At 50.9% G+C, this 106829-nt stretch overlaps 3 protein-coding genes across 3 annotated transcripts; 2 read left to right on the top strand and 1 right to left on the bottom strand.

Moving 5' to 3' along the window:
• Positions 1-8162: 8162 nt before the first annotated feature.
• On the top strand, positions 8163-16821 carry TCP11 (t-complex 11; the record flags this gene model as incomplete). Its single annotated transcript, XM_079546441.1, is given in 14 exon segments — positions 8163-8197; positions 9169-9356; positions 10927-11059; positions 11660-11724; positions 11727-11779; positions 12429-12459; positions 12462-12573; positions 12575-12643; positions 12990-13126; positions 13795-14015; positions 14320-14498; positions 14939-15102; positions 16590-16622; positions 16625-16821. Coding segments are annotated over 14 exon segments (1617 nt in total).
• A 7322-nt stretch (positions 16822-24143) lies between these two features.
• Positions 24144-102767, bottom strand: ANKS1A (ankyrin repeat and sterile alpha motif domain containing 1A; the record flags this gene model as incomplete). Its single annotated transcript, XM_079546293.1, has 25 exons — positions 24144-24263; positions 24910-25008; positions 25414-25584; positions 26068-26205; positions 26577-26663; positions 27052-27123; positions 27333-27458; positions 27759-27923; positions 29932-30039; positions 30673-30825; positions 30967-31065; positions 39102-39208; positions 47161-47227; positions 59475-60052; positions 66469-66586; positions 70313-70402; positions 72171-72367; positions 72478-72573; positions 73859-73960; positions 74256-74331; positions 74890-75186; positions 80588-80650; positions 82390-82546; positions 83298-83378; positions 102547-102767. 25 exons carry the CDS (start codon positions 102765-102767, stop codon positions 24144-24146), a joined length of 3588 nt encoding a protein of 1195 aa, XP_079402419.1.
• A 632-nt stretch (positions 102768-103399) lies between these two features.
• Positions 103400-106216, top strand: TAF11 (TATA-box binding protein associated factor 11; the record flags this gene model as incomplete). The annotated part of the gene is made up of 5 exons (XM_079546534.1): positions 103400-103597; positions 103685-103824; positions 104238-104325; positions 104823-104919; positions 106086-106216. 5 exons carry the CDS (start codon positions 103400-103402, stop codon positions 106214-106216), a joined length of 654 nt encoding a protein of 217 aa, XP_079402660.1.
• Between the last annotated feature and the right edge of the window lie 613 nt (positions 106217-106829).

The following is a 106829-nucleotide window of genomic DNA, read 5'->3' as shown; positions in this document are numbered from 1 at the left end:
CAAAGCCAAGTCTGGCTAATGATCCCCCCCCCCTATGCTATCAGTCTGAATCCAGACTTAGCATGAATGTAATGTCACACACTATAAACGAGCCACATCTTCAGCACTGCCTGTGCATATTTGCACGATGATGGAGCCAGAAGGGATTTCTGAGGCTGTGCAAGGAACGGCTGTGAAGTAATAGTGGACACAAAGCTCCCATAAAGGACCTCGGTGCTTGCAGAACCAGCTATTGAATCAGGTAGGGGCACTATAGGAAGAAGAGGCCAATGGATTAAGCCACGATGCTTAGAGTACAGAGAGCCCGGGAGGACCAAAGTCACAGCCCTGCCATCGCCCTGCACTGAAGGGTGCTGGTGGTGCCCCCAGAAAGCAGCTGTCGTGATGTTCCAATGCCCCAGCGAGGGGTGTGATCTCCAATTGGGAACAGAATGGACTATTTTTAAAAACAGCAAGGAAAACACTTCGTTCCCAGCAAGAAGCTGACAGCTCAGCTCATCTCTGTTGCAAGCTCCTGGGCACAGCGCTCCTTTCCCCAGCCCACCATTTCAGCACGGTGCTCCGAGGGGACGAGAAGCACCAGGTCCAGCTATGTGACTGCCTGCCCTCCTCCCCCCCATGATGCCTTTTTTCCAGTGTCGTAGATCTTCCCAAAACGACGTCCTTGTTTGTCATTCCCCCCTTTGCAGCAGGAGAAGCTGACACACGCGGAGGTGAGGTGACTTACGCGGCGTCACCGGGAAGGTCGATGGCAGCGCCAGGAATAGCCCCGTTCCCAGCTAACCACTAACCACACTTATCCCAGAATAAGGGTCCCTTTTTCCAGCTGAATTTATAACAGCTTGCTAAGTGACATAAGCCCTTACAGAAATAGGCAGGCTTTTATTCCAGAATAATTACTGGGAAATCACACTACAGCGTGCAGGGGGTGTAATTACACCGGCGTAGCTGCTGCTGGTGGATCGTACCCCACGCACCGGCAGCTCCCTACAGCTTTTACCTTGTCCTGCTTTTCCATGAATCATAGAATCATTAAGGTTGGAAAAGACCATGAAGGTCACCAGCCATTGGCTCACCCCCTCCATGCCCTCTGACCACATCCCTCAGTGCCACATCTTCACGGTTCTGAATATCCTCTAGGGTCCCCACCACCTCCCTGTGCCAATGCTGACCGCTCTTTCCAAGGAGAAATCTCTCCTAATATCCAATCTGAACCTCCCCTGGTGCATCACCTACAGATCATCACCGGGCAGAAGGCAGCAGATCGCTCCTTAAAGTTTTATTAATCATATTTCCCACTGAAGCTACCCAACAACAGACCTTCCAGCTCCTGCAGCCAACAGCTGTCTTTTGTTACCCCAGACCGATTCAGCAACGCGCTGTGTCTGCTTCCAGTTCATCTCCAGCACAGTTTTGGAGCAGGTGTTTTATTTTAAACACATGTTTACGTCCCACCAGGTAAAATCCAGCTCAGAGTTCAGATTCTGCTGAACTGAGGCCCGAAAAGCATCTCTGCCACGAGCTGGTTACAATACATCCTCTTTAATGACCCGCAAAAGCAAACGGATGGTATTCATCAGGCGCTGATAGGTCCAGGTATCCATTGAGAGCACCATCTGCCAAGAGCAGAGCTCACAGCTCAGAGCGCACCGCAGGAGGGCAAGGGTTAACTCGGCACCAGTGACACTGCTTTCACTCCAGGACCCAGATGCGTGCGTTTAAAAGTAGCACTTCTCTCCTTAAAATAGTTTATGATTCTTAGTCGAGGATAAATCCAACGCCCCCGAGCAGAAGGAGACCTATTAATTCCTGAGTTTTTTCACGCTGTAGTAAAGCAGCGATTTTATTTGCCTGAGCTGTGTAAGATGTCAGTCATTTTCCCACTTGCATTTCCATGTACAATTTAACAAGGCATTAGTTTATTTCCAGAAGCCCCAGCCAGCCCCGAGCCAACCGCGTCAATATTTTGTTGCTGACACAAATGCCACCACCATTGGAGTCAACAGCGTGTTTTGGGGGGGGCTGTATTCCTTTTTTTTTTTTCCTTTCTTTTTAAAGCAGTGTTCCTCTGCGATGATGTATGTACAGCTCTTAAAATACAGCTGGTGACACAAGCCATCCAGAGCAGCTTACCTGGGCGCAGAGGCATTGCTTTAAGGGGTGAAGAACATGACTGGAGGGCACTGACCTGACCAAAGGCATTTGCTAATTAATTCATTCTTCCAAGAGACTTAACTGCCTCTTGCTGTCGGAAACCAAGGCGAACTCGAGCCAAATGCAAAGCCTGTCGGAAAACACGGAGAGACCCTTGGTGCCTGCAGAGGACTTCAGAGCTGGGCAGCAGCGCTTCAGCTCCTGCTCTCCGGTGCCAGCAGCCAGGCTCTGAGCCAAGCCAAGGCTTCCCACTGCCCTCATCGCTCCTCAGTGCTGATGCTGGGCCTGGGGAGCACAGAGCCCAGGGAATGGAACAAGATGGGGCGTCCCCACCTTCCTCAGCCACCTCCTGTGATGCTGTTTTGGGGTGTTTCTTCTACACTGGACACTGGAACACTCCTGCACACCTTTGGCACACTCTCCTGAGAACTCTCTGAGGTTTCCTGGTCCAGTGGGATGGCAGCACAGTGGGCCCATCTCCCCGCCTCAATATGGACGCTACGCTTGTGCCCCAGGGCTCTCAATATAAGCCTGAGCATTGATCTCCATCCTCACCTTGCAGCACCAAAGCCGGGTGCTCTCAGCAGTGGTACACTGCCTGCTTCCCTCCAGCCCTGCAGAGTCCAGGGCTGAGCAAACCCCAAGTCATCCCCCCCTTGTACCCCACACGAGCAAAGGGACGAGAGGAAATCAGAGACCAAACTTCCCCCAGCTGGGAAAGCCCTGCAGGATCCCCCCTGTGATCCTGCACCGGAGAACAGAGCGGCCTTAGTGTGTCAACAAGCCCTAAACACCCAAGGGCAGCTGGAAGTGAGATGCCATTATTATTATTATTATTTTTTAATTTAAAACGAACTTCTTAACCTACAGGAAAGTAAACGTTCTTCTAGGATGGCCAAGAAAACCACGCTGGGATTTTCCAAATGTGCATGACTGACTGTTTATGAGGAGAGGCTTCCAAACGCAGAAATAAATGGCTTGCTCTCAGCAGGTTTTCCTTTCTATATTTACCCTCACCTGAAATGAACATTATTGCACACTGCAACATTTATTCCCTCTGATCAGGGGAGCGGGCGAAGAAACGAACCAGCCGCAACACGTCAAATAAATTGTTAATCTGCTGTTTGCATTGGGGCCTGGGGAGGAGGGAGTCCCCAGGCCTGGGTCCCACATACAGCTTCCATGGCAGCTCCATGGAAGCACTGTGTTTTCCCCACTGCAGCACACAGCTTGGAGTTCTCTCTGAGTCCCCATTTCCCCCCGGGGTGTTTCTCAAGGAGGGAAGTTTCTACAGATCCGTCCCAGGGACAGATCCCCAGGTGGTGCGAGTGGTCCTGCTGATAGACAAAATGGCCACAGAACCCTATGAAGTTCTTCAGACAAGAGGCTGAGCCTTTGCAAACTGCATCTTAACGCGAGGCTGACCACTCAGCTGTAAAATCTCTCCTAATCCCAGCCCTTGGGAGAGGAGAGGACGGGGAGATCAGCTGCTTCTGCAGGACGTTGTCCCCATCACATGGCTCCCTCGGTCACGCTCGCACCCACCACCACGTCCAAATCTGGGCTTGACCTCCCATTTACCTTGGAGTTCCCTACGGAATCATGCCAACCCCTGCAACATGCCAGCCCAGAGAGGGGCTCACACGGCCCTGGGGAAACCTGGAGTTAATTCCCTCCCATAGCAGGGGAAGCTGCTCACTGACTTGGGTGCACAGGTGACAAGCCTGCAGTTCAGCAGCAGGGTTGGGAACAGCCTTGCTCTGTCTGCAGGGCTTGCATGCACTCAATGCAAGACAAAACCTTGGGGTTTTTTTTTTTGTTTCGTTTTGTATTTTTTTTTCAGCTCAAACTTTTCACTTTTTGGAAAAGCCCATCCTTGTTAGGATAGCTTAGCAAGCCTTTCCCCAGCCAACCACTCCGAGAGCATTTGCGTTAATCCAGATTAACTAACATGAAGCAATTTAGATAAACCGCATTAAGCCAAAACACCTTTGAACTTTTTTTTTTTTTGGATTGGAATCCCTGCCCGAACGCTGTGTGTGGTTCGGGCCTCCCCACACCGCGGCATTGCCGGAGCCGAGCTCTCCACCAAGCAAGAATTGAGTCAAGTCAGCAAATACAAAGATTATCCAAAGGCGCTGAGCCAGCGGCACTGCAGCGAACCGGTGCTTTGCCAAAAACACCCCAAACCATGTTCAGGAGCAGAGAATCCTTAAGGCTGGAAAAGATCACCAAGCTCAACCATCTACCCGTTCCCACCACGCTCGCTAAGACCCCCAGTGCCACATCTCCATGTTTCTTGAACAAGCATCCAACAGGGCAAAGGAGCACAGCGAGCACCTCTTGGCGCCAGGCTGACTATGTGACCACGAAGTAAAGCCCTCCAAGCCTCAGTTTACCCAGAGGTGACCTGTCCCCTGAGTACACGATGACGGGTCAGCTCGCAACGCGCTGACATCAGGCGCTGGCCACAGGAGGCTGGGCTGGGTGAGCAATGGTTTGCTGAAGGTGGCCAGATCCCACGACCCGGACACGTGCGCCCAGACTGAGGTGGAAACAGCCCGCATGTACGGGGTGTCTCGTGGAGATGGTCACGCTCTGGTTTAGGAGGAGGGAATTAATAGCTGCTCTAGTCATTGGTGAAACATGTAGCGCACCGCGGGCACGTACACACCTTCCACATCCATGCCAAAGCAGCAGAGGAAAGCCGCCAACCCAACCGGCTCCCAAACTGCAACCAGCAGCTATGGCAGTCTCAACACCAAGACCAGAACATGCAGCCCAGCACTTCCATCTTCTCACCCAGATGAGACAGACGGTAATGCTTCATTGGCTTGCAGGGGAGCTACAAGCTCTTCAGGACCCAGCTGCCTGCCCACATATTCACACCAGCATCCAGCACAGAAACAACCCTGACCTTGTCGGGCGCACCAGGAGCTCCTGCAAAGAAAGCTCTCCTGCCTCGTGGGGGAGAGGGAAAACTCCTTTCTTTCCAGCTCCCCCCCCTACATTCTCCAAAAACACCTGCTTGCACTCTCTGCCCTCCACCCTGCTTGCTCTCCTCCTGGAAAAAGAACTCCTAGCAGGAACAAAACCACAGCACGTAGGGAACTCCCCCATTTTCTGCGAGCAAGAGCCCTAACGCCAGCGGGGCTTTGCATCTCCTGCTCGGACAGGGCTTGCTTTCTGCAGACGGAGCCGCAGCCCTGCTCAATGAGCTCCGCTCCCAGGTGATTTGGAGCAGGATACACCAGGAAGTTTGCTTTCGGCCGCCCCAGTCGGCGCGTGGGTGTGTAAACAGTGACCGACTTCACTGCAGGTTCGCCTCCTTTAAATGGGGACTTTCACATTCGTCAGACTTGAAAAAACAACGCCAACTTTTCAACAAAAAATCCATTTCCCCTTTCCATTGGCTGCGGCTGCTGCCAAAGGTATTTCTGTTTGAACGAGAGGGCCCTTCCCTCCTGCTGCCACCTTGCTGCACCCAGCAAAGCAAAAGCACAGGATGCTTCTGTGCCGAGTTTTGGGACATGAAGGGATGGCACACGGAGCCCTCTGCTCTCCAGGGCAGTTGATCAGAGGAGAGGTGACGTGATTTTAGGGGTTACAAACTTGGGAGGTTATTAAAGAGTGAATTGGGAATAACCACGCAGGCTGCTGCCCGACACTCACCCTAAAAACTCAAAATCCCTGTTGTGATTTTGCCTAGAGAGATGAGAAGAATCTAATCAGAGAGATGCATGGCATTCATTAAAATGGCAGATTAAAAGCACCAATCTAACCTATCACCAGCACTTCTGAAAAAACTGCCTTGCCAGCAAGGGAAAGTCACCCAGGAATTGGATTCCCTTGCAGGGAAATGCATTATAAATGCATTCTGCTATTACAGTTCAAGTCACCTGTCACCAGGGAAAGAAAACCAACGCAGGGCTAATACATACTCACTATTGCCTCTTCTGGGACCAGGACTTATAGACCTGGACCGTGCACTGAAATGGGGGATGAGAGCAAACTGAAGTCATCAGCGAGCTGCACTGCTTTATTTTCTGACATGAACAGCATCTCAGCTTCTTTGCATGAAGCTGAAGGTCAGAAAGAGGAAGAAGTGGGATCACGTGAAGCCAAACAGGGAGAACTGTGGGGAATTCCCAGACAGGATTTGAACCAGACTGGCCCCATCAAAAACCTCACTGGTTTTATTTCTCACAATCCTGCCTGTCTGCCAACCCCTTGCTGGTACTTAGAGCAAAGCAACAACCCCAATGCCTCCTTGAGCTCCCAGCATATCTGTAGCAACTCCTTGGGATGAGCCCACTGTGTCAGTGATCCTGCACATGCAAGCTACATGGTGGACAAGCTCTATCTTTGAGCAAGAGGAAAGGGCTCTGTGCACACTGGGGTTTTCCCAGCTTCTTCCTTGGCAGCATCCAGCCCCAGGCCAAGGGCTGGTCGCTATCTGATGTCACTGCAGCATTGCCCAAGCCGAGCACTTTCCCCTTATTGCTTTTTGATGGGATAATTTTACAGCTCCCTGGGAGCCTGAGGAAATCAGCCGATTTAAGGAGATCACTTTAATACAACCATGTATTGCAGATGCACAGAGGGACTGCCACGGGTTCAGGTTAGGGCTAGCCCCTCCTGGCATGGAGTTGTTTACACAAACAAAATGGATTACAACTCATCAGCTAAGCTGCATTAATTGTACCCTTAGCCTGCTGTAAACCCACAGTAATGGTGGCAGCTCCAACCCTTTAAAACACGCCTATTCTCCATTGCAACTGCAGCAGGCGAGGAGAGCTGCAGCTTCATACACCCCAGCTGTGAAGCTGTAACTAATTACGTGTGGTAATTAGGTTGTCTGTCCCCACATGGTGTGCCAGTGCTGTGCCTTTCATCCTTTGCTTTTCTCCAGCCACAACACCCAGAACTCGTAAGCGTTTCAGAGACTTTGGAGGACAGAGCTGTTTTACAAGGGGTGGATCAAGGCTCCAGCTCCCGAACAGGCTGGTTCTCGTGCCTGTCCCACCATGGGTCCCACAGACCTCCCACCCCACAGACCTGCAGTGCTCTGAGACCTCCCAGCTCCAGTCATCAACAGTGCAGGTGTCAGCCAGCGAAGGTTATCAGATGCCTGGGAAATAGGAGGGAGCTGGAAGAGAGAAGAAAGGCAAACCTTTCATTAGAGCACAAGGAGCCTCATCGCAGACTGGGCATTTTGCCCCACAGAAGACTTAATCCCAGCCTTGGTGGAGGATAGAGCAAAATGGGACATGGTCACCCACTGCTTTCTGGGTTGGTCAGAAAGCAAACTGATTAAAAACAAATGAGAAAAAGCTAGATGGAAGCACACTGCAGCTGTTGCAGACCCAGCAGCACTTTCTGGAGCCTCCCCAGGACTACACAGCCGGCTTTTTCATTTTATTCACTCTGACAGGTCTAAGGTTAATACCCTGGCAGTTGACAGCCACTAAGCCACAGCTTCGCACAGGCTTTTGGTATAAAAACAATCAGCCCTGTGCTGATGCTGTAACTCCCCCAGACTGTGGATGGCGGAGAAATTCCTGCCATTCCTCAGAGGGCAATGGGAACCAGCCACGGCCACTGCCTTTTGTTCAGCTGTAGCCTAAAAAGCCTTATGGAGCATTCGCAGCTTCCACCTATGAAAAACTGTGCAGAGGAGGTGATTGGGAAGGTCACGCTGGTAATGCCTTTGTTAAGGAAAGCTGCTGCACCTTGGAGGCGGTAGACAGGGGCAGAAAGAAAAGGTGAACCCGTGCTTGGCTCCCTTTTGCAGCAGCACAACACAATGAAAGGAGTGCGTGCAGAAAGAGCAGTAGCTTTTGGTTTCCCAGCCCCAGCGCATAAAATACTGACACTCCCAGTATCAGCAATGGGAGTGATGCTCTTTATTTTCATCACTGACATCAACAGTGGGACTGAGTGCACCTTTGACGACACCAAGCTGTGTGGCGCAGTCGATCTGTCTGAGGGACAGGATGCCACCGGAGATGGGCGAGCATTGGGTCCAGGAGAACCTCATGAGGTTCAGCAAAGCCAAGTGCAACATCTGCACCTGGGTTGTGGCACCCCTGGAGCACAGCCCTGCCGAAAAGGACCTGGGGTGCTGGTGGGTGGCAGCTGGGCACGAGCCAGCACTGTGCCCTCACAGCACAGAAAGCCAACTGTATTCTGAGTGCATCCAAAGCAGTGCTGCCAGCAGGGCCATGGAGGGGATCTGCCCCTCTGCTCCGCATTGAGACCTCACCTGGAGCACTGCATCCAGACGGGGAGTCCTGAGCACAGCAGGGATGTGGAGCTGTTGGAGCACATCAGAGCAGGGCCACAGAAATGATCCCAGGGATGGGACACTGCCCTGCAAGGACAGGCTGAGAGCTGAGAAAGAATGGGGCAGTCTATAGAGGGTCTGTGGGGTAGGACAAGGGGTCTCAAAGAGGGGGGGGGTTAAGTTGGATATAAGGAAGGTTTTGCGGCCAGGTGAGGCACCGCACGGGCTGCAGGGAGGGGGTGATGCCGCGCCGCCAGAGACCCCAGGGGGCTGTGAGCACTGATGGAGCTGCGGGCGTGCAGGGATGGCTTTTAGAGATCCCTTATAGCTCAGACGGATTTAGCAGAAACACACCTAGAAGGTGCAGGCTCCTAGGTTCTGCTGACAGCCTCTCACAAAGAGCAACGCGTTCCCGCCCTTCTCCCTCCCACAAGGCGCTGAGTTCTCTCTCCCCCCCCCCCCGCCTTTCCATGGTAGAGCCCCACCGCGCAGCGGGACAGGGGCTGCGGGGCGGCCCATCGGCGCAGAGAGGGGGAGGGGATGGTGCCCAGACAGCGGGGCTCGGTGAGCGAAGCAGAACCTGCGAAGCGATGTCCCCACTTGGCGCTCCTCGCCTTCTGGTGCCGGCAGTAATCCGCGGATGGACGCGGGGCGGGCTCGGAATACATTGGTAGAGCTGAAAGGATTCCCCCCCCTCCCGCCGCGCAGTGGTTTGGCCCTGTTTGAAGTGAGGCGGGAAGAAGGCGGCACGCGCCGCAGTGCCAACGGCCGCTCCGTGAGGGGAGGAAGCGCCGCGCCACACTGATTGCCGCCTCTTCCGTGGTCGGCGCCGAGCAGCCCCCGCGGCCGAATGATACTGAGGAGGCTGTGGGGACTCGGGAAAGCGGCGAGGAGCGGCCGTTGGGGCCTGGCTTGGGTACGGGGGGCGGTGCTGGGGTGGGCCGGAGCCCCCGGGCGGCTCTGCGGGCTGGGAGGTGCCTCAGGCGGTGCTGGGTCCCCACCCGGCCTGGCACCGCCCGGGCCCGGGCGGTGCCAGGCCGGGGGAGGACCCAGCACCGCCCTGAGTGGTCACTAGGTGTCAGCCGCCCTCTGTTAAATCAAATCCCTGAGCATCACATCCAAGCGATTTTTAAACACGTTCCTCCGTGGGGAGCCCGTACCAGTGTTTAACAACCCTTTGTTTTTTTTTTCCTGATATCGAAACTAAACTTATTCTGGTGCAACCTGAGGCCATTTCTCATCCTGTCACCAATGAGAAGAGACCAATCCTGCTCTGCTGCAATCGCCTGGTATTGGAAGAGAGCAATAATGTCTCCCCTCAGCCTTCTCTTCCCCAGACCAAACAGCCCCAGTTCCTTCAGGTGCTCTTCGTAGGCCATATTCTCCAAGCCCTTCACAAGCCTTGTTGCCCCTCAGACCAGCTCCAATGTCTCTTTTGTCCTGAGGTGCCCAAAACTGAACACAATACTCAAGGTGGAGCCTCACCAGTGCTGAGTACAGGACCATAGTCCTGCTCACCAGACAATTTCTGATACAAAGGTCCCTTCCAACCTGAGCTGTTCTATGATTCTCATGTACAGGTGGAGTTTCCTGGGTTCTGTTATGAGCCTGGTGCCCCTGGTCCTGTTGCTGGGCACCTCAACAAACAGCCCAGCCCCCCGTCCTGTTCATACCCACCTCCAAGATATTTCATAGAATCACAGAATGGCCCGGGTTGGGAGGGACCTCAAGGATCACGAAGCTCCACCCCCTGCTGCATGCAGGGCCACCAACCTCCCCATTTCATACCAGCCCAGGCTGCCCAGGGCCCCATCCAACCTGGCCTTGAACACCTCCAGGAACGGGAGCATCCACAGCCTCCTGTGCAGCTGTTCCAGCACCTCACAGCTCTCATAGTAAAGAACTTCCCCTGACATCCAACCTAAATCTTCCCTCCCTCAACTTAAAACCATTTCCCCTTGTCCTTGTAAAGAGTTGATTCCCCTCCTGTTTGTAGGCTCCCTTTTAGGTCCTGGAAGGCTCCAATGAGGTCACATTTGTACATGTTGATCAGATCCCTTCTCAGCCTTCCCTTCCTCAGGCTGAACAGCCACAGTGCTCTCAGCCTTTCCTTCCTCAGGCTGAACAGCCACAGTGCTCTCAGCCTTTCCTCATCAGGGAGATGCTTCAGGCCCCATTCATCTTCATGGCCCTCTGCTGGGCTCTCTCCAGCTGTTCCCTGTTTGGCTTGAACTTGCCTTGAACACTGGGTGCAGTGCTCCAAATATGCCCTCGCCAGGGCTGAGTTGGGGAGGATAACCCTCACTCTGCTGGCAACACTCTTCCTAATGCAGCCCGGGATACCATTGGTCTTCATGGCCACAAGGGCACACTGCTAGCTCATGATCTCTTCTTGCTGTGCTCAGTACACGTAGCACCATAGATTGGTTTGAATTGTGAGGGACATTAAAGTTCATCTCATTCATTCTTATTCTGCTTTTCTGCAGCCAGCTCTCCACAAATTCTCTCCACAAATGAGCTGCAAGAATTGAGTGATGAAGTCTTCAGACTCAGCACTGTACATGAAATTGTACTGAATGCTGACTTGGAAGTTCACATGGTCAACTTCCCCCCACACAGGTGTGTATATATCAATAAATACACATATTCAGACTTGGCTTCTTTTTATCATGTCACAGAAAACATGTGAGAACATGGAAAGGAGGTGGGTTTGGCCTGAGTATAGAAACAAGAAGATAGTTCCTGGAACAAAACAAAGACTTGATTTATTCATCACTTCATTATTTACTAAGAAGTTCTTAAATACGATGAGTATCAGATGTGACTCACAATGAAAGAAATGGAGGCTTCAGCTCTGACTTTGACACCAGGCAAAATGTTCTGTGGACACCTCTCAAGTGTCTGCACATCAATTAAGGATCTGTTTAAGTCGCTGATGTTTTTTCTTTCCTGGAAAGGTGAGCACTGGTTAGAAAAATGCTCTGTTGATCTTTTCTGAGGACTGAAAGAGTTTCTGTGGAAAATTCACAGTTCTTTCTAACCCACTATGAAGAGGGGCTAAGTGCAGTTATGAACAGAGGTGAGAATAAGGAGCTCCATTTTAGAAGAATGGGAAATGTAGGTTGAGAGAGATTTCTATGAAAAACTAAAAGTCCAAAGACCAACTGAGAGGTTGTGTTTATCTGATGTTAATAGAAACCTCCCTCTCTTCTTTCTTAGCCTGGAAAATAGAGTGAAGGAGACACTGCACAAAACCTTCTGGGACCACCTGAAAAAGCAGATCTCTGTAGTCCTCCAGACTACACTCAGGCAATCCAACTGCTGCAGGAAATAAAAGAGGTCAGCTGGTCCTGACATGGGGAGGACGGGTACCTTAGAATTAGTCTTCCCTTGAATCCAAATATTCCCATGTGAACAGCGTAAGAGGGAAGAGAAAATAAGCTCCATTTGGTTTACAGGGAAACAGAACTTAAATAGCTGCACCTTCTAAAACCTGACTGGGAAGGAAACTCATTCTCTGGTCCCAGGTCTGTAAAACACTCTACCAAAATGACAAAAAGCCCATTTAACTGTTGGTTTTAGTAATAACAAGAACCCCACCAATGCCATTGTCTGTACAAATGCAACCCTTTAGGTGGGTGACAAACAGTACCTCCTATGCAGGTGTACACTGTAATCTTTAAGAACATTGCTTAGAACTAAAAGAAAATTGTCTTAGTGTGGCATGGAATCGCGTATGGTTTGCTTTCCCAGGCAGATAACTCCCTACTTTTTTTGTGTGAGGTAAAGGAGATTTTGCAATATGTGCAACAGTGGCCAGACATTCTGAAATGAGTCATTAAAGACAAGCATGCCCTTAAAGCAACGGTGTGGCCCAGAATTTGTGTGCTGAGTCTCACCCAACTCAAGGCCAGCCTCGATTTCTGTTGCGCGATGCAGTTCTGTGGGAGAACCAGAAAACAGGCCAGAGTGCTGCTTCTTTGGACAGGCTCTGTTATTACTGCTGCTGCCTCAGAACAGCTGCAAAGCCAAATTGAAGGAGTCCTGGACGTGGAGCTGATTAGGCAGGAGGCTGAGCACGGGGCTCTGGACATCCGCGCTCTCACCACCAGCATCCTTGGCACGATGGCAGTGCTGTGCGCCTTTTCGAGATGAGGAAGTGCAAGGACTGCAAAGCCTCACAGACCCAGCTGAGCTTCTCAGGTGGGTGTTGCTTTACTGCGTCTTGCAGACCAGCAAAAGCATCAACAGAAAAACATGGGGTTTAGAGAAAACTGCCCTGCACTTGTATCTGTTTTTCCCCTCCATATGTAGATATATTTATGTTACCCAGCTGTTCCCAGACCATAGAAGAATCTCCAATGAAGTAAATCTAATTTTTCTAGTAATTTTTAGGGACCAGACACCCTGATTAGACTGAGCAGCCTTTTGTCAGAAAATGGAATGAAGTCAGAGGATCTGAATTCCTCTTTCTCAGTATTCCAAAATGACCTCCAACTATAGCTTTTAATACCGTATTAAGCTTTCCAATCATTGTGCCTCATCTCAGGGAGATCCTCCGGGTGCTGGACCTGATGAAAATGGATATGCTGAATTTTACCATCCAGAGCCTCCGTCCATACTTACAGGAATGCTACGTCCAGTACGAACAGGAGAAATTCCAGAAAATCTTAGGTAAGCTTCCTAGTAAGTCAGTGGGGAAGAGGAGAGAAGCACTATTACTTCTGCAGCAGCTATTAAAGCACTAAGAAGGAACTTGAGTATTCTAAAGCTGATGCTTTCATCACATGCTCAATAACTTGAGAGAAATACCTCTAAAAGCAGAAGGACTCTGGGGTCCCTTTCTCAGCCTCTTCACTACTATGCTTTGCAGAAAAGAAGTTACTTAGTGTGCTTCAGTTTCTGCATGCATTAGGCCTAATAGCTACCTCACGAGGAACTGTAAGAGCTCTGAATTTTGAAGTGTTTTGAGGTCCACAGAGGAATCATCAATACATTTGCACGTGTATCTGAAGAGGAAAGCCAGTATTTGATGTAGACCCCTCTTCTTTGTTAGGCCATAGAATATTTCTCTCTGGCTGCCTCACTCCCTTGTAAGATTTAATTAAAGGTGCTTTTTGAGGACTGAAATCCTCTATGCAATATAAAGCTCTCCAGGTCCCAGTCTCAGGAGCCTAGCCTTGTGCCTTGTGCCTAAATACTGCATGGCAGAGGTGGGGTAAGTCCTCCCCACCATCCAAGATGCACATCCCCTTCAGCATGGAACATCACGTAGCCAGTTTTACTGACTTACTGAGCCACCTGCTCTTGCAAACACCCTTTTTTGTTTCTTTGTGTTTTAAAACACATTGCAGATAGCCTGGATAACACAACAGACTGGCTGCGCAGAGCAGCAGCAGCAGTGTCTGCATCCTCTTTGCAGTTTCAGTCTTGCCCTGCAGCCAGCAGCCCTTCTGATGCACGCTTGCAGGGAGCAGTCAGCAGTAGCACAGCTGTGCCCAGTGTCATGTCTGTGCTAAATCGAGGCTACATGGATCTGCTCTGCTGGGAGCCCGGACACAGTGAATACCCTGAGGTAGGACAAGCACTGGGATATTTCTAGGGAAAAGATGCAAAGATACACAAAACAAACAACTGTACAGGTTCTGCTTCTACAGAAAGATCTGTCCACAGTCTCAGTCCCTTCTATGCCATTGGACAGGGTTTGTTCCCCAGGTGAAACAAGTTGGATTTATCACAAAACTAAATGTCCTTGCTGCCAATCAGCCTCCCTCCACTAGCTTCACGGAGCTTACAGCTCTGCTGCATGGCTTGAGAATTGCTCTGTTATCACAGATGTTGTCTGTGTGCTCACAGGCTGGTGTGGTTTCTGTTCACAGACCTTGCTTCCTGCTCGACTACAGGAAGTACAAACACAAGTGAATCAGCTTGCCATCACAGCTGCAGTCCTGCTAGTGACTAGTGGCGTGTGTGGAAACACCTTATTTGGCTCACCTGGGTTTATTGATAGGCTGAAACTGGTAACAAAGGCCCTCTTGGAAGGGCTGTCTTCTATCAGGTGGGTTATTTTATATTTTATTTTCCAGAAGGAGAAGAGTGAGGATGCAGGCACTGGTTGACTGTAGGATGAGCAACAGGAATCTCCTCTTGCAGCAGAAGAGGACTTGAGATCCAAATAGCAGCCAGGCCCACTGCAAGGAGTGAGGGAAGCCAGAACACCAGGCAGCACTTAGCTGGGAGCTAACTCTCTAGAGCCATTGTCCCTTCATGGTTAATGGGGAAAATCAGCAGTGCAGGGCTTTCTCCTGTTCGCCAAAGAGCAGGGAAAGAAAGGAAGCTTAATTCACTTGTGTTAGGCACCACAGCTGTGGCTCAGCACTGGTTCTTATGTGCTTCCTGTCCGTGCTGAGGACAAAAAGGCTCATGGAGAGAATTCCTGGCTTGCAAGACCTCTTTCCCAACAAATATGCTCAATGCATGGGCTTTTGCATCATTTAGGTATGAAGAAGCTTTGCTAGACATCAGTGATCAAGTGCTCCAGGAAGTCAGCACAACACTCTCACAGCTGGGTTACCCTGCTTTTGCCAGTGAGAAATGTACATCCCTGAAAGGCCAGATAAAAAGCATTGCTGACAAGGGCAATGCAGTCCGGCGCACCATCAGTGAGCTCCTGAGCTCATGTCTGACTCAGCACTAAGAGTAAAGAGGTCTTCTACTCTTAGCCTTTGACCCTCGAACGTGCAGGACAAGTGTAAGATAGGTGACAGCAAGGCAAATTCCCTACACTGTGCAGAACTACTGCAGAAGCAAGGAAGCCAGAAACTGCCCTGATTTTCCCATTCCACTCTGGCTGCCTTACAGTAATTGCTTTGAAAATCTCTTAAATCCTACCATCCTTGCTAAAAGCTAAACAGGCCCAAGTGCCAGGTCTGTCACTAGGTGATGTGGCAATCTTCAGGCTAGGATGTAGAGAGAGAGCTTAATCACTGACTCACATAAAGCACCACGCTAAGATCTTTAAGTAATATCTATCCCTAGGGAGTGCACTGCATGGCATTCAGCTAACTAGCTTCCCCTATAATGCTGCCCCATCAAAATATTTACTCAAATGATTTTGATGAAAGCTGATTATTTTGACCTTTTATTAGTACTCTGAAAGCTCCACATCAGATTGCAGTGCCACGGGCAGATAGTTCACTACAGGAAAGATTATTTTCACATGCAAGACTTATCTTTTCTCAGCTATGAAAATAAGGTGAAGCTCTTCCTGCCCAGTGTATCGCCTTTCCTCCTCAGCCCACCCGAGTCCACATTACCTGGTTTATTCCTTGCATGTCAGACCCAGCAGGCTATTTTGTTTTGAAGGAATTCAGGAAGCTGAATTAATAGCCTAAGCCAACCTCGCTGTACCACAGGCTGGGCAGTATGTGATGGCAATGGCTCACTGATGGAGCAGCATTAGAAGCTACAGAGCCAGTCTTCCCCTTGCTGTGTCTAAAAATCAACGTCTTGTCTGCACTCTGTGTCCACTATCAGCATTTCCCAAATACATGTTTGAAACACAAGAACATCTGAGATAGCTGGGGAGTTAACCTCAGCTCTGTGCTCCTCCGAGAGGCTTCCTGAATTCTTTCAATTTTAAAACGCTGCTGTGGCAGTCCAGATAAATCCCAGGCTCTGAAGTTCTATATTCCATTATGCTCCTAAGATGCCTAACATTTCAGTTCTGTTCAAAAACTCACAGAGTGGGAAAAAAAAAAAAAAAAAAAAAAAAAATTATACTGTTGAGCTGCTCCACTTCAGCACAGCCAAATTCATCAAACCTAATGTCTGGCAGCCCAGCATCCCAGCTACAGCCACTGTTAAAAGCAGCTGCCCAGGACAAAGTGAAAACAAGGCACGTATGTACATCATACGCACAAACATGATGCTTGGAGAGTAGTTTCACCCATTCCCATGCTGAATGCTGTCTCATCTTAGTACTTGGAAGAACACCACAGTACTTCACTATGCCCCGAGCCCATCTGGAGCAGTACAGCTCCACAGCACCCTGCCCTCAGCTCTGCTCCTGACTGCACAAGAACCCTTTGTCTCGAGGCCAATGTTCTGCACAAAGGCTGATTTCTGATTCCCTACTCGCTCCTTACAGAGCAGTGGATTCACCTGTTCCTCAGCCTTTTTGTTGCCCCGATGAACAAAATTCTCAGAAAGATTTCCCAAAGGGTCTCGATGCCGTTCAGGAAGAGCTGCAGGAAGTCGGGCGCAGGTTCAGAAGTGTGACCTTCCACAACAGGCAGCTGTTTGGCCCTTTCTACTCAGCAGTTCTCAAGAAAGTGCTTTTCCCAGAGGCAGAACCAGATTCAGGAAGAGATTCTATGTGATCATCCTTACTACGTACCACACAGGAGGACAAGGGTGGAACACATTCTCCCACGATTTCTCAAATCATGCTTTAGCTTGTAAAAAAAACATCAGACAAACCCATCTGGGCAGCACAGCTACTGGGAAGTGACTCTCAGCATGTCAATATCTGAATAAACCTCTCAACTGCAAAAGGCAATGGCTTTCTTGTCCCCCCCAAAACTGTCACTATTTGGCAGGGAAAGAAATGGGAGGTGGAGATGATAAAACTGCAATGAAATTTAAGGCTCTTTCTTTCTTTTTTCCCTAATTCAAGGTGTTAATTCTGTGGTGGGTCTGCAGCCTGCTCTGCTGAAATGTTAGGCACAGCCCAGGGACGCAGTTTGGATTTGATAAAGCCATATGGTATTTAAGATCATTAAAACTGCTCAATATATTTCAGTGTTAGCTTGAAAACCTGACTTACTGAATTATTAGATGGAACATATGGTATAAATTTAGCAGCCCCCGATGTATTTAGTATTTCACATCAGCCAGATTTTATTTGACACAAAACCCTGAACTTTAACCTGTATTTAAATGCCTGGATTTCTTGCTCTAATTTTATATAGTGAAAACGTCCTACTTCTTGGTATGCCAAAAATCTTTGCTGGTAAATACTATATACAATGGCTGCCCAAACTGTTTCTGTTGTTACATGAATCGATGGCTGCTGTGCTGCAGAGCATTGGTTTCAGTGTTTATCATTGCTAAATCAGGGTCCTGCCACCCTCAGTAGAACAGTCCTCGCAGATGTACGTTAAAAGGGGTCAACATCAGCTTTCCCATGGGCAAAGTGACAGCAGACCATCACGCTGTAGGTGAGTCTATCTTTAAAGAACACACAGATGAGTTCTGACACATAAATTAGTCTGAAAAGGATTTTGTATTCGGGATCAGTGTGATTAGCTGCAAAAAGAGCAGCCTCAGCCAAAGCAACTGCTGAGCAGCCAGCGTTCTGCATGCAGCATGCCACACACGTTAGGATGGCACACATCCTGATTCTGCTGCCAAGGAATGACATCAGGCCTGTTCCCAACAGAACAGCATCCTGTGCTTTGCTTCCAGCAGAAGCTAAAGCAGAAGCTACCAGCAGATCATCCCCGCGCAGTGCTTTGACACTCCTGATGTTTTCTTGTTCCTCAGCTTTACAAAGCAAAACACCACACGTGCAGCGCCAGGCTGCCCTCATTCAAGTCACTGTGCTGCCCACCCTCATCCCTTCCTCTTACCTGCTTTGGCTGCTCAGCTCAGGCATGAGATGACCAGAGGCTGCTGTGTCACTCAGGTCACAGTGACGACAGGGCAAACGTGTGTCTAAGTTTGTTTATTAATTCAGTCTGTTCTAAGTTGTACAATTATGAAAACAACAAAACGACTGCTGGAAGCCCAGGAATATTTACAATCTCGCCTTGTTGTAGTGAGGTCAGTCTATGTTGTTGCACAGATTGGTTATGTTTGGTACCACAAGATGTTTAAAATTCAGACAAATTCGAACAGATTAACAATTGTATATACAGGAAATAAAAGGAAATTCAAGTATCAAAATACAGACAGATTAAATAACATTTGTATTACAAATCAGTCCCACTGTCATACATCACAATTAGCAAAAATGTCTACATTGCAAACTGAACTCGACTGTTCTCTGCCCTGTTAGGGAATCTCAGGTTATTCTTCCACGGGTAAGAAAAGTGTTTGAGCTAGATCTACTTGGTAAGAGCAGCACATGTACTTCCTTTTGAAAGAGAAAAAATTAAATTAAATTAAAATGCAGTAGGTAATGCCAATATGAGACCTAAAAGGGAGACTTTTTGCAACAAGACAGCGTCGCAAACTCTGTGCTCGCTCTAAAATAAAGATCTGATTGCATGGAAATGATGCAAGCAGAAGAAAGCCAGAGGAAGTTCTGCTGCTAGAAGCTTCTGAAGTGGGGTGGAAGGAGCATTAAAGCAATTAAACCCACATCAGCTGCACACAGAGCAGTTGTTTGGAAGTACTATTTGGCATCTGGTCTGTGTCTCACAGCAGCCCTGTGATGGTACCTCACATTTCATTAGAGGCAAGTCCTGCATGGTGTCCTGCCTTCTCCCCAGGAGGGAAACAGGCAACAGGCACATACCCCACCAAAACTGCATCAGTTTTTTCTCCTAAAAAGAAAAATCCCAAAGCAAGTTCAAACAGCTACAATTAGCTTCTTCTTTTTTGTTCTCCTTTTTTTTTTTCTTTTCTTTTCTTTTCTTTTCTTTTTTTTTTTTTTTTTTTTTTTTGTAAATACAAAATTAAAAAGGATAAAGCAGCTTCAATTTAGAAAATAAAAACTCATCCCCTCCTCTACTGAAAAAAAAAAAAAAAGACAAACACAGTTGATCTACCTTGAGTTCTCAGCCTGGACTCATGCCGTGTCCAACTGGAAGTCTGTAAAACACAAAACCCAGGGCTGCACCGCCTGTCCCAGGCAGGCAGTGAGTGCATTTAGATTCTAACCAGCACCAGAAATGCAGAGCACTTTCCTCCAGATACCGTGAAACCCCGTGGGGAGGAAAAGCCAAAACACTGCGTCATGGATGGGATAACAAAGCACTCGGAGTCGGTGACCCAGGATCAGTCTCCAGCATGCAAGTACCTCAAAAAAACCCCACTGAAATGAAAGGGGAAGATGCACTGCCAAAACAACTGCTTCTATGAAGTGAGAAAGAGTATCTGGCTAAAGAACTGCTGGATCACTAAAGACAACCATGGAATTACACACAGGACTGGAAAGAACCACCAGGGTCACAACGTCCAGCCCCCTGAAGATTGGAGTCTTCATCACCACTTCACCTCCAAGCCAACCTTCGCAAAGCTCATGTATGTGTCAGAACAGAAGGGTGTCCCTCCTCCCAAGCAGAGGTTCAATTTGCAATCTCTCCAAAAAGACTTGTTGCCAACACACCAAATATTTACACTTACACCAGTATGAATTGCAACATACGCATAACAAGGAATGTTAGGTTCTCTAAATTCATCCATGTAAAAAAGAAAAATAATCTCCGCTTCCCCCTCCTCATCATGTACAGCTCTGTGCCCTCGGGATTACGGTTCACTTCTCTCCTAGTCCTACCAGCTAGGGAGACTGAATCCTGACATACAGCAGCAACCGGAGTTAAACAGGCATCATTAGGGCATCTTGTCCTGGCAAAGCAGCAGGGCAGCACATCCCCAGCCACCGCAGCCCTGCGGAGATTGTACCAAGCTGCTGCGCTACGGTTTTTGCATCGGAAGAATTAAAAATCACAACTCTCCTAACAGCCTTCCCTCCAGGGGAACGGTGCTGTGAAAACACATCGGCCGCAGCCAAAACTGCTGGTAAATCCTGCTGTGATCCAAAGAGCAAGCAAGCAGACAGCACACCTCTGAGATGGCAGCGTTTGGGACTGCTGGGGCCAGGCCATCCGTGGGTCGATAGGACTTATGATTTATCCTCGGCTATGGACTGTGCCAGCGGAATGCCCAAAATGTAACTCCTCTTTTGTTCGTCTTCCAAAATCGTTGCACTTATTAAATAATGAGCTAGTATAAAAAAAAAAGTGCTAAATCACAATTGAATAAGCTTAAAAATTAAAAACAACACCCAACCCGTCAGGGCATAACTGCATTTAAAAAACAAGACAGGTGCACAAGAGGCTGGAGAAAGGACTCCTCTCCAGGTATTCAGTGCGTAAATGGGAAGAAGTTGTGTCCTTGCCATAGAAATGTCAAGTATTGCAATGCAACAGTTCTCCGTAGGGAAGCAAGCTTTGTACCATCAGTAAACGCTTGGCCACAGCCACTCTGAGGTGAGAGATCCTTTGCAGACTTTTCCTTAAGTGATTTCCATTGGCTATAAAAGCATGGAGTGGCTTTGAAAAGAAAGGATGCAGACTTACCCTGCAAGGCTTCTCACACTGGAGGAAGTTATTTCCAAGAATTTGGCGTTTCTCTACTGTTCACCCAGAATTGAAGCAGATTTAAGTACCATAAGAGATGCACACACCATCCCACCGGTAAGACTTTCTATTGTACTCCTTGCTGGACTGTGCAGATTCTCAGTAAATCATTTCTTTTTTTTCCCCTCACCAAAAAAAAAAACACCACACACACAAAAAAAACCAAAAAACCACTGCAGTGCTACATTTAGACTGTGAACTGGATTTGCTCTGTATCATTTCACGTGTGAAAGAAACGGGTTGAAAGCAGTTTGTCTCAGACTAGGAAACGTGACATCGCTCGGCCTCGGAAGTCTCAACTTTCCTTTGCTAGAAATGGAGAGCTGCTTTTCTCAGCTGGTGGCTGGGATCCCTTTCCCCCTCTGCTTTGGGAGCCCTCACTGAGCAGCCATGCACACCCTCACAGGCAGACACCAGTGCCAGATGGAGACGGTCTTCGTGTCGGCAGGCCACTGCTTCTTAGGTCTCTGCCCCGTTACTACATTTCCGTGGTAGGAGACAGCTGCCCGGAGCTCAGCTTTTCAGAGGCAAACAGAAAGGAAGATAATGGAATGAATGATTTCCGAGTCATACAAACACAAGTGCCAGGAAAGACGAGGCGTGCAGCCAGGAGATGAGACAACCGTGAGGTTATGGACGCAGAGGAAGCTTTGCAGTTAGGCAGGGCTGCCTGCCACCCCGGCCGGGGTAGGGTCACCCTCAGGAAGGCACGTGCACCAGTGAGCCGGCGTCAGGAGGAACCGACAGATCCCAGCTGAAAGCAGGGGGAGTGCAGAGCTCAGACCCTCGAGGAGCAGGCACACGTGTGGGCAGCTGCACGGTAAATCCAAACTACCACTGCTATCATGAACTCAGCTTCTCTCCAAAGGATATAAATGCCTCAGGGCACTCTTACAGCTTGGAAAGGCACTGAGCATCCAACCCAAACCCTGGAGCTCCGCAGACACTGCAGCGTTCTGGGCAGGGCAGTGTGACCACTGGCTCTGTGTTAAGGGCTTCCTGACACGTGAATTGCATGTACACGGCTGGGCTTTGCTTCCCTTGCTTTAAGGCAATCCCTCGAGTCCTCTCATTTGGATTCCCACCAGCCTGGCCCTTGTTTTGAAGTCAGTTTGCCACTCAATGCCATTAAGCCACGAAGGATTTGAAAGATCAAACCCATTCCTGAGGAAGAGCTCAATAAAGATGTTGAAACATCTGATTTCACCACAGGGCTGGGGAAGAGAAGCCCAAAGGCCTCAGTGGAACTTAGGAATGAGAACAAACATGCCAACGTAACAGGTGTCAGCAACTCAGGGTTGCTAGTCTGACTGTTTATTTCTGATGGTGATCACAAAGAGAGATTTGGGGTGAAATCTAAAAAACTATTTTGCAAGCAGAGCATCACCAGAGCCCTGAGTGCACCATGTCCACACACACACACCATGCCCACGCAGATGTGCCACACAGCTGAGTGAGAAGTGCCATCCCCTTATCTTCTAACACACTCACTGTCACCCCCAGCTCACCAAACCTGGGCTGTGGGGGATGCGGCAGAGACGCAAAGCCCGCACTGAGGCACATCAGTGAGCTACAGCTCACCTTCAGCTGCTCCATCTGCTCAGCCCCTCCCTGGGAAAGGTTTGGCAGCCGCTGCCCACAAGGAGCTGGGATGTGAGCATTGCTCCGGGACTGAGAGCTCCGTACTCTGCTGGAGAGCAAAGCGGAGCACAGTGGGTTTGCTGCCACTGTGTGGAAGTTGCAATGCTTTTCACTAAAGGGCCCTCAAGCAGCTGTGGGGACAGAGAGAGCCTCACCCCCTGAGAGGTAGCTATGTGTGTCCCCATCCTGAAAATAAGGAAACTGAGGCAGAGAGAGGCTCAGTAGTTGGGACACAGCAAGTTGGGGAGAAGCAGTACTGGGCTGGAGCCCTGCTTTCCAGTGCTGGCAGCTACTGAACCATCCCCATCCTCCTCCTCCTCTGCTTAATTTCTCAGTTTTGCAAATGCAAGAGAAGGAAATGGAGACAGACCCACGACAGTCTGTGTGGGCTGCTATGTGGGCTGCCCAGCTCCACTCTGACTGTGCTGAATGCCCTGCATCCCATGCAAACAATTTCCAGCCCATATCCTGGAGCCAAAAGCAGCTTCTACCAAGACACACAGAAATGGGGACGTTCTCCCAGAGAAAAACATGTGCACTTGGGAAAGAGCCAGGAAGGCCAAGGTGCCCGCTGACACATGGCCATTTCTAACCAAAATCCTTGCTCTCACGGATGAAAGGCAACAGATGTTTCAAGATCCCTATAGCTCTCATCGTGCAATGTTTTATAGACTGAAAATAGGCTTTGGGTCAGCAGCAAACTGATTTCAATCACATCCCTCCCTTTGGCAAAGATGTGAAACCGCAGGAAATGCACTGAGCACAGCACAGCTCTGCCTGCTGCACCCCGACAGCACAGCTCAACCACAGCTCCTTCCCAGCACAGGGCCAGCAGCATGAGCCTTTCAGTGCCTGACCTCTTCGCAATCTGCAAAGTGAGAACCGCACCCAGAGCTCACAGTGGTCTGGTGACCAAGAACAGAAGGACTGTGGGGGTAAGCCCTAAAAGGGACGGAAATGCACGCAGCCACACAGCTCCTGCAGGACACTCACAGCCCCAAGAAGGGCCCGAGCTCACAGTGGGAACAGTGGCATCCAGCCCAAGGCTGTGCCCCCAGCAGAGCAGCTGTTCTGCTCCACGCTTCGAGGAGAGAGGCTGTGAGCAGGGTCCCTGTGAGGAAATCTAGTGAAGGTGTTATTTGCAGACAGCATCACAGTGGTTAGTGTCGATTCAAGTGACAGTAAGGAGAGGGGTGACTTCACTGGAACAGTGTGCAGCCGTGGCTCAGTCGGGAAGTAGAGGAGCTAGAAGGAGAGAGTGCATGCACCGCAGAGACAAGAGGTCTCCATCAGTCCGAGGATAAGAAGGTGAAATAGAAAAAAAGGCCTGGGGGAGTGCCATGTCACCCCAGGGAGTCACAGTGCCAGAGCGAGGGGAAAGACGTGAAAATGGTGGGCAGCTTCCTGGCTCCGCGTCTCGGATGCCCCCAGCCTGCACCCCTCTGCACCTCCCACCTGATGGGGATCTAACAGCGTGTTACCCTTGTTTCCGAGTAAGGAGAATTCACAGTGTTCAGTAGTGATCAGGTACAAAAGCCGTTTAAGTCTACAGTCTCTTAAGTGCTGCTGCCTTTGACGTAGTGCCTACGCGGGGCTCAGTGCGAGCAGCTGGAGGAAGAGGGAGTTTAGAACAGCAGACAGATCAGATCGCAAAGGCACGGTTAGACTATAGGTGGACACGGGGTTGGTTTGCTTTAGAAGATAGTGGTCTCATACTTAGTGCTGAGGGTCCGCTTGGAGTCCTGTTTGGGGTCCACGACCCACGAGACACTGGCATGAGACTGGGAATCTTGGTCCATTTCAGGGGGCTCCAGCTGGAAACGAAGGAGAGAAGAGTGCATTAGCTTACATGTGCCTGCGGGAGCCCAAGTCTGGGGCAGAGCAAACAGGAACCCGGAGCACAGAGAGGCTGCTGATGCCCATCCCCAAACCATGTATGCGTGCAGGGCTGCAGCTCTCACTGCTGAGGCGTTTGAGTCCTTCACAGCTCAAACATTTCTAAGCACGTAGCTCTCAGCCCAGCACCCTGGGATGACTTCCTGAGCTAGGCCTGCAAGCCCCCATTACCATCAGCGACAGCTTCACCTCATTTCACAGACAAGCATGAAAAATTCAGCACTACAGAGATGGCACTACAAAAATAAGAGGAGAGGAGACGGCTCCTGGCAGGTGAGCTCTCTCTGACCAAGCAATGCTTTTTCATCCTGTCCTCCTCAATCAGGATCCCAGGGGAAGGTTAACGACACCAGGAAGAGCAGCACAGTTAGCTGGGAGCTGCCGCTCTGCGTTAGCAGCAGCTGGGACCAGTGCATCCCTGGGGTTCATTTGAGCCCTGGGATGAGGTGGGGGAGGGCAGCAGCGAGGACACGGGGCCATGGTGGGAGGTGTGGGGAGCGGTGGCAGCCGGGGCAGCAGCCCAGGTCGGTTGGTGATGGAAGATGGCAGGAAGAAGGTAAAGACCTTAGCTCCAGGACTAACAGACTGCAGCGGCAGGTAGGAGGGGCGGTGAGTTGTACAGGTGTGACAGTAACAACAGCGGGTGTCGGGAGGGAGCGGCACCTGAGCGGGGGGAGCAAGCAGAACACAGACAAAAGGAGACATTAAAGGAAAGCAATGGCTTATGCAGCAGTCCCTGCTCCTTAGCAGCTCCAAGTTAGGCTCGGTTTAGCTGCACTACCAAGCTGCAAACTGCAGGTTACCCACTGATCTTTGCATGTGGAAACGGAGCTGGATCCAGCAGGGCATCCAACCCCCCAACCCAGGCTACATCCCCTCTGCCTGTCCTACCCCACAGGGGAAGCCAGGCATGCAGCAAGCCTGCCAGCAAGCACAGCCACGGGCACTGCAGCACCAGCAGTGCCTGATGCTACAGGCCACGGGGACTTCTGCACCACGAAGGGGGAGCTTTAAGCAAGTTGTGCCCGAGAGGAGGCCCAGCTCCAGCCCCCAGCTCCATGTACGTACTGCGGATTTCCTCACGCCAGCTCGTGGTTTAGGCACCGGTTTGGAAGATTTTGTTTCGATCGTTTCTCCCGCTGTAGCACCCAGAGGTTTCGCTCTCTGGGCTTGGAGGGCCAGCTGGTAGGCGACCTCGAACGCCTGCCCCAGGGTGAGGATGATCTCGTAAGTCAGGTTCTTCAGAGAGAATGCAGGGAACACAGAGCTGTTAGTGCACGGGAGCTGCCTCGCATCGCACAGAGCCCACACGCTCAGCAGCCAGGACCACCTATGGGCTGCTCCAACCCGTCTGGCATTTAAAGAGAAGGAGCCCAAATGTTTTGCAAAGCTGAGTCTGTCCAGGAATAAAAGCGAGCAACGCTGTCACACTCTCAGTGAATTAAAAGGCTGTTAGATCAGCCTATTACACTGCTCATAATTGAAAGCGTATCAGGGTTTTGTTCACGGAATATTCCCCAAGAGGGAAAATCTCCTGCCCTGGTTTATTCAGCACTGGAAATGGCAGTAATGAAGCCAGACAAATATTCTCTTTGACAACAGAGTTGCAAAGTAAATGCATTTTGTGGCCGGACTCCTAAAGGAATCTTCTAGGACAGAAATAGCAGAGAGAGACCTCTCATGCAGCCCCAACACCCTCAGCTGCAGCCCCATCCCACTCACCACATCCACGGTGCTGAAGACGTGGCAGTAGTGGTGGCTGGTCTGCAGGTCCTTGGTGATGTAGGCAAACGTGCAGAGATCCTCAGGGTCCTGGGCAGCACAGGAGATGTTACGGATCTCATGCTCAGCAATGACATTCTGTAGGAGACAACCACAAGTACTCATCACCCTTCTGGGGACAACAACACGCTCAGCAAACAACAGCGCTTCCAAATGTGTACTGGGGACAGGGAGCACAACAGAGACTGGCAGAAGGGGTTTCTCCCAGCCAGGCCAGTCTCAGCTCTGTCCCATGGTAGGAACAAATGGCAACACAAGCAGCCCACATGCCAAGCCTACATCATTCAGACAGCCATCGTCACCCTGGTGCTCTCCCCACGGCTCCCAGCAGCTACACAGCACCCAGCCATGGCTTCTGGAGCTGCCAGATATGACCTGCAGCCCCTCAAGCAGGTGGCACTGCAGGCCACGTCCCTCCAGACACCGGTTTTGAGGCACTTCGAGCTCACCTTGTTAGAGGCATCGATGAACTTCACTCCCTTGTATGTGATGGACAGTATTATGGTCGGGATTTTCTTCATATGCTCTGTGGATTTCTTTAGAAACAAGAACACTCAGCTGTGAATCAATGCTCCTTTCCTCACCATCCCCAGCCCTGCTAGTGGCCAGGAAAGACCCTCAGCCCTATAACATCAGGCTTTTGGGGGCTTGGATGAGGAGAAAGAAAACCTGCTTCTAATGGAAGCAAACAGAAAGGGACAGGGACCTGAAGTTAAACCTTTTATCCCAGAGAAATCATCTGTTTTCTCACTGCACAGACATTCAAACTATAGGGAAAAGTGCTGGTGGGAGATCAGCTTGGCAGTGATAGTGGCTCCCCGCACTGCCCTGTCTGCAGGGTGTGGGGAACTGCAGCTACACCAGCATCCCCCATCCTGCCCCATCTCACCCACCACAGCTGTGACTGTCCCCTGGGCTCCATACCCTCATCTTGGCACAGGCATCCTGCGTTGATTCTGTACCTCGGAGGTCCTTGATCAGCATGGAGCCCAGGTACTGTTTGGAAAAGGGGATGTGTTAGCACTGACAACCTGAAGGCTTCATTCAGGCTGGAAACCTTCCAACCCCAAAGCAGCACCACAACCCAAGAGCTGTGGCTGCAGAGAGACAAGTCACCCACGGAGCAGGGAGGACTGTGACACCTCCACATGCAACACCCAGAGCCTCCTCCCCCTCCCCAGCTGCAGAAGCCAAAAGCCACTTACGTTGGCCTCGTACCCGCAGGACTCAAAGATGAGCTTCTCTGGCTGGTGCTGCCAGTTTTGGACTGGTGCATAGGGGGCAGCCAGGCTGGGGGGGCGCAGGGTCAGCTTTGACTCCCGACGGTCCTCCTGGAAGGGGAAGGAACGCAGGTGTGAAGGAAGCGGGTCCATGCCAGGGTGCAGCACAGATCTTAGCAGGGCTTTGTGGGTTGATGCAATTGAGATTTGCAGTGGGCAGACCTCAAAGGGGCTGGGAGGGGTGAAAGTGACACTGCAGTACATGTGCAAGTCACCATTTTTAAGGCGAGCTAGGCACAAGCAACCTGCTGGCATCAGCTCCTAGTTTTTGAAGCCTCGACTCCTCAATTAGGGGGTGATGCACTGAGCCATGCAGAGGGGCCCACAGGATGCACAGCAGCACCCACTGACCTGTGCTTTGTAGCGCTCAACTTTGGAGTACGTCGCCAGCTCGCTGCCACGCTCGTGTTGCCTCTTCCCAGAGTCCCCGGAGGGCAGCAGGAGATCAGCAGATCTGCCCGTGCAGGAGTCGTTCTGGCTCAGAGGTGACGACGTCTGGGACATCAAGTCCTGGCACTGGAACAGGCAGACACCAACAACCACCCTGGTTAGCTGGTGCCACCAAGAACCATCCTGGTTAGCCGGTGCCACAGCCCTGCATGCACTGAGCTCCTTTGGCTCTGCCAGCCCTGCTCAGAGGCTGCTGCCACCCTCCAGCACCGCACACAGGATGCAGAGCTGATGAGGCAGTTGCTCAAGGTGTGAGGAAGGGAAGAAGTGGCCACACACAAACCTGTGCCTCTGTTTCTGGCTGGGATTATTTCTCCCTAGGAACACCAGGAGCTGGCACTGCAGGCTGCTCCTCCCAACACCCAACAAAGGTGCAATAAGCTGAGCTATCAGGGTCAGCTCCCGCCCTGCAGCCTTCAGGCTCACTGCCTTCATTCACCTCATTTATTTCCCACTCAATGCCCCTGCTTTGCTCCAGGACCGTTTTGGGCAGGTGTCTGCCTTGTCCTGCCCTGTCTGAGGAGGGCAGCAGGCACGCAGCACAACGGGCTCCAGAGCATCGAGCTGCCCCTTCTGGAGCTGAGCACCCGGCTGCCCAGCGTCAGCTCAGCCCAGATGCCTGACAGCCGGGCTCCTCCCGCAGGCAATGCTCGCTGCCTGGACGTGCCAAGCAGGCAACACACGGAGCTCACAGCTGCAGCACGCATCAGCCCTATTCAGCGGACTTGCTTAATTTGCCATTGACGTCCTTCCGCTCCCCAGCCAGAGCCGGGCGCTGGAACGCACCAGCTGCAGCACCAGGAAGCTTTGGAAATGGCCCATTCTCTTTTCCAGCCCGCCCCCCAGCCAGCATATCAATCAGCTGAGGCTACACAAAGAGCTCCTCTCCTCGCCATCGCTCTGCCTTCAGCCCCATCATCTCAAGAGGATGTTTGGGAGGAGCTGCCTCCCTCCCACCTGTGCACTTGTGGTTGGAGCACTGGGGTGAAGCTGCAGGGTTGTCCCCTCCTGGCCCCCAGGCTCTGTGTGCAGCAGCACAAATCCTCACTTTTTGCTCCCAGGTGGCAGCTTTGTAGGAAGAATGGCAATTCTGAGCGCTCCCCTCTCAGCCACCCCCAGCACCGAGTGTCTGGCATCCTATGGCTCCCCTGCCCCAAAATTCATCCGCTGCTTTGGCTGGAGTACATCAGTCCTGGCAAAGGGGAATATTTGCTGCTGTGTGGTTCAGCCAGAGCTCAGCAATACTGTAATTTGTTGCATCTCTGCCCAAGTGCTCTGGAGTCGCAGCTGTGTGGCTATGAGGGGACTTTTCCTGCAACTGTGATTTTTTTCTGATGTGGGCACTCATGATGTAAAGCAGCAGAGATGAGGAGGAAGCACACGTGAGGTCAGTGCTGGCCAAGCCAGAGCCAGGCAGGCTGCAGATTGCCCAAGTTCTGCTTCACTGTATTCAGAGTGGAAGCCCTGAGCTCTGCATCACCGCCAGCAGCAGCCAAGGTGGGACCTGCAGAACCATTCCTCCTCCACACACCAGATGTGCGATCGCCTCAACTCCTCCAGCACTCTCTTCCCAGGCCACCAAGTACCTGAGAGCCAGCACTGACCCCAACTACCAGGTCAAAGCCATTTGTTCTAATAAGAAACAAGCTTTTTTTCCTCTCTTTTTTTTTTAAAAAAAAGAAGCAATACTATTTCCAAAGATCACTCTCTGCACTCATTACTCCCAACACCTACTTTCAAAGGACTTTTAACTTAAATATTGACATGGTAGGGTTTTTATCTTTCTTCCTGATTTTGCTAGGCAGAATTTCCTGGGCACAAAAGAAGCAGAGTAATGCTGACTGTGCTCCCTGCTGGACACCCGCCCTAAAGCCATCAGTACACGCACTCTGCAGGGCTCTGCATCCCCCAGGGCTGTCAGCTACCAACCAGAAGGAGATGAGTGTACCAGATAGACCTGGAAGTCATTCTTTGAATGAAAGGGGGGGATGTGGAGTCAACAGAGGCAGAACACAGCTACCACTGAATGCTCTGAACAGACACTGTGGGCAGCAGGGACACTGCATGGACTCACTCTCAGCTGTGAGAAGCGTGGTGGCTTTGCTGGGGGCTCCTCATAGGGCCGGTCAGCCAGCGAGGCGATGATCCTCTTCCGATGGCCCAACAGGTTCACCTTCAGCACCTGTGGGGGAGACAACGCTGAGAAAGAGAACTTGTGCCAGCGCAGGGGAGCTGCACAGTGGTTTGTAGAAGGCAGGACCTGCAGTTCCTGGGGCATCATGGGGTCATTAAGGCTGGAAAAGACCCCTAAGTTCACCAAGTCCAACCCCAACCCGTCCCTACTAACCAAAATCTCCACATTTCCTGAATCCCTCCAGGGATGGTGACCCACCATTCCCTGCAGTCTGTGTTGGTGCAGCACGGCTCTTTCAGGGAAGAAAGGTTTCCTCATACCTAGCCTGCTCCTCCCCAGGTAATGGCCCCATGTGAGGCCATCACCTCCTGTCCCGTTGCAGAGGCCAACCCCCACCTCACCACAAGCTCCCTTCAGAACATGAAGTCACCTCTGAGCTCCTCTTCTCCAGGCTCAGCCATCCCAGCTCCCTCAGCTGCTCCCCATAAGACCCCTCTGTGCTCCAGACCCCTCAGCTCTGTTGCCCATCTCTGGACATGAGGGGCCAAGAGGGGCAGCTTCTCTGCCCTCTGCACAAAGCAAAGCATCCCCATTCCAGCAGTCTGTTTGCATTTAGCACTGCTCCCTGCAGGGAATGCAGGCAGGACCCCGGCACTGTGGGGACAGGCAAACAACACTCACGTTGACTATTTCAAGCTCCCAGAGGTTTTTCACAGTGTCAATAGAGCTGTAGCCGCTCGAGAGGAAGGACTGGATGTAATCCTGCAGCCCCAAGGAGTCGAGCCAGGCAGGGACGGACGGCTGGCTGTTCCCATCACAGCCCAGGGGCTTCAGCTACAAAAGCAGAAAGCAGAGAGGGGTTAAAGCCACAGGGGCAGGGATCCCAAAGCATACAGCGTGTGCAATTAGCACCGTGCTCAGCCTTTTTTTCCTCTGTCTCACAGCCATCCTGGGCAGTGCCCTGGCCCTGCTCACCTTTGGCAGGGAGCGAGCAGCCTGCAGGAGCTTCCGGCGGTGCTGCGGGTCTCCGATCCCAATGTCCCGAAGGTCCTGGTCCTCCATGACATTACAGCCCTGCGGGGACAGGAAGGTGCATAAGGGGGCAGAGCCCACACACAGGGCAGCAGCTGCCCCTCAGATCCCCTGCAGCCCCGGGGCTGCCTGGGAGGAGGAGGCCATGGACAGAGCTCAGCCCCACAGACCAACACGGGGCACAATGGAGCCGTGCTACCAATGCGCGGCACGGCAGAGCGTGGCTGTATCCCAGCACAGCACACTGCAGGCATCCTCATCCAGCCAGGGGGGTCTCAGGCCATCATTAAAGCAGCCTCCCCACCACCAAAGCTTTGAATGCGGCCAACAGTGCCATTCCTCAATGGCCAGAGTAACACCCAGCCCTGCCCATACACTGAGCCTAGCAGGGGCACTGGACTCCGCTTATCCTCCCTCCTGGGCTGCTGAGAAAACGCGATTTCTTTCCAGGTGAGCATGTGAAAGTCACATTTCTCCTCCTTTCCCCGCTTCTGGCGGCAGCCCACCCAGAAGCACCGCACGCTGCTGCAGCCCACCTCACCCCCCCCCCCCCACTGCCATACCTGGGCTGGGCTCAGCTCCCCACAGCTCTCAGTACTGCAGCCAACGAGCTCAGCACCACACTGGGACCCAGCCGGGCCCTCCCAGCACTGCCTCCCTCTGCTCCCAGGAGAGGAGCAGGAGAAGGGCTGAGCTGGCAGCGCTCTGCTGCTCCACATTTTGGTTTTATAAGAGGAACCTCATTAAAATCAGCTGTTGGGTGCTACGCTGCTGCAAGGGCACGCGGAGCAGCCAGGGCTCCAGAAAGGGACTGAGCAGGACATGCACCTCTTCAAAGGGCAGCAAGCGTTTGGAATTCCTCGCCACGCTGCACTGTCTGTAGCTGCTCAGCACGTCCACCTCGCTCAGTCCCACCTGCTTTAAGTGCAGCATCACAGCTCTGCCCCCAAAGAACCGCTGCTCTGCTGAGATAAGTGCCAGGAGAACCATAGAATTAACGCTGCGCTAAGAGCTGCCCGAAGCAATGGTGCTGCCCTCAGAGGCCAGACTGCAGAGAAACAATTATTTAGCAAATGACAGTAGCAAATTAAACCAGCGGGTGGCCGGGGAGCAGCAGAGTGCTGCATACACACAGCAGCCACCGGCCCCATGGAGTCAGTGGGCACGGTGTGGCCTCCATTCGCCCTTGCTGTGCCAGCGTGCCCCATGCCCTCTCCAGGCTGTCCCTTTCCAGTGCCCGGGGTGAGGTTCAGGCCCTTCTCCCACCTTTGGCATCTCAAATCTGAGCAAAACTGCTTGCCATGCAGCGAGGCTCCAAGCTAGTTAAACACTCAGAATCACGGCTTCCTCTAGTGCTCCTTATTTTTATGTGTCACATTAAATTCCCTCAGTGCCAGTCTGCATTCTCAGGGTACTTAACAAGGATAGACAAAGCATAGCAGCTCTGAATACATCATTACAGCCCATTGTGCACGAGCTCTGCTCGGAGGAGCGTCCTTTAAACCCATCCGGATTTCATCTCCAATGAAAAAAAATAATAATCTGCCACTAAAATAGATAATTAAATGCAAACGCGCTGGGGATCTTTTAACCTTTGCCAGCAGAGCAGCTGAGCTTTGTTCTCAGGCTGTGTGCATTTAACATGCCCTGCAGACAAAGCTGAGGTCCTCTGCGCAAGGCTCCCTGCCTCCCAGCCAGGGCTTGGGTCAGTGCCATGCTCCCAAGGCTCACCTGCAGCACCAGGAGCCCCCTGAGCTGTTGGGTTTCAGCCACGAATCTCAGAGGACTGCTGGGTTAAGAGGATTTTAGAAACGAGATCGTAAAACAAGGTGGTTTTTCTTGTGGGTTGGTTTTTACCAGCAGCCAAAAGTCCCCATGCCCAGGTTGGACATCACTCCCCAGCACCATGGTCCTGCTGCTCAGAGCCCAGGTCTGGGTCCTCCAAGGACAAACGCCTGCAGCAGAGGAGGAGGGGAGCTGTGAGGACCTCCGTGCTGCTAGCCGGATCCTCTCCGGCTCAGAAATGCCAATTGGAATCAAGAAAACTTTCTGAAGACAGAGTTGAGACTGTATTCGTTGTGACAAGTGCTGTACCTTGTGCAGGCTGCAGGCTGAGCGCAGCACAGGGCCAGGGCTCGCCCTGCACTCCTCCCCATTCAGACCTCTCTGTTACCCCCAGCTCCAACCTGGCAGAGATGGGATGGGACACGGCGCTGTGCCACCCTCAGTCTGGGTGCCAGGTTATCACAGAATGGTTGGGCTGGGAGGGACCTCAAAGATTACAGCACCATACAATGGTTGGGTTGGAAGGGACCTTAAAGATCATAGAGCCGTGGGATGGTTGGGTTGAGAAGGCTCTTACAGCCCCCAGAACCCTACCCTAGCGATGGGCTGGGTGCCCCCCCTGATCAGGCTGCCCATCCAGCCTGGCCCCATCCATCAGTGCCCACCTGCTCGCCTGGTCCACCTACAGGAAGCAGCTTTTGGAGCAGGGTTCTGCTCCAGGACACGGCGCTTCGCATCCTGCGCTGTAATTAAGCAGCCTGCAAGACTCCAGGTTTCTCATTAAAGGAAAAAAACACAGTCAGAGGGGTTACGCTGCGTGACGCAGTGTGGGCTAGGTGACCCTAAAGAGGAGCATGCCAAAATCAGAGCCTCTGAAATCTGCCAGCATCTCTGCTCCAGCAGGGCACTCTGCGGGCGCTTAACTACCCAATTTTCAGATGCTGCTTCTTACTCAGAGCCTGGCTTCGGTCCATTCTCTCTTTCCAGCTAAGGAAGGGCCCAAGGCAAAGAAAGTTCCGTATAGGACATGCAGTCCTCCCCAGCCAGCAGCACAGCATAATGAATCCCAACCGACTCATAGGAGAGCTGCCTTGTTACCAACCCACGTATTCCAGACACAACTGTGGGGAAGATTGGGACCAGAACGTGTTTGCTATTAAAAGCAACAGATGCAAAACCCAAACACAGCTTTTCCAGACTAGCAAACATCCATAGCAGAGTGCCTTCAGCTGGACGAGCCAAAGCATCCATTTTTCTTAGATTAATGCACACAAAGCTCTTTCTTTTTTTCCCCTTCTCAGTAAATTCAAGGCAGCTTGTATCTTGTCAAGGATTTTGCTGCCACTGCTTTTGTTTTACATGAGTCTGGATGTGGGAGACAGAGCTGGAGACACAGCCTGAACAGGGACAACACGCAGCCCGTCCCAAGGCTCGACCCCACACTCTGAGCTCTCCTGTTAAATAAAAGGGCGGTGAGGGTGAGGGAGGGCAGCAAAACCGAGCTAAATGAGGGCATCCGGGGAGCTGAAAGAGGCACTGCGGCTGGGAATGAGCCGCCCAGGAGCCCAGGGGTGAATGAAACCAAGTGCCCTCCTTCCCTGCGCTGTCTGCGAGGTGCAGGCTGGGCTCAGCCCCTTCAGAGCTCTGGGAGCCGTGCAGGGCTGCACTCGGAGCAAACATGTCCTGTTGGACAGGGCGAGAGCAGCTCATGCTGCGCCAACAGCAAACCCACCAGCCTGTCCTGCATTCCATCTGCACAAGCACATGGTTTGCACCGTTGGGCTTTTCACCCACGGCGTCAGCACAGCGTCACAGCCAAGGGGCCCAGAACTGCCCAGCACCTCCAGCCCTGGGGTCAGCCAGCCCCGCTCCACAGCCCTACATCTCCCCTGACCCCACACCCTGCCCTCTCACAGCCCCACCTCAGAGCCAAGGGGGAAACAGCAGTGTTTGGCCACAGGAATATATGCCTGCCAGCAGCCTGTGGGGTCTGCCCTGCCCTTACTGGTGGCTGCTGTTTGAGGGAGCACGGTGGAAACGAGGGGATGAGAAGCACCCAGTTGGCTGAGAGCAGACCAGTGAGGTCCCAGTGCTTCCCAAAGCAACAACTGCAGAAAGGACTCCTATAAAAATCCTAGATTAGTGCACTGCATTTTTGTTCCATTTCTGCCCCATGCACACACTGGCAGTGCAACAACGGAGGGAATCGGTCACAGTTGTCAAATCTGGGCAATTTTATGGAGAAGGGAAAAAAAATTAACCGCTCCTTTAATGGCTTTTTAAATGTTTATTGGGCCAGGAGCTGCTCATGAATCACATCTAAGCATTCTCTAAACTGCCAGCCCTGCTTCACCCACTTTGCTCCCCAAAACCCATCCGGAACCAGCAGGGAGTTCAGCCACAGAGTGAATACGTCCACACCTTCCAGAGATAAACTGGAAACCATCACAAAAACAAAGCAGGGCTCTCAGAGCTGCCCAGGGAGCATCTGAGACACACTGCAGAGCTGCCAGAGAATCCACTGCACTGAATGAAGCCATTCCCACTCGGACACGTGGCAGAAATCCCTGCACGAGGGTCCCGTTCTGCTCTGAGGGGCGTTCATTCAGTCCGGGAAGCAGCAATGCAATGTATTTCCAGCATGCTGGTGGCAGTGATAAGCAGGAGACAATGCCACATCATGGGGCTTGGAGCTCCCCAAGCTGCAAAAACACCCCATTCTCCCAGTGCTGCCATAATTTGATCGCTTCTCCCCGATCATGAAAAGAAATAAACACACACACAAAAGCAGAGGTGCCCAGGGCAGTGCATGAGAACAGATTTCTGCTCCTGATGCTGTCTGACTGAATCAGCATGAGCTGCTTTCCGCACCCTCTGTGGGAATCCAGGCTTGAACAACAACAAAAAGCCACGAGAAGTGGCTGACGTCCCTCTACCTGCTCCTGTGAAAGAGAATGCCTTCGGACTGAGGAAGAAGTTCAGCTGCAGAGCCATCCCAGGGCTGAGCACCCAGCCTCCCAGGGGAGGGAAGGGCTTCTACCGGCATCTGGGCTCGATCTGCAGGATCCAATGGATCGCTGGCACTGCAGGGAACAGCGCTTCCCTCCCTGCTTCTGCAGTGCCCTCAGCACAGCAGTCCCAGCAGGGCACTGGGAAGCTCCATGCACCCCAGGCACAGCACTGCAGCTCCTGCTGCTCACAGCACATGGCAGCCCTCTTAGCTCACACTCCACTGACATTTTCCCTACTCTTTCACCCCCCCCCCCCCCCCCCCCAGTTCATTAGCAGTCAAGGACAATTAAATCGATTTATAGTGTGTTTTTCTGGATGACACTGCTTGCTCGCTGCTGCAGCTTTGTGATCTGACCTTCTGTTTGCTCCTCCAGCAGGCGATGAGGCGACGGTCCCCTGGAAGCCCTGGGCTGTGCTCCTCCACGCAGGGGCAGGGCTCTCCCTGCATTTTGGTAAGGACAGCACGGCCACTGCTGGCAACACGCAGCCAGCTTTCACTCAGTTATGTTTGCACCAATAAATCCTTCCCCTCTAAGGAGGGCTTCAGCAAGCTGCAAAGCAGAGATGAAGCATCACCTCTATTTTCTGGCCTTAAATCCCCAGCTGGCCAAGCAGGCCGCTCCCCAAACTAAAGCAGAAGTTTGGTGTCACAACCAGGCCACCCTGAGCAGCAGTGCAGGCACTGGAGGTCACTCAGCAGCGATGGAGAGGAGAGGAAGGAGCTGCTGCACAGAAACACCACAACAAAGCCACTGCAGGGGAACAGAAGAGCTCCAGTCTGTAGACCATACTGTTCAGAAAGAACTCGGGTCTTTTAGAAAACGGGGCTCCTTCAGTGCAGCCTATTTCTTCCCTCAGTCGAGAAGCAAAACCACATTCTGTCTGCAACAAATGTCGCTTCTGTTCCTTCCCAGAAGCTCCAGCACCACATCAAACCGACACCCCTGTAACGCTGCTGCCTTGTGGCAGTGATATCCACTCCAACTGCAGTCAGTGCCCGTCAGGATTGTTTGCTCTGAGCCATTCCACGTTTGGCTGAATCCAATCGGGGAGATGCTCTCATGTGTCCATAGCAAACACTGTAGCACTCAGTTTTGTTTTACAGCCTTAACTGGAGTTTTACATCACAGGAACACTGATTGGGAAGCTGCCTTAAGAGGGGAACACAGCACAGCATGGGGAGGGCAGTGCTGCAAACCCAGCCCGCCTGCAGCACCCAGGTGGCCAGGCAGGATGCATTCCTTGCATTGATGCATTAACAGCAGTGTGCCCTTCCTCCTTATCCTGGTGGTGTTGGTTTGCTCCTCCCTGCTCACCAACTCACTTGCACTCACAGCCTCTGCAAGTTCCAAAAGTGGGAATATTCCTAATAAGAACAGGCTGACACTGCTCAGAATCAGTGGGTGTTGCAAGCAATACTTGTATTCACCCCAAATTCCCACCCACAGAGAGACAGCAGAGCTGCATTGTGAGGAGTCAGTCCTGCTGCGGCCATTGCTGTCACCAAAGCAGCCCCAAACTGCAGCAGAACTCGAGGTTTGCTGCCAGGGGAAGCACTGACCTCGTACAGCAGCTCATGGATAAGGTCCCAAAAACAGAAGGCAAACTCCTGCATCCTCCACTGCTTGTCTCTTACCAGCTTCGTTCTCCAAGGCCCTAACAGGGACTGATCCTTTCACAGAAACCAAGCCCAGAAAAATAACACCACTTAGTTTGAAATAATCATTAGTGACCAAAAGCAGCAGTTCATAAAGAAACTGTTGTATTAAAAAGGAAGGGTGGACAAACCGACACAGTGGGTGCTGGCAGCTGCATCCTTCAGTGCTCACAGCACCGGGCAGCTTTAATAATTCATCAGAGAGCATCAAAACCAGCATTAAAAACAAGCAGATGATTTGTTCCCTGCTTGTATGCAAAGGTTTTACTCTTGCAACATCAGACGCCGAAGGGAAGGCACACTGCTGAGGGGATTTGGAAGAATTAAACTTCCATGCGTTGGCTTCGAGTCCCGAGGACTGAGATAAAGGGATGCAAGAGGCAGATCTGACATGGGTGCCAAAGTAAAAAGGATAAACAGCAAAGAGGAACTCAGCCAGGGCTTGCAGGAAATCCTCAGTCAATGGTTTGACCCTTCAAAATTGAAAGGAATGAGCAAAGGAGAGCGTCCCACCCCTGGAAGGAGCAGGAGCCCACCTCCTCGTGCTGAAATTCTGCCTCATGCAGTCCATGACTGAGCACTGCTATCACTGCAAGTGGGCACAGTCTGTACAACCTGCTTGAACCCCCAGCTCCGCTTCTCCCGGAGCTAAAGGAAAGTTTTGTTACTCAGCTCCTGCATTGAGGACTGTCAGCATGCTGGTGGGCAGAGCCGGTCCAGGGGAAAGGTGCTAATTGCTGCAATGAGAGCAGCTAATTGCTGGCACAGTGAAAGCCAAAGTTCTGTCAGCTACACGGCAGGTATGGAGTACTTCATTTCAAGTCACTGCACCACCTCAGGGCACCTCAAGCCTTCCCTCCTTCCTCCAGCCACCCCGTACGCCTTCACCAGTCAGTGGCTGCTGGTTTCCAACAGGGGGGAGCTCCCCACATCCCCTCATCCTCACCCCTCGGTGCTCTCACTGCCCCCATCACAGCTCCAGACCACGTGCCCCCAACCAGGCACCTCCTCTCTGTGCGCCCACAGCACCAGAGATGCCCCCACTCCCTTCCCAACACAGCCCCCAGCGGCCCATCCAAAGGCTCATATCCAGCTTGAGCAATTCCTTTTGCAAAACCCAAAGGCGTTTCTTTAAGCCACACAGAAGGGGCTGCTCCCCACTCCCAGCTCGCTGTCCCACACCAGGACCTGAGCTCAGCACCCGGCCCTGTTTCTGTCCCACCATGTGAAACACGAGGCTGCTCTCACCCTTAGGTTTCGGAGCCAGCAGTGCCAAGGCAATCAGGTGCAGCTCATCAAGCCCTGAGGCCCCTCAGAGCGAGGATACCTCCAACAAGAGCTCTCCCACCCCCAGCACAGGCAGTTTGCTGCTTTCTTCACACACCAACAAACCTCAGTTCCAACTTCTCCAGCAAATCACATCGCGGGGATTTGAGGCGGTAGAATCAAATTTGTATCAGAAACAACGGAACCAGCGGCGCAGAGGGAGGAACCAACACAACCCTCACGTCCTCCTTCGGTCCAACCTTGTGTGCAGCCCCAGACCCACCCTGCTGGGCTGCAGAACCCGCATCAGGGCTGACCCAGCATCCCGACATCGGCCCGCGGGTCCCAGCCCACTTACCAGGAAACGGACATCATCAAAGCCGTTCAAAAGCAGCTTACTCTCGTACTGCTGCAGGCCGATGGACTCCAGCCACTCCCCCACGCTCTGCTCCAGCATCCGAGAACCTGACGAGAGAGGAATCGGCAGACGCTTGAAAAGGGAAAAACTGTTAAGGCGGTAGCAGCGGCACTCTGAGGAAGACAGATGGCATTGCCACATCATAGTCATTACCATAAAGAAACTCAAAAAATTATGCTCAGAGTACAATCAATGGGCTGGCAGACAATTCCTCTCGTGTGCACAGAGCACGGACAACGAGCCTCCAGCACATCCAAAGGCTCCGGGTCTAATTGTATCCCAGTGAGCACTCAGAGAAAGGAACCCCGCGCCCGAGCAAAGCGCCCTGGGAGCAGGACGTCATCACATGCACTGCTTGCAGGGCTCGGGCAGCTCCTCGCCAGGCAAACACACACAGCCCAACCCCACGGGGATGCTGGTGCTCTCCTTGGTTCATCAGAAGGGGCGGGAGGAGGGCGGCCGACTTCCAGCCCCGCACTCCCCGCTGGGCACAACCAGGAGCGCCGCTCAGGATCGCGCAGCACCGTGTGGCTCCTCTGCTCCACGTGGCTTTGGGTGCGCTGCGCTGCCCAGCGGGGCTGCAGGGAGGGCCAGGAGCAGTGAGAGCACAAAGCAGCTAGACAGAAAATGCATCTTCATGCAGCCGGGACACAGAACGCACACGGCGGAGGTTCAGGAAAGCAGCAGAAGCCAGACCAGAGCAGCTGTCCGCAGGAAGACATGCAAGACAAAGAAAGCACACAAACTGCAGCAGAAGATAAGAAGGGCTTTTACTTTTTTTCCCCAAGCAGTCCTGAAAGAGGCAAACCATGGTAAGGGCTTTTTCTTTCCATTAGTGCGTTAGGAGGAGCAGAGGAGCGAGTGACCCCGAGCACGAATCTGAGGGTCCCAACACAGTCATGTCACCGCCTATCCGGATGATGGCACCTGGGCACGCTGCTCGTGCCGGGCTGGCAGAGCCCAGCTACACCTGCACGTGGGCTGACAGCCAGGAGGGCAGAGGAACCGGTGCCCCCAGTGCTGGCAGCTGCCTGGTGCACGCTGCTGTTTGCCCTTCCGTCATGTTCTGCAGCTGAGCACGGCTGCTGCATGCGAGCCCCTGACTCAGAGGGGCAGCAGCTCTGGAGATTGAGGCATTTCAGTTCCTTGCTTCCAAGCTGCGGCCAAACAAAAAGAGACCAAGAGCGAGCACACCCTCTGCTCCTCCTGCAGCAGCTCAAGTCTGAGATGTGCCTCAGCAGCTCCTGGCAGCCTCTGGTAAATGAGGATCTTCCCAACAGCCCGCAGCAGCTTTACAGACAAGCTCTCCTTCCTTCACCCCTGGGAAATCTGGGGACTTGTTACTCTCCTCTGGAAAAGCTTAAGAGATGACAAGAAAAGTTCAGAGATCTCCTTCTCATCAGGGCATTTGCTATGCAAGACAGCAGGATTTTCTTCAGTCTGCTCAGCACGTCTGTGTTTCAAGGGTATATGCAAATAAAAAGATGATCAAGAAAAGAAAAATAAAGAAACCAACCAACACCGAGTTTGCTTCCTTTAAAGCTTCAGGTCACCTGCAGCTGTGTGCAACCCTCCGAGCCGTCCTTCCACCCCCGCCCACTGCAATGGCTGCACGGTGTGGAGCTCGCAGCGCTGCCTGGAGACACTTGGGGTAAGGGATCCTCCGGGAGAGCCGGGGTCGGGAGAGCGGCCAGCCCTCCTAGCACAGCTGCAGCACGAGAGATGCAGAGATCACCAAGGGCCGCTGTCTTCCTCCCCTAACGCAGCCTGTGCAGAAGGGCAGCATTTAAACCTGGCATTGCCGTGCTGAGCTCTGGGCTCTCCATCCTTCCCTCCTGTGGGTTCCCCCGGCGCGCAGGCAGCCGGCAGCGATTGTGTGTCCTTGCAGAGCTGCAGCAGTGCTTTGTCTGAAGGCAGCCAGCTCCACGCTCGCAGTCCTGTCTGCTGCTCTCGCATCGCCTGTCCCTCCCTTCTCTCCATCCTCTTTTACCCCTCCCAGCTTTTCCATCCAGCAAGCAGCCTTCGCAGCAGAAGCCGCAGGAGAGGGGAGGGAGACGGCAGCTTTATCACCCTCCAGTGGAAATGACTGACTTCTCAGTGTTTGCTCGGTGACGGACTGCACGGCTTGGGTTTTCAAAGAAACGATGTTACAGCTCTGCTCTGACAGCTCCAAGTGATTTGTGGCTGCGTGAGAATTAATTTATTGAGAGGGAGGCGAGGGAACGGCTCGCTGCGCACCACGGCGTTTCTGGAGGCAGTCGGGGTGTTGGCATGGGGGAACAAAACCACAGCAGCTCCTTCCCCTCAGCTCCTGAATTTGCTTTAAAAAGATATTATTTACTCCACCTTTTGTACACTCATAAACGTATTTCTGCTTTTAAAGGAGAAAATCTGCAGTAACGCCAAGCTCAGGCTTTCTGGTTTAGAAACCACTTCAAATGAAGGCAAAATGAACGGGGCTGTTTGGAAAGGGGAATGGAGGGGTTAACTGTACAAAGAAAAAGAGAACAGATGCCTTGGACATCCCTGACTAAAGCCAGAAAAGTCCATGAGATGTGCATCTTCCGAGGATGACACGGGAGCAGATCACTGCCAGCCTCCGTGCCCCCCAGCAAGAGCCTGATCACAACTTCTGATTAAAATAAACGGCTCATTCTCAGCCAACTCAGCTCCTTCCTCCTCCTCCCGCTCCAAATTTCAGGAATCCTGCCTTTAAAAGGTCACGGGGAATGCTGTGGAAGGGGAACAGCGGGCAGAACGTAGTTAGAAATAATTAAAAGTAGTAGAAAAAAGCAAGGCAAGCGATTCGGTTCCTCTCACAATGTTTCTCAGGTAACAAAGCACACCTCGAAGAAAACAGTGAAGGGACAGGGGCACGGTGGGCTCAGGGAGGTCTCTTTACACCTCACTGTTTCCTTGAGGAATAAGCCTGACGGACAGCATCACCCCATGCGCCCACAAAGCACAACCTGACGTGGTCTGAGGGCACCCAGCCAAGCTTCACCAGGAATAAAAGGCTGCAAAACCAAGCCAGCCTTGATAGAAGAGCCGTCCACACACGCAGACAACGTGTAGAAGAAGCAAGGCAGGCATTTGTTGCTACAGCTGGGGCTGATGAGAGCTGGAAGTCCTTAAACCTACAGATGGGGCTACGAGCTCAGGCAGTGCATGAGGCAAGAAGGATGAAGCCATTAGTGCTGTCAGATGCAAGAAATACAACTTTACTGGAACTAAAATCCATTAGCCAAATGCAGACTGCTAATATTTCTTCCTCTTTTGCCCAGCCAAACACCAGGCATGTTTCTCACGTCTCAAGCCAAGTGCAGAGGTAACTCACTGAGCCCCAGAGGTAACTGCTGTCCCTGCAGCAACACCTCTGCCTGCACCAGGCCGATTCACAGAGCACAACCCACTCAGCTCCTCAATTCTGAGCACAGGAATGCTGCCTGATGAAGCCCTGCCAGCAGCACACAGGTTTCCTTGCCGAAGCCAGCAGCCCCTGTCCCAGTGCCCCGTGGCTGCAAGGAAGAAGGGGAGAGCAGGAGCTCAACAGAACGTGCAACTGCAAAGCAGAGGTGCACAGAGACAGACTGAATGCAAACATGTCTTCCCAGGTCAAAAAAGCCTTTAGGATGAGGGTTAAGAATCCCTTAAGAGATGCTGTTCCTCGATCCTTTATCATCCCAGAAGCACTTACCAACACACAACAGATGGACCCCCTTCCCCCTCACCTACACCTCCCCACCATCAGGATTCTGCTGGAGAAATACACCTGAAAGGCTTCCTCACGTGCTCCAGCAGGAAATCAGGGGCTGAACCTGTTGGCCCAGATGATTGGGTTTACACAGCAAGGGTTTGGGGACGGAGCAGTGGCTCTGTTATGCCATTTTACAGGAGAGGAACCAGGGGTGCAGAAGTTTGCCTGGATTTGCAAGGGGCACAGCAGGGGCCAGGCCTTGTCCCAGCACAACTCCAAGGTCCCCTGCTTCTCCTAAATCCAAAGCAACTGTATGTGACAACCACTTGTATGCACACACCCAAGCACGCTGAGCTCCACAGCAGCTGCCAAACAAGGCACTGAGCCTCTACAAGCAAATCAGTGATCCCAGGCACAAAACGAGTCAGAAGCCCCAGTGTTCTCAAAACCCATCCAATTTTGGAGATGGGAGCGCAGTTGGGAAGCGCCCTGCATGTTAGCGAGGCGATCTGATCCATCAGAACAGCCCTTGCAAACTTCTGAGCAGCAAAAGCGAAACGATGCCAGAAAAAAGAAGGGCTGGGCTGTGGGCAGTGCAGGACGCGCTCCGACCTCACAGCAAGGGGCTGGCAGAGCATCCCTGCCTTCACTGCAATGGAAAGGAAAGCACGGCTGCAGATCTGCATGCAGGGCAGCCCTGAGCACGAGGCAGCTCAGCCCGTGGGGATACACAGCACAGGGAGCAGGCAGCTCACAGCTCTGCCTGCTGCTAAGCCGGGTGTCCATTTTGCTGCGAACTCTGCACAGCTGCAGCTTCTGCCGAGGTGCAAAGCTCCTCCTCTCCCCTCCATGTTAGACCTCTTCCCTAATGATATCGATCAATCACACGCGCTGCGACAGCCACAGCCCGCGGTGGGGAGAGGAGGGGGCTTGGCAGCATGCTGGGTGCTGAGCAGCTGCCGTTGGACTGGACCAAACCCCACACAGCACCCCTGCAAAGCCCCGTGGCCCTGGGAAACACAAAGCCCTGATCAGCATTTAGGGCAGGCATGGGTTAACCCCCCGCTGTGGGCACACGGGGGTCCCTCCTCACCAAAGCAAAAGCCCAAGTGACAAATGGATCGAGATTAGCTGCACTCAGCAGGCGTGAGCTGCATGTGCAGATGTGTATTAGCATCTCATCAGTGGGAGATGCTGCCCACTCGGAGCAGTTTGGAGGTGAGAGATGCAGGAGGACAGAGTCCCTGGTGGTGCAGCTCTCCTGTGTCCTCCATCACACCACAGGAAGACAAACAAGCCGAGTTCTGCTTTTGTCTCTGCTTTCTGACTAAATGCAGAGAGAGGAATTCATTCATCAAGTACAGGGGAAAAACCTCTGCTGCAGGCAGCCTTGCTTAGTGCATAGCAGCACCTCCAGCTGTGCTTGGAAAAGCCTGGCATCGCCCACATCTGTGAGCACAGCAGACTGACCCCATCCAAAGAACTCAGCCAGCACAACAGCCACACTGACCTGCAGCTGGAACCTGCCCGGCCCTGCTCCAGCAGTGATGGGGAGGAAGATCCCACAGAGAGACCCAGGAGCACCTGGAGGAGGCCGTGGCCCCGGGCAGGCAGGGCAGCTCCTGGCTCCTCGCACGGTGCCACGAGGTTGGTGTCCCAAAGGACGGCTCTGCCACCACTGAACTGCTCTCACTGACAAAAAGCATTTCCTATGCCAACACCTTCAAGGCTCGGGTTGTCTGCAACCCTTGAGCAGTACACGATATTCAGTCCCCCTCGGTCCCCAGACAGCAAAGTTCACCAGCATCCATTTAATCACGCTCTGCTCGCAGTGTCTCACTCCAAACAGCCGCGTTTCAAAGGCTCCATTAAAGCCAAGCAATTATCTCCTCCTTTGAAGCCCAGCATCACTCCATACATTGAGGACTCACAGCTCCGCCCGCAGCAGCGGAAGGAACAAATTCATCACCAGCTGCTGCTTTCCAGAGTGAAGCTGCATTGTGGGGAGAGAATTAATCCTCAGGAGCATCTCAGCCATGTAGAAGTACTGAGGAGCGGTGGGCTGCTCTGCGTGGGACAGAGGCACATCCAGGGACATCTGCACTGACATCAGAGCTCCATCAGTCCCACTTCCCCTTCCTATGTGCTTTCCTCAAAAGAAAGAACAAAAACTATGGGATAAAAGCGTTGTCAACGTTGGGTGAAAGCAGACGGAAGCTCAGAAGGCTCCTGGTTGGCACGCGGAGCCAGGACACACAATTAGGCCACTGCAGGAGGAAGATTTCTTTCAATCAACTTGGTTCTGACAGCTGCTCTGCATCCTGAACCCAAACTCAGGGCAAGCAGCTCTATTCCCCACACCTCAACCTCCTCCACTTACAACATTTATGAAAATGAAAGTGTTTTAACCTGGGATCATCTCCCGATGCTGCACTGCGGAGATAAGAGTTATAACAGTTGCTGGAGGAGGATGCTGCTCTGTTTGAGGAAAATCAATGCGCTCAATGACACCAGGATCCCTCCCTCACCTTGGCTCAAGGAAATTTCTAACGGCAAAGACAAAAGGCACAGCCCCACCACCTCATGCACCATTAATAAAACCAATACAGCCGTGTGCTTCAAGGTCACGGAAGCACGGAGGTAAGAGATGTACCAAGAAATGATGTGATGTCTCGTGTCTGCTGGGGCAATGACAGGGCATCTGGAGTTCCACAGGTGGAAAGCTGGCAAAGAGGCCTAAAAATATTCCAGCAAAATTCCAGTAATGGGGGAGAAAATGACCCCAAAGCCCATGTCAACCCTGATCACAGGGCTGGTTTTGCTTCCCTCTGTGCTGACTTTTAAGACATTCAGGAGGCTGCAATCAGGATATTTTTCTTCTCCTAATCCAACACAAAGCTGTGCCATGCACTGCACAGATGACAGACCTCCTGGTGGCTAATTTTAGTTGCTCCCTGGAGCAGCTCACTCAGGCTGGAGCACCCAGGGCTGCACTGCATGTGGCTGAGTGCCACGTCAGGCTGTGACTGAGCTGGGATGTGGATGTAAAAGCCACCTACTGCACCTTGCTGTGAGTCACGGCTGGGTGGCACCTGGGTACAGGCAGTATTGGAAGATTAAACGCTCTTCCTCTCTTGTTTGGCCTGAACACTGAAGAAGAAAGGGAAACAGACCCCTCCCCATTGGGTTTGAGACTTGAAGACTAATCCACACAACAGATTTGGGACTCTTAAATACACAAAAAGCTGCTGCAGACACCAAAAGCTGCTGCCAGCAGTCACACTGACACAAAGCACAGAACCCCCGTCCCATCCTCTAAACAAAAGCATTTTGTGAGCCTTAAGGAACACAACACACGTGTGTGGAGGGCTGTCAAGTGTTCTGTTCACATCTGAAGGGACGGATCTACGCTTATGTAACAAAAATGAGCATCTTGCTGCTGCATTATGCATGTGAAACAAAAGCGAGCTTGTCGTGGGGTGGTGAGAGCAGCCAACATGCAAACATGCAGCAGCTCCATTTCAGAGCAACTGCTTAAAGAAAGTTCTTTGTTATCCAGCAGAGAAGAGCAGAAACTCAAGACAAACATATTTGGAGAGGCAGGACAGAGCTGGAAGCAATTGGTCCAACTTAGCAACTCTGCTGAGAACAACAGTAACTAAAGGAGGTTGGCAATCAGTAGAGCTTTTTCTCCCCTGGGTGCAGGCTGGAGCCCTTACAACACCTCTCAGCTGCACTGAATCCTTTGGTATGTGCAAAAGATCTGATCTCCCTCCTACACATCAAGCAAACACCAGTGGGGATGTGATCAGGTTGAGAGAGGCCATGGGCCACACACCCTGGAGCTGACTTCATTGCAGCATACTTGCAGAATAGCACAGAACATGTCCCAGGCAGCTGACAGCACCCAGCCCTTCCCACCTGCAGGGAAGGACTGCAAGGAGCTGCTCCAGCTCTTGGAAGCTGCCAACAAAAGGGAATCATAGAATCCCAGAATGTCCTGGGTTGAAAAGGCCCACAGTGCTCATCCAGCTCCAACCCCCTGCTGTGTGCAGGTCGCCAAGCAGCAGCCCAGGCTGCCCAGTGGGGAGCCCCAGTGCCCCAATGTGGGGCATCCACAGCCTCCTTGGGCAACCTGTTCAGTGCCTCACCACCCTCTGATGGGAAGGGAAGGGGAGATGTGCTCAGCTGTGCTGCAGCCATCCCTCTTGGAGCCACGGTTGGGTCACAGCAGCCAGAACATGGCTTTGCTCTGGGCAAAACCACAAAGACACACACACACACACGAGCTGGGTACGCTACCTGAGATCCTCTGCTGCTCCTGGGAGAAGTCGATGCCTTCGCCAATGGAGCTCATGATTTTCTCAATCTGGAAATAAAACAAGAAGCAGGTGCTGTGTTACTGACAGAGCAGGAAAGCAGTCCCAGGGTTTTGCCCACCACAGGCAGCCAGAGGGATCCCACACACAACCATTAAGCTGCCTCTGAGCACAGTGCCCTGCCTGGACAGCCCTTCTACGGGTGGGTCACTCAAAGGGATGCAGAGAAGTTGTGATGCTACAGAGCCTTCCCTCCTGCCCCCTGCCCATGCCTGAAAACCATCAGCTGCAAGAAACCCATCCCTCTGGAGCATAAACCTCAGGAGGAGAACGGGATCCCCGAAGCTTTCAGCTCCACCTTCAGGAGCACACAGCCTCCCTTGCCTAGAAGGAGTTTGAAAAGAGATCAAGCTTGCAAAAGCAACATGGGGGGCAAATGCCTCAGCTGCCCAGGAGAGGGAGCAAGAGACAATCCCATCCATCTGCGCAAACCAAGGGATGGAAGCAAAGCACATGCAATTAAGACATGGCACAAACCACTGCCTGCAATGGTATCTTTAGCATTGGACATAAATGAACGCCTTTGCAAAAGACAAAGGAAACAAAGTTAAGGTTGTGCCAGTTGGGAAGCTGGCAGTGACAACCAGCAGGTTAATGCTGCTCAGATGGAATCTGATAAATCGCAGCTCAAATCTGAATTTCTAGTAGCTGAAAGCACAGACCAATGAAAGCCCAGCATTCTTCAGAGAGCAATGGGACCCCGGAGAGGCTCAGGTCTGCTCGCTTACCTCTGTCTCCAATCCATAACCAGGCAGAAAATAAAACCACAAAGAGCCCCCAGAGACATTCCCAAACAGAAATCTCCCTGCCCAGCACTCCTGCAAGGCTTGCTGCTGAACACAAAGCTGGTGTACAGTCTGACACATAGGGCAACAAAATGAACCTCAGCTCTTATACAACTTTTTCTTTCTGGCCTTTTTAGGGACAGGTTTGGGAATGGAGGCTGAGTTATTCCGCACCCTCTGCTCCCCAGGTGCCAGTAGCAGCAGTGCAAAGCTCAGGGCTGGACTCTGTTAGGGCTGGCAAACAGCACACAGCCCATCTGCAGAGGCTCCTGACAACCCACATCTCCAGTAGAGCCCTCCTGGTCCAGCACACGCTGCCAAAGGGGCACTGATGGAGCAGCAGGGTGAGCGGCCAGAGCCCCGAATCCTGACGGAGAATGGATGTGATTGCCTGGGATGTGATGGCTTTTGCTTCCACGAGACAAATCGTTCAGAACTTCCATCAGAAATCACAAGCTGCTTGTACAAGAAATGGGATTTGGAGCTCAAAGGATGCAATAAGAAAGAATGAGGTCATGTAAGCAGCAAAATTATCCCAATTCCAAGCAGACAAAGATGGCACTTAAGTGACAAGCATAACATGAAACGTGTGCAGGGCGGCTCGGTTTGCAGTGCTCACATCACCAACCCTCCTTCAGACACAAACGCCACAGCCGGTCATCATCCCATCACATCTGGCTATTTAGGGTCACTGAGGCTGGATAAAATAAGGAAGTCCCAGAAATGCAGCTTTGAGAACTGCAGGAAAAAATAATCATCTTGTTTCTCAGCTCAACTTAAGGCCCTTCCATAAATCAGCAACTTCGCAGCAGCTCTAAGTGTGGGGTCAGCAAAACTGGAACTGCTTAAGAGGAAATAAATGGATTTTGCTGAGTATTTCTTTGACTACAACCATGCCTGCTAACTCCTCTCCTCCACTGGAGGCATTTTGGCATTCACCTCGGCTCCATCAGCTCTGCTCCTCTCCACGAGCTCAGCTCTGAAGAGCTTTTCCACTTCTCATTACTTGGGATGAAGCTCAAAGGACGTGTGAGGGATGCAGCAGCCATTGCTCGAGCCTGCAGATGACATCAGGTAACTGAAGAGCATCGATTCCTGCATGGGGGAATGTTACTGAGACAGCCAACCTGAGGGTCTCAATGCATGTTTTGCAGCCAGAACCACCTGCTTTGACTGCTTTTGTCCCAGCAAAGCTTTGAAATTTCACGTATGTACCATCAGCACAGAAAGGCCACGAAATACTGGAGGAAAATACTGGGACGGTGCAGAATAAACCTCATCTCCAAATAAGACTGAGGGCTTTGATACTGCCTGCTTTAGTCCTGGGCTGAGCCCAGGCAGCAGCAGATGCTGGAAGCATTGCCCTCACCACGGGCTGACACCATGACAGATCTGCTTCCTTCCTTGCTTGTGGTTGTTTCCATAGCTGGATCCAAAGCAAGGCTTAATTGTGGGAGCCAGGCCAAGCTCCCCGGTGCAGTGACTGCTCTCCCTGCAGGAGCTCAGTGCTTCCCAAGCTCTGACAGCTCCGTGCTGAAGACGTGCAGGTGCTCCTGCAGCACTAAAACGCCCACCAACCTTTCCTCAAAAGCAGGGGATTGCCCAGTGCTCTGTAAAGCTGAACGGCAGGGGAAGAACCACGTGGCAGAGGATCACCTTTCGGGTTCACCCTTTGCTAAACACTGGGTCCATCCAGAGACAGTCTGGGCGATGCAGAAGGGCTGCAACTCACAAAGCAATCCTGCTTCCCCCTCCCTTTGTGCCACAAAGCCCAATGCCAGCCCACAAACCTGGCTGACCACCTCATCTAGGTGCTAAGAATAAGCTGCACAGATACAAAAACAGGGGAGGGACACATCCCTGTCCTCCACACCTGGTCCTCAGCTGCACTCCGTGGCACTGAGATGGGGATGGAAGAGAGGATACCTTGAAAACAGCACACACTAATGCTTTTTTGGGCTGCTCTTTCCCAGTGGTTAATTATTTAAATATAAAAATACCGTGTTTAAATATAGTGCTGCAGTTCAGACTTGGTTTTACGCTGAACACTCAGTTCCAATTTGTTTTGGCTTAACCTGTTTTTTTCCACTGAAACACCACGCATCCATCTCCAAACAGGTTGTGTGTTTTAATTTTCCTCCTTTTGCATCCACAGAAATAAAACCACAGGATCCCTCTGTGGGATTTATACAACCGTGCCCATTACTCCTAATCTGGAGGGTGCAGGAGGATCTGCACCATGAAGCTCCTTTGGCCCATGAGCCATAAGCAACAGCCCTACAAGGAAAGGAGACAAAGCGCTGCAAAGCTAAAATGCTTTGGTAGAAAGGAAGGGAGACAGTCCTTCAGCAAAGCCAAAAAACAAGAGGTGCAACGCTGCAGAGAGCTTGTGAGCACTGATAGATCTGCACGTTTGCTTAAGCCTTGCTGAAAAATAAAACTGTCCTCAGAAAGGAGCTGGGTGCGGCTCAGCATCACCCTTGGGCTGGGAAGTGGTGAGTGCTTCCACACAGGCAGGCAAGCAGCCACAAAAACATAGCAACTGGAACCGAGTCCAAAACAGAGCTCTGTCTTAAAACAAACCACCCCAAGCAGCTGAGTTCTCATTCACGGGGGAAAGAGGCATTTGTTTGTAGAAGACCCGTAGAAGCCAAGCTGGATGCTGGAGCTGGTCCTCCTGCAAATACCTCCTCACCCCACAGCATTCCAGGCAGCAGGATGCAGCGGTCAGACGTGAGCAGGAGACAAAGTGCTGCCCCATAAACATCCCCATTGGACAGCATTCTGCAGAGGGTGCCACGCAGCACAGGGGGCAAAAACGATGTCCTGCACCCAGCACTGATGCTATGGGGCTCTGCCCCCCCCCCCCGTCCTGATGGGTGGGAGCATGGGGTCCGTGGTGGGGTCTGTATTTGTCTGTCTTTTTTCCCTCCACTGAAGTTTGGAGCCAGCAAATCCATTGAGAGAGACAGAGGGTGGTTAATAAGTGCCAGGGGGCTTTTGTCACCAAAATAAAGCAGGGCTTCATGCAGTAGCAGCAGCCTGCAGCCGTTCATTTGCATGCAGGGAAAGGGAGCTCCATTCGGGAAGCACAGCTCTGAGCAGTGCTCCCTTAGTGCGGCTCTCACCCTGGTTTGGGGGCATCTGTGTGCTACAGGAGCTTCCTGCAAGGGGGGTTTATAAAAACAAGCCCACTGCAGAAAAGCCCTTAATTTACCATGGATACAAAAGCACAAGTTTTGTGCTTGGTCTCCGCATGCAGCATCAGTGATTCCCAAGGACACAGCAAGGTTGTCCTGGGATGAGAAGTAACACAGATGGGCACGTCAGCATCTGGGAAAGCAGCTTCTGCACAGAGCTCCACAGCTCTGCTCCCCCAGAAGGGCTCTGAGCAGAGCCTCCCCCCCACAGCCCCTCAGTGAATGGGCAAAGCCTGAACTGCTCTGCCCCCAGCAGAGCCCCATAGCCACACCAGAGCCCACAGCAGCTCCAAGAGGGAACGCATGGCCCCGCACTGCCCGTTTCTGCACACCAAACATCACCATCACGATCCACGCACGCCTCAGTGCACAAAGGAGACACTTCTGATGCTTTTACCCTGGAAAAAACCCACAGCGTTCTGAGCTAACACCGGGGCACCACGCAACCAAGTGCTTCCCTTCCAAATCCCCATAACAACTTCAGACTTGTTCTCAATTACACATAAGCAGAACAAGATGCAATGGAGCTTTGCTCTCCTGCTACCCTGGGGCACTGTCAGCGCCACCACCGCAGCACACACAGCACAGCAGGGGTCTCTTCCAAGCCCTGCTGCTGCCCCCAGGCTCAGCTCCCCCCATGATGCACTTTCTGGGGCTGCAGGCTGTTGCTCATCTCTTTCTGAGTTCTGCATATAAAAAGAAAAACCTCAAAAGGGGTCAGGACCTTCTGCTTCCCCCTGAGGCTCCTTCCCAGATGGGCCGCTTCAAACCACTGTTCTGCAGCACCCCTGGGCAGGAGGAGATGAACACAGCACACAGCAAAGGAACACAAATACGGAGCAATAGAGCGATTCAGATCAAAGCCTGCAATGAAGTAAAGATGCACAGAAACAAACGGCTGCTATCTTCGGTATCACTGCACATAATGACACCCTGCAGCAGAGGAATGATTAAGAATATATCAGGATTCCCATTATAAATACTTAATAATAAGGAGTTTGTAACCTATGGCACAAATTTGCACAGGGTTAAACCTCAGCAGGTGAGGCAGCAGCTCCACAAGCATATTTTATTCCCAAAAGCTCCTCCGGGTTGGGTTTAAGGGTTATCAGTATTAGAAATTCTGGCAGTTCCTACCAAGTGTCAGGGGTTAAGGCTTCATTATTTCTAAGCTCCTACAATGGAGAGACAGGGCACACTAAGTTTAAAATGGGAAGAAAATGGAACAAGCTGCTTCTCCAGCTTAAAAAAAAGCCTTTTGAGTACAACAAGAACCCCTAATTGCAAAGCAACAAGCCTCCTTACAGCCTGACACAGCTGCTGTAAGAAATAAGAGCAAACTAATAAGGATGCATTGGGGTCAGTGGACAGCACTGGGCACGGGGCAGGCAGTGGCAGAATGCTTCCTGCTCAGCACCACCAACTGCTGCATGGATTTGCTGGTAAACACGAGCTGGTTATTTGGGGGCTGCTGGGAGGAAAAGCAGCTTCATCAGGATTTAGGAATTTTTATTTTTTTTTAATTGCTGACTTATGAAATCATCTCTTGAGATGCTGCAAGCAGTCCGGGCGGATGGGGAGCTCAGCATGGAGCTGAGCACACAGCTGCAACCTGAGCAGGGCAGGGCAACCAAGGGCTGAATGCAGCCTTTATGAGCACCTCAAAATGAATGTCTGTTAATTGCCACCACCAACCTCAAGCCCAGTGCATGGCTACAGCATCTCCCAGGCTTCTGGTAGGCAGTCATCGCTCCAGCCCAGCTCCTCCTGCTTCTTATTTCAAGCTGAGCAGACACGTGGTGAAAAGCCCCCGCTGAGCCTTCCTCAGCAGCATGAGATGAAGCCCATTGCATCTGATGGGCTGCTTCCCATTCATCAGCCACATCTCACAGCCTGCAGCCCAGCAAAACGAGGCAACGCAGCCCGAAACCTTCAGCATCGTGGCAGTAACTGCAACAACAGCACAGATAACAACACAGGAGCCAAACCCCAGGGAAAGGCAGGAGGTGTTTTGCAAAGCCAACACGTTGCAGGCTCAAAATGAGGGCACTCGCAGGCAGCAGAGAGATCTGTGTGCAGACATTCATCTGGGAGACAATACAACAGGTGCTGCCTTAACGAGCAATTAGGTCCTGCCTGCTCCACTTTTCTCCTGCTGATGAAAAGAACAGATGATCCAAGGCACTTTCCCCCAGAAAAGTCTTCGGTTAATACATGATTGATACTATTAACTGCTGTTTCATCCCTGCACGTGGAGGCAAGGCTGCTCAGACCCGGCTGGGACGTGCAGAGTGGTTGGGTTGGAAGGGACCTCGCAGCCCTGCAGGACTTCCCTAAGAGCAGCCTCTGGGACAATTCCTGCTGGCTCCTCACTGCAAACATGAGGAAGGGCTCACTGGGTTTGCTGTGCGCTGCAGGAAGTGCTGTAAGTGCTGCTCAGCAATAAATGCACACATTTTCCAGCTCGCTCTGGTCTCTGGGAAACTCCTTTGGGCCTGGATCAGGGATCGCTGCTTCACACCTGTATTTTTGTCCAGCCTGTATTTTTGTCCAAACACCAGAGCTAGAAATCAAAGCATTCAGACCGTGCATTTATATTTCACAACCAGCGTGTCACAGACCAGCAGATTCAGAGCCCCCCAAGTATCTCTTATTTAAGTGCACAGCGAAGTTGGATGTCAGCACGCCAAGACGACGGATGCCAATGAGACAACAGGTGCTCAGGGAGGTGGGACGGCTGCATGCTGCTCATTGTGAACCCACCGTAGCAAAGGCAAAGACTCCTGAAGAATATTGAAGCAATTCAGATCCCCACAGCTGTGTTTGGGGGCCAAAGGCAATGTGTTACCTTCCTGCAGTACAGCTGGGCAGCTCTGGAGGCTTCAGAAGCACTACATACACACACACTGTTCTAAGAAGAACTTCTGCAGTGCTCTAAGATGCTCCGTAAAGTGGAAGAGAATATAAAGAAGGACTGAACAAGGAATGCTTGGGCTTTATGTTTGCCTTTCAGAGCAGAACTGCAACCAACAAGGCTGCTGTGTAGGCTCTGTTTCCTCAGAACGCTTCGTTCTCTCCTGCTTTACAGCAAACCCGAGCTGTGAAAACACAAGTGTTCCTAAAGGTAATGTGAGGGTGGAAGAAATCTTGCCAGTGGGGGCAAAGGGAAATTTCCAGCACTGAGGATGATAAGAATTCCTGACCTTAGCACAGGAAAAAAGAGAGGAAACGTTGGGATCTGGAGACAATAGAATAATCAGCCCGTTAATTAAGACAACTGAGATCCTGAAGGACACATTTGTTTAGAACAGCAGAAGTCAGGATCAAAACACTGAGCATATCACTTCTTTTCCCATAACCAAAGTATCACAAAACATTACAGAGGAGCAAAGGGAAACCTGGAAGGAGCCCTGAGGAGCACAGAGCCAGCGGGAGGCAGGGGATGGGGGCTGAGGAGCACAGCAAGAGCCCAGGGGCTGGGAGCAGCCCACTGCCACAGCTCAAGGCCAGGGCAAGAGCTCCAGATTAAACACCAGAATCCACAGGATACACCAAGATTTTAGGCAGCACAGGCTGACAAGCAAGGATGGAAGGAGCCAGTGCCGTCTTCGGATGCTGCAGGACAGCTTGCAAGCTGCAGGTGGGGGGGGGGGGGGGGGCAAGGACAGGCTTAACATATGGATTCATGGATTCCCCAACTGCAGCCGTCATCTGAAACCTCCGTATCTGATCCACAGCATTGGCCATGCAGGAGCTGCAGCCCAGCAGGTGAGCTGAGAGCTTGTCAGAACAAGGAACCCCGAGCTCTTAGAGGATGCAGTTTCACCAGGCACAAAATAGCAGCTCTCCCCCTGAATAGCAAAGGGAAAGATTTGCATTTCCTTTCAACATCAGTGTGCAGCTCTGAATTTCAACTTCTGAGTGTATTTTAAGGCAGTGGTGGGTTTGGCATGGAGAGCTTTCCTCAAAGGTTCACATCTCGATGCAAATACTCCTAATCCTCAACTCTAAGAGCGTAATTAAGGCAGCAATTCCACAGAGTGCTTAAGCAGCCAAGCAGCCCTGACAAGGTGAATGGAGCTCAAGCCCTTCAAGCCACTTCAGCACAACCTCTACCATCGTGCAGCTCTTCAAAACCCATGGCAGAAAGCAATGGGGATGTGCAGCTCACTCCTATGGAGCACACAGCACAGGCTGCAATCTCTTGCAGGAGATGAGGACGGCTGTCCAGTGCCATAATTAGACACAAATTATTCATTAATTCATCAGCTAATTCACTTTGGGGGGGGGGGGAGGAAGGCATCAAAGTGGCGGGCTGTGCATTTCCTTTTTCTAAAAAAAAGCTTAAAAAAAAAAAGCATGTTTTATTCAGCTCCCCCAGTTTCTTCCCAAGCAGCCTTAATCTCCTCCTGGAAGAGCTGCAGACACAGCAGCCACCTCACTTTGTGAAGCTGATGCTGGAACCCTCTGAGCCGTTCCCTGCAAACTCAGCAGTGGAGCTGCTCACTTGGTGGCTGGAAGAGGCCCTGTGTGGCCGTGGGGATCCAGGTCTGCAGCTCCTCAGCAGCACCCCTGTGCTCTGCCCCCAAAAAGGCTTCCCAAACCATCTGTCTCACCAATACCTCCAGTTCCATCCCCCTCCCGCCTCACAGCACTGTCTGTGCATCAGACAGGTCAGCTCAGCTGATCTCCTGGACAAACAGAGCCCAATTTATCTGCTATGTGCGTTCAGTGGCTGTCAATCGTCCTGCAAAACCAACGCCGCGTGGGACGCATCTCCCAGATACCTGAAATATTGCTTTTAGGAAGCTGACAGCACAACAGGGGGTGGGGAGCACAGCCCAGCTCCTCTCCAGCCATCGCTGCCCCCTGGGGCCGCTGTAGCAGCACTAATTGCTCTCACTGTCAGGAGCCGCTTCCCCAAGGAGCAGAGCAGTTTGCTGAGGAGCTGTGGGGTTGGGATCTCTCCTCCAGCACAGCCAAGCTCGGCTGCTCGAGGAATAGGAGGATTCAGAACTGCAGCAGGAGAAAAGGAACGGTTCAACACCTCAACCTGGCCAAAAGCCATCAGGTCTTATGGGCCCGGAACAAAGCACGGCTGTTGTCCATCCCCCAGACTTCACTGAACTGCTAACAGAGGTTCATACCTGCCTTTCATCCAGGGAGGCTGGTGATGCTCAGGGGGAAAGCAGCTCAGCACATCTGGGCCCGAGCCCTGCCAGGTGTGCTCACCTGCAGCAGCACCTGCAAAGGGACCCGGATGGATGCACAGAGCAGGCTGGCAGCAGGGCTGAGCCCCACTCCTTCAGGAACACAAACAGTTTATCCTCCTATGCAAAATTCATGGTGAGCCATGCCGGCTGTGCGCTCCTCTCACGGCTGCTCAATATTCATGAGCCACTTACACCAAACAAATTCACCACTTCAGCCCTCTGAGGGCAGTGCTCTGCTGCACACGTGGCTCCTCTCCCTGCCCTCACTTCCCAGGCAGCAGCAGGAGCAAGTTTTGATCCTCACCTCCTTCAGTCCTCGTCTGCTCCCTGGGCAATACAGCGCTGTTTGCTTTGCTTATCTCTGCTTGCTTACAGCATCTGGGGGCCACGGTGTGCGTCCCTCTGCAGCACGCAGCTGGGCCAGGCCCTCAGAGCTGCTCAACAGGGAGCGGGGCTGAACGCTGCCAAGTGAATCACTCCTTCCCCAGCCCACCCTTCTGGCAAAGCTGCACCACCTCCCACTTCCAACAAAGGGCATTGGCAGCGGGCGGCTGCAGGGCCGTGACCCTTCTGTCCGAGCACAGATCTCCCTGTGCACGCTCACCCACGGCCCAGAGCAATGCTGGCTCTGCTTACAGATCCATCCATGCACAGACACAACCCGGTCCCCCCCCTTCCCCCCGTGCCCCGAGCAGACACACCTACTGCTGGCTGTGGGCAAAGCCCTTCCGTGCCGCTGCAGCTGCACACGGATCACTTTCCTCCTCGGCTGCCTGCATAAAGGCTATTAAAAGGAACAGAATAACGCCTATAAATCTGCCATTGTTCCCCCCAGCACAGAGGCAGTGGCTCAGTGAGGTTTTGTCAGCTGGGGAAATTCCGAGGCTGAGAGTCACGTTGGACTCAGGGCAGCTGCATTACCTCCATTCAGGGAACTAATTAAACATTAGCAGAAGTGATGTTGCTGGAGATTTAAATCTTATTGTCGCCATTATGACCGGCCGGATCAGCCCCCTTCTGCACATACAAATCACTGCAAAAAAAACCAAAACAACCCAATGTTCCCTGCAGGTGTGAACCCAGCATTTCTCACCACCAACCACAGGAGCCTTGTGATATTCTACAGCAAGAAGCGGACTGGCCGCACAAATCACCAACCAGCAGCAGCTCCATTTCATGCTATGCAAAAAACTGCTCTGCTTCACAAAGTGTGCCCCTCCTGCTGACAGCATCACAGAGCGCAAGAGCTGCACGTGCACCAGGAGGCAGACAGACCCTGCACACTTCTGTGCGGAGTCTTAAGGAGCAAAGCCAGCGAAAGGCAATGAATCGCCAGCTGCCGGCTTGTCTCACTATGTTTAGCTTTGCAGAGAGTTTTCCAGTGGGAACCACGATATTCTTCACATCTCACATATAGGGAAACTGAGGCAGAGAGGAGGAGACTTGTCTGGAATCAATGGGGAGGGCTGTGATAGCTAGGAGAGCCCGAGGCAAATCCAGCCACGGGGTTCTGCTACAGAGCAACTCCACGAGGTGTTCAAATTACCTCAGAAAGTGGGAAAACATGTAAAGCCATCAGGTTTTGATCGTACCAATATTTTCACATTCGACCCGCTCCACTGCAGACAGATGGGAATTTTTCACATTCTTTCTAAATTTCCTCACCTAAACACGGCGCAGAGGAAAAGCAGATTTCCCTCCTGTGGCTCATTGGGCAGCACGGGCTGGGAGCCACGCTTTCTGTTTACAAGCAGGGAAGCAGATTTGCAGGCTCCCTTCTCCAAGCAGCGGAAGCACAGGCATGCTGAGCTCTGACCTCTGCTACCAGTAAAGCTGTGCAACTCTGCAAAGCCAGAGGCTCCTTTCCCTTTCAACATTTGCTGTAAACAGTTTGGTGAGGCACGAAAGGCACAGGGAAGGCTCTCCGCTCCTTTCAGATGTGCCTTCCGTTACAAAACCTTTCGCTAGCAGCTGCACTGCAACTAACCCAGCTAATTAGCAGCAAAGCCTCCGCAACCAAAACACCTGCAGAGGAAAATACGTATTTGGAGACGCATCAGGGAGAAAGCACACGGACTGAAGGATGGGAGCGCCGAGGAACGATTCCCACTTCACTTTTATCCCTGTGGAATACCTCCGTCTTCCACCAAATGTGATTTTATCCCTGGGCTGGGGTCACAGAGGCAGCTGAAGCACACGAGGGGCAGGCAGGAGGCACAGCCATCCCATGGGGCAGCCGTTCCCCTCTGCCACGAGCCCGGCACACACAGCCCTGACCCCCAGCACACGCCGGGGCCATCTATTTCCCTTCAGTGTACAAAGAGTGGTTCATGTGAGCTTATCTCCTCTGCAGCGCCGCCGCTCCACCAGCACAGAATCATCTCCAAAGAATGTTTCAGTAATGCTGCGGTGCTGGATTTCAGAGGGACACTTAATCTCGCCCGAGTGGTTCACCAGGGCCAACTTTCTGAGCATGAAATATTTAACTATCCACAGGCCTCCCGGACTACAATAAAGTGCCTTCTAACAAGCCTCCAAGATAACCATGTGAAGTAGGAGCTATTACATACATGAAACAGCTCAATTACTCTCTGCTCTCCAGCTCCGTGAGCCCAGGACACAGCTCACCCCCAGCAGCGGGGACCCAGGCACAAAACCTCTGCTCTGAATTCTGGGGGTCTGAAGGCGAAAAATTGGGAAGAGGGAGTCAGCCTGAATCCATGAGGATCACTGTTATCAATACTCCCTCATTTTGGGGGTGCTAAACTTATCTGGCTTGCCCTGCATTTCAGTAACTTAAAAGAACAAAACCTTTGAAAAGCCCCCAACCCCTTGCAGTTCTGTTTCTCCGCACTCCAATTAAGGTGTTAAATGCCAAAAGAGAGCTTTAACCACTTGTAACTCAGCATTTCCTTCTGGCTGAGATGCGAATTAGTCAAAATAACGCGAACCACCCACGAGCCCCTCTGAAGACCTGCAGCAGAGAGGAGCTCACGCTGCACAGTTTCATCCCTGGCACAGCAGCAAACTCAAACTCACCTCATCCCACTCCGAAGCAAAGGACGGCGACTTCTCCAACCTCTTCTTCCCAGTGCTGCAGTTGGAGAGCGATTCGCTCCGGCTCCCCATGGCATCGTCCTCCGTTGGGGAGCAGGTCAGGAGGTCGGAGTCTGATTTGGACAAGCTGCGGCTGAGCTTGAGCTCGGCTTTGGGTTTGCTCCCCGGGTGGGCTCTGCCCACAGCACCACCTCTGTCCCCCTCGTCCTCGGCAGCGCCGGGGTGCTGGAGCACGTGGGGCGTGCCTACAGTTTCAGGATCCGCCCGGTTGACGTGAGCGTGTTGGACGGTTGCGTAGATTGCTTTCTGGTTTTGTTCTGGAGAGCCGGTCGGTGCTGATGCAGGGGCAGGTAAATCAGCATCCTCCAGCTGCATAGCAGGTGGGTGGCTCGCTGCTTCCACGCCTCCTTTCTCCGCGGAAGGAACGAGCCTGAAAGGGTCCTCGCTTATTTCACAGATGGGGGAAGAACCGTGAAGCAGCCCCGAAAACTGCTCCGGAACCTGGATGTCCTGGGTGTCTGCAGAGTCCTGGCTGCGGCCACCGCTGCTCCTCCTGTGGTCTTCAGGGGGATGAAAGCAAAGGAAGAAAAAAAAAGTTTAAAAGATGGAAGAAGCTGCGAAATTCCAGCTCTCCCTCTGCCCTCCCTCAGCGAGGGAGGGAGAGATAAAGAGAGAACAGTTCCGTATTGTTCCGCGTACTCAACTTGTACCCAAAGTCGTGGCATTTATGAAATTCCAAACACTGGCCTGATTTATGCAATCTGGCAGCTCTCCGTGTTGTTTTATTCCTGTTAACACTAACTATCAGGCCTTGCTATATAAGGCTAAGACAAGTGCTAAGTATATCCTGCAGAGAGAGCGAGCGAGGTAGGAGAAGCAGAGACGGAGCTCCTGGAACATCTGATACATTTCCATAAAGGCCAAAGTGTTATTTAGAGCGGTGCTCCCTGCTCTTGGCACCAGCTGCAGGGTGGGAAAAACTTCTGGACTGCAAACAACCTGCAAGTTCCAAAAGCTGCTCCCCAAAAAAAACAATGCCTTCCTCCCTCGTGGTTTCCGAGTTTAACCTCTCCTCCTTGCTCAGGGGAGAGAAATAAACAGTTTATGCAATAAAAAGCTCCATCAAAAAGGCTCTCTGCTGCAAGCTGAGCACTGAATGCTAATGCAGAAAGCTGTGTGCACGAGTGGCTGTCCCAGAAATGCGGCGCTGTTACTTGGTTACTGCTGTGCTAACATCCCCAATATCAGGTAAATCATCAATAATTGACCGGTCCCAATTGCCAGGTGTGTGCACCAACACATACACTCACCTCAGCCAGGTTGTACACGTGCATCTGAGCTGCACGAGCAAAGGTTAGAAAAGCAAGGAAACACAGCTCGCAGGTCCTGGGATCCCCACCACCTCTTGTGGTGGCCTGCAGATTTTAACCACTTCCATTTACTGCCACAAACACTTGGGTGGAAGAACAACTAAAAGCACACTGCAGCACAGCAATAAAACAAAGCACCTCCATAACGTGGCTCTGAAATACAAGGAGGGTATCTGGACATGAAGAGGAAACTCCTTGGTTTGCTGCTCTCAGGAGCTGGAGAAGGAACGCTCATCTCACTGAGCGAGGCGAACTGTTCTGATCAATTTTGCTTCTCTTTAACAAGAAGCAGCTATTAGCAACAACAGTGAAATTAAGCTCCTTCCCCCCAGCATCCTTTTTGCACTAAGCTTGACCAGGTCATTTCCAAGCACATCTGGTTTTGTGGTGCATCCCCACACCAGAAATGAGGCAGGAAGGGCCTGAATCAGCCATTCATCCTCGCACGCCATGCAGATCCCGGGGTCTCACGCGCTCTGTGAGCGCCAGCCAGTCCTCACAGGCATCTGTTTACTCCACAGAAATGCAGAAAGCAGCTTGCTGGGTTGGCAGCTGAGTCAGGAACAGCAAAAGCCTGAGCAGAGGTTAACAGCCAGGGCAGGACGCTGGCAGACCTCGCTGCTTGCCGGCGTTAAGTGATGCTGGGGCTGATTTTGTTCTGGATCCTATGAGTTTGGGATTCCAGGACAATGAAGTAGTTGTTGATCATCCTGCATGGGTACATATCCCACACGTTCTGTGCCTGCAGCCGCTGAGGGCAGGCCTCACTGCAAAGCCTCACCTGCACTGCGCCCAGCGTGGGCTGGGAGCGCCGGGAAGAAGTGAAGGCCAGGCTGTATTCGGTTGGTGTGCACAAAGATCTGAGGTTGTAATGCTGGAGAGAAAGCTCAGAATGGATGGGACATGCTGTATACGTAGCAGAGACCGGTGTAAGAAAGTTACAGATCCTGAAAGAGGGACTGGACACAGGCGCATTACCCTCTAACGGACTGGAAGGAATTGGATCCTTTACCAATTAAACAGCCCTCCCTCTTCTCCTCACCTCTCCCGTGTCCCAGCTTAACCTCCGCTGCCATTCCTGCTGAATGCAGTGAGGCAACTTGGAGAAGTTTGTGCCACGTGCTGGGTGCAGCCAGAACAAAGTGCTCCAGAGCTCACAAAGGGGCTCCTGTTACACAGAAATCACAGCCGCCCATTCATCCTCCAGACGATGGAGACAGACTCTGAAATACAAGAGAGCTGCCAGGGAAGGAAGGGATGGAGCAAAGGGAACAGCGCTCACAGAGAAGATGAGGAACGTCTTGAAAGAGACATCTCAGAGCCTGTAAGGCTGCCCCAAAAGCTGCAGGCAGAAGAACACATGTAGGATGGGAGGAGTGGCCTCGCTCCTTTTTTACCATTGAGGTGCACAGGGGGCTCTCCCCAGGTTTTACTTTTTGGGGTTTCAACTCAAGGTGCCCCAGGATGGGAGGAGAGGCCAGAGCCAGTGCTGGCCAGTGACCACAGGCCTTTTCAGGCCGTGTACATTTTTGGGGTAAGTTGCTTATGCAGTTCAGCCAATGATCATGGCAAAAAGATGAGCAGTGTTCCCTTTTAAAGTACACATTGAAACAGGGCAAGGAGAAAATAATACCTAAGGGCTAGGAAAGCAGAGAGAGTCCAGGTCCATCCATCTGTGGTACTCCATGGGATTTAGGTATTTATTATCTACCTTTGAAAGCATCCCCATCCAGTTGCACCTTTTCACTCACAAAAAGAGAGTCGTTCTTAAATACGGATTTGAGCTCAAGTCCCTTGGCTGGTTTCACACCCAAGCACAGCTGAGTTCCTCAGCCAGCTCCTGCTGCAGGATTCACCCACAGAAGGGTTTGCTTCCACTGCACAGAGCGCATTTCCAGGCACAGACTGTCTGCTTCCCAGGAAGGATTCAATTACATGCTCTCCTGCCAGCAGCTTGATGATCCCAGATATGAAGCACTTCCCTAACACCAAGCTGCAGCCACATTGCCTCCAGCAAGTTTGTTTCCCTAGATATCATCAGGAGGGTTTGTTTCATGCCCCTGGATTAGGAGAATCAAGCTGTTATTGCAGCCGCTCTCTGCTCAAGCTTCCCAACCTTAGAATTTAGCAAGGACATATTCCAGTCTCTAATCTTCACCTACAAAAGGCTCTCTGTGCTACATCATGTAATTTGTCAGGTGGTGAGCATGCAAATCCAGCTCCTGTGGCATAAAAGGCTGCAGCAGAGAGGAAAGCTGGCCTTTAGAGTACTACTTTAGAGGTGCAAAAATAACCTTCAACTGCAGTAAAATAGAAACACAAAGGTCATTTACATAGCGAGGTACTGCATGTGAAATTCAGAAATGTATCTCCATCACCTCAGTTGTTTGAGACAAAATTTATCCTCCAAAAGCCACCTAAACTTGTGGTCGTGTGCACTCCCTCCCTCACTGCCCTTCAAGAAAGTGAAGGGAAGGAACGCTGTCCTCGTGTTACCCTGCATGGAGGTTTCTCAATACATTGTGACAACAGAAATGCAGGCTTGGATCAAAGACATGGAGACAGGATCTGTCCTGCAGTGACGACAAAACCAGAGGAGAGCAGTCAGGCTTTGGTCCTACGTTACCATTCATCTCAGAGCAAACCAAGAAGCTTCCATTCCTTCCAACCCTGGTTTGTACCAGCCCTGTGTGCCCACACGTTCTGCCCACCTCACAGTAAAAATCCCCCCGAAGCACATTTTGTCCTTTTGTGATTGGGTCAGTTCAGACATCTGGTCTAGAGAACAGCGACACTTCTGGCTGAACCAGCACAACCACTGAGGAAAGCTCCAGCAGGAGGAAGGGTGAGCTGAGGACCTCAAGCTGGGCTTGCTATGGCAGCACGCCAGCAGGAGCTCAACAAGCACCAACTGCTGATAACCACCATGAAGAGCCATTCAGTCCTACCTGAGGCTGCTGACAGCACCAGCCGATGGCCCTCCTCAGAAGCAAGACAGACATCCACACTCAGAGGTGTTTTCTGCATTCATCCTCCTTCAGTCTCTCCCTAAACGCAGCAGGAGTTGTACAGTCTCCTCCCCATCAGTCCATGCACACTTCACCACTCTTGGCTTATTTTCAAGTCCTGTTACAAGGTCTGACAGCCCTGACTTCATGCGTGAGACTGCACGTAGTTTCCTTACCAAAGAGATGGGAAAGCATTTGGCTGAAACTGCTTCTGAGACTCTGCCCGAAACAATCAGCCAACTTTTCCTAGTGCTCCAGCATGTGACAGCAAACTGCTGCAACATACACAAAAGGCAACCAGAGCAGGGCAGATAATGCCACATTCATCTGGTCACTGGACACAAGACAACTTGCAGCAAGGGGAACAAAGGCAGCTATCACATATGAAAGACACCATTAAAAACAGCGTGCTTGCCACTCTGCCTGGCAGCTGCCCTGAAGAGCCCTTCGAAGAGCACATCAGAGTCCTTCTCTTCTGACCAAAGGCTCCTCCAGAAGTCACCAAGCAACATCTGGAAGCACAGCCTCTCAGATCGAGGGCCAAGCAGCAATTCCAAGCCATGTCTCAGTCTGCTCTTTGTCCTGGAGCTGAGCTGCTGCCTTTGATGCTCCAGGACCCCTCTGATCCAGAGGTGGAAAAATTCTCCAACACCTCAATTTGGTCCTTGGTCCCTTGCTCAGCCCTCGCTTAACTTCTGCCAAAAAGACTCCACTACTTCCCAAACGTCCTCTCTCCCCACATCAGCACATACTCACGTTTCAGACTCAGCTACATCTGCTTCCCCATGTCCTCCTAGCATCTGACCTCAGCTACTGCGAGAGCTGAACATTTGCTTTTGTGTAAGGCAGGAGATTTCAAAGCTGATCCGCTCTTCCAGAGCAGTTAGGAAACATCCTGTGCAGAAAGAAACTACCTGTGGCTGCTGTGAGGGAGGAACAATACAGAGGGGGGGGGTGGGAAAGGAGAGAAAAAAGAAAAAAAAAAAAAGGGAATAACTACCAAACAGCTGCTTCATTTCCTACTGGGGTCATGAAACCTGAATCAGGTGAAAGATGACATGGGGTCCTGGCAAAGATCTGCAGCTCCTGCAGAGCACAGACACTGCCACATGTGCAGCCATGCTGCAGGGAGCTCTGAGTTGCTTTGGAAAACAGCTGCTACCTCTGGAGAACAGACATGAGAGGGTCACAATAATCTCCACATTCAGCACTACAAGGAGAGCAGTGGGAAATGCCCCTGCTGAGCTTCAGCAGTACACAAGGTGAGAAATACATTGGAGGGGCCCCTTCGGAGCAGCTCCTCACCTGCATCAGATCAAAGGCTCCTTCCTCTCACACTGGTTATAGCTCTCCTGTATTTAAGGAAGTGAGCATGTCCTAGAAAAAGAGAAAGCTCTCCTGCGTTCCTTGGATTCCCCCTCCCCCCGCAACAGTGGAAAGGGCTTTAGGTTCCTCACAAACACAGTTACAATGAATCTCACATTAAGCTGCAATTGGTAGCCACAGAATGGAGAAGAGGCAGCTCACACTTGAATGATCAGCAGTAGCTGCACACTGGAAAGATCTCCTGAAAGATTCTGGTTCAATGGCTGTTGCCCAGGGACCATTCCCTCGCTGAGACTGCAGAGTGCCAACCTGAAAAGCATCCGAACTTTGCCTCGGGCTGCAAGTGGCTTTGGCAGACATGGGTGGGAAAACAATGACCTCTTGTGCCACCCCATCCAGGCCAAGAGTGCAGCAGGACTCAAGGAAGGAACACTACCATGCTGCAAGGGAAAGCAGAACTGAGAATGCTGCAGCTCTTACTGGGAGTCAGAGAGGCACCACAGCGACTCTGCGTGATCCTCAAAATGAGATGGGTTCCGGGTTGAGAGTCCAAACTAAATCCTTCCAAATTCCTGCTCAGAAGTTTTGAATAAAGCAAGGGATATTTCTGCTTCAAATAAATCTTTTGCTGTTGTTGAAGGGGAGCCAAAAGCCCAGAGACAGCCAAGGTGTTTGCAAATCCCTGCAAAGCACAGAAGTCCCTCTGGGACAAGAGAGCCAAGTTCAGTACCTAACCTGGTCACATAGGAGATCTGCGGCCAGATCCAGAGAAGAGCTTGCTCTGCACATGTTTAGTTTCATCATGTGTTAGTTTACATCTCCATTTAGCTTTAATACACAGCAGAGTGTTGTTTTTATTACCAGGACAGGCAGGCTGATCATCTGCTGATACAAACATGCAACACCAGCAGGTCTCTAAGCTCAGCTGGATGCAGAGCACGGCTCATTCAGTGCTTGCATTGCTTCATCTCACTCCCAACAACACTGCACAGCCTTCCAACTCTGCCCTGACAGTGCACAGTATTCATTTATGTTCTAAGTTACCACCGTGGGTCCCTGCAAACTCTCAGCTGTCAAGAACAGCGGATTTGCTTTTCCTCTGTGTACATTTTGCACAGGAACGTTCAGATCTCTCCATTATAAAAGGGAAGATCACCAGGAAACAAAACAATTGCAATACAGAGTCCAGACGCCCCACCCCACAGCTTTTAATTGTTCCAAGTGCTCTGCCCTCCGTGTTTTTGCACAGTGCATTTTGGGATGGTCACTTACCTTTTGTTTTTCTATCCACTGCCACTGGCTTTTTAGTCTCCGCTGTAAGCAACAGCTCGTAAGGGTGCTCCTCTTCCTCAGCTCCACTTCCTCTGCTCTTTCCTCGTGCAACAGTGGCCTAATGAAAAACAGCATAAGCAAAGCGGTGCAATTTACTCCTGCAAGGCCTCTTCATGCCATGGTTTAAGCATGGAATTGGCAAAGCCAACACCTTTGCAGTGGACAAAAACATAAAACCAAAACGTAACCAAAATAAAAATAAATCCACAAAGCCCAAAAGACAGAAGATCCCCAAAGACCTTTATTTTCTAGTAGTTAAGGCTGCTGACAGCTTTCTAGCGCTGACCAACTGATTTACTGTGCAAGGTCTGCAGACAGCCTGGGCAGTGAGAAAAGAGCTGAGCACATTATTCCTGTTCAGCCCAACTCAGACTTGCTGTTGCTATTGGAATTTGCATCGTCATTGACTATTTAACTACTGGCCCTATTAGGACGTGGCTAGAGGAAAAAAAAAAATCCACAGCACAATATAAAATTAATCCCTGCCACCTTTTTGGAAATCAGATCTAGCATGCCTAACCTCAGGACGTACATCGTACTGAGGTCTACAAGGGCCTCAGGCAACAGTGCATAAACCGAGCTGAACCTCAGGACGCACAGCAGTGACTGTTAAATCATTTAAATCCCCCAAAGCCTCTGCTGAGAGCTCGTTGGTGACACTGGCAGAACCTGCACAGAGCTGCCCTGGAAAGTCACTGCCGTGTGCAGGGAGCGCTGTTACTGCAGGTCTGCCCCCAGACCCCGGGTCACCCACTGCCCTTTGGGAGCCACGTGTGCCATCCCAGCACCAGAGAGGTTCCAGGCACCCTGCCCGCCTGGCAGCTGCCTCTCAGCACCATCTCCTGGTCACACCGGCTGCAGTCCTGTCCCACAGCCCCCGTGTGCCTCTAACAACTCAGGCAGCTGCAGCAGGAGCAAATCAGAGCCAGAGAGTGAGCAATCCCTGCCTGCTGCCAGGACAGGGAAGGATTGGTTTGCACGCAGCAGCCCCCAAGGAAGGCTCCTGCACTGCTCGGATTCCTGGAACTGCCCTTGTCTAGACAGCAGACTAAGAGCTGCCTCCAATTTCTTCCCCTAGGAGGAAGCATCTCTTTCCTCAAGGGCAAATAGGTACCTACCTGGCTGCGACCTAACCAGGACACCTGGAGGCCTTTTAGGGAGGCTTGGAAACGACACAAAGTCCTGCATCCCTGTGTCAGTCCAGCTGGCTTTTAAATCAGCTTTGTAATGGGAGGAAGCAGGTCAGGCCCAAGGAAAGTATTTGTTCTATAAGCTTTGAGACGAGCTGTCAGGCACACCAACTCCTTCTCAGGTGAAAGAGCTCATAATGAGCAAATTAAGGCAAAAGACTTCTGAGCAGATGGTGGCACAAAAACATCAGACTGTAACAGTAGGTATCAGGCTCTCGCCAGAGATCTTGGAAAAATACTGCACAGCAGCAGCCTGGCAGAACAGTCGTAGCCTGGACCTCCAGCCAGGCATTAGTGTACTGCTAAGGCTCCTGCAGATGATGACTGCTGCACTGCCCTCGTTCAAATGCACTGAATGTATGTGCAGAAAGAAGCTTCCTAGCCACATGCAGTTCCCAGCTTTTGCTTTGTAAAGGTCAGCGTGTGCAATCATGGGCCTGATGACACTTCATTGTCTCAACTTCTCATTCTTCCAAAGCCTCAAATACAGTCTTAAGTTAGAACTGAATTAAAATGAAATCAGTTGTTTGCTGGAGAACTGTGCTTACTCTGCAGGTAACGCAACCAAGTAAGTAAGGAGATCATCAACACTTTCATCTGTTTCATCTTCTATTTATTTATACATATTGGTTAGCGCTCAAGAACCATTCACTATCACCAAAACCTAAAAATAAGCTGCTAGCAGTGAGCGTGCCCTATGAAGTGTACTTAATCCACAGCAGGGGACTTGGTGAAAGACTTTTTAAAGGCTATTTCATTTCTCTCTCCTCCCCCCCAGCACTGCAGAGAGAACTGCTGAATGGTCATGGTGCCTTTCGCCTGCATTTCCTTTCTGGAGATGAGTAGCAAAGAAATGAAACTGAAGTTTAATTCGACAACACAGAACCTTTTTTCAGCCACAAACCCAGAAGGTTTCTGCTGATAGGGAAGGAGGGCGCTCGGGCACCTTCCAAACAATCAGTTCTGTTGCCTGTTTATACTGAACGTTTTTCCACAATGGAAGTTCAGTTTCTTGTTTATGCACATCTGCTTTGACTGATAGCCCCATCCTGGCAACGGAACAAAAGGACTGCTTTTAAGAGCACAGTTTGGCCCAACCCCACAGCATTGGATGACTAAGTGCCCTGGCCCCAATGGGAGAACATGTTCTGAAGATGGGCGATCAGGATGCTGCTCTGAGAAGCTTACAGCAATCCCTAAGCTCATTCCTGTTGGTGCCTGCCCAACACAGAGAGAACATGTAAAAAATGCAACCACCAACCAATCAATTGCACCCAAACTGCCTTCTGGGTAGATCCGAAAGGCCACTGCCATGCAGCTACACTCACTGTGTGCACTTCTTATCAATAAAACAAATCAAGATTTCCCTAGTGAGTCAGTTTGTGCACAAGTAATTGGCAGCAGGACTTCCTTTAATGGACCACATTTCCAAAGTCTTCAACGGCAGGACAACACAGCAGGTGCTTTGTAATTAAATATGGCAAAGTAACTCAGCAGGAGCAGCCAATGCATGCTTCCCTCATGTTTACTGCCATAAACAAGTCCTGCTTTTCAGTTGTACCACGACCTGCCAGCCAGCTCTCCTCTCTGGTTATCATATGCTGGAAAACAACAGCAGTGGAGTCCACAATTTGGCATCCCAGTCCTGCTGTTTGTGCACTGGTTGCTGTTCCACTCTCATAAAGTCAGTCCTATTACAGCGCATCGTGTTTACTTCTATACTGTGTAGACTTGACATACTTCAGAAAACAGATTGCATTTATGTCTCATAGGAACTTCAGCACATCAACACATGCAAAGCAAAGGCTCTGCTGAACTGGAGTCTGCTCCAACAGCCAAAGGCAGCAGACACTTCATTAGTTTCACATGCACCTCATTGAATTTGGAAAAGGAAATCCTCAAGATTTGTGTTTGCATTGACTTCCTGGGTGCCAACAGAGATTTCCAAGACATTTGTGGTTTCCTGTCCTCACACTGAGTGCTCCCAGACCGCCCTCAGATCTGAGGTTCATAGGCTAGTGAATAAAAAATGAGCCATAGGAAGCCCAGGAGCAAGAACACAGAATAAGAGAGCTCTAATCAAAAAGCAGCTCCCACACACTGACCTCTGCAGAAGACAGCTTTATCATATGCTGGGCCAGAACCTTGGCTGAATTCAAGACCCTGAGCCCTGCTCACGTCAGTGGGACCAATGAGCCCACACATCCCCTGCACAGCTGGAAGCACAGAGGAAGCAGGAACTAACACTTGAGACTGAAGCCCAGAGGGTGCAGAAGTATTCAGTGGGATCATTACAGGCGGGCAACAGTCCACATCCCAACGTGATTCAGAAAAATCTCTTCCTATGGGAGTTCCCAGCCAAGAATAGGAAAGCAAGGCTGAAGGTCAAAATAGGGGTGCCCTGGAAGAACCACACAAAGGAAGTTCCCATGGCAAGTGATAGCAGCAGTGCTGGAATAATAATAAGAAAACACTTCCCGACTCAATTTGCAAGGAAAGCAGTATTACAACTGCTTCCACCCAAATCCAAATGATCATAGAGCTGGTCTTTAAGCCTCGTTGCGGCAAAGCAATCCAGCTGCAGCCTCACGTACCTCACAGGAAGCACCATGGCCCATCTTCTCCGTGTGCTGCTCCTCTTCTTCATCAGGTGGTGGTTTAGCAGGGGGGGGTGGCCGCTCTCTCTGCAGTTCAGAAGACCACCGTCAATCCCTGTGGTAAAGTCCGTCCCCTTCTGCTTCCTGACACTACAGCCACACTGCTGGGAGCACAGCGTGCTGAGCACCTCCTCACATTAATTTGAGCAGAGCAGATGATGAAACTGCAGCACACTGCAAGGGCCACCACTGATCATGCACACCTCTCATTTCTCTTCCAGAGCAGGAAGTGCACAACAGCTCAGACCCACAGGAGCATCAACCATGCTGAGGTGGGAGGTGGTGTTGACACAGGTTTGTTTCATTAATTAAGCCAGTTCATTCAGATCCAGACTGGCATCTCTAGAGCAGAGCACTGCACGGATAAGATCAATAATGAACTCATTATGATGTGTAGAAAGGGACTTCTCATTGTGCTGCTACTCACTTGTGTCTTAATGAAGCAGTAACAGGAATAAGTGATTCCAGAAGCATCTTTTTAATGAAAAACTCTGGAGATCAAGGAGACAGCGCTGCACTGCATTCCTCAAATATCCCAAGATTGCCCGCAGGCAGTTAGAGCTGCACTGTCTTGTCTCGACACAGAGCTAAAGACGTCTCAGCTCCTGCCCTGCAACAGCTCCATCTAATGGCTAATTGAAATTTCTATTTCAATTATTCAATTTCAAAAATTATTCAATTTTTGCTCACTGCAAAAGGCTCGAGCAAGTTTTGGGACAAACTCCAGAAAGCTCCTAAAGCAACTCCCTCCTTCTTCTCCCTTCTCACTGCAGTTCAGCCTCTCATCTTGTCTGATAGAGCCGAGCTTACTTCACATCAGCCACTATCAACACAGGACAGTACTCAGATGGATAAACACCACATCTAGTTTAATAAATAGCACCTACATCTTGTACTGCATTCACTAAACAAGACATCTGGACAAAACGTCCACCTTCTGAAGGTTTTGTTTCATTTCTGCTACATTTGCAAATGATGCAGGAAAAGGGATGCACCTCTTCACAGAGGGATAGGAAGCATGGGTACAGTGCCACCCACAGTGCAATTGGCCATTGCTGCTTTGCCCTTTGTCCAAAAATTCAGGTTGTTTTTGCAAAGCCTTTTCTATGGAAACAAAGCCTGAAGCTGACACAGCATGCTGCATGGCCGGCTTCCCATCTGCCCCAGAGCAGCATCACCATGATTGCTAAGGAGGCAGCAGATGCAACTAACAGAAGGTGAGAAAGAGGAGATAGTTCCAGGAACTTTGTGTTGCCTTGTAAAGCCTTGAGTACCCTCTACAGATCTCTGCAAGTAATACACAGAACATATTTTTGCTGTTAGTTTACTGCAGGATATTCCTAAAGGTGATTTCTCGAGAACCTTCTCTTGGGCAAAGCAAAAGAGAAATGCTACACAGAAGTTTCCAAAGCTTTTTCTAGGTAATAAGGTTGCCCTTCAGGTAATATTCTGACAAACCAAAACTCACAGAGACTGTCAGAAAACATAAGGGTGCAATGCTGGGTAAAACCAGGCACACCAAAATGACCGCGTGCCATGCAGGAATGGAGATATGAGTAACAGTGACCTACTTGTGTTGCCCTGTGTTGAAAGTGGCTGATGAGAAGAAATAACCTCAGTTCTAACACAGATGTGGGCAACGTGAACAGGCACAGAAAGCAGAGGCACCTGCCTGCTCTGAGCAATGCCAGGGGTGGCTTTCAAGATTTCTTCAAGCTGAGGAATTGGCACAGCCTGCTGCACAATCATGGCAAGAGAGAAATTATCTTTCTAAGGCAAGCACACAGCTACATACAGGCCTGACTCCTGCTGCTTTAAGGCCAGCTGCTTCCACTTCCTTATTCACAGACTCTCTGTCTGAAGACTTCCCACTGGCAAGGCTGTCCAGGGAGTGACAGGACGTTGCGTTGTACAAAGCTTCATATGGGCTTTCCTCTTCTGGGTTCACATCAAAGTCTATGATCAGCTCTGTCACTGCTTTCTCCACATCACCTGTGAGAGGAAGGGAGGAAAGAAGAGCATCACTGGTGGTCTCCATCCTCTGAAGGTCAGTGTTGGCAGGAGGAGGAGTGGCAGTGGCCCCTGGGGTGCACGGAACCTACCCTGAGGGATCCAGCACGCAGGGTCGGTGCTTGGAGCAGGCGGTGCCTGCGCTGTCTTGTCTGCAGCTTTGGCACTTTTCTTCCCAGTCGTGTAATCTGCAACGAGGTGGGGCAACAACAAGGATCAGTTTCTGGCCATCTAGCTTTATCTTCAGCAGATGGGATTTTCTCCCTTGTGGATGGGAGACCAACTGTCAGCATTAAGTCTCCAAAAAAAATAACCAAAGGACATTACTGAAACTTGCAGCTCAGATCCTGAAATAGAACCAGTCGACCTCTTTAATCACATGCACAAGGTTAAGAAGGATCCTTTGAACTTCTACAGACGCTTTAATCAGAAAGCTGCAAAGCTCCTGGAGCGACATAACTTGAAGGAGCAGATGACTCGGTGCTCTGAGCACAGGCTGCAGCACTAAACAGATGCAGTCTGGTCTTCTGGGGTCATAAAGCAGCAGAGAAGCTAGTTCTAGCTGCAGTCCCCAAACCACAGACCAAGTCAGAAATAGTAAGCTTGCATGAATGATGTCAGACAGCATCATCTCACACAGCTCACTTACAGAAGCAAACTATCAGCATTTACCTGCAAGAGGTTCAGTTTTAAAGCCCATCTATATCTTCAGTTTCAATGCAGAGATGATCCCGACCCGCCTCACAGACAAAGCTTAATTAAAAGTCCACAAAGAGCTTTGAACCTGCAGAGCTCTCAAATGCTGAGCAGGAATAATACACATCAGTTGCATACACTTCTGATCTTTCTCCCCACAGCTGACAGGAAATTGAGATAATGTAATTACAAGGTAGGAGTTGAGCTAACATGCCACACTTCATTCCCTAATGTGGGCAGATACAAAGGGCCAAGATCCTTTCTAAACCACAAGTAATCAAGGTTCTCTTCTGGAAATATCATCTGCAGAAATCCATGCCCAAGCTTCACAGTGAAGCGAGGAGCAGGAGGTGGGATCAGTGGGTGACTATTTGCCTACAGACACATAAAACAGACTTAATCCAAAACCATATCTAAAGCTATTACTTTGCATTCTGCAAGCAGATTTAGGCTACCCTTAATTTTAATTTACTTATAAAGCGAGTTGAACAAAGCTCAATTAAGCCCATTTAAATTGTAAAAGTGATGCCTCGCTCTTCCAGCAAAGAAGTTAATCCCCCTTCAATCCACTCCTGGAAGTCCTCCTGCCAACCCCTGCTGCAGACACCATCCACCTGAGCAGTGCAGCGTCGTTTCTTCCCACACCCTGAAGATTCTCACTGACTTGCAGCTCCTTTGTGTTCAACACTTTCCAGCACACGAGACCCTCACCGTGTACCTGCACAGGCACAATTTGCACTCTAAACTCTTTCCTCCTGCCCCCACATTGCTGCTTACCTTCAATGAGAGCTGCTATGTGTTGACTTTTCTGAGAAGGAAGCTCCCTCACGATATCCAGAGCCGTCAGGCCTCTGTTATCCTTTATGTTCACATCAATACCTATAGCAGTAGGTATAGAGGAGGCAAAAGCAAGAACATTTTCGAACAAGCACAGATTTACATCCTTAATCAAGTCACAGCTTGCACGTGTTCATCACTGGGCGGAGCTAAAAAATGCTCAGTAGAAGCAAACCTAAAGCCAGATGCCAAGGGATAACCTCTCCTGTAACTCCCCCTGAGGAACAGCACTTTGGTAACTGATTGGAGAAAAGTGCTGTCACTAAAGAGGGCTTTCCTCAGGTTGTGGTTGAAGGGCTCACCACGTCATTGTTTCAGAATAGGATCATTCTCTCACCTGCAGCCAGCAATATTTGTACCACATCTGTCTTGCCAAACAAAGCAGCTTCGTGCAAAGCACTGCCTTTTTCAGTCTGCAAATTAAATGAAAAATAGCATGAAGCTAGATGGGGGGAGTGCTGATGGAGGAACTTTCAGAAGGTTACAGAAGCAATAAATACACTGCATCGTATACAAAGAGGACAAAGTATTGACATTGTTACAACACTGAGAATTCGGAGCAGAAAATGGAGACTGCCTCTTTGCAAAGAGATGCAGGCTCAGAGTTAGCGACCAAGAGAAGGCTTTCTAAAGCTTAGAAGAAGGTCACGTGCTGGAAAGGAAATGGTTTGCTTCCACTCTACCGAGAGCTCACAGTCTTGCAGTGCAGAACAGCATAGGCAGAGGAGTTTTCCTCCCTCGCTATGCATCTGTTGCTCTTCACCCAACTAACGAGCAAGCACCAAGCATGCACTGCACCAGGATTCCTCTGAGCGGCCTCCCAGAGGAACAAGCTGAACAAGCAGCCTGGAGGAACCCAAAGCCAACACTCCTCTCCCACACAGGATCCCTATGGAGGACGAGGAGCCCTCCTCACAACCACAAGGCTCCCAGCAGCCAGAGCAGCCCCTCACACCCCCCACCCCAGATACCTGATAGTTGCTATCCATGCCAGCATCCAGGAGGACGTGGACTACGGTTTTGTGACCGTTCCTCGCCGCCAAGTGCAGGGGAGTGTGTTTCTTTGTGTTGCAGCTTAAAAGATTGGGGTGAGCGTTCAGCAGCATCTTCACAACCTCCAGCCTCCCGTAGAGAGCGGCCAGGTCCAGGGGGGTCTCAAACTTGTTGTTACGCATGGTGGGGTCGGTGAGCTCCTCCAGGAGGACCTTCACCACCTCGGTGTGGCCGTACTGCGCGGCGCAGTGCAGTGCTGTCTCGTTGTCATTGTTCTGGGGGGGGTCAGAAAGGCCAACGTGTCAGAATTGGGAAAGCAGAGCTGCGCCGTGCCTCGCTCAAACCATTGAAGTTTAAATGCAAAAACAAGACAAAAAGCAGTCAGGAAGCAAAGAGCCCGGTTTGAACTGGAGCCTGGAGCAGTGCTTTCACCATGCCAGTACCAGGCACAGACACCCCCTGAGGAGCTCACCCAGTGACCCACCCAGCAAAGCTTCAAAACCATTCAGAACAACTGAGCTTCGCTCAGATGTGAGGAATCTGCTCTGTGGGAATTGGTGCTCTAGATGGAGTAGCCTGTTTTCAGAGCATGGAAACCCAAAGGAAGAGCCCACACTGAAGCTTAAGGGATTGTCGTGCTGTATCCGGATGGCCATTAATTCCTCTGGCCCTTGGGAAAGCAGTCTGTTATTAGCTGGCAGCATCCCTTACTTTGGGGTGCCACCAAAATAAAAGACTGCAATACATGCCACACCAACTGCACCATGAACTCTATCTGCTGTCACTTGTCATCATTTCAGATTTAAACTTCAATTGTTTCAATCCTACTTATCCTAACAGCCTCTGCAGTTCTGAAGCTTGCAAGCTGGCCATTTTAGAGAAAGAGTGCATGCAGCTGCGTGCAGTTTGCAAATTAGGAGTTTAGCAAACAGTGCCACTGGGCTGTTCCACTAACAAGCCCTCATCATCAAGGTCTCAGGTCAACTGGAGGGAAGAAACATTGGAGCAGCACGTGAAAGCCAGACCCAACTAAGGCATGCAGCGCTGGGCAAGTTACAATCAGCAAAGTGCTGAGATGAGCAACCCCACGTTTCATTTCCAGGTGCAAAATAGGAACGTTGCCAGATTTAAGGGTCTTCTCTTTTTTTTTTTTTTCCTCTTTCAAACTAAGTTCATCTCAAGCTTCTAGTTTCATTCCTGTGTAATTATACACAGAGAAGTTTCAGTTCAGGGACTAAAGGACTAAGTTAAGGGTGTAAACACGTATGCAATTATTTGACCCCAAGTGACTTCAGCACAAGTGTACCACATTTAAGCCTCAGCTGAGAGAACTCTGTCACTTTAAGAACAAATTAATAACACGGTGTCTTAGCTAGAAAGTCTACTTTAGAAAATGAATTTGACCAGAACCTCCATTGATGCTTTGAGAGCAAAACCACCCCTTTTGTGGCTTTTTTTTTTTAATACTACCCTGTAGGAGCGGTCAATATTTTGCACCATTTCACAAGCATGCTGCAGAGCTTGCTTTGCTGCACTTTAATCCTATGGATGCGTTACGTCGTTCCAGGGATTACAGGAGGCACAGCATGCAAATTCCCACTCTGTTTTATTCTGCTTCGCATCATTTGACAGCCAGGGGAAGGGCAGAAGGGAAGCGAGACGTGGAGAGGCTGCGACCAGCATCAAATCACAAAGCAAGGAGGCAGGGCACAGCCACATGCAGAGAGAGATATTTTGGAAGGTAAGCAAAGCAGGGCATCACTGTTAGCACAGGAGGTCACAGACAAAGAACAGGCTCGATACTTGGAGAGGCAGAGGCAGCCATGGTGAAGGAACGCACATACATGTGGACAGAAGTTACTGGAGAATAAAGAAGTCTGCACATAAAATACACATACAGAGTGAGAAGGGGAGAGAACAGAGAGCTACAGAGATCACGCCTAACGCTCCTACAGTGCTGGTCTCGAGTTCATTTAGATGGATGGGAGATCCTGTTACGTGGTGGGCAGGGAAGGGAACCTGGATGTTGTGAGCCCATGGCCCAGCCAGACCGAGGCCACCAGCGTGCCCCACAGCTGAAGGAAACAGCAGATAGCCCCAGCCCTCCTGGAGCTGCAGCTGTGCGCCTACAGAGCCGAATGGGGGTGCACAGCTCTGCTTGTTCCACCACCAGCACTGCCCATCCTCCCCTGCCACCCAGACCATATCTGCCAAGGGTGCTTTAAAGCACTCTGCAAATCCTGAACATCTGCTTGGCAGCTCCAAAACAGGCATACAGCTTCCTCTGAGAGTACAGTTATTGAAGTTTGCTGCAATTGAGTCTCATTTTCTCTAAACAGCTCAGGGCACTGGTGCTCTGGACAAAATCCCATCCATAAAACCGGGATGAAATCCCCAGCCCATCCTGCTGTACCACAGCCACCAGGTGGTAAGATGCTCTGCACCATTACAGCAAGTCCTTCCCCATCACAGGAACTCCAGCTATCGCATGAGTCTGCACTGCTCCCGTTTTGGGTGAGCTTGGAGGAGCCCCAAATACCTGAACTGTTCCAGACAAAGGAGTGTGCCCCAACCCCAAGCAGAGCCTAAAAACAGGCACAAGCACTCAGACGTATGCATTTATCTGAGATGGAAAAAGAAAATTCCTTCCCAGCAGCCAGAAGGCACGTGGATTCAAATTTCAAAACTCCTTAGGAAAAAAACAGAGTGCTCAATAGGACCCAGGGGCAGCACTCCTGCAGGAATCCAAGCACCCCCCTTAATTGCAGCCAGGAGTGGGAAGCTGGGCCTTGGCTGATGCCTGCCTGCAGACAACAAAATGGGAACAGCAGCAGGAATGCCTCTGCTCTCATATGGGTTCCATCACATTTCTCAAGCCCTGGTAATCAGATATCACATACCACTGCCCTTATGCTCCTCATCACACCTTGCTGCAGAGCACCTCCAGCTCGGTCAAGAGCATCTGCACTCCTGTTCCTAACACTCTGTAGGAGGGCTTCGATCTAAATCACATCTTTCTTTCTTAAAATAAGTGGAAAAGTTTGTTGTTTTTTTCTAAATTTTCTAACCTGCAAAGGTTTGAACACTTACACCAAGGCAAAGCTTGGCAATGCTGCTCTGAGGTTTTGGAGAGCTGTTGTGAATGCCAGGCAAAAATGGTTTAGTAGACACAACTCTGCCTTGGGGTGGGGAAAAGAATCACTGAATGGTTTGGGTTGAGTGGTTGGGAAGGGACCTCAAGAACCACCAGGTTCCATCCCCCTGCCACAGCAGGGCTGCCAGCTGCTAGATCCAGAACAGATCAGATTGCAAGACCTCCAGTTGTCCCTCAGGGCTCTGCCCTCAGCAGAGCAGGGATGAAGAGGCTCCTTTGCTCCCACAGGTGCCTGCCAACACCAACACCATTTCAGAAGAAACAACCCCCATCTGCCCAACAAGCCCTCAGAAGCTCTGCAGGTGGCCGTGCTGCCCGCTTTCATCCACAGGCTGCAGATGCTGGGCTTCCACTTCTCTCAGCACAACATTTAGATTTATAGCGCTTTAAACCCAATCTGCATGAATCATTTGCAGCCAATTAAGAAAGACAAAGATAGGTTGTGCAGTTTATTCCTCCTTGGGCTACGTGACAGCTTTTTCTACACAGGCTTTGCTCAACTGGGTGGGTTCCTTCATCCCAATTAGAGCCCAATTTAAGGCAGGAGTCACAGGAACAAAGCTGCAGCTCCGTCTCTTCACTTGGCTTCTATCATTCCCGTTTCAGAAGTCTCTATGGCCCATACAGATGGGCTGGAAGGGCTATTTATTTAAAAGATATTGAAAAGGAAGGGGTACAAAAAGAAGCTTTTGGGAAAACAAGAAGCTTCTGGCTCTCTTACCTCTTCCTGATCAGGGTAACAATTTAATCTGTAATCCAACCTTATAGAAACACTTTTCCCCTCTTGAAAATATCCCACATGCTTGGAAAAAGGAGACATCTTGCTTTGATTGCTTCTATATCAAATCCCATCCTGCGTGGGAGCTGGGAAGCTGAAAGCACCAGCCAAGCAAGGACTCCTTACTTTGCTCTTAGACTTTCTTTGGCTCTCCCACTTGCAGCCAAGCTACTGAGAAAACATCAAGGTGAGTATGTGAGATGTGGCTCTGCTTGGACTTCATCACACCTGGCCAGGAACCAGTGGTAAGCTGGTCACAACTTCGGATGGACCTAACGTGTGCTGTGAGTCATTTCTCTCTCTCTCCTTAAAACCAAAGATTGCAAAGCCCCAGCCTTGCTTGCAAGAGTGCTACAGCCATCCTGAACACAGCCAAAAGAAAATTAATTTAAGATAGAATACTTAATAAACATTCCACAAGAAAGCTCGCCCAATTTGAGGTCTGTATTCCTTCCTCACTCAAAAATTTACTGCTAGCATATAAGGTTTCACTGCATTACTGACAGTAATTTGGAGAGCTCCCCTTCAGCCAGCTGAACTCAACTGGGATACGTTTCCACAAAGGATATTTATTGCTGTAAAATTCCCAGCTGGATTTTTGTCCAAGTCATAGATAAGGACAAGTTTCACGTAGGTATATTTTTGCTCCAAGAAGTACGTGCTAAAGTATCTCCTGAAATAGAAGCTACAAAAACAAACATCATTCCCAGTGGTTAGCAAGCTCAGGAATTTTGGATGTGTTTTTAAAGGTAGTGCGGATCAAGCAGAATGAAAGTCCCAAGTGAACTTTGAGAGAGAGATCTGCCATGGATGGCTGAGTCCCAGGCAGCTGGCTGGAAGCAAGCGTGGTGCGGAGGCTGACAGCAGAAGCATCCTGTGATAAAGCAGCAGCTTTATGCCATCACTGGCATCTGCTGCTTCATTATAAATAGAAATGAGAAATGGGGGAGTGCCTGAGAAAACACCACCGTCTGACAGACACAACAAGTGACCCCAGGAACTTTCTGATCTGCTTCCTCGATTGCTCAGCTGCAGTGCATCGTAAGTGCTGACGTCGTGCCTCTTTGTAGTTCAAGAGCTAAAAGCAAAAGAAGGGCAAAACAGGCAGGAGAACAGGAACAGAAAACCAGGGCTGAAGGGTCAGACAACACAGACTTAACACCAAAAAAGAGACTGAAGCAATAAGCAGGACACGGAGGGCTCAGGAAGGGAGGTATCAATGTTACTACCTTCCCTTCTCCCCACCACCACGGAAAGAATTCACCGTCCATTCAAACACACACAGCATTATGCGTTTTGTAGGAGAGAAGGCATGAAATTCACTCCAAACAGCCCACAGAAAATGCATCCATGTTTAAGCAGGGGAAAAAAAAAAAATCCTTCTCTTTGCATTGATAAATGCGACATTAGCACGTGAAACAATACCTAGAGCATTTGAGTTGAAATTACTTTACCTTTTGGAAGTCATCCAGCCAAACCAAGCAAACTGACCATCACCGTGAGTCCTACAAGGCTAAGCAATGAAGGAGCCCCCAGGAAAGTAAGGAAAAGCTTCCCTTAAATTATGTTTCTATAACTGCTTTGAAGAAAGAAACCCAGAGTAAATAAATGGTTGCATTTTACTTCTCCCCAAGCAGCTGCAAACTGAACAGGTATTATTGCAACTGGATGACATTACACCTGAAAGCACGCGAGTGCAGCTTGGAGTAATGATGCAGTGAAATGCTGACAGCAAAGTACACACCTTGGCATTGATATATGGGTCAAAGGGGCCGTACTTTTTGAGTTCTTTGATCTCAAGAGCATTCTACAAAAAGGAAGAGGAAAAAGAACAAAAATGTGATAATGAAATGGGTGAGATTGAGCAACAAAGCAATGGGTGACTCCCAAGGGGTGGAAATGACAGAACACAGCGTCTTGTTCCAGTCAGAGCTATTAACAGCAGAAGCCATTCCAGCAGCTGATTCCTGTAAACTGAACCACTGTTTCTTTACAAGGCTCCAGACTCAGGCAGCACAAGTTATTCGAATGGTTTTCATTGTTCAAAAGGATTCCTACTAAACAAACATTAATGAAACATTACCTGGAAGGATAACACTGGGCTTTTGCAAAGGTTTCCCTTACACCTGTCCTGCTCTGCTCCCACCCAGGGCCCTCAGTCAGTTTTTATCAGGTTGAGATTACCAGATTGATTGTGAACAGTTTACTGCACTCCTCACTGTTTTGAAAGACTGAACATTGGGCAGCTGTGCCCAAAGGCATTACTATATGCACAGCCCCGAGCTTGAAAACTGTCCAAAACAGTAAAACACAGTTACTCCTGCTCAGTTGAGGAGTGGTGGTGATTAGCATTGGCACTGTATTTTTTGTTTCACGATGCTTTAGAAGCAACCACTTAGCCTTGCAACAGCTGGTGCATCACATTAACTGCTTTACATTGAGGAACTGCATGCTCAGGCAGGAGAACTTTGTCCCCACAAAGCGTGGCTAGAAGCAGGACTGGGGCTCCCAACCCCAACTCTGTGAAGAGGATTTTGTTCCTCAGCTTCTGAAAAAGTACAGAGAGCAGATCAAAATTAAACAGCAGAAACTCACAGCTCTCAGTCATTTCAGCTCAGATGGATTCTGCTAAACCTGAGCTGGGAGTGTATGACCTCGTTATGAATTCACTTCTGTATGAAAGTGTGTGTTTAACCTTATGGCACGAAGGCAGACAGCCTTGTTTGGGTTTACTTGCCTCCAGCTGGATGAAAATCCCAGCAGGAAGGAGTTGGTTCACAAGGACACCGGGCACCCCTGCTCAGGGAGGGGACAACCAAAAGCCACTGCAGCTTTAACCATCTCATGGGAATGTGTTACTGCACGCCTGCCCAAGGCACGGTGCAGAACCACAGATGGCTCAGTGTCAATGCTCAGCCAGCATCACTCAGCGAACCAGCTCCTTTATCCAAAGTCTTAAGCAAAAGAAATGGGTGGGACTTCCCACAGTCCATATTTATTTTGTTCTTCCCTTTTCTGATTGGGGAAAAAAATAAAGATTAAGCAGGGGATTTATCTGGGGTCACCATAGGCTGAAATTATCTCACCACTTACAAATCAGTTAACTGGAGCAAGTGCTAGAGACAAGCCAGGAGAGTAGCTAAGACAGCATGGCCAAACGAAGACTAAAAGCTGCTTTGATTAGTTCCCAAAAGAAGGGAGCCAACGTATCCTGGGACAGAACTAGAAAACTTCTCAGTTATCCAGCAACTGAAAGGAAAACCTGTGTTAGTTTCAGAAGCTCAGCATGAAAGCAGGAGACTACTTCCTAGGTGCGGAGGGGCTCTCAGTACACATTTATATCTCTCTCTATAGGTTAATGTATATACACCTCATTCATTCATAGCTCAGAACAGGAGGAACTGCTTTAGGCACTGCCCTCCCCCCCACTAGCAATTAACTCTGTAACAACTGCTGCCAGCTGGGGAGGGCCAGGAGTCGGTTCAAGGGGTCTTCCTCCATCCGAGAAAATCAGCTCAAAGGAATATGAGAGAAAAACAGGCAGACCTGCTCATTCACTTTAGTATGCGAAGGTCCCTGGTGGATGAGGAGCTTCACTATGTCTGCATCTCCTTTCCAAGCTGCCAGGTGCAGGGGGTAGCAGCCCTTACAGTCTGCCACGTTGGTGAGCGCGTCGTTCCTCAAGAGGACTTCCACCACATCCCTGCAAGAGAAGATTGGGGTCTGTGAGGCATTCAGTCTCTGTCTCACAGTCTGCACTGTTTTATCAAAAAAAAAAAAAAAAAAAAAAAAAAATCTGAAAAAAGTATTTCAGAGATCCTCTTGGAATGTGATTTTATAACATTCCTACTAAATGATGCCCAAAGAAAGAATGCTGAGATAAGTTCAGGGAAGATCTGTGTTATCTTCGTTATCTTCGTTCTATCTGAGCTGAATAGGGACTGAAGTCACTGCACCAGCACAAGGAGGATGAATAAGGACTTCTATTCAATTTCTCAGCATCTGAAGTAGCAGTGAACAATACAGGATCTACCACAATGAAGACCAGAGTTATTTAAAAATGTAATTACACACAAAAGCAAATTTCAGGTGGTGCAGGCACAGCAACACACTGGACACCAGACAGACTGCAGAGGACTGTTACTGGAAAAGCCATCTTTAATGTCTTGTTACATAGAATCATAGAATCACAAGGTTGGAATTGCTTGTAAATAAAAGGATGGTTGAAAACTTCCATGTTCTAGCAAACTTGAAAAGATAGACAGACAATGCAGCACAGAACACCTCTAAGCTTTGCTGCACTGATGTTCTTTGCTTGTCCTGAAGATGGTGTAGTGTTGCACCATCGCCACATTTTCAGAGGCAACAGCATCAGAGTGGTGAATGCATGAACAAACTGCAGCTTGTAAAGCACATAGCACCCCTTATGATCAAAGGCAGTGTAAATGACTCACTTATGACCATTCAAAGCAGCATGGTGCAGTGGAGTGTATCCAGTACTGTCAACGCAGTTCACATTTGGCCCTCTCCAGATGCTGCAAGACAGAAAACGTACAGGGAACACTTAGACATACAGCAAACAGACAGACAGACTGCAAGAAAAGGCATCAGCAGAGCTCTCACACTGAGATGGTTATGGGGCAGTGACACAGAGAACAGACAGCACAGTGTGGGTGAGCGTCACAGAGCTCAGACACCCTGGGCTCTGAATCAGAGCTCCCATGTCCTCCAAGAGATGCCTTGTAGCCACGTGTGCTCACCAAAAACCATCCTCAGTGGAACGCTCAGGTTAACCAGTAGATAAGGTAAGCCATCAGACATCACTAACTCACACTAACTCTGAAGGGGCTAGGGGTTGAGAAAGCCTTCCCCCCCATACCAAGAGCTTCCAGGGTGCAAGTCTGCAGCGGTGGGATGCACAGCCCACTGCTGGTCACCAGCAGGCACCCACACCGACTTCACGCTGCCCAACAATCACTGCCAACAGCCCCTATGGGAAGCAGGAGGTCCCCAAGCACTTCCCTCCCTTTTCAGAAGTCAAACTCGAGGACTGCAGTATCAATCTCCTCTCCAACCCCTCCAAGGTGTCCCATTTAGAATACTGGAGCAACACACACAAGATGCCAGCGCTGCTCTTGGTCGAGCTCTCCGCATCAGTGCTGCCCCAGGGAAGGAGGCAGGAACCCAGAGCAACAATCTCCAATGAAAACAGACCTCTCACCTTCCCAAACACACAACAACTCATCAGTCCATCTGTGTTAGACTGTTTTAAACTTTCTCTCCTCAAGACTTATATTTATAAGCCTGGACAATCACACTCCTCCTAACTGAACACGTTTGCTTCATTTCATTTTTTAACTCAGGGTAGGAATTAACAGCACCCACTAACCTCCAGTGTAATTGCTTTTAAATAAAGTCACCCATTGCTTTTTACAAAGTAGGTTTTGCTGATCATTTCATTTCCTCCCCAGCACGTAATCACCACAACTCATTGTTTGGGACGGGGCAGCCTGAGCAGTCAGTGGGTTTTCTGCAATAACAGCCATTACTATGGGGCTCCCAGCCAGAAAAACTCTACACTGCAGTCTATAAAAGCAGCAGGAAAGGCACCAAACCAACAGGGATGCTGTACAGACCAAGTGGAAACACAGAAGTCACGCAGCACGCTTGCACTCCAGCACATTTCAGGTGGGATTTGGGAAGCCTGTCCCAGCTGTGATGCCTGACCCAGCAGCCCTACTGAAAGGCTCTGGAGTTCTGAGATGGCCACAAGCCATCTTGGGAGGAGAAACACCCCTGAGGGAAGCTTTATCTAAGAGGATAGGGAAGTAAGCCACAGAATCCAGTGTGCCAAGGAGCCGGGGGATCCCTGTGCCCCACTCCCCATTCTGCACTTCAGAAGCAAACAGCAAATCTCCGCACAAATGCAATGCATCACTCGAAGGGTGATGGATCACATGATAGCCTGAAGATATGAGACCCCAAAACCCAAAGGATGGAGTTCAAAAGGGCTTGTGCCCCATCCAGCTGTGGCAGTCCTGAAGCGTGCAGGGACCTGAGCCATTTTCAGACCCTGCTTTATTTTTGGCAGTGGGCTCATGAAGTCTGGTTGCCCAGGCAATTTAACTCTGGATTTAAAGCAGCAATTAATGGTTAAAACCAGTGGCAGAAGGCCTGGGTATAGCCAGGAGGGCTACTGGGGGCTCCAGTCCAAACTCCCAGCACAGCACAGCCTCCCTGCAAGCAAAAGCACTCCCAGAAAACCTCCTCAAACATGGTCTGGTTCACGTGTTAGAGGGAAACACAGAACTCAAATAACTGGGAGCTGGAGCCCAAGCTGGAGCTGGCTCAGCAGCAAGGCCTGGGTACCAAGGGATACATCTGCTGGGATCCACGTGTCCTTCCTGTCCCACCGCACCCTCCTGCCCTTTCATTCTCACCAATACAGAAAGCTTATCAAAGAAAGGTCAAACCAGAAAGTTCAGATGGAAAGGATTTAAGAAGAGAACTATTTATACTTCAATATCAGGTCTACAGTAGAAGCCAGCAAGTTCACAGAATCATAGAATCCTTAGAGCTGGAAGGGACCTGAGGGCCATCTAGTCCAAGTTCCCTGCAATCAAAGTTCTCCTGCCTGCACACAACCCAACTTCCAACCCACTGCTATGGATGCACAGCCTACGATGAGATCCTGAGCCTCTCATTTTAGAGCTCAACACATAGGAAAATAACTCCTACTGCAGTCTGCATAAAGAGAGTTAGAGGGCATTTGAATGGGAACTTGACTTCTGGAAGACACTACAGTTCCTGCAGAGCATGAAAACAGCCTGAGCTCAATGGAGAAAACATTCTGAGAACATACAGAGAGAAAACCTCCAACCAGAAGCAGTGTACAGACAACTCTTGTGGCAGCCCTGACTGAAGCAGAACAGATCTGCACTCCTTGCAGCCGAGCTGCCCTCAGGCTTGTTGGAAATGACATCACTCCTGTAGGCATCTCAGAGCTTTTGACACAGGGATGAGAGCACCGAAGGACACTGCTCAGCCAGCCCCAGCTGGGGGCCTCTTCAAAGCAGAGGAGACCTGAACACCAAAACCACTGCGATGCTCCTCGAGTGCTGCAAGACAGCGTGCAGGGGTGACTCTGAGAGCCATGAGGGTTTTGTCCCCGCTGTGTCTCACTGCCTTGGGACAGGCTCTGCCTCCAGACCTCTGTTTTCTCATCTATGAAATGCAAACACAGCACTGAGAGAAGCAGAGTATAAAACCCAAGCACTGCTTACAGTGGGACAGGCAATTAAGACTGAACATAAAGGATGTAAGAGGAGCTCTGAAAACTGCAAAATCTGTTCTGTTGGAACTAACTCTTGCACTCCATTTCTCTTGCTCCATGATTCAGCAAATGCTGCAGCTTCTGAAAGAAAACTTCCTGTTTGCCAAAACTGCTGAATAAAGCGCATCGCTTCAGGTCACGATGAAGAGTTCTGAACAGAGGATATTTGTCCTCTTGCTTATTTTCCGTTTATTCCTTCCTGTAACTTTACTCACAAAGCTGCATAGGGCAGCAAGCTGCAGCAAAGTCCGACATAAAGAACAACTCCACGTTTCCTGAGTCCTCAGGAGTAGATCTGCAGCCTCTGATCCGTGCCGCAGAGCACCTGGAGGTGCGTGCATACAGACAGAAGGCCACTGCCACCCCAATGCCTTTACAAGCTTTGCACTCACTACAAGACATGAGAACTGAGCCTGAAGACGTGGTTCAATGGCCCAGAGATGAATGGTGACCAGGGCAGTGACTCCTCGTGCATGGCCTGCAGGACATCACCCACACACAGCTCTGTTCTTAATATCCACAAGGCTGCTAAATTCTCGCAACCCTTCGTTGGTATTTCCTGCTCATAGACTGATGATACAAACAACTCTAATGCTTTGTGCAAGAATTCAAGTTGAAGGAGCAGACAAAAGAAGCTGATGCAGGCTGGAGGAGATTAAAGCAGCCTGGGCCAGGGGGAACGTGGCTGGAGCCCAGGCAATACTCCTCAGCCCCTCTTGGCAGGGTTAGCAGAGTCCCCAGCGAGCAGCATAGTTAGAGTACAGCAAGCAGAGCCCAAGTGGGGACCTCGAGTTTAAGGAGGTCATCACACTTCATGCAGAAGTTTCTTTGCTATGGAGAGCAGAGCTGGGATGACACCCTGGCTGCCCTCCTCCTGTGCTCTATGTCACTGCCAGCCCTGTACACCTTCTGCATTCCCTTCTTTCTGTTCTGCAGATTCTTTCCCAGCTCGGCTCTCCAGGCACACCAGCACCAATGCGACTGCACTCAGCCCTGCTGCCAGGGCCCATCATACAGTACCCACCAAAACCACACTTGGTGCAGCAGAGTTCACACTGAAAGCACAGTGGTTGAGAGCTTGGTGTTACCATTTTACAGCTGCGGTATCACTTACACAAATAAATCAGACACATTACAAAAGATGCGGGTGGCCATTCGCAGAGAATAACTGCACCAAGCTTGCAGAGCATCCCAGCATTTTAAACTCGTACAGAGGTCTCACTCCACATTCCAGCCCTGCCCAGGAAGCCTTCGCTATATGCAAAATCCTCCCACTAACAGCACTGCCTTCTTGGCTAAAATACAATTTCATATGCTTAAATGCAAGGGAGGAAGCTGACCCCACGTGCTTCTCAGGACCCAGGAAACCTCGAGGAGCTGTTGGGGGGAAGGCGATGCATAGAGCAGGCTGCACAGCCCTGGGAGAGCCAAAGGCCACCAGCTTTCACATGCAAAGCAACAGGGGAGTCAGAGCAGAGCACTGCCAAAAGCGCTGAGAAAAGCATGGAGAAATCCCCCACACTGAGAGCAGAAAGTTGCATTGAAGAAAAAAAAAAATCACAATGGCAAGATGAATGGGGAAAAGATTCCAGAGCTCAAATAACGATGGGTAGATTAATTGCAGGCAGGTCAAAGAGCAGGTCGGGATTCACAGGGCTGGTGGGCCACAAATCTCCAGTTCTGGGCAGCAGGGGAGCAGTGGCCCCCCTCATGGGAAGGAACACACTGGAGAGGACAGGGCTGAACACCATCAACCTGTTGTCTTAATGCTTCCTCGAGGATATAAGGAAACCCCACCAAAATACAGTTCTGCAAAGCAGGAATCTGCTCACCAATTAACACACAGGAAAAGGAGAGCAACACCTGTAAAGAGAGAACACTGGGTTGTAAGCATCCCATTATGAGATGTGAGAGGGAAAGCAGCAGAGCGGACACACGGATCTGCTGGGATGGGAGCACCGTGCCACGGAGCCGTGGAGCTGAAGTTAAAGCTGCAGCTGAGCCACGTGCATGGAATGCACAGCCATGGCCAAGCTCAGCCCCGCACCAACCCTGTGAGCTCCTTCCAACAGGGAAACGATGCCAACACCTCCGCAGCAGAGGCTGTTAAGGTGGGGATGAGTCACCTCTTGCCCTCAGCAAAGTCTTGATGGCGCAGCTCTGGGATTCACGTTGTGTCAGCAGCGCAAAGTGGGGCTGTGCTGCATGGCAGAGGTAACACAGCTGCTTGGCCATCCCCACAGCAGCAACCCACACCTCGCTGCGTGTTTTTGTGCTCTGCACAGCAGCGTGGGCTTGCAGCAGGCAATCTATCAGGGAACAACAACTGTGTTTCCAATTAGAGCGAGCAGGTGAGGGCACGCAGAGCGCGCAGCTCGCTGCTGCTGGAGGTGCTTCCCCTGCACTAATTGCAGGCGGCTGCTTCCAGAAAATTCCTTCCTGCTGCACAAAAAGGAGCACAGTTTCCCAGTGCAGGCATTTCCTTGCACATAAAACAAATCTCGAGCACTGAACTCAGTGGGAGCCTGCCGAGAGCTTTACCTTGCTGCACAAAAGGTAACGGCCCCACCTAAGAGCAGTTTCCTGATTTATGGATGTATTTCTCGGCAGGAATTATTTTGCAGCTGCATTTGGGTTGTTAGCAGACCTGGCAGAAGCCACCTCTGTAGCTCTTGCAACAGCTGCATCCACAAATTTGAAGGAGGAACAGTTGAATGAAAGCATGAGATGAACGTTTCCATCACATCAAACAGGAAAACTCACGGATATTTAAATAAATCAATGCCAGCAGCAGAGCAAGTCTCCCATCTCAACCAGTGCTCAGGTAGCAAAGAGCACCTGAAAGGAGACAGCAGAGCCCTGTAACATTATCACAGCAAAGAAAAACAGGGGGTTGGTTTTTGATGAGAGTGATTTTTTGATCCCCGACAAGCATCTGGAACTCTTCCCCTCCAAAATGTTGGCCCAAAGCAGGTTTGGCACATGAGAAAATCAACTTCCTTCGCAGCAAAATTGTCACAGCGCCCAGTTTCCAATATGGGATGTAAAGCTGAAGTTTCCCAAGAGATGAGAATCTGTGCATTGGGTGGGGGTGGGAATGAGTCCAGCACCTCACTTAAGGCTCATGTTCATCCCTGCCTTTTCCTTTAGCAGAGTATTTTGAACTAAGAGCACTAAACTGATACCAAACAGAAAGCTTAATCCTATTGCACTAAATGAGATAGGCAGGGAAGGATGTGTTAATACCTGCAAGCAAGGCAGCTGGCTGTAAGAAGCAATACATGATGCCATGCACAGGTGGAGCCATGGGACATCACCTCTGTCCTCTTCTCCAGCACCACTGCAGACAGCTTCCAGTCCTTCTGTTCTCTGAAAGCATCAGGGCTTTTCCTTAGCATTCGTCAGTTATTTGGCAGTGGCAGAACTGCTTGAGTGCAGCAAAGAAGCTAAAATGCTAAACATTAAGGGTTCAAAACCCAGTGCATTCCTCACATCCCATCGGATCCATTGGAGCCAGCAAAGTTTAACAAGGTACACTTTCCTTCAAGTCAGCTGGCCACAAACTCCACTATGTGATGACAGTGGACATGGAAAAGCAGAGACCTCAGGATGGCAGGAAGGCAGGACAGCTGTCAGGGACCACGAGGACAGAGCCACACGATACCAAGCTCTGCTCCAGAGCTCTGGGCTCTGCCAGCACACACGTGCTCTCACTGTGCCTAGCAATGAAAGCAGAGCTGTTGATGAGGGATCTGAGAGCACAAGCTCTCAGAGCAATAGCAGCCATGCAAGAGATCAACTCAGGAGCTGGAAGGGGCATCAGGAGGTTGTTCTGGGCTGCAAGACTTGGCCTAATGGTGCAAGAACGGTCATAGCCACCACCACTAACCTCTGGGATGCAGGTCCTGCTATGGTGACACAGGGGAGGGTCAGCATCACTATAGAAAGCAGTCAGCCAAGCTGAAACTCAGCACTAGGAGGAGGGCAGCCCTACCCTTACAGATGGCTGCTGGCAGTGGAAATGCATCTCTTTAAACTTAATGCATGGGGGGGGGGTGGGCTGGGTCACCTCCCGCATTGTGCAGCAGCAGACACACGGATGGGTCACTCATGCATGCTGCCCTCACCAAAGAATCCCTCTGAGCAGGAGGCAAAACAAATAGCTGCAGGGGAGGAAAAGCCAGGTCTGCTTGAAGTGCATGTGCTGCCCTTTATTCTTAAAGCCATTACAGACACTCGCCCTGCAAGCTGCTCCCATTACCGAGCGTTTCCAGCCGATTACATGCAACCAAGCAGAGCTCACACAACGAGGCTCTGCATGTTAGCACTGATGGTGGGGGATTGGAGAGCCAGACCTCAACAAAGCCCTTCTGAAACATCATTTTAAAAAAAATGTATTAACCATCAAGACAAGGGAAGCCAAGCAGTCAGCATCTGCAGGGATGAGTGTCCAGGGCATGCAGCATGGGGAGCATCTCCCTGTACACACAGTGCATGGGCAGCACCCTGCTGGGAGAGACAAAGCACAAAGGGAAGGTAACAGCAAAATGTTGTCCCCACGGGTTCCTGCAGCCTTCACCTTTGAGGCTGACCCACATAATGCTTCTTGAGATGACAGCACCCAGAAAAGACGCAGGGATTCCAGAAGAGAAGAGGAAATGCTCACTTAAAGCCATTAAAAAGGAAAGAGTTTGCACCCAGTATCCAATGCACACAAGTGAATTTGAGATGCAGTCTTCACTATTACCTTAATTGCATTTTCCAACTGGAACGCCTAAATTTGTCAGGAAGCAAACATTGCCTACCCAGTGCTCTGATGTAGGATTTTACCTGAAGCACTGACTTCAAAAGCTGCTTTTCTTCTCCTAAGGGGAGAAACTGACCTCTAAGGACAGCCAACATTTTGCAAAGTGCTCACAACTGTTTTAATGAGATTTACTAAATACTGCTTTTACAATGAATCCTCTTTTGCACCCGATTAGATTGTTTTCAAGGAAAATGAGCGAAAGAAAGCAAAACACTCCTGCACAAATTCAATAAACTGAGCAGCATTACGGATGTCACAAAACAGCCTGGAGCTGCCAATATCTCAGAACTGCAGTTGGAAGCAGCAGCACTGTGAAGGTAAGCACTCCTCGCTCTTCATTTGAAGCTGAGCTCTACATTTTCTACAGTTCTGGAGAAGATGCAGCTAAAGGGAGGAAAAGACAGTATTGAGCTGTCCAGGGGCAGAAAGTGGGGCTCTGAGGACCTGACGGAGCTGTAGGTGTCCCTGTGCAATGCAGGGAGTGGGACCAGATGGCTCTTAGAGGTCCCTTCCAACTCCAATGGCTCAATGATTCTAACAGGAGCAGAACACATCCAGAAGGGGCAGGCTCCCAGGCTTTGCTGACAATTTCTCACTAAGTGCCACATGTTCCCTCCATCAGCACTTCCACAGCACCAAAGCAAGCTGCCTGGCAGCCACAAATCCCTGATCAAAAGCACTGAGCAGCTCAGGCTGCAGCTGGCAAACTCACACCGCGTTCCCCCCTTCCCTTCCATGAGAGCTACAGAACCCCACAAGACATGACAGCCAACCAACAGAAATAGAGCAGCACGTCTCAAACTGTACACATCCACTTGCCCTGCCAACTTCTGACACACAGACTCACAAAGGCTCTGAACGTAGAGCAGAAAGCATCGCCAAAAGGAACTTGAGCAAGAAACGTAGAGTGCATTTCATTCCCACTGCCTGTCAGTGCCCCCATGCAGGGAACTGATGCACCAATTAAGTGCTTTGGGTTGGCAGGACACATCACCCTCCGCTGTCTGCTCTGTGGAGCTGCTAGATGCTCGTTGTCAGATGAAATCAATGGGATTAGATCCAGCCAAAGTGACTGTTTATTTTTTCCCCAGCACCCACAGTGATCTCATCCCATACACAGCTCAGTGTGAACTGGGATTTCTAGCAGGGAAGCTTGCATCTAGGAGAAAGGGTGCCTGCTATCCTTCCATGCACAGACTCTTCCATCTGTAGAGGGGCTCAGGTGGCCCCTGTGGCCACGGTGCCCTCCAGGCCACACACAGCACCTCTGTGTCACCTGCCAGCCTGCTCCTGCTGCCACAGCACGGGGAATTCCCTCTCAGACCATTGCTAATGCCTGACCTGGAACAGATGAGAAACAGGTAAATAGGCCAAGTAAAGCAGAGAGACAGAATGAATTAGTCCTGCCCTACATCAATTATAAAGCAAATGCAATTGGTTTGTATCAGTAACTACATCCAGAGTGCACTTCTGCCTCAGGGAGACAAAAAAAAAATTAGATGGGGGCTGATGTACCATCCACTGCCCTGGTAACACTGCTGAGATCTGTGATGGTGGGGTTCTGAACCCAGGCTGGCACCGGTGTGCTGGACTGTCTGGGCATGGAGGGAGGACAGACCTGCCTCAGGACAGACCCACAGGGCACCAGTGTGAGCAGGGAGAAGCAGTAAGCCTCAGGGAAAAGCAAACTGTTCTCTGCTAGTGAAACCTGAACGCAACAGGATGGGAGAATGAGGCCCTCAAGGAAGGGAACACAGGTCCAGGAGAGGACTGCCTGCAATGCTGGCACAAACGAGGCAGCTCCACACGGCTGCAATGACTGCAGATGAAATTCTTTCTCCATGAGCTTGTTAGCTGGTTAGGGAAACGACAGGACAAGAGAGAGCACTGGCAGAAAGGAAAAACAGAAAAGTGACCTACAGCAGCTTCCAGGGAAAAACTGAGGACACAACGGACTGGGTCATGGTCACAGCACTGAGATAAGCTCCTGCTCAGCCCTGGCTTGCATCAAGCAAACACAGAAAGCATCAGCTTAAGACTCACAGCACAGCAGTTCCGAAGGAAGCTTATGGAAGCTGGGATGGCTGCTAAAGGGAGCAGTTGTGCACTTGAGAAGCAGTTTCTTTGTTAAATACAGTTCTCTCAGCCAGAAGCTGCATTTAGCAGCACAGCCCTTCCCAACCTCACATTCTTAATACACAGTACAGATGTACATGCAAGTTGGACTATTAAAGTGTAAACTGATGCAGAGGCATTGCCTCTAACAAGTTCAGGGACACTGCAACTCAATCCCAGTGAATAACTGCATCTGAAGCAAGGGTCACCCATACAGCTCCAAGGGTTCCAGAGCACCTCACGTTGCTCAGCATCTCCCCATCACCAACATGGACGGCCTTTGGGGAGAGGAAGCACAGCCTCCTTTTTCTCCTGTCCCTCTCACAGTAGAAGCAGCGCACACAGCCACCTTGGAGCAGCACTGCAGACCATTACAACGTGCCCCATGTTCCTGAAGAACTTAGAACAGAAAGCAAAAGCCAACCATGAGTAAGCTGGGGAGAACACTGAGCTCTTAACCACCTCACACTCAGATAACATCAGTGAGCAAAACCTCAAGTCTTGCAAAGCGGTTAAGGTCAATGAAGGAGGATAAACAGCTTACCGTGTATTTACACTCACACACAACTTAAACACAACATTTAGCACTCAAATGTTTATTTTGAGATTCAAATTCCTCCTTTTTGCTAACCTGACCTCAAGAGCCAACATCCACCTGCATCTGAAAAACGGGTCCCAGACGACAGGGACAAGCGTGGGTCGAGAGCTGCACATTCACAGCGATGAGCCTGTAGGCACACTAAGTCAAAGCAGAGGCTAAGAACAGTGCCTTGCCTCTTCCAAGTCATTCCAGAGCTGCATTTAATGATCTCTAGGCTTGAATCTGCTACAGCAAACCCTCTGTGAAGGCAGCACAGGCTCTACGGGACAGCAGGAGCAGGACTGGCCGCCCCTCTGACTCGTTTCCAGCTTCAGAAGAAAGCAGGATGGATTCCGTGCTGCAGCTCAGCCACTGCAGCCAGCTCCAGGCTCCCCAGTACAAAAAAAAGATAGGGATCTTGTGGAAGGAGCTCAGTGGAGGGCTACAAAGACGAAGAAGGCCTGGAGCATCTCCTGTGTGGGGAAGGGCTGAGTCACCTGGGTCTGTTCAGCCTGGGGAAAAGAAGACTCAGAGGAGATCTGATAAATGTTTATATCTAAAGGAGGGTGGAAGGCAAATGGATGAGGGCAGGCTCTTCTCGGTGGTGCTTAGCGATAGGACAAAGAGTGATGGCCTAAAACTTGAACACAGGAGAACAACTTCTTTATGGCAAGGGTGACGCAGTGCTGGAAAAGGCTGCCAAGGATGATGTGGGATCTCCTTCTATGGAGATATTCAAGACCCACCTGGATGCCCACCTGTGCAACCTGCTGTAGAGAACCTGCTTGAGCAAGGGAGTTGGACTCTATGACCTTGAGGTCCCCTCCAATCCCAGCACTCCTGTGCTTCTATGATTCCCACCAGTGGCCTCAGCCCAGGTGCTGGGTAGCACACTGGGATCACATCCTCCAAGTTCGGTATACTCAGCTCTCATCTTCTAAGTTTTTTCTTGCTTCACCCTTTTTGTGAAATAATTCCTGTTGTTGTTAAAGGAAACATCCCCAGAACACTAAATCAAGCACTAAGTACGCACACCTTCCAGATGCTGCAAGTTTTCAGCTGGTTTCAACTGGGTGGAGATGAGGCATTGAATTCAGACTCCAGCAGGCTGAGAGGACACGAGAGGAACGCAGTAATTTCACACTGCACAGAGGGGTTACTGACATCACTCCAAGACAACCAGAAGTCACCCTTGGGGGATGGCAGGATAAACCAAGGCTGCTCAGACGCCTCTTATAGGACAGCCAACACTTCTTCACACTTAACTGCAGCAAGAAGCTGTGGCTCGAACGGCTCGCTGGGTCCTGGCAGACCAAAACCCAGGTCCATGGCACCTGCACACCATATTTAAGTCATCTGATGGCCCTCATGATCCTTAAAGAGAACCAAGATTAGAACGCAAAGCTTTCAATCCTCCAGAGATCAAGGTTTTAATCAGAAACCTGTTGCTCCTTCCTAAAACAAAAGGGAAAAGGCTCTGGTTTCCAGCAGCAAGGAGGGGGCTGTGGGCCCATCTGTGCCGCAGCGCTGGCCGCCTTTAATCGGATTACATTCTAAAACCAGGCAATTTACTTGGTGATGCCAAACTTGAAAGGATTGCTCATCGTGTCTTAATTAGGATGAGGCAAAAGTCATTTCACCTAATTTCCAGCCCACTTCAATATTAGATTTGAAGGCAACCTATGACATTTTCGGGCTTGTTTGGCGTAAGAGTCTGAAAACCAGCAGGCAATAGGATCAGATATAAATCTAATGAGATAATGTATTTACATATTATTTATGGCACTCACTTTCAGGCAGGGTTGTGTTCTTGCATCCTAAGTACACAGCACTGCAGATACTTCCTTTTAGCTGGAAAAAGCTTGAGGTCTATTCTTAAATTTAATTTCCCTTTAAAAGAAACCATGTGTTTAAATAACAAGGGGAGAGTGCTAATGTAATCAGGGTTTACCAAACCTAAACAACGTGAACTCAAACTCTCGCTTCCCTTAAGCAAAATAACACAGGCTCTCAGAGAGCTTTGCATTAGCCCTGCTTGCACACTCCTGCTTTAAAAGCAACTTCTGCAGTTCCCTTCACATCCAGCTAGGTTCAGATATATACACTGATTTTAATCTGAAACACTCAGCCACGCAAGGCGGGATGCATCAAGTCAGGAATGTGCATGCACACGTGGTCTCTGCACTTGGCATCTTCCTTGGGGCTTCCCAAACTTCTCACACGTTCATCTTTACGAACCACTGGGGAAAAGAGCTGCATGAACGGTGCTGCAATGAGCCACAGCCTGCTCAAATCCTTGGTCCGGGCAAAAGTCAAGTCAAAATCCACCCAAATACACACAGTGCAGATGAAAAACAGGGCTTTACACTCGAGCTCCTTAGCCAGCAGTGTGGGTGCTCCGTGGGATCTTCTTCCAGGACAAACACCTACAGAGAACTCTGCCCTGGCACGAGGCACCCAGCTGAGTCCCACATTTGGTTTGAGTTAAAGGGTGTTCAAGAAAATTCAGTTCCAAAATTCATCTGGGCTTTTCAAAGTCCATCATCTCCCAGTCTGTGCAACAAAGGGGCGCTCTGACAATTAAGCATGATCGTTAAAGCAAGCCACGGGGATTCACTGCAGGACAGAGACACGAAGAACATCCATGGACTGCTCTGCATTGAGGCACTGCCTTACTTTGGGCAGGACGCGTCCCACTGGGGTGGCAGCAAGCAGTCCTTTGGGACACAGCGCAGAGAGAAGCTCGCCCGCTCGCTCCCAGGCACTGCTTCCTTCCTGAGCACGGTTCACACCTTTCTGCCCTCCTGGCCTTTAATTAAGCATTTTACCCCTCCGTTGGACTATCGAAGATCTTTCTTTGAAATGTTAGTGCATCTGGGACTGGAGCTGTCAGCCAATTCCTGTTTTTCTCCTTTCTGCAGAGAGCAGCTGTATTAGCTTCTCCAGTCTGTTGCTATAGAAACAAATCAATCCTCAACAGTTTTATTTTTACCATTTTTCTGTGAAATAGGATTTCTCTCCTTTCTAAGCCTGAGCTGTACTCCAGAGCCAGCTCTCTGGGACGGGCACGGTGCCACCTCCACATCAGAAGAGCCTCACACCTGGGGGCAGTGCGAAGAGGAGACCACCAACACCCCACCTAAAGGCACTTCCACGAGGATGCTTCACCTTGAGCTGATGGCTGCAGCGCTCCTGCAATGCTGCTGCCTCCAGGTGGCACAGGAGGATGACAGCCATGCTGGGGACACTCACCCATCACTGCAGCCAGGAACCACAGCACAGCTCACCCATCCTCACTGCCTCCAGGAGCTTGTCTCATCCTCATCCAAGTGGAGCTGCCAGAGAATTTTCCCTTTTGGTCTGGGATGAATGCAGGTGTAATCCGTTATCTACGACCTCTGTTCTGCATCCCATCTTTCACTTCTGTCTTTCACAGCCTGCTTGCTTTTCTTTCAGGCACCCTAAAGCAATGCACTACATTAAAAACCACCACTGGATGAGTGCTGTTTCTTGGCTCAGTTGCTGCTCGTATATCAAATGCTGTTTCATACATTCATACATTCATAAAGCTGAGCTCTTTGCCAAGCAGCCTTGCTCCAGTGGCTCCACTCCCACAAACACACATTTGGGGATCACTTCACACAAAGCTGCTGTGGGACAACTGCTCTTGAAGCAGCAGAGGGCAAGGGGGGGAGCCTGCCCCTCCACACCTGCAGGTTTCCACCCCCCCTGTATAGGATCTAGGAACAGGGCCATCACAAACGAAGCTGTTCTGCTGGGTCAGCCAGCTGGAGCGAGTTACTCTGGCACAGCCCCATGAATGCTCAAACATCCATTGGGGAATGAAAGCAGGAGAGGACAGGATCACTGCTGCACAAGCGTAGTCACAGCCTTCAAGTCTCCTTGTTAGTTGTCAAACCCCACTTCTTCAGCGTTCAGCCCAACGCCGCACAGCTCTTCAGAACACGCTGTGCTCTGGATGCACTCAGGTGTGCAATGACGTTCCTCCAGTTTCAGGCTTGCAGACTGGTGCAAGCCTACAGAAGTGTTGGCATCTCATCGCTCAGGCGTCTCCTGTTTGTTTACACACATAGCTGTGGGATTCGTGCTGAAATTCCTGCACACAGCTCAACTGCAGGACAAGAAATTGGGGCACACACTAATCAAAGAGCTGGCAGGGGATCCCCCAGCCAACCACTCAGCCTGCTGAAGCCTCGCAAACATCCCTTTGGCCAGCAAAGTAAATATGGACACGAACACTGCGGAATGCAGCTGCTAACCCAGCATCACTACAGCCAACCCTCAAATCCTCGAGATGCAAATGTCAAGGCTGCATCTGATGATGCACACACCTGCTTGGTCCTCAAGTTTTTCTGGGGAGGCTCCAGCCAGCTTTTAAGCCAGTCCTGCTCAGGGCACAAAAAACACAAAGCCATGGAACAACCCGCATGTGAGCACTGCAAGATGAAGCTCCTGGAAGGGGTGTCACCCAGCAATGGGAAGCACTGGGAACTGTGCTCCATGCCCACCTGGATGCACTGCTCTCACATGGGGATGCTGCAGTGACACAGAGCCTGAGCTGCCCGGCACTCCTCGTGCCACAGCACTGCCAGTGTGGCTGTCTGAGGTCATGCATGGAGCTGCTGGCACGGAACACACACCTCATCACAGAGCTGTGCTGACCAAAGCAGCAAATGAAGTGTTTCAGTGCTGCATTAGAAGATCACGCAGATGCAGAATGGTTCAGAGTCACTGCCAATAACTGCAGCCCTCCTGAATTCCTTAGAAAGTGCTTTGGAAACAACTTGCAACGTAAGACTTGGTGCACACCTAATGCCTGTGGTGTCCATGCTCTCAGCAATATCAGAGCGATCTGCCCTGCTTTGCTGTGTGCAAGGCAGGGTGGGGAGCAGGAGAGTTCAAAACTGGGCGAGATGCTGTTAATGACAGCCCTGAGAAAAGTGAAAACACAGCCAGAGTGTCTGCATGCTTCATAAGAATGCTCCAAGAGGAACTTCCTCTGGGTGAGGGAAGGGAAAGATGAGGAAACATTCTGTTGGCACCTCTACACAACCCCTGAAGTTGGACCTTGGAGCCAGGCGGCTGCTCCCCACCCCACATCACCCAGCACTGGGGCTGTGCCTCCTGGCTGCCAGCCCTGGGCACGCAGAGCCCAATAGCTGAACCCTGTGCTCTGCTCGCTGTGTTGCTCACCTCATTTTTGCTCAATAGAGGAGGGCCCAGGCACCAGGAACTGCTCACAGAACAGATAACCCTCAGAAAGCGTTCTGCAGTAAAGCACTAACAAACATTTTTAAGCCATCAAGCTGTGCAGGAGCAAATATAAAACCCCAAATACAAAAGCCCACTTTTTCATTTAAGAAAAAATCATTTTTCCGACTTTAACCACACTTGGGCTACTCGAAGCTACTTTGAGTGTTTAACCATTGTACCATGTCATTTCCTAACCCAAAGAAAATACTCGCCAGTCATAACTGCAGCAAATTGAGCGGAACACTTGCTGCGGCTTCAGTGAAGGCACAACCAGATCCTTCCCCACAACAGATGCATGCAGAACGCCCTAGCTCCCTGCAAAGCCTGTCCCTGACAGACCTACAGGAGCTGAAAGCCCAGCAGCAGCCCCAGTTTCCCCTCTCACCAACAGAGATCCCATCTTTTGATATCGGTTGGTGAAAAGAAGTTGCTTTTTCTGCAGGGTTGTGCTTTCCACTGGGGTGTGTTTTTCTACCAGATATTTTTAGCATTATGGAGCAGCACGTTTGCCCCCCTGGGGAGAGACTTCATCTTTAATTCCACCTCAGTGTTTCCTTCTCGTTTGACTTCTCACAGTCTATCACATCTCGCTTCCTGCTTACCTGCACGACTCGTGATTGCAGTGGGAGGTCTCACGCTGTGATGGGAGCTGGGAGCCTCGGGCCCTGCTAAAGCTCACCCTGAAATCCCAACAAATGCAGTGATGCAAAATCTTCTCCACTGAACACTGCTGGGGGCACCTTCTGTGCCTTCTGGACCGGCATTTGTTCTCTGTACAGATGTGGCGCCACATCCACACTGTGTCTGAGCAAACAGCTGCTTTGTACCCATCTTCAAACTGTGCTTCTGGGACAGCCGAGACTGAATGCAGAGAGCAGGCAGTGAGACTGCTGCAAAACAGGGACTGGAACATTGTGCTAGCATTGGAGAGAGCAGGAACCAGACAGGGAAGGAGCAGGAAGGCAGGTGAGCACCCCTCCTAAGCACCTCCCAATCAAAGCTCTCTCGTAACACACGCACAGAATTCCCTGCTCTGGGTGCTTACTTTGTGCTTTCTTCACTCACCAGCACTGAGTGTCTATTGCTTAACCTCCAACCTCCACATTACTCCAAAGCTGTTGTTGCTGTCCGTTGGGACATTGCACTCTGGGGACAGCTGAGCTCAGGGGTGACCCATTGGCACCCACCACCTCCTCCCACATCACATCCCTTTCATTTCCCAACCTCTGGCTTTCCATCAAGTGTCAGGCAGACAGAATTTCATATTCCCCATTTCCAAAGCCTTGAAGTTATTTAAAAGGAGGACAGCAGGGCAGGGCTGGCTGTAATTAAGCACCGCCACACATCCTCCTCCCTGCCCCCAGGAGCAGAGCAGCCGAGGAGCTCCTGACCCATGTTGGAGCTGCTCCCTGGCACCAATGGGGCTGCCATTATGGGGGTCTGCCATCACACTTGGGTCTGGCATTGCTGCAGCCACACTGATTGCCAGACACTGACACAGAGCAGCCTGGAATGCAGCGATGCATCCCCATAACACAAAGTCACCACCATGCGCTGTCGGTGAGCGTGGCAGAGCTGTTACAACTAGAGGTTGATAACACTTGTGGTGTGTATTTAACTCAGCTGACCCTCTCCACTTTATCTGAACAGCCCTTAAGTACATCCATCTTCTGGTGCAGAAAGCCTGAAGGGTTCCGAGCCAATTTCCCACTCAATACAAGGGCTCAGTGTTTTTAGTGTATTAAATGAAAAAGAGAAATTTTGACCCAAGTGCAGATTTGCATTGCAGAGAAGCAGATTTATACACCAGGGAAACGTAAGCACTGGCAGCCACTGGGCTCTGTGCTCTGCTCAGAGCGCAGCAGCAAATCTCTGATACAGTGATAGAAAAGTAGATCAAATCTGGCTACAAATAGGCAAGCTGTATCCTTTCAGACACTCAGACCACAGTGATGGCGTAACTCAGAAAGGGCTCAAATCCTCCCTTCCTACCCCCAAACAAACTACTTGCTCAGGGAACAGAACAGTGCTGGACCAGCAAAAAAGCTGCAACTCAAGAAATGCACCAGCAAGTGGCTTCCTTAGGAGATGCCAGAGGGGAAAAAAAAAAAGAAGAAAACACTAACAAACATCTAAAAGCTTCAAAACGGAGTGAATTACACAGCATGGTCCTTTAAATGCAAAAGCAAAGGAGCGTGCCCTCCTTCTGGGTGCCTGTGCAGCATGCAGCACAGCTGACCCTGAGCTGCCAGCCACTGTCAGGCTGAGCTGCGGCGAAGCAGCGTTGCTGCAAGCAATGGCAATAATGGAGGGCGAGCAGACAGAGCACAGACAGTGAGAGGACACCTTGTTGAACACCCAGCTGCACATCTAACCTGTACATTCACCCATGACCAGAGGAAACCCATGCACAGTCACCAGCCCCTGCTGGCACACTGACCCAGAGTCCTCCTCCTCCAAACACACGTCTTCCCAGTTACACCAGTCTGCTGCAACCAACCACAATCAGCAGCCGAGCCTGCAGCAGCCTAGGGGAGCAGGCAGGGCCAAAGCCACCACAGGGCATCACCCAGCCCTGCTGCAATGCTCCCCCAGCTTACAGCCTTGCCTTGGGGCACAGAGCCCCAGGGATTCTGCTCCCAGCCCCTGCAGCACCACCTCCATGCTACCATAGCTCAGGGCTGCTCCAATCTATGCTCACACACTCTACGTACTCCACAGTCCAAGTATCCCACCACAGTGCCTCATCCCATCCCCTTCATGCACTCCTTTCAACCCACACAGGCCCAAACCCCGGGGGCAGCAGATCTTGGTTCCCCCTTCACTTACAGTACAGACACATCCATGTCCCACTGGGCTCCATCCCACGCCACAGGAGCTTAGACAGCCCCTGTCCCACAGCCCTCCTGCCCACACATTCCACCCCATGCACAGATTCCAACCCACAGCTTCCCCGTTCCACAATCCCTTTGTCACCCCCCAGCACACCAGCAACACACATCCCCTGTGCCAGTCCTGCAACCCCCAAAAGCCCAGCTCACACTTACAAACCCACTAACCCCATACATCTTGTGCCCTCAACCCTATACCCCATCAACCCCACAATCCCTACCTGCCCCAGTCCTACAACACCCCTATGCCCACACCTCACCTCAAGCAGCACAGTCCTCAGTGTCCCAGCCCCATATGCACCCCCACTCTAAGATCCCTCCAGCCCACACACCTCCATTCCTTCTCCGCAGCCCTACAGCACCCCAACCCTATGCACCCCACAACTCTAAACTCCCACAAAGCTCAATGCTCACCTCGAGAGCCTAGACACATTTAACGCCCCACTGCCTTCCCCACATCCCACCCCACAGCTCCAAACTCCCACCTCCTACCCCAAAAGCCCTGCAGCCCCTCAGCCCTCCACAGCCCTCACACCACACAGCCACCCATAACAACCCTCCCACAGCCTCAAGCCCTGCGCTCACCTCTAAACACAGCCCAGCTGCCCCACGGGCCCGCAGCTTCTCGGCCCCACAGAGCTCCCCAGGCCTGCAGCCCCACAGCCCTACAATGCCGTCATCCCTCACAGCCCCCCCGGCTCACCTCAGCAGACTGGACAGCGGGTGCCCCACACCACCACCTCCACCTCCTCCTCCTCCACCGCCGCTTCCACCGCCTCCACCACCCCCGGAACCTCCACCACCACCTCCTCCGCTTCCCCCGGAACCGAAACCGGAGCTGAGGCGTTTTCCCGACAGCAGTTTCTCTACGGCGGGCAGGTTCCCGGTACGGGCGGCCTCCAGCAGCTCCTGCTCCTTCCCCATGGCCCGGCCCGGCCGCCACCACCGCCTCCCGCCAGGCCACGCCCCGGAAGGATGCTCGGGGGGCGTGGCCTGCGGGTGCGTGGGCGTGGTCTGAGGGACCCGTTTGTGCTATTGCGAATGGGCGTGGCCGAATGTATCTGGGCGTGGCCGAATGTAGCTGGGCGTGGCCTGCACTGAGTGGGCGTGGCCTGCACTAGTGGGCGTGGCCTGCTATCCCGCAGGGCGCTCAGGAGGACTCGTATTTTCATCCCCTTCCTTTTCATGAAGGAATGAAGCGCGTACAAAACACAGCCCTGCAAAACGATGCATTAAACTCGCAACCTCAGCTACAGACGAGGCAGATTTCCACCTTAAAGAGGTTAGAAACATTTCCGTGTGCAGTCGCTTCAAGCAGCCGTCTCCGCTTGAAGAGCTGCCACAGCCTTCAGGTCGGAAGCAGAATCCTGAACTTGCTTTCAGCTCCCGAAGGAGCTTCGTGGGGGGGGAAAGGTCCCGTCCCCAAGCTGAGCTCAACTTCCGAAGGCCCCACGGCGCTCAGACCCATGGAAGCCCCGTTGCCATAACGACAGCGCCCCCACCCGCCGGCCGCTGTAGTGTGACGTCATCACTGCGCGACGGCGCGACGCGGGGCGATGGCGGAACCCGGAGAGCCGGGTCGGGAGGAGAGAGGGAGCGGCGCCGAGCGGGAGCCGTCACCCACCGCCTCATCCCCTACCGGGGGCGGCGCTGAGGCCGCGGAGGAACCGGCGGCCTCGGAGGGGGCGGCAGAGGGGGAGGCGAGGGAGGCTGGAGGCGGCGGGGAGCTGAAAGTGGAGGCTGCGGACGGGGAGGTGAGGACACGGCGCCGGGCTCGGCCGTGAGGGGCGGGGAGCGGGAAGCGAACGGGGCCGCCGCCACAGTGCCGCTCTCTCGTGCAGGTGAGGAGCGCGGAGGGGGAGGCGCTGGACGGGGAGGACCTGAGCCTGCAGCCGTCGGCGGCCAAGAAGGTGAAGCTGGAGCTGAAGGAGAGGAAGGAGAGGAAGCACAAAGTGGACGAAGATGAGATCCAGAAGATGCAGTGAGTGCGCCCGGGGCGGGGGGTTCTGACAGGGCTGGAGGCGTTCAGTCCAAATGAGATGCGAGCCCCCCCCGAAGGGAATGGCTCTGCTGGGACACCACAGCCATCGGGTTTGGGTGGTGCTGTGCGGGGCCAGGAGTTTGGTGTGGGATCCCTATGTTTCCCTTCCAACCCAGGATGTTCTGTATCTGCAGCTCTTTCCCAGATCCCTCTGAGCTGCCTCACCATCTGCGTTGCAAATCTTAACACAACTGGAGTGCTGTTGTTTTCTCTCCAGCTCTTTTTTATGCTGCTGGGAGGCTGAGGATGGTTGCAATGCTTTACAGAACTGTGTCAGCAGTCTGACGAGCTTCAGAATTGTGCCTGTTTGGTTTTTTTAAATCTCTGTAAGTGATTCATTCTCTCCCCTCCAGAATACTGGTCTCCTCCTTTTCTGAAGAACAGCTGAATCGTTACGAGATGTATCGCCGCTCTGCCTTCCCCAAAGCTGCTATCAAACGGGTACGACTTCAGTCATGCTTCAGCACAAAGCAAACGGGCTGAGCCTGGCCACGCTCCCAGCCCAGCCTCACACACGTACATAAACTTATCACTATGGGGGGCTCAGCAGTTCAGGACTGTGGGCACTCACTCCCTCCCCTCCAGCCACATCTCAGCCTTTGTGGCCGTCCCTAGATCTGCTTATCTGGTTATGTTGTACTCAGTGCGCCCGTGGGGTTTATGCAGTTTAAATAGGAGCTTATCTCATATGAAAGTAGTTTGGGGGACAGTTGCTAGTACAGATCTGTAGCTGAATAAAAGTAATCTAAAATTGTTACAGCTAGCATGTGCCCACAGTTATAGGACCTTATTCCAAAGATCATTCACTGCTGTTTCTGCTCATTTTGTTTACTGATGCTTGATATTTGGCAGGCTCCAATTACTAAATATAATTTGAAATATTTCACTGTTGCTGCATGTGCCTCATTTGACTGACTGCCTCTTCTTGGTTTGTGCAGCTGATCCAGTCCATCACGGGCACATCTGTCTCTCAGAACGTGGTTATTGCTATGTCTGGCATTTCCAAGGTCTTCGTTGGGGAAGTGGTGGAGGAAGGTGAGCAAATCACATTATTGTTCAGTAAAAGGTTAAGAACACAGAGAGAGTGCGTTGTTTAAAGCAGAACAGAAGGACATGAAATAAAGCTGGACTTCTGTGGCTTCTTCTCCAGGTCTGCAGCTTGACAAACGGCCCTGCAGAGCCCTCCTGCTTTCAGCAGCAGCAGCAGAAAGCTGCTGTTGAGACTCAGGGGGAAGTGTGGCATTGTCCATATTCCACTCTAATGCTGTTAATATAATTGCCCATAAACTAGTAGAGATCAGTGAGTGCCTTCCTCCTTTTTTTATCCTTTCTGCAGAAGATAACTTAGAAGTTCTTGCTCCTACATGAGTAGGCTGCAGTGCCAAAGCAAAGATCTCATTAATACTACTGTGACAAATTCAGCTTAGAAGGGAAATGTGTTATTTAAGCCTCTTAACCTGCAAGATTCTTTGTTACTGCAGTGAGCTGAGATCTCCTTGGCCTGTGCAAGGCTGACCCAGCTGTGTGCGGGCTCATGCAGAGGAGGAAAAGATTCTCGTTTTTTGTGCCAACAACTTAGTACAGGCTTGTCACACAAAACACACGGCCTGGATGTGCAGGGATTGCCATCAGCGAGGATGATGCAGCTTCTGGCACTTCTTATGCTTTGACTGTGTCTGCAGCTCTGCGTTGCCAGAGGCTGTCTGGATAAGCAGCTTCACTGCTGTACTTAATTGCTTCATGTCCTTGGCAGGAGACCTGAATGATACTTACCAGAAACGAAGAACAGGGACTGCCCTTCAAGTCAACTGTAGGCTGTTCCCTCCTATCACTGCTGCACACAAGCCCCAGAACATACTTCACGAGCTAGGGGTGGTTTTACAGTAGCAAGTTTAAGATGATGAAGCCTTGTCAAGCTATTGCATGACCTAGTCTATTCCATAGCAGCTGGAATGTTGTTAAAAAGCAGCTGATTCTGAGCTGGTATTGGTGCCCCAAGGACTGGTTTTTCTTCAGAGAGACACACAAAGCTGTTTTGTTCTTGTGTACAGATAAAACATGAGCTGTAAACCTTGAGCAGTGTTACCTTCTGCCTTTATTATCGAAGTTCAACCAGTAGGAGGCTTTTCAAATGTCGCCTGCTGGGAGAACAGCAGAGCTGAGCTGTCCTTGCTCATGTCAACTCCTGTTTTTTTGTTTAGCTCTGGATGTGTGTGAGAAGTGGGGGGAGCTGCCACCTCTGCAGCCCAAACACATGCGGGAGGCTGTCAGGAGGCTCAAGTCACGAGGGCAGATCCCAAATTCCAAATATAAAAAGATCATCTTCCACTGAAGTGTCCTGGGATCAGCAAAGAGAAGACAAGTTCAAACAAGCTTCGGTTGTGCACCGTACAGCAGATATGAGACAGAAGCACTCCCCCTCTCCTGCTTGCAGTCCTCTCCCAGGAGCCTCTCAAGCTCAATTCAACGTGGATTTCAGTAACTTCAAGCATGGAGGTTTCTGTGGATTGCTTTCAGTTTACAAAACTACCATGGAAGTTCTCAGCATGGCTCATGGGATAGAAGGGCAGGGAGAAATGCTGAAGCTGCAGTTGTCCCATTAAGCTCATCCCCATAGGAGAGGCTCCCTGCCAGCAGCCCACGAGCAGCACGTTGTGTGCAGTCATTCATGTAGGCAACCATGGGGATGTTTCCTGCAGTAACTGCTGAAGGCCAGCTTGTCAGCTTAGTGCTGTGCGGGCTCGAGGAGGAGGCAGATTCTTGGCCTGGTGCCTCAGGGTCCTCTGATCCAGCAGCCTGCAAAAGAAGCGTGCAACATCTTCCATGTATTTACCCACCAGCATCGTGCCTGCTGCTGGCACGGCCGCGGTGGTGTCTCTGTACAGAAGTGTCTTTTTTTTGTACATTAAACTCGTTGCTATATTCTTAGTCTCGTTTGGACAGCA

This window comes from Tetrao urogallus (genome assembly GCF_951394365.1).
Source record: "Tetrao urogallus genome assembly, chromosome: 24".
NCBI lineage: Eukaryota > Metazoa > Chordata > Aves > Galliformes > Phasianidae > Tetrao > Tetrao urogallus.
Note: the sequence above shows the minus strand (reverse complement) of the source record. Positions and strands in the feature narration are given on the sequence as shown.